Here is a 144179-nt window from a genome sequence, read left to right as displayed (position 1 = left end):
TAAACATTCTTATGGCCTTGGCCTGTAACAAAAACATAAAAGAAAATAAGCGCTGCTTTAGAGAAGGGAAAACAGTTTATCTCAAATCCCTTCTGTGAAAGGTATCCCTCCATAAAACTCCCTGATTTCCTGCTTGAAATAGGAATGCTATGCTATTACCCTGACACAAGTGGATGCTTGGTCTTTAAGGATGTTGTTGTTGTTGTTATTTAAAAGGTTAACTGGTATAAGTCTGTATGTGACATCGTAGTTAGGAAGCATTGGTATCCCACTTCATTTGTAGCAATGTTTCAATGCCTGTAGTGTGTTTATGTGAGAGCAGACCTGAGAGACACAGATCTCTCCAATGAGCCTTTCCCCATCTGTACTCCTGCGCAGCTCAGCTGTGCTCTTGGCTTGGAACACCCAAAAATTTTAGTACCCAGGACTGTAAAAGTGTTGGTGGGAAAGTCAAGGTGGGCTGGAAGAGCATATTTCATAGCTTATATGAAAATGTTTGGAGCACATGTTTCTCTTTTTAAAACTCTATACATACTTTAAATGGCACATTCTGTGTTTTGAAGCTTCTTGTGTGGAAGAAAAATGAATGCTCTAAATCAGCTGTTCCCAACCTTTTCCTTTATGCAGACCCCTACATGGACATCAAAAGCATTTATAGACTACAATGTAAGGAAGCCATTTTAAACATTTCTAACATAGCCTATGGCTGATGGGAGTCTAAAATATATCAAGGGGTATATCAAAGGGAATTTAAAATCATACAGCTATTTCTAATACTTCCACTCACTCCCCTGGTCACAGTGGGCCAGACCCCACAATCCTTTGCCCTCCCTCATATACATATCCCCACTTAGGAAGTCATTATATTCCCTTCCTTTTCCTGAATAATGGAAAAATAGTAACAAACAGCATCCTCCTGCTGTCAGAAATTGTGCTTGTGCAAGACTGTTTTGTTGTGGGGCTCTTACAGAGAAGAGAGGAGAGCTGGTCTTGTGGTAGCAAGCATGACTTGTCCCCTTAGCTAAGCAGGGTCCACCCTGGTTGCATAGGAAAGGGATATTTGATGTGTGAGCACTGTAAGATGTTCCTGTGAGGGCAGCGGTGCAATCACTGTCAGATGAAGGTCTTGCAAGGCATTTAAAGGGATTTAAATGCCCTTTCCCTGCCAAGGATGGGCAGTCCATTCCGTAAAGGTATTATCACGCTGGGCACACCCCTTTGAAAATCATGGCCAATGGCTGCCATTCTGATGCCTTTCCCACAGCCTGGCGATGTGAGTGCTATGGAGCTTGCTGGGGTGCAGACTCAGCAGGCCAGGAGGAGGGAGGGGCTCCCCTGCCCTGAAAATGGAAGTTGCCAGGCTACGGTTGGATGGACATCTGTGATGCAATTCACGGTCAGAAACATTAACCATGTTTTTGGCAACCTCCAGTTTCGTGTTACCTATGAATGTGGCTGATCACAAGAAAAGTTAGAGGGAAGGTGAGGCCAGTCCAGGAATATTCTGTAGAGCCTGCCATGAGGCTCCAGAGACTGCGAGAAAGCTACAGCCTACGACAGGGGGGTTTTATGCTCGATTTGGGGGCAGATTTAAACCACATGCAGATGTTATCGACATAAGTGGTGCTCATACTTACATTGTCAAAAGCGGGTGGAGAGGAGTCCCTTCCTGTCTCTGTCATTCACCTCCTTCTGCTGGGCATGCATGCTTAGGGCGCCATTTGAAGAGAGAGGCACTCTAGGCATATTCACCAGTGATTCCATAAGCAGCAACCTGGATTGATCCAAATTCTGCTGATGCAGTCATTGGTGAACGTGCGTACGTCACCTCCCTCTGCAGACAGACAGTGTAGTAAGTATGTATGCCCAGTGGTAAATTCCCATAACAAACTGATAAAATCTTGGCAAAGAGGCACCTTTTAACGTGGCGATTCTCTTTATTTAGCAGGGGGAGAGCAACTGGCCCTATCCACCCCCAGCACAGTATCTCCAATGACTGTTGCTGGTCTCTATGTTATGTTTCTGTTTAGATTGTGAGCGCTTTGGGGACAGGGATCCATCTTACTTATATATTATTTCTCTGTTTAAACCACCCTGAGCCATTTTTGGGAGGGCAGTATAGAAATTGAATGAATGAATGTATGTATGTATGTATGAATGCGATTTTAATCTGCCGCTTGCCTTTGCCTTGTCTTTTCAATTCTAACTTTCTGCTATTAAAGGCGTGTGGTGGCAGAGGAAGGCAGAGGGCCTATCTTCACTTGTCCTAGGACCCACTCCAACCTTGCTATAGCACTGGTGTGATGGTCCCCTTATTCAAATGTACTGCTGAAAGTTTGTGTGAAAGTCTTTAGGTAGATATTCTCAGGTCTTGACACAATTATCATATAGGCGCCATATACACCAGTAATAGTGGTTATTCATAAGAACTGTAGCTTATCACAAAGGCTTATGCTGCTCCACTTCCAGTATTATTGACACAGGCACTTTGTTCTCAGATTTATTCTCAGTACTTACGATTTCTCTGTGTGTGAAAAAGATACGGTTATAAAGATGTTTGTAAGCATGGTGAGAGAAGCCAACCCTATCATTCTTCCAAAACAATTTGCTTTTATCCTAGGGGATTTGCTCGGTTTTATGTTGGGTGCAATTTAAATAACACAGTCCTAAACATCAAGACACTCCCCCCTCCCTACACACACACATCTAGATATAAAGGAGAGTTTCAGCCAGATTGTCAGAGCTGGCTTCTATGCAGTTGAGGGCAGAGCAGGACAAAGGCAGTTAGGGGTGTGCACGGAACCGCGGAACCGGGTTCCATTAAGGGCGGGGGAGGGTTTACTTACCCCTCCCACGCTTTCTGCCTTTGGCGCCATATTTGCTTTAGAAATCGGGCGGCAGGATACCTCCCTGCTTGGCTGCTCCGCCTCTGTTAGAAATCGGGTGGCAGGATACCGCCCTGCCACCCCTTTCTCCCCGCTTGGCTGCTCCTGTTAGAAATCGGGCGGCAGGATACCTTCCTGCAGCCCCTTTCCCTGCTTGGCTGCGAAAGGCTTTGAGAACTTGTAGTTTGGTCAGTTTGTTTCATCATCATCATCATTATTATTATTTACATTTTATATCCCGCTCTTCCTCCAAGGAGCCCAAAGCAGTGTACTACATACTTAGGTTTCTCTTTACAAAAACCCTGTGAAGTAGGTTAGGCTGAGAGAAAAGTGACTGGCCCAGAGTCACCTAGCAAGTATCATGGCTGAATGGGGATTTGAACTTGGGTCTCCCCGGTCCTAGTCCAGCACTCTAACCACTACACCACACTGGCAAATAATGCACTGTGCAAGTGTGCGGTGCATTACTGGGACCCCGCTCCCGCCCCCCGAGTGTGCCCACCAGTGTTGTGAAGGGATTTCTACTTACCTTCCCTTGTCACAAACAAAGGGGTTGCCATAACAGATCGTATTCAGTTATTCTCAAGAAACAACTGTTGAAAGATATTCAGGATTTTTTGAGTATAACAATGTATGTAGGAGGCTTAATATTCTCTTAATAGAAAGTGATATTGGTTATTTTTGGCAAGGTCTTAGCATTACAGAGCAAGCCCCCTACTCAGTAGAGGCTAGTCTCCAAATCCATACAGGGGAGTTATTTTGGATAAGCATACTCATACATCTAGCCTTGGCAGGTGGCTATTGAACTCTAGTTCAATAACCCTTTCTTGCCCAAAGCCTTACACAAGTAGCCATGGCTGACACACAATTACAAATATGAGGTTAACGGAGCGTTTGCTCCGTTAACCTCATTTAACTAGGGGGCTACTTTGGCAGGCTTCCTGCCATGGAGCCACCAGGCTCGCCCTCGAGTCTGGTGGTTCTCACGAGCATGCAAATCTGGGCTGGGCACCCTTAGCTCGGTTTTGCACGCTCATGAGAATATTCTCATTATGTCATGACATAACAGCATTCTGGGTGCATTCTGAAGAGGTGGATAGCAGCACTTAAAATGTTGCTGCCAGTGCCACCACCCACAAACACATAGCATTTGCTGTTTTTTGTTTGTTTATTTTTGTTTCAAAAGCATATTGCTTGTGGTAAGTTTCCCCCCCCCCCATTAAACATTTGAACAAATCTGTGGGGAAACACCCCCCCCGATTCCGTGTATCTCCAAACCCCTCCTCAATCTCAGAACGTACTTAATATATTCAGCAAATATATCCAGATCAGTACTAGCTGAATCACAGAGGCATCTTAAATATTCCTCATCAGATATTGTCTTTCGATGTAGGGCTTCCAGTTTACCAGGTTTGGGTTCTGAAGTGGAACAAATGCATTAGAAATCCTTAATTGCTCTGTTTTTCTTAAATATGTTCATATACAATTTGCTGCATCTTTCAATTCATGCATGCCTTTTCTCTCCCTTGGTTACCAATGTGTGATGTTCACACGTTGGGGTGTGGGGCGCAATCTTGTGTGGAGTTTTGCTAATTTGCATGTTTACTCCTGTGCATTGATAAAAGATTCCAGAAAGGCAAACATGTTGTGATTGCACATTTGACTGTATGAAGCTTCTTTTTGTGTAACCTTTTTACCACTGGTACAATGTGTGCATCAGAAAAACTTTTTTTAAAGGATTCTGAGGATTCTGCGACTCTGAGAGCCGGACTGAGCAGTTGCCTGTGTGCAGGCCACAGGCCTGCTCTGACCCCACCCCCCGGAGGAACGCCTGACAAATGGGAGCCAGCTCCCTGTGTCACGTGCTCCTCCATAGGTGGCTGGGGCAAACGAGCCGCGCCGCCTAGAGCGGCGGCGATCGGCTAGCTTATGCCTTTTTAATGTACAATTACATCAAGATTGCTTGGGGGCAATGTTTTATCAATATGCACATTGGTAATGAAGAATGAGAGAAAAGTGTCAAATGAATGGAAGAAGCAGAAACTTGAAGTAAACAATGCATTCTCCAGTTCTGGAATCATTTTATCCCCCCTGCTAAGTTGGCAAAGAGGCACCTTTTACCATGGTGATTCTTTTTATTTAGCAGGGGCAGAGTAACTGGCCCTGTCCACCCCTAGTACAGTACTTCCAGTGACTGTTGTTGGTGTCTATCTTGTGTTTCTTTTTAGATTGTGAGCCCTTTGGGGACAGGGATCCATCTTATTTATTTATTATTTCTCTGTGTAAACTGCCCTGAGCCATTTTTGGAAGGGTGGTATAGAAATTGAATTATTGTTATTGTTGTTGTTGTTTTAAAAATTATCCTTTAAACCAGGATTCAGTGGGAATGGATCACAGTGCAAAGTGAACCAAGGCAACAAAATAGGTAGTTAGGCAGGTAGGTATGAAATGGAGAACACTTTTCATCCCAGTGATTGGAGATGTGGCTTCAGTGTCCTCCATAGATCAATCACTTCCCTAAGGATGAACTATGGAGAACATTAAACATAGCAGAAGAAATTATTTGGAAAAAGAGATTATGCAAATGCATGCATGTTCCATAATTTGTTCATTTTTCCTACTTTCATAATATCTGTGATTTTCATTACTTCATTCAGGCCACTGAATTAAAGACTGGGCTGACTCTAGAATTGGGCTGACTCTCGAATTGCCTGAGTCCAGAATTTTACTTTTTTGAGTAGAGACCACGGATCACTCTAAATGGACTCAGAACAGTGGTTAGCTAAAGACTGTATATTCTGGACAAGCTACCTTCATTCAGGAGTCTGATTACTGAATATGTTCTACTTGTCTTGAAGTGAAACAGAAAACAGTGACACTTCAGCAGATCATGCTAGTAGTCAGATCCATTCTTTTCAGCACTTGTTCCTCCCACTGTTATTCTCTATGATGATCCTTTTTTCTTAGTGACCTGGAGCCCCTTGACAATGGGCTAAAAAAGTCAGATGTTATCAAAGTGGAAAGGACTAGGAACTTTATTGTGCGTAACTTCTTTTTGTCTCTACTGTTCTGACATCCCCATCTCCAACAAGCTATTATGTATATATGAAATTTAATATCTGATAGAAGATAAAGCTTCTGTAATCTTTTGACATGGAGAGAGATTAGGAACAAAGGAGAGATTAATCTGAGATTTGTTTATATCATTCCTGTAAAATCTTTTCTGGGAAATTCCGAAGTCGCTTTGTAATCTATGATTAAATGGAATAGCTCTTTGTCGGGGCTCCTAATTATTATTTTTTCCCCTGTTAAATAATGTGTGTTCTTAAAAGCATACTCTACATTTTCTGTATTCTTACTTTCAAGTATGATTATTGTATACATTTATGTGGATGCATTTTTCTCTTCAGAAAGGGACATTGATCTGATCGTGCTGTCGGCTTAGACTAAAGAAGACTTTATTGTAAAAGTATTTGTCTGTTGTCATCATAGTAGTAGTAGTCGTCGTCTATTTGTCTATCCTCAAGAAACTTGGGAGAAGGGCAGTACTGGCTCCAAATTTTGGGCAGCTTTGGGACAAGATTCAGACTCCCCCCTTCTTGCCACTTTATTTGCTGCTCCATACCCTCAGGCCTAATTTGCACCAATGCCGACAGGAAGAAAGCAATGCCCTTTAGGGACTACTGCTCCTTCTCTTTTGTTGGAGATGGAACTCCAGGAGCATCAACTCATGGTACCTCTTATCCTAGTGACCACAACAGCCATTAGCAATAGAGACAGTAAGGAAGGGTCTCCCTCTTTATTTTGCTCTTGTCATTTCTCTGATCTAGGTTTCTTTGATTGGTAGACTAATATTCTCAGGGCTTCCTACTCCATCCTTCTTGCTTCCAGACTGCTTCTTGCTCTCTGCTCTGCTGCAGACTCCATTAGCCATGTGGATCTTCTCCCCACCACCGCTATGAAGATAGAAAGCAGAGACATACAGCCTTTTTTGAAATCCAAGAATGTATTTCCTCAATAAAGCTTACTTGCTTTTGGATCTTAAACAATGGTCTCAAGCTACTCTCTAATGGGCTCACCTTTTACTCCTCACACCGGATCTGTTATAATTGGGGTTAGTCAAATGCCTCCTCTCCAACATCTTTCTTCCTGTCACTGCTTGTTTGTTCAAAGAAGGCAGGTGCCAGCAATGAGTAGGAGTAGTAGGGTCAGAGGGATCACTGCCATGTTGGGAAGTGCCCAACAATGCTGATCTCTGATGCCAGTCCTAGAGATGGAACTTCCATAACTTTTTCTCACAGTATAATTGTAGCTTTCTGTGAACCATGGGAATTTGTAGATTTTCTGATTATTTCTGGCACTTTAATTACAGTGGGTTTTTTCTCCCATTCTCCTTGTCACAATCCAAAGACTGCTCTCAGTGACCCCTCCGGCTTGCTGCGCTCCGAACTGTTCCAGGGTAGCATTTTGGGACACCTTAACTAAAACAACCACATTTCCCTCTGAAGCTCAACTGTGTTTGCTGTACCCATCCTTATTCTTTCTTTAAGTCCATTAAGGGGAATCCCAGACTGTCAGTAACCAGCTGACACAGGTCAGTTAACACTTTTCTTATCCAATGTGTATTGGTTATCTCCGTTTTGTATGATGTCAAATAGTAGTGTGGCCCCAGTATTTTAGTAAACCTTCATTCTTGAGAAGAACTTCAAAGGGGACAAAGAAAATAACAGTTAAATAAAACTAAGAGGCTATTCCCACAATCAGCCGAAATTAGGCTAGGAGAGCCTAGCCTGATTTTGGCTAATCGTGGGAGCCACTGGGCTTGCAGGCAAGTCCGGTTGCCTCCCAGCGGTTAACCCACCTAAGTACCCCTCCCCTAAAACTGGTTTTGTGGAGCAAGCGCTCAGCAAACCCAGTATTTTTGATCGTGAGTAGCCACAGTGCGGCTCCGCACCCTGGCTAGTCACGAGCAAAAAGCCTCCTCCTGGCTCCAGGGGTCTCGCCAGTATGCCCTGCGTGCTCGGCCCCCGCTCTCCCCAGCCCCTGCCGGCTCCATCATGGAGCCGGCAATTGTGTGGGTGGCCAATCTGGCCACCCAGGGCTCCTGCCCTGCTCATGTGCAGGGAAAGGGGGCTTAGCCCACTCTCCCTGCTTAGCTCCCCAAACTGGGTCTCACTGGTTGTGAGACCCAGCTGTAAGTCCTCCCCCAAAAGCTATAAGTCATTCATTTCCCCCAAATGCATTTATATGAGTATTAAAGATGCATGTGTGTACAGCTGTTACGTCCATACTTTGAATCTGTAGTGGAAAAGTTGTGTGACCCAGTAATTGTCATATATACTCATGGCCATAGGAAAATAAATTTAAAACTGTATTTTCTGTTCCCCCCCTTACTTGGTAGATGTTAAATGCCATAGGTAATGTCCACTTGGATAAGCATACTTTTATCCCACCTAACAGGAAGGCTCACAATTTCAAATGCAGGATAACAAAACAATGCATTACTATCACAAATGATAATTCTACTACTACTACTACTTCTACTACTACTATTACACTAGTGTCTTCAACATAGAAGGAGGAGGGGTAGGAGGAGGGAGAGGGGGAGGTCCCCAAAGGGCTCACAATCACAAAAATACAAGATAGACACCAGCAACATCCATTAGAAGGATGCTGTGCTGGGGTTGTATAAGGCCAGTTGTTCTTCCCCTGCTAAATGTAAGAAAAACACTACTTTGAAAGGTGCCTCTTTGCCTAGTTAGTTGGCAAAAAGTCCAGAAGGTGCAACCATTTAATTTTGTTGCAGATCACACAACCAAACTAGATGCAAAATTACACTCATATAACCCTCACATTACTTTTGGTTGACTTTCATTGCTACTGTGACAACCATCGGTTTGTCCCAAATAATTGTCTCATCACAAAACGATACTCCAGCAATTCTGGTCAGCAAGTAGTGACAAGTGTCTATTCATCGCTGTTCAGCAAGGTGCCCAGCACATAATGCTTCTATTAAATAGTTGCCATAGTCAGCACCAAGTTTCCCTAGTGCTCTGAGAAGGGAGTGAGGTCTGATGAGTTAGTGGCATGTCAACTCTAGATATCATTGAGCTCCTTTCCAGCTAGACATGAATTGCACAGGAAATCAGGAGCAAATGTGAAGTACCCTGCTGCCCTTTCCTAATTACCTCTTCTATTTCTTTCTCTTTTTCATAACTAGCCCAGCAGGAGGGTGCACTCATGGTGTGTGTGTGCACACAGAAAATGATACAGTGGCCAATGCCTGAAAAATAAAAATGGGAGTAGAGTGCATGCCCAAGGATGGCAGCATTTGGCACCCTACCTCAGGTGCACGGAGATTTAAGGCCATTACTGGATGTAGGCAAGATTAGTAGGACATTATCAATAAATAATTCTGGATTTGCTGCTCCTGTTGTAGGGAGACTTAACAATTCCCTCTTTTTCAGGGTTTGATGTACTTAAGGCCTTTGAAATCAATGAGCTTAAGCAACTGGATCTGCATAGGATTGACCTGTAAGACTGCTTTCACATGCACACTTTCTTGGGAGTAAGCCAAACTCAGTGGGACTTACTTCTAAGAAAACATGGACAAATTTAGGCTGAGTTTTGACTATTTCTAAATATAATTCTTAACGATATGGTCTGGTTTAGTATAATCTTAAAGTAATGAGAATACCTTGGTAATCAAGTGTTTGATTAGTACTCTGATAACAGAGAGTTATAACTTCAGCAAGTCATTTTCTTGCTGAAGTGATAACCCTCTCTTTGTGCATCCCTTTTTCAGATTGCAGGTCAGGACTAATATATTCAAATGTTCTTCCATCATAAATATCTCTCCACACAGAAAACTAGACAAACTTCATTTTCAGTGACAAACAAGAATCCACTCTCATCTGCTAATAGAGAATCTCTACACATATAACACCTCAGAAACAACAAAACCTAGTCCCCCATTGGCTTGTGGGTATAGGGGTGGCTGGCACCCCATGTGCACCATGCCACAACTTGCCCACCAAGTGCAGTTATGGGGCTGCTGAAACCCCCATTATTCCCTATGGGGAAAAAGCTTAAAGATGTGCAAACTCCACAAATTATTTAAAAATCAGCCCTTTCCCCAATTCCTTTGGAATCTGGATGGTGGCAGGAACCCCTTGGGGCACTACCACCCTACCCACTCTTCTGCTCCCCAAAGCCCCTTTTCTGCCCCTTTTCTGCCCCAAAGATGGACAAACTTCAGAAATGCTTTAAAAATCAGCCCTTTCCCCAATCACTCTGAAATCTGGGTGGTAGCCCAACCCACTGTGGAACTCCTAGGAGGCAATCACCAGCAGAAATGGGCACTGTTGGTCCCCATTGTCCCATAGGGTGGATGCAGCACACATAAACAACAACAGTAGCAGCAGCAGCAAAGAACAAGGTTTCCAAAGGCCACACACATCCACTATGTCACTCACCACATCCATTGTTTCCCACTGTCTCCCCCCTCAAAATGCAATTGATCTACACACAACAGTGTGAAACAACAATGAAATGCAGTGTCCCATGTGCCCTCTCCCAATGCAGGGTAACAGCAGCAGCCAGCAACAAGCAAGCAAGTAAGTTAGTGCAATAGATGCAGCAGACTAGGGCAGCAGACTAGGGCCAACAACAACAGCATCAAATGTGCCCTGCCCTCCCTCCCCCAAGCATTTTTCATCCACAAGCAACAGACACAGCTACATCTGTGGCACTTGGCCATAAAAGTGTGTTAAGTAAGAAAGGGTGCAAAAAACAACATTCTGCCAGTGGAACAGCAAGGTTTCCCCCCCCCCCCAACTACACAATTAGAAGAATGATGATGACAATGGCACACAATTTCCGCAGTTCCATCCCCTGAGGGGAATATCTTGCAGTGCTCACACATCAAGTCTCCCATTCATATACAACCAGGGCAGACCCTGCTTAGCTAAGGGAACAAGTCATGCTTGCTACCACAAGACCAGCTCTTGTCTCCCAGACCAGCAATCCTCTCCCAGCACAATCTATTGTAGATGCAAGCAATCTAGTTTGAATAAAAATGATGATGATGCTAGAAGTCACAATATGACGCAATCTTTATAGCAAATAAGTCCACACACACACATACAGAACCTGTCCTGTGCCCATCCACGAGGTCCCCAAAATACAGGCACAACAACAAACCATCCAAGGCATTTGAAGTGAGATAGATAGATAGATAGATAGATAGATAGATAGATAGATAGATGTACACACACACACACACACACACAGTAACTAGGAAACAGTTGCAATAGGGAACAGATAGGGAGCAATAAGGGAACAGATACAATAACAGATACAATATAACTAGGGATTGGGAACAGAATAGATACAATATAAGTAGGGAAGATACAATAATAACTAGGGAAGATACAATAGGCTGCTGGGCTGATATATTATGAGGCAAAGGGTTGAAGGAGGACAGGCTTCTGTTTTTTAAAAATGACCCCGCCCCCCTTCTTCAACCCTTCCCTTGGCCAAGGTGAGATCAGTCAGAAGTGGCAAGAGCCAAAGGAGCCAATCAGGAACAAGGAGGGAATTGTCAGGAGATCAGCCCATGCTTTTGTTCACTGCTCTGAAGGTAGGAAATTCAAATACATGTCAAACACAAAATGGAGACCGACTCAGAGATCGCCACAAAATGGAGGTCCAAAAAAGTCTTTCAGAGCTGAAACAGGGCAATCTGTTTTGTCGACAGAACTTCTGAAAGGTGCAAAGGGGCAATTTGTTTTGTTGGCAAATCACCCGAAACGGCCTGATTCGGTTACAAATCATTTTGTACCTGAATCGTTTCACACATCCCTAACAGATTGCCTCCTTTCAGGGAGGAAAACTTCGATCTCCGACAGCGAGGAGGAAGGGGAAGCTGTCAACTTTCCAGGCGATGCAGGAGTGTCTGAGGGGCAGAGCCCGGCTGTCAGTGTACATGAAACAGCTGTGGATAATGACTCTGAGCAGGCACAACAACCTCAGGCAGCAGAAATCGTGAAAGACCAATCGGAAGAAGAGCTATGCAACCAACCCCTCTGACCCCCTAACAGTGGCGTGTCACAAGACGCAGGGATCAATTGGAGACTATTAGGAAAAGCAAATGCCTATTGCAGAGGGCTGATAAGCCTTAAATCCCTGCCAGCTGGGAGCTCTCGTTGCTTGCACTATAAATCACATCGTCAGTTGGCTACTCCCTGCTGAAAAACAACATTCGTCACTATATGTCGACAGCGTGCAGCCAAGTCCGGTCGAGACCCTGACATTCGGAGGGAACCAGGTACTAGATAGTTCGATTCGTCTTTTGCAGCTATACCCAGGTCAGGTGACCAATTTGCACATCAGATCTGCTACGGACCTCAATCAGAGTTGTTGCTGTGTATTAGCCAATTGTAAACTTTCCTTCACTAACCTGCCCATTATTTCCAGTAAGCCATTTCCTCGAAGATGGAACCAGGAAATAGACTTGTGTTTTATCCTATGGTTTTGCAAATATTGCTCCATTTCAAATGATGTAAGCTGTGTCCCATTGTCAGTCATTATTTCTTTAGGAAGACTTTCTCTCACAAAAACTGCAGCCATGAACTGGATCACCTTGTTTGTAGTAATGTTGTCAGCAAATTCAACTTCTGGCCACCTGGATTAGTAATCCACCACCACTATAACAAATCTTTCTTTTGTGGGCTGGTTATCAAAAGGCCTCATTATGTAAAAAACATCTCAAAACATACCTTTTTAAGGAGGCTTTTTAATGCTCCATTATTGTTTCATTATATATGGTAGGTTCTTTAGCTTCTTTAGCTTTTTATAATTTTCAGTTTTAATTTGAACCTAATAATTGGGGTTTTTAATCTGGCTTTTTTTAAAAAAAGTTAATTTTATTGTATCTGTGTCTATCTTATTATTGTGAGCCTCCCCGAGCAGGGGTGGGGTATAAATATTTTAAATAAATTATTATTATTATTATTATTATTATTATTATTATTATTAATATCCCAAGCAATTTTCTCCCAGAGACCATTGGGATACTCTATTAGATTCAAGGGGGTGGCAAAAGTTTTCTGCGGTTTGTCACATAGAGCACAAGCCATGCAGTGCCTGATTACATTTTCAATATGTTTGTCCATACTTGGACACCAAAAACCTGCTCTGATTTCCCTTTTAGTCAAGCTCATGCCCAGGTGACCTTTGTAGGCAATTGTGATCATTCTTGCTTGTAAGGAAGTTGGCACCACCAAATGATCAGTCCTCAGCACCACTCATTGAGAAAGGACAGCTCACTCGCTACATGCATGTATGGTTGAAGATGTTCAGTTATCCTGTTTTTGCATCGCTATCCATTCGTTATGTAAGGTTTAATTTCAGTAAGCACTTGATCAGCACTGATACGATCACTCCATGAGTTGATGAAGCTATTTGTGCAATTACTTACTCCTTCATCCTCTTCTTCTGTGATCTCCTCTTGGCTTGGAAGTGGAAGTTGAGATAAACAATCTGCAGTTGTGTTCCAATTACCTAGCAGATATTTCACATGGAAATCAAAGTCCCTAAGTCTGGTTATCTATCTGGCTATTCTTTGGATCACTCGAATCAATCCCTGAGTAGTAAATAAAGCAGATAGGGATTTATGGTCTGACCATAAAGTGAATTTTCTGCCCCACAAGTAAATCCTGAAATGCCTCACTGCCCAGAAAGATGCTAGAGCTTCTTTTTCAATGGCAGAATAGATCTTCTCTGATGCAGTAAGCACTCTGGGAGCAAAGGCAACTGTAACTTCCCTGTTCTCTATTTGCTGGGTCAAGACATCACCCATACCATATTATTTATCATTTATTTATTTATTATTAAAACTTTTATACCGCCCTTCCAAAAGGCTCAGGGCGGTTTACATTAAAACACCATTAAAATCAGTTAATAATTAAAACAAAAAATTATGAAGCATAAGACAATGATTAACAATTAAAAACATCATAAAACAACAATTAAATAATCAGAACAATTTAAAAACAAGTTTTAAAAGCCTGGTTGAAGAGATGTGTTTTCAGATGTTTTCTGAAAATTGCCAGAGATGGGGAGGATCGTATCTCAGCAGGGAGCGCATTCCACAATCTCAGGGCAGCAGCCAAGAAGGCCCGTCTCTGTGTAGCCACCAAACGAGTTGGTGGCAACTGGAGACGGACCTCCTCAAGTGACCTCAATGGGCGGTGGGGCTCATAGCGAAGAAGACGCTCTCTTAAATACCCAGGGCCTAAGCCATTTAGGGCTTTATAAGTTATAACTAGCACTTTGTATTTTGCCCGGAAACCTATTGGCAGCCAGTGTAACTCCTTCAGCAAAGGGGTAATGTGGTCTCTCCGAGATGACCCAGAGACCAACCTGGCTGCCGCATTCTGAACCAACTGAAGTTTCCGGACTACGTACAAGGCCAGCCCCATGTAGAGCGCATTACAGAAGTCCAGTCTGGAGGTTACCAACAAATGTACCACTGTTTTGAGGTCATTGATCTTGAGAAACAGGCGCAGCTGGCGTATCAGCTGGAGCTGATAGAAAGCACCCCTGGCCACCGCCTCAACCTGAGAAACCAAGGAGAGACGTTGATCCAGAAGTACTCCCAGACTGCGAACCTGTTCCTTTTGGGGAAGTGTGACCCCGTCTAGAACAGGCAGATCAAAATCATCTCTAGAGTTCCGACCCCGCACAATAAGTACCTCCGTCTTATCTGGATTCAGCTTCAGCTTATTCTCCCTCATCCAGCCCATTACTGCTTCCAGGCAGGCATTTAGGGAGGATATGCCCGCTCCTGAAGAAGTTGACATGGAGAAGTAGATCTGGGTGTCATCAGCATACCGGTAACACCCAGCTCCAGATCCCCTGATGATCTCTCCCAGCGGTTTCATGTAGATGTTAAAAAGCATTGGAGAGAGTATGGAGCCTTGAGGGACACCATACTTAAGCTCAGATTTTGAAGAGCAACACCATCTGGAATCTGTCCGAGAGGTAGGAGCGGAACCACTGTAAAACAGTGCCTCCCACCCCCAACCCCCTCAGACGTTCCAGAAGGATACCAGAACATATTCAGAAGCATCAGTGGTTATATTGTGATTCTTGGTGTCAAAAGAAGTGACAACATGGCTTGCAGCAATGGTCAATTTGATAGTATGAAAACTAACCCTGCAAGATGCGTCCCAGTTAAATGCTACATTCATTTCATGGAGCTGATCCCCCACTGATGGCCAGGTGAGTGGCAGAGCCGATCCCCCACTACAGGGAGTGCTGGGTGGCGTGCCTCAGCTCAAAGCAGCTTGCAGGCGCTGCAAGAGTGGAGGTAAGCACCATTCAATTCGAATTTGAACCAAACTGGGGGTGGTTCAATTCGAACCAGTTTGAACTGGTTTGAATTATTTAGTTAAATTAAACATGTCTTCGAGTGGTGGTAGAATTCAGGATCATTTTACTGTTATCTGATGGTTTGTGGAAGGGGTTTTCCAGTTTTCTTTCTCGCTGAAATTTTTCGCATTCAGGAAGACTTCTCATGAACTCTCCAATTCACTTCATACAGGATTAATTCTTCTCTATGAGCTTTGTGAATTCTGGAAAATTGATCTTACTTTCATTATTTATTTATTTATTTATTTAGACATGCATATACTGCCCCATACAAAAATGTCCATGGGCGGTTCATAATATAAAACCATTAAAGCATTTACATAATTAAAACAATTTAAATTACAATAGACATTCTAATTTTTAAAGGATTTTAACCTGTTTCACTGCAATGAATAGGAATCCCTCCCCCATTCAGAAAAAGAACAGTGTGTGACCTTAACTGCTGTGAACTCTGAGTTCACAGCAATTAAGGAGGCCAGGTCACACATATTGCAGTGAAACAGGCTAAAAACTTTTTAAAAATTAAAAACAACTACAACCATGAACCCCACCAGCTTGGGGCTCCTAGGGGAATTGTGGCCATACCTGCCTTGCACCCAAACCCACTTTGGTGCCCAGGCACCCCCAAGGGGGGCAGTTGGGGCATCCTCAAATTCCCATTATTCCCTATGGGGAAAATACATGGGTGCCTACCACCCCAACCCAGTTTTGGAGGCTCAAACCTTCGAACCGGTTTGAACCAGTTCAAATAGAACCAGGCTCTGTTTGGTTCGAACTCGGACCAGCATTGCCAATTCAGTGCCCTGTTTGGTTCCAGTTTGAACATTCAAACCAAACCAGTTCAAATTCAAACCTGTTTGCACACCCCTAGGGTGTGACAATGTGTGGTTTGCCTTCTGTATGCAAGGATGATTGTGATGAAAATCAGAGTATGCACGAAATAATATCCGTGCAGGGTGCATGAAATAATATCCGTGCAGGGAAGGACTCTCCATTAATCCTAGCAATAATTTCTCCATGCAGGGAAGGACTCTATAGTAATTCTAGCAATTACTAGCAATTACTATTACATTTCAATGGGTACACCTCTATGTCTATGTCACTGACTCATTGCCTTTGTGATGGGGAGGGCATTACCTCACCTTCTAAGCTACTTTCTCCCTGCAGGCATAATTGGCTCCTTAACGTGTGTTTATCTCCTGTGAAAGCAGGGAGGGGAGCGGGGTGGTTCACTCTGTTTAGAGTGGCCTTGGATGCCAGTTAACTTGCTATAGTTAACTCTTGAGTCTACTTAGCTGGGACCCCTACATAGGGAGGGTGTGTGGATCTGATCCCTATTCCTATTTGCTTTGGGTGTAGCCAAATCTAGGGGCAATGAGCCCACTGCCAACTAAGTGACCTGTCCCCATGTGTACTATAAACTGGGAGCTCACATTGCAGTGCAGCTCCTGAGCATATCCAAAATGCAATCTGTGAGCCTGGAGATGCAGCTACAAACAGGGAGGCTCCTGGGAACTGGGTAGAATAAGTATGCCTGGTAGAGCCAGCATAGTGGTTAGAGTGTTGAACTAGGACCGGGAAGACCTGAGTGCAAATCCCCACTCAACCATGAAACTCACTGGGTAACTCTGGGCCAGTTCTGTATCTCTCAGCCTAATCTACCTCACAGAGTTGTGAGAATAAAAATAACCATGTACACCACTCTGAGCTCCTCAGAGGGAGAGCAGGATATAAATGTAATAAATGAATGGATGAATAAATAAATAAAATAAGAGTATCACTAAGTCTACTTCATGTTTTATATTGTCACTTTGACCAGACTGTACTTTTTTTAGTCTTATATATATTTAGCTATGATTACCATTCACAAATGATTTATTTATTGGAATTACAGTTTTCATATTATTCTCCATTTCATATGTGTTATGTTGTATTATTAGCCATCAGATCTGCTGTGCATGATTTTTTTCAGGTCTGTGTCAGATCCATATATGTATTCCCCCCCCCCCCAAAAAAAATCTTCACTTACAACTTATTGCAGAATGGCAATGAATCAGCTGTGATGGAATGGCAATGAATCCGCTCTAGTGTGGACAGCACTTTTAGCTGTCATCCTACAAAGAGCACTCCATTTACATGTCATGAATACATCATCTTAGTCATCAGTGTTCTACTGCATACTGAGTTATAGCAAAGCAGCATGGTGTGAGAAAAGCTGACTTTTGAATCCACTCATTAGCCTATTTTGAGAAAGGATAATTCTTTCCAGTTTTATCTTCATTTGTGTAAGAAGCTCTGGAGTACCATACTCTAGAACAGTGGCTCCCAAACTGGAAGCCTCCAGATGATGCTGAACTACAGCTTCCATCATCCCCAGTCACAATAAATTGTAACTGGGGCTGATGGGAGTTCTAGTTCAGCAACATCTGGAGGCTCCCAGTTTGGGAACCACTGCTCTAGAACATACGAAAAACAAATGTTATAAGTTTATAGGAACAGAGGAAGCTGCCTTATATTGAGTGAGACCACTGGTCCATCTAGCTCCTATTGTCTACACAGATTGCCAGTGGCTTCTCCAAGGTTACAGGCAGGAGTTTCCTCCTATCTGGAGATGCCAGGGAGGGAACCTGGCACCTTCTGCATGCAGCAGACAATTGCATGATTTAATTATCAATTGAAATGAGTATGTGTGATGATTTTCATTTAAAACATGAGGTAGAGAGAGAGAGAGATGCAATCAGAGATGATAATGTATGCTTATTTTCAAAAATGTGGTGCATTGTTAATTCATGAACATCTAATGCCTAATTATTTCTATCTGTGTAATGGATGGGCTTTGTTTGTGCTGTTTTGTCACATAAATTAATATGAAAGAAATGTTCTTCTAATTTATAGGCACATTAGTGAAAAATTGGTGCCTGTCATTTCTGCTGTAACTCTGAAGAGGCATACTTTGGGAGAATAACTCCAGATTTTATGCTCTTCTATATGCTTATTCCTTTTGCTAATCAAAGACTGCAATTTTGCTTGCTTGTTATAAGGACTGTTGAAGTCAGTGGAATTTTATTCCAAGTAAATATACATTGGATTGGGCTGAATGCCCACGTCTAGCAAACAAATCAGGACATCTGGAAGCTATTTGCTTTCTTACAACACCATTGTGTAGTCTTGGATCCCTAATATGGCAACATCAGTGCCAATATAAAATTACAGCATCATGTCCTGATCAAAAGATTTGACAGCAAATGTTGTAAACAAATAAATTGTGCAAGCACATAACTACTATAAATGGAGTTATTTGGAGTGTGAAACAACTTGGGGTGGGGTTAGAAGCAGTACTTTTACAAAGTAGTGTGCTAGAAGTTGTACTTTTAGGGAGGAAATGAAAACGATATTGAGTGTGACAAAAATATATAGTAGGTACTTCTCCCTGTCTTAAATTTCAGTTTTTCATATGGTGGTGTAAGGTTTAAGAATTGTGGCTGCAGTGACGGAGAGGGGTGGTGTCAGGGCCAGCACCAAGCCTATTGCCAGTTGGACCCAAACAGGTGAGTCAGCTTCAGCTCATGGTGGACTCACAAATTCCTAAGTAGGGAGTTTATTTCTGAACAACTGGTGTTCCAAAATTTGGCAACATAACAAATTACAATAGTATGCCCAAATTCAGAAATGCAACCCAAGGCAACTGAAGAGAATATCTAGAAGCCATTACGCTCCCCCTAAAATATTGATCAATTCTCACTCATAATACACTAGAAAAAAAGAAAGTCAGATGAGCAAAAAGAGACACAAACAGTAATGTGTTTAATTTTTCAAGACTGGTCATTTACACCTTGATAACCATAGAAATGTTTCACTCTTAATGTGAATGGCTTGCAATTTAGCAATTTATTGGAAATTAGAAGAAAAGAATAAATTTTCTCTAGAGATATGCACAAATCGGATTGTGCAATTAATTCAAGCTCAAATTAAATTGCAAATACTTGAATAAATTCATTGAAACAGCTGTCACTTGCCAGCTGTTTTGATGAATCAACTCAAAACTATTTGAGTGATTAGAGTGATTTGGCCATAGGGAAGAATGAGGAACCTGGGAAACCAATGTGGATGGGTGATAGGGCATATTAATGGAGCTGCTCTGGGGAATTGGCGGGGACCCCTAGCTAAGTTTTAGGCTTCTCAGGAGGGTGGGGGGAAGCTAGCTTGAAATGGAGCAGTCCCACCTACAGAATAAATTTGTTCAAAGCTTTGGCCACAGAAAGAACTAAACAGAGAGGTTAAAGTTCAAAATGAAAGGAAATGAAATCCCTTATTTAAGGGTTTTTTGGGGTATAGGAAGCGGAAATAATGGTTAAAGAGCAGCAGTATTTAACTAGCAAGGCTAGCAAGACCAACAAGTTACAAAAGATTATGTTACAGCTCTCAAGGAGGCAACCTATCTTGAGTTTCCGAATTAAGTTCATTCAAGGCTGACAAGAGAGAAATGGACAGTTTTGGATTTTAGGAGAAATGAGGGAAAAGGGAAGTCGAGTTTAGAGAATAGGAGTTATATACTCCCTCGCTCCTTTTCCCTTGCTAGCCAGGGAATATCCAAAAATGGACCAGAATCTTGCAGCCATGAGTGCTGGCCAGACTGAGTTAGGAAAAGGGCCAGTCTGGAGGTGAAAGGTAAAACAGGAGGGAGAGTCAAGGCAGGACAAAATGGAGGTGCCTGTGCCAAGATGTAGGGGAAAGATGGTGAATTCAAGGAAGAAACACCTGGTGAGTCTGAAGTAGAGCCACAAGTGACACAAGAGACAATGGTGACAGAGGAGACACACAGATTTATGGTGTCTTGATCTCTTATAGGAAAATTCCTGCCCAAGGGTAGTATGCTGATTGCAGCTTGCAAAGGTGGACAATAGGGACAAAGGATAAGATGCAACATTGTTATATTCAAAAGTGAGGAGTGGACTTCTTCTTGTACAAAGACTAGGGAAAGTCTGAAAGACCTGTGTAGGGAGAAGCAAAATGAATGCTAAAGATTATCTCTCATGTCATATAGATTATCTGGGGCTGGCTAAAATGTAAACAAGCTCGCTTCCCTCTCCTTCAGCCAGCCATTAACATACTTGTTAGCAAAGGAGATGACTTGTTACTAGGGATGTGTGAAATGATTCGGGTACAAAATGCTTTATACCCGAGCCTGGCTCACTCAAGTGATTTGTAGAAATAATAAATCACCCCTTTGCTCAATTGCCCAGATTCAGGTACAAAACAAATCACCCAAGATACTGACGTGAAAAATTCGGAGATTCGAACCACCATTCTGTGGCCAAAATTGGTTGGGTGCTAGTGCCCAATGGGTGGAAGCTACCACCCAAATTTCAACGAAATTGGGCAAAGGGGTGATTTTTAAATAATTTTTGAAGTTGGCATGTCTTTAAGCATTTACCCATGGGGAATAATGGGGATTTCAGCAGACTTATAGCTCCACGTGGGGGGCACCAGGGTGGCCCAGTGTGGGTTGTGGTGGGTGGTAGTGCCCAATGGGTGCAAGGAAGCTACCACCCATATTTCAAAGAAACTAGGCAAAGGGTTGATTTTTAAAAGATTTTTGAAATTCACAAGTCTTTAAACTTTTTCCCATTGGGAATAATGGGGATTTCAGGAGCCTTAGTTATAACTCCCTGGGAGGGGGGCACCAGGGTGACCCAGAGGGGGTTGTGGTGGGTTGTAGTGCCCAATGGGTGCAAGGAAGCTACAAACCCACATTTCAAAGAAATTGGGCAAAGGGTTGATTTTAATTTTTTAAATCATTATTTGGCATGTCTTTGTGGCAGAAAAGAGGTTTCGGGGGCAGAAGAGAAGATCAAGTGGTAGTGCTCCAATGGGTGCCTGCTACCACCCAGATTTCAAATAAATTGGTGAAAGGAGTGATTTTTATTTCCCCCCTGAAGTTTGTACGTCTTTAAGCTTTCCTCCCATAGGGAATAATGGGGAATTTCAGGAGCCCCATAACTCCACTTGGGGGGCACCAGGGTGGCCCAGAGTGGGTGGTAGTGTAGTACACATAAGGTGCCAACCACTCCCAGAATGACAAGCCCATGGGACACTGGGTTTTGTAATTTTCAATGTCTGAGGTGTTTTGAGAGTAGATTCTCTGGTAGGAAATGAGAGAATCCACTCATGGAGTTATGGTAGTTTCCTAGGCAGGATTTTTTTTTATTTAAAATAATAATAATTAAGAAATCACCTGCGTGCCCTACTGCCTCATGGGTTGGGTGGTAGGCAGCACCCATGGTGTTGTCTACCACCCTGCCACCCAACGCGCTTTGCCACCCAACATGCTTTGAGTTTTGAGTACCTAGGTGTGCTGCTACCTAAATACCAACCAAAAACAACAGGGGAAACACAAACCTAACCAAGGCTTTAAGAAATCACAAACCAAATTAACAACTAAAACCAACTACAAACCTAGACTCAGGAAGCTACAAACCTAACTACACACACCATATAACCCAAGCAAATCATAAATCTAACTGCAGTCCACTAACTAACCAAAACTTGACAAACTACAAAAACAGCAAGCATGGAAAACAAACAAAACAGACAGAGCTTAAGGGAGTTTAGAATAACATACCTATAGAGAAATCTTCTTTCTTCTCTCCGTGCTTGCTAAAATAAAAATAATTCCATCTCAGACTGGCAGGGCTACCACAGCTGTGCTGAGAGCCTGCAAGGCTCACAGACGTGGTGGCACCAGACCACTGACTCATCACTGGTGGTGCATGCTAACTATGAGTGTGTGTGCTAACTAAGAGGAAGGAAAAAATAACTATATTCATTTTTTATACATTAACTATTTACAATACTCACCTCCTAGTGTGTGTGCTCTGCCATAGCCCCTTCAAGGGATGCTGGGCAGGGCCACCAGTTGGTCAGCATCATGGGCAGTGCCAGTGGGGTGCATGAGCATATGTCTGCATGTGTCAACAGCACTAGCAGCAGACTTTGACACAGCTACTTTGACCAGGGTGAGGTTGGCGTGAGCTCTGAGCTCTGAGTGTGGATTCTATGATAGCAAATTAGAGTGGATTCATGGTGTCTCGTTGAAAATCTCATTTGCTATCATAGAAGCCACACTCAGAAAACCTCAGAAACAACAGAACCCTGTACCCCATGGGTTAGAAACCCATGGGGGTGGTTGGCACCCTATGTGCACTACACCACCACTCGCTCTGGGCCACCGCAGCACCCCCTAAGTGCACTTATGGGGCTGCTGAAAGCTCCATTATAACTTATTATGAGGAAAAACCTTAAAGACGCAAAAACTTCAACAATTAACCAAAAATCAGCCCTCTGCCCAAATCCTTTGAAAAAATTCAGGTAGCTTCCTTGCCCCAACCCGGCACTACCACCAACCCCACCCCACTCTAGGACACCCCTTTCCCCCTGACGTGAAGCGATACACCCTTCATGGGGAAAACCTTAAAGATGCGTAAACTTCAGAAATTCACCAAAAATCATCCCTCTGCCCAATCACTCTGCAATTGGGGTGCTAGCCTCCACCCTTTAGGCACTACCACCCCACCCCACACTTTTGGCACAGATCCCACGTTATGCCCTTATCTGCCCCAAAGACACTAAAACTTCAGAAATTCACCAAAAATCACCCCTTTGCCCAATCCCTCTGCAATTGGGGTGGTAACCTCCACCCATTAGGCACTACCACCCCACACCAATATTTTGCCCCAGGCACCCAAAATTCGAGCAGACATCACATCCAACCTTTTTGCATTGACGTCAATGGGATGCAAAAAGGAGGGAAATTCAAATAGACGTCATAGCTCAAAACGGAGGTGGGAAAAGAAGGCAAAAAATGGAGGTCCAAATCACCCAAATTTTCGGGCCCGAAATTCGGGTGATTCGGCTTGTGCCCAAAATTTCTCGGATCTTTTCGTGGGTGATTCGGTTCGGCCCCGAATCACCCGAAATTCGCTGTTTCGGGCACAGATCGTTCTGTGCCCAAAACGTTTTGCACATCCCTACTACTAGGCACACCATCATGCTCCTCCTGGTTCCTGAGCCTCCTCTGCTCTTCCTCTCTAACTCAGTCAACTAGGAGGTCTTTCCACCCGGGCAGGTCATCTGTGAGGATGACATTGCCCTTCACAGCTGGGTGACATAGGCAGGCCAAAACATGGTGGTCTTAGTCATCCAACGTCTTGCAGAGCCTCTCTGCTATACCAGTCATCAGCTGACCTGCCAGGGATCTGCTGTCCCTAGTGGCCAACGGGGTTTGGAGTTTGCCCATTAGTTTCTCAAGGAGAAGCACAGCAGGGAAGGCCTGCCTCAGAGTCATTGTCTCAGCACACAAGCTCTTTCTGGCAAACAGGAAGGACTCGAGTGCCAAGACTGACTCAGACATGAGCTACTACACTGAGTTGGAGAGGTCACACACATGGCAGGCATGATTCCTTGCAAGGTCATGGAGGTCCACCTCTTGCCCCAGCAGGTGCTGGAACAAGAGAAGGGTGGAGTTTCATTGGTTCTTGACATCCCCTGGGATGAGGTGATGAAAGAGATCAAGGTCATGCTGCCACTCACAGAGAATGCACCTGCCCTTCTCGCTCTGATGAAAATAGGCTGCAATCTTGTGGCACTTTTCCACAAGTGCAGTTGTGGCAGCAGCATGACCTATTGGTGGGCTGCACCACTCTGTGGACACGCTGGCCTCCTTGAGGCCAAGGGTGTCTGACACGGTGCAGAGTGTGGACCATACAGCATATGGACACACAATGCACCTGATCTACTGCCTTACTGTAGACCATATTGGAGCCATTGTCAGTGACAATGAAGTATCCTACAACACCTCCTCCTCCAATACCAGAGGAAGAGCTTCTTCCCTGACAAAGGAGGAACCCTCCTGCACAATTCTACCTCAGCTGCCACAGGGACCTGTGCTGCAAGATAGGTGAGCCTGCACTGCACCACAGCAGTGGGGATGTCTTAGGCAGTAGGCCTCTCTTGCCATAGCCCACCACAACCAACAGCATCAACCCTCCCTCTGCCTGCCACTCTGCTCCTGGCTCTGCCTTGCACCCTCCAGGACATCTTGGGATTTTATAAATTACAGGTGAAACTCGGAAAATTAGAATATCGTGCAAAAGTCCATTAATTTCAGTAATGCAAATTAAAAGGTGAAACTGATATATGAGACAGACGCATTACATGCAAAGCGAGATAAGTCAAGCCTTAATTTGCTATAATTGTGATGATCATGGCGTACAGCTCATGAAAACCCCAAATCCACAATCTCAGAAAATTAGAATATTACATGGAACCAAGAAGACAAGGATTGTAGAATAGAACAATATCGGACCTCTGAAAAGTATACAGTGTACTGTGCTTGACTGGCCAGCAAACTTGCCTGACCTGACCCCAAAGAGAATCTATGGGGCATTGCCAAGAGAAGGATGAGAGACATGAGACCAAACAATGCAGAAGAGCTGAAGGCCGCTAATGAAGCATGTGCAGACACAGAAACTCAACAGCTGGGGGCGGGTGGGCAGTTGGGTACTAGTCAGGCACCCACACAAAAAATTAAATCAAAACAAAAAAGGGGGAAAGGGGAAACACAGAAAGACTGGTAGGCTCAGCACCAGACAGAAGTCAACACGCCAGCATACAAAAACAAAACATGAAGTGCAATGGGACACAGCAGTAGCAAAGGTGCAGCTTGGTGCGGGGAAAAAAATCTGCACAGCACCCCAGTTATTAAAGCCACTGGGGGCTGGCTACAAGCAAGAAGAAGAAAAATCCACAGATAAAAGAAAAATTCATAGTAGCACCAAGTTAAGGTCACTGGGGCTGCTGGTACAATTTTTAAAAAATCAATTAGGGGGAAATCATCACAACAGTCCAGTTATTAAAGCCAATAGGGGCTGCCTACAATCAAGAAGAAGAGTGAATCAAAATGTGGGAGGTTTTCAAAGCAGCAGCATCCAGTTAAAGCCACTGAGGCTGCTGGTACAATTTTTAAAAATAGAAATAATGTAAGCAGTTTGGTTTGCAATGAAAGAAACAAAGCAGATAAGCCACAGGCCACCACCAGTGCTGAGCTGCCAAAGGCTCTCTCTGATCCTTTGCCTTTCCTGAGGCACAATATGGCTATTTGTCTCTCTGCCTCCAAGCAGTCACTTAAATACATTTTGAAAATCCCTCCTGGATCCTTCTCCCTCTTGCCTCCCCCCAGCCAATGGGGGCTCAGTTGCCCATGACAACACTTGATTTGTAGATAAGAAGCCAACCAGGTAGCAAGGAGATCTCAAGGCAATGGAAGCCAATGCCAGAAAACCAAGCAGCAACCGAAAAACATGGAGACAAAATGTTGCTCAAGTCACTCAAATTGATTTGAGCTTGAATCAGGGTTGATTCAATTTGAACTCAAATCAGGTCCTTTATTCTAACAGCAATTTGATTCAAGTTTGAATCACTCGAAATCGCCCGATTCGAGTTTGAATACATTCGACTCGAATCAATTTGCACATATCTAATATTCTCCCTCTTTAATAATAAAAACACAATATTAGTCTGCCATTGCCCAGCATTGCTTGTGGGCATGTATTTAATTTGGTTGCATTTTACAGGAACAGTTGCAGAATATAAAGTAACCAAAGTGTTTTTTTCTGTAAGAAAAAAGACAAGATCAAGCATTAGAGTGAAAGTCAGACAGTTTCTAAATTGAGAGTTCTGTACAGAAGGGAAGTGGTGAAATAAGGATACAATCCTAAGCATACTTATCAGGATGTAAGCCCAATTGAATTCAATGGCCTTACGTTCAGTAAACCTGCTTAATCATTCTGTGCAGCTTAAATCCTATTCACACTTACTTGCGAGTAAGCTGTATTAGACTCAGTGTGATGTGCATAGGATCAGGCTGTAGGTACATTGACAATGAATTATTATAATTGGTTTTTTGTTATTGATGATGATGATGATGATGATGATGATGATGTTTGCTTTGCAGAGCATTATAAGACAGGTCTCTGCCCTGTAGGAGATTCCAATCTACCATAGGCAATGAAAGAGTCCTGTGAAGGAAAGTCAATGTTAGCAAGGGATAAATGTGAGTGAAAGCAATTGCTTGCACTTAAATATGGTTACTATTGGGAGAAAACTAGAGGGTTAAGCAGAGACAGCATCCAAAAAAAAAAAAAAAAAAAAAAAAGAGGGGGGCACAGAAGGGGCAAAGTGCATTTATGGATGGATGAGCTGTGTCCACACATTTGATTTCAGAAACAGAAAAGGGGACAGATGGAGAGCAAACCAGTTGTCTGTGGGGCTTCTTGTCCCCCTTCCCCTCCTCTGGGTGTTAAGCCAAAGTCTTCATGAAATATGCATGGGTTTGATAATGGTCTTGAAGGCAGAGCAAGAAATAGCACCCATAGCTGGCAGCCTAGACAAAGTATGACTTTGGCACGCGTGCGCGCGCACACACACACACATACACACACTGCCGCATATTCAATATAGTGAAAAATGAACTGTCTAGAATGAACTTTTACATGTATTTATTTGGCATTCAAAATGAACAATACAAAAATAAAAAGACATATTTTGATTGATTTTTTTAACAATATTCATCCTAACACAATTATGTTGAATAGAGTAAACCGCCCAGTAGCTGGCACTTTAAGAAATGTTCTGCTAAAAATTATGTATAAATGGAAGTACATTAATGATCCTGGCAGAGTGAAATAGTTTATTAATGATCATGCCACAAAGAACTAGAATATTCAGTACCATATGTTCAGGTTTCAGAGTTGGCACTGGAATCACCCAGACTGTTGGTAGTGGGGGACTTCAGTGTTCACCTTGGGACCAGGTTGTCCAGAGCGGCTCAGGAGTTCATAGCGGCCATGACCATATTTGGGGCAAACTGGATTCCACATTTATTGCAGAGTCCAATAGGGTCCTAGGGAGGTGACTAGCAACTCCTCTTATGAAATCAGATTGGATCACTTTCATTTTGTGACTCCTGAAGATGTGGACAAGCTGCTCTAGACTGTATCACCTGTTGTCTTGACCCTTGCCTGACTTGGCTCATTTCATCTGCCAATAGTACTACCAGAGAGAGTCTAGTACATATTATTTATTTATTTGATTGATTGATTTGATTTGATTTATATACTGCCCTTCCAAAAATTGCTCAATTTATAAATGGTGGTTTATAAATGTTTCTCTGAGGGAGGGATTCCTCCTTGCCTTAATGAGGCTATCATTAGACCTTACCTGATAAGAAAGCTGTACTGGATTCCTCAGAGTTAGCCAATTATAGACCATTCTCTAATCTTCCATGGTTGGGCAAGGTGATTGAGAGGGTGGTGACCTCTCAGCTCCAGGCAGTCCTGAAGGAAACAGATTTTCTAGACCAGGGATTCTCAGTGTTGGGTCCTCAGATGTTATTGGACTTCAGCTCCTATAATCCCCAGCCCCATTAGCCTTTGGTTGGGGATTATGGGAGTTGAAGTCCAATAACATCTGAGGACCCAACGTTGAGAATCCCTGTTCCAGAACCATTTCAAACTGGCTTTCAAGCAGGCTACAGGGTTGAAACAGAATGAGACTTTGAGAGAGAGAGAGAGAGAGAGAGAGAGAGAGAGAGAGAGAGAGAGAGAGAGAGAGAGAGAGAGAGAGAGAGAGAGAGATGGTGTTGGATTTAAGAAAAGGGAGCATATATCATTTTGGGGCCCAAGGAGGGGCTAAGGCTCATATTCACCTGATCTGGATGCCAAGATTTCTGGTCTGCAGAATCTTGCTCCTCAGTGTGATGGGAAGCAGGCAGGGTGCAAGGATTAGTATAAGGAGGGATGCCCGTGAGAATGGCTTCTCTGTGGGTCCAGCTTCCTATAGGTGTGAGGCAAGCTGGATGGATTGACATGAAGACTGGTCCAGATAGTGTTTTCAAGCTCTTTGTAGGTTGCAAGAGAGCACATGGAATGCTCAGTGGGGTCCCAAGTATAGCACACGGTGGAGTATACAAGGTAGCACTTGTAGCATGGGTTGGAGTCCTGAGTGAGAGGCACAGGGGAGCACCAAGATTGCTTGCTGGAGTATCTGCTGGAGTCCCAAGTGTAAAACACAAGGGAGCATGAAGATTGTAGAGAGCATCCAATGGAGTCCCGAGTGTAAAGCACAAGGGAGCACACTGGGCCATGGAGCTGGGGATACTTAAACCCCAAAATGTGCATTGGGGGCACATTCCTACTGTCATGCTTTGCTGTTTAGAATTGTCCAGGTGGTTCTGCATGGAATGCATTGTGACTGATCACTCTTTTCCTGGTGTAACAATGGGGCTGTTGCTTTTGCAAGTAAGCCTGTTTGTGATGAAAATCAGAGTATGCAGGTACATGAAAGAGTATCTGTGCCAGGATGGGCTCTCCATCAATCCTATCAATAGTTTCAATGGGTACACCTCTACATCTACATCACTGATTCATCGCCTTTGTGATGGGGAGAACATTACTTCACCATCTTATCTATGTTTCTCCCTGCTTGGCATAATCAGCTTGAACTGTAAGAGATGTTTCTAAGGTCTAATCACTCGTGGTCAAAAGGCAGATTGGGTGTCAGTGCCAGTATCACTAATAGACTGGTACTCCTGACAGGGATTTGCAAACCGGCTCAAAACCAAGCCGGTTTGCACTTGAGCCAGTTTGACACAAAGGCTCGCCTTTGAGCTGAACGGGGTGGGGGTGGGGACCAGTCCGACGGCAAGTCAAGCCAAGCCCCTGAGAGCTGGTTCGACGATATACTTTTACAGAGGAATATGGCAAGGATTCCCCGTTATAAGTAAAGGGCTGCGGTGTGTGCGTGGGGGAGATCTATCTTTCTTTTTACCTTTAAAAAATGCTGCTGTGCAGCAGGATGGTAGTGGCGGCTACAGCAGTGGGGGTCGCAGTGGTGACTCCTTTCACCCTCCTGCCTGCCTCCCAAATGACAGCCCCAGCCAGCTGTGGGCCGTTTCAGGCCTCTCTGCACTTTCAGAGGCCCAAAATGGGCTACAGCATGCCCAGGCTGTAATTTGGGAGGCAGGCAGAAGGGTAAAAGGAGTCCCTGCCGCCACCTCTGCCTCCCTGGGATGGTGTAGGCAGCAGTGAGGGCCCCTTCCAACCTTCGGCCTGCCTCCCAAATGCATGCACAGAGGCCTGACATGGCCTGCAGATGACCGGGGCTGTCATTTGAGAGGCAGGCAGTGGGGTGAGAGGAATCTCCGCCACCACCTCTGCCACTATCCCTGTCAATGCAGTTGCTGTCATCATCCTGCCATGCAGCAGCCATTTTTAAAGGTTAAAAGAAAGACAGAACTTTTTCCTTACCATATTCCCCTTTACAAGTGTAGCCATCAAGCCCCTTGAGCTGGCTCGGTGGCAGAACTGGAGTGGGCTGGGCTCGAGCGAGCCGAAGCTGCCTGTGATGGCTCGGATCCAGTCCAGATTCAAGCTGAACTGGGCCAGCCAGTTCCGTGCACAGCCCTAACCCCTGACTCTGCACTCCCCCACCACACTTGCTTGTTCTAAGTTGCCCCCCTGCGGCCTCTTCCAAAACTCAGTGCTCCCTTTCCCCCAACTTCCCATGATAATGTAGCCAAGTCTGTCCTTCACACACTTTCTGGGGTGACAGCTGCTGTCTGTGGCAGTTTTCCTAGTTGGGCGTGCTGTCAGGTGCAGAAGACTGAGTGAGAAGATTACCTCATAGTTTCGGCTCCTTAAAAGTGGCTCTTTTAACAGGTTTCTATACACATGCATTGTTCTGGAACTCCTGCCCTATTTCCATCCTTCTCCATCCCTATTTTAATCACAGCGTTAAGTGCTGGGTGTCTAGATTTAGTATTCTAAGCTTTAAAATAAAATGTGTGAAAACACTTGTCAGGCTCACAGGAAGATTTCAGAGGTCTTATCGTCATACTGTACATGCAAGGCATTGTGTTCATGTTGGTGAGAAGCCAGTGTGGTGATGGTAGAATATACTTTGGTTCAGTCTGGCTTAGACATAATCCCATCCATGCAGTACGGAGGTTTCACATTAGGGGTGAAATCAAGCCCTCTGTTTGAATGTTCTTATTTAAGTAGCTCTATTTCACTAAAATTAATAGACAAAAGAGAAAATTTCAAAAGACTGTGCTATGTGTCCAAAGTGTACTCATCAGCAAGTAGAATAGACTCTGAAACAGAAAGCATAATGAATTAAAGCCCATTCACATGTTATGTTCAACACTAATGCGACGAATGTACAGTGTACACAGGTACAGTCATTCACATGTTATGTTGAAAACAGGTACAGAAGTATATTTCCTATCTGTACCGTGCATTTGGAGAGTCTGTATCCAGGTTCAGTTTTAAAATGAACATGTGTACAGACATCTGTACACTTGTATAGCATAATGTCTGAATTCAGCTATATTGTTGATTGATTTGGAAGAATATTAAAATCACAGTAGTGGAAGGGACTTCAAAGGTTACCCAGTCAAAACTTCCTGTGCCAAGGCATAATTGTAATCCTGTCCTTGACAGGCAGCTTGGTCATTATCCTAAAAGCTATCCATGAAAGAAGGTGTGCATAGGCAAGGAGCCTATGGGGATTTGGGGGAAAGGTTAAAATGGTTAAAAATCACCTGCTTGACCATTTCTTTTGTGGTTTGGGTGGTAGGTGGCACCCATCATGCCCACACAACCCACTTTGGTGTCTCTAGGAGCTACCCATGGGAAACAATTAGGTGTCTCAAGTTTCCCCATTGTTCTTTATGCAACACACAAAAGGATTTGAGATTGTTTCGTTGAAACAACCAGTTGGACTGATTGTTTTGATGAAATGTTTCAGCCATTTGCATTTTGTTACAAGCTCAAAACAAAATGCAAGATCTGTTTTGTGCACATCCCTAAAGTTTCCCCCAGGAATTGAAATTGTGTGTGTGTGTTTTTTAATTTTAGAGGGGTGACACCCCTCAGCTTTGGCTCAGGCTATATGGAACTACAGAAAAAACCAAAAACAAAATATGTTTCATAATCACAATGAAAGATGCTCATTTTATTAGATGCAACATGTTTTAATATCATTACAAATTAAATTTAGCTACTTCTACAATCTTCTTGTTTTCTTGTAATTTTCACAACTCTGTTAATTTACTTCTTAAACTAGCTGATTAATTTACTTCTTAAACTAGCTGATCCAGTGCAGAGCACCTGCGCGCCTAGTCCCCCCACCTGTGCCACTTTTTTGCTTGCCCACCCCCACTGCATTCTTCCACGCCACCCATCTTCTTCAGCCACCTTCTTATTAGTATTCCCTGCCATATTCTTTCCTGCCGGTTGCGGCCACTCCAGCCGCTCGTCTGCTGGGCCCGCCCACTGGTCGCAGATGCTCCAGCTGCCTGTCTACTGGGTCCAACCTCCAATCACGGCCACTCTGGCCGCCCACCTGCCAGGACTGCTCGCCTATCCACCGGCAGTCTGTCTTCTCCCTGCCTCCCTGCGACCGGCTGTTCTCCGCCGCTTTTCCTCGCCCCCCTGGCAGTTGGCCATTCGCCAGGCTGCTGCTTCTCCCCCCACCTCCCGTGGTCCCCATCGCTAATCAGCAGCTCTTTTGTGAGAGCTGCCATGCATGGGATTAGCGATGGGTATGCCAAAGAGAATTAAATATATAGATGCTGTCATTCAGGTTCAGCTGATTTTCATATACCTGGTAATTCTGATCCTTCAACCAATATATTCACTAGTTCAGGGGTTTGACTTTAATTGGACAGACATGTTCAAAGAACACAAGCCACTCTTGCACCCCTGAGAAGAGGGGCCACAATGGGAGAAGAGGGGCCTGCCTTTCAATGCTCTCTCCACTGCTGCCCCGCAAAACCCCACTGCTGCCCCACAAAGCCTCCACTGCCCACCATTCCCATGTGGGTCTTGATGCTAGCCCTCTCCACACTATCCCCTTTCACTCATCTCCACCTCTCACCTTGACTTCCCACTCAGGCTGCTGTCATTTTCCAACCAGCTCTTGAAGCAGTAAGTAGGTGGGTGGATTTTTTCCTCTCTCTGATGCTGTGTGTGGTTGTGCAAGGGCGGGGGGAACCATCCATCTGCTCACTGCCACAACAGTTGGCTGGGAAATGATGTTAGTAGCAGAAGCAGGAGGAGGAAGGAGGATGGAGGCAGTAGGAGGCAGAAGGGGGTGGTGGCAAAGCAGGGGATGGTGTCCCCACATGGCATGAAGCAGGGAGACCTTATATTTATTTATTTATTGTTTATTTATTTATTGTTGCATTTATATACCACCTTTCGTTAAAAGACAACCCCAAGGCGGTTTACAAAAGTTAAAACATACAATAAAAAGGCAGTAAAACATCAAGCTAAATACACACACACACACACACAATACAGGCATAAAAACAATACAACAGATAAAAACACACAGAAGCAGCAGTAAAAACGTTTATGTAAAAGCCTCGGTAAAAAGCCAAGTTTTAACAAGCTTTCTAAAAGCCCTGATGAAGTCCGAGGAGCGAATGGCCACTGGGAGAGCATTCCAAAGTCTGGGAGCAGCACGGAGAAGGCCCTGTCCCGAGTGCACGACAACCGGGCCTCTCTCATTGTCGGCACCCGGAGCAAGGCCCCCTCAGATGTCCTCGTCAAGCGGGCAGCAACCCTTGGGAGCAGGCAGTCCCTCAAATACCCTGGGCCCAAACCGTTAAGGGCTTTAAAGTTCAAAACCAGCACCTTGAATTGGACCTGGAAACGAACCGGCAGCCAGTGCAACTCTTTCAGAATGGGGGTGATGTGCTCCCAACGGGCAGCTCTGGATAAAACACTAGCTGCCGCGTTTTGCACTAGCTGCAGTTTCCGGATATTCTTCAAGGGCAGCCCCACGTAGAGCGCGCTACAGTAATCCAGCCGGAACGTGACTAAGGCATGGGTAATCGTGGCCAGATCTGCCATCTCAAGAAAGGGACGCAGCTGGCGCACTAGCCGAAGCCGTGCAAAGGCACCCCTGGCCACCGCCTCCACCTGAGCTTCCAAAAGCAGAGCCAGGTCCAGTAGAACCTCCAAGCTGGGTACTTGCTCCTTCAAGGGGAGTGCAACCCCACACAGAACCGGTAAAATCTCCTCGTCCCGATTGGCTCTCCTTGAGAGAGGAGTCCAGTAGTACCCCCAAGCTGCGTACTTGCTCCTTCAAGGGGAGTGCAACCCCACACAGAACCGGTAAAATCTCCTCATCCCGATTGGCTCTCCTACTGACCAACAGTACCTCCGTCTTATCCAGATTCAATTTCAGTTTATTAGCCCACATCCAGCCCATCATGGCCTCCAGCCCCCGATTCAGGACATCCACTGCCTTCCTAGGATCAGATGACAAGGAGAGATAGAGCTGAGTGTCACCCGCATATTGCAGACAACTCAGTCCAACTCCCCGGATGACCTCTCCCAGGTCATGTAGATGTTAAACAGCATGGGGGACAAGACCAATCCCTGCGGGACCCCACAGGCCAACGGCCACGGGCCGAGCAATAGTCCCCCAGCCCCACCTTCTGGACGCTCCCCTCAAGAAAGGACTGGAACCACCGCAACGCAGTGCCTCCAATTCCCATACTCGAGAGGCGGCCCAGAAGGATACCATGGTCGATGGTATCGAACGCCGCTGAGAGGTCCAGCAGAACCAGCAGGGACGCACTCCCCCTGTCTAGTTCCCGGCGTAGGTCATCCACTAGAGCAACCAAGGCAGTCTCAGTCCCATACCCGGGGCGGAAGCCAGATTGAAAAGGGTCCAGATAATCCGTATCATCCAAGACCCTCTGCAGCTGGGACGCCACCACACGCTCCATCACCTTGCCCAAAAAGGGAAGGTTAGACACAGCTCTATAGTTATTCAGGTTGGAGGGACCAAGGGAGGGCTTTTTTAATAGTGGTCTTACCACCGCCTCCTTGAGGCATGATGGCATCCTGCCCTCCCTTAATGAAGCATTAACCATCACCTCCAGCCATCTGCCTGTCCCATCCCTGGCAGCTTTTATTAGCCATGAAGGGCAAGGGTCAAGAGCACACAAAGTCACCCGCACACTGCCCAGGATCTTGTCCACATCCTCAGGCTGCACCAGCCGAAAAGAATCCAACACAATGGGACCAGATGGTACCAGAGGCATGTCTGCCGGAACTGCCAAAACTCTGGAGTCCAGGTCAGCATGGATGCGAGCGATTTTATCCGCAAAGTGACAGGCAAACTGATCACAAAGAGCTGTAGATGACTCCTCCCCCATTGTCTGGGGGGATGTGTGGAGCAAGGTTTTTGCCACACGAAACAGATCTGTTTGCACTGTGCAGACGCAATGGAGGCGGAGAAAAAGCATTTCTTCGCTGCTCCCACCGCCACGGAGTAGTCCTTAAAATGGGCTCTAGCCCGTGTTCGGTCAGATTCATGACGACTCTTCCTCCAGCGTCATTCCAGCCATCGCCCAAGTTGCTTCATCGCCCTAAGCTCCGAGGAAAAACAAGGAGCAGATCGGGCTCCACCAAGCCGGAGAGGGCGTTTAGGAGCAACTGTGTCAACAGCCCAGGCCATCTCTCCATTCCAGAGATCAACCAGGGCCTCGTCAGGGTCACCAGCTCTGGACATTGAAAACTCCCTGACGGCCATCTGGAATCCAAGCAGATCCATAAGCCTCCAGGGGCGGACCATCCTAATCGGCCCACCACACCTGCAGAGGGCAGATGGAGCGGTCAAACGAAACCCCACCAGATGATGATCTGTCAATGACAAGGGAGTGGTCTCAAATTCCCCCACCTCCAGATCATTTATTTCCCAGTCGGCAAAGACCAGATCCAGAGTGCGTCCCGCCACATGGGTAGGGCCCGATACCAATTGAAACAGTCCATTGGTTGCCATGGAGGCAATGAAATCCTGAGTCGCACCCACTAGGGGGGCCTCAGTGTGGACATTGAAATCCCCCAAAACAATAAGCCTGGGGGAACCCAAGGCCACCTCTGAGACCACCCCCGCCAGCTCAGGTAGGGAGACTGAAGTGCAGCGGGGTGGTCGGTACACCAGCAGAATCCCCAGCCTATCTCGGAGGCCCACCCTCAAGGACAAACACTCAGCATTCTGAGATTGCCTGACCGGGCACCTGGAGATGGGGAGGGTCTCTCGAAAGATGACTGGAATGCCTCCTCCCCGACCCTCGAGGCGGGGCTGCTGCACGATCTGGAAACCTGGAGGACAGAGCTGAGAGAGACCAACCCCGCCCAGCTCATCCAACCAGGTCTCTGTCACGTATTCAGCAGCGGGAGGGTTAGATGTGGGCTATTTTATTCACATGATCAGGGAGAAGTCCTGATTCCACCCCCCCCCCAGAACACAAAACTCAATACAGTAATGAACAAGAACACTCACCTCTAGCTTTTATGCTTGGAAGTAGTACTATTCCTTTTATTTTGGGAAACCTGGCACCAAGATTAGGCTGAACAAATATTGGTGATTTTTTAAAAAAGATGATGCCACTGAAGCCAAATTTTTATCAATTCATGGAATGATATTCTACTATGTTCAAATTATTTATTCCATTCTGATCATATGGCAACCCCTTTGTTGGCAATAACTTGCTCCACTCTACTGCTAATGTTTTAAAAGTCAGACATCCATATGACTGCTATGTAGGGGTTGAGTAGAATCAGTATCATAGATTTGTAAAAATCACGTCTGTGTGCTGCTTCAGACAATTGAAGAAACACTTTATTTTATTTTATTATCATATTTCTATACCCTCTGATATATATATCTCTAAGTGGTGTTTTCACTTCTCACTTTTCTCCTCAGTGAATGATTCAATGAAGATTCATCCCTTAGTCAGTTTCTAGACTGAAGTTTTTTGCTTCTTCCACTTCATTTTCATCTCTCTGGTAGCTTTCATTGCTGGATAAAGATCTACTATTGATGTAGCAGATGCCTGAATGGCACTATTTTTTAAGGCTTAAGTGATTTCAGTACCACCAGACGTACAAGGAAGAGAGTAGGAATTATCTTCTCTGACTGAATAAACTAGTCCCCCAGCCTGCCCACTTAGGTTGTCCCACATTTTTGTCATTGTTTTTCAGAGTCAGTAACGCTGTAATGTTAAGACAACAGCCAAGGACAACCACTTGAACTATGAAGACAGCAGCTCCTGGGAAAGCCAATGGGTTTCCCACTGACTACTTTAAACTTCAACTATAGAGCATATTTTGTTTTTTTCAAGGATGTCCGGTTGTTTGGGACTCTTGTTGGAAAAGCAGAGACTGTAAATACACTACATGTATGGGTTTTTAATGCTTTGTTGTTGTTAAAGATTCCTCATCTTGTCTTAGTGCTTGTTGGAATAGATGGCCTCCAGAGTGTGTAGAGCAGAGATGAACTTGTGAAAGTTGGTTGGGTCCCCTGCCTGGCTAGTGGTGCATCAACTGCTGAGGCCAACTGCATTACTGCTGCCACAGTGACGGGGACACACTGAGTCTTCCTGCAATACTGGGAAGGCTCACAGATAGTGGAGAAGTGGAAGCAGGATCTTTGGGAACACTGTAACTTCTAGATTCTTTTATGAATATTATGAGTAGATAGATAGATAAACTTTATTACAGTCTTTGACCAGTACAGAAACATGAAAGAAGGGACATAATGTCACACCCATGCAACAATATAGCAACAATATAGTTTTTTGAATATACAATGACATATTAAATTATTCCACTACATTAGTCATCAGATATTGTCATATATTCATTGCTATTAAACAAAACCTAGCTACATTGTAAGTAACATTGATTTGATGGGCTGACAAGACAAATGAGATATATACTTCATCTTCTCTGCTTGTTATGTCCTTAATCAAGGGTAAAATTAACAACTCACGCGAGTCCCTATAAAAATTGCAATATAATAATACATGACCCACATCCTCTATGCTCTGTGCATCACATGGGCAATAGCTTTCAGAATAAGAAGGCTTACCATATCTACCATACAGTATATAACCTCCAAGGGCAATACATCAAAGCAGGCCAGCGCAAATGCTCTACAGTAATTAGAAATAATTAGAGCTTGACAATAATAAGCTGGCTTAGTACTAAAGGCAAATCTCCATATTTTGAATCATTTCAGGGTTACTGCCATTCCATATCAGTTACCCCTGCTAACTGAGCAAAAGAACACATTTTAAAGTGGTGATTCTCTTATATTTAGCAGGGGGGAAGCAACTGGCCCTATCCAACCCCAGTGCAGCATCCCTCCAGTGGCTGTTGCTGGTGTCTACCTTAAGTTTCTTTTTAGATTGCGAGCCCTTTGGGGTCAGGGGACCAACTTGTTTATGTATTATTTATTTTTCTATGCAAACCACTTTGAGAACTTTGGTTGAAGACTGGTATACAAATATTCACAGCAGCAGCAGCAGCAGCAGCAGCAACAGCAACATTCGTCGCCGTCATAGTAGGAGTAGTAATATTCTTTGTTTTGCAGCCTTCTTTGCTTGTTCATAGCCCATAGTTCACAGTGCTTCAGGAGAAAAGACAGAAAGAGCAAGCTTTTCTTGAACAGCCGACTTCCATTGTGACTGGAAGCTCTCTTCAAGTATCAGTGGGGCCAGCCCCATCGGAGAGCTCTGAGGCACCTTCAACCATGTTTTAATGTTTTTATTTTTGAATTTACCTTCAGTTCTTATTGTATGATGTTAAGGTGAGATTTTTATGATCTTTTTGATTGGTGCATATGACACACTGACATTTTATATGAAGGTATATACAAATAATGGAACTCCTTTAGCTATCTTATTCTATTAGGCATCATCTTTATTTTTTAAATATGTTTGTACCATATATTTTTAGTTTGCTTAATTGGTTTCTTTATAGTCTTATAAAAAATAAATTGTTTGGCTAGTATTTATGAAAGTAACCATTATGTGTTTGCACCAGGCTTTCTATATGATCCCTTAATTACCTTTCTCTATTTTTGCCATATTTGCTGCTTAATTCATGTATTGATTTTCCTTTATTTTTATTTATTATATAGTCCCCTGATGAAGAGCGCCCATTGGTCCAACACATCCACGGCTGCTGATCATGGAAGTGACAGCCATCAGGGTTTTAGTTTTCAGTGCTGTAGCCGTGAGCACTACTGAATGATGACTGAAGAGGGCTCTAGTCTACACAGCAAACATTGCATCATCATTGAAAGTATATTAATGTTTCCATTTCCAACCCATGAACGAAATGGATTTCCCCCAACTAGAACATTACAACACAGCATCTTATTAGTTGATCCTTGAGGACATGTTCAGAGAATTTGGATGAGAGTTGGGGATTCTTTGTTACCCAGCATCTCCATCATTATTTGGCAATTGTGCATATTGCTTGGGCAATATATGCACGTCCCTGCTTATAATACTTGTAAGCACATCTCCATGCCTTCATTTGAAAGTGCCCAGTTATTGGAGTTCATGAATGTCCTTCATTCAACTCACATTGGCCCCTATACACACACGTTTTTGTAAGTGTGAGAGAATTCTGGGACTGGGTCCAGAGAAACAGGAGGATCAGGCTGTAGCCCATAGCAGGGATCGCCTCATGGCTCTACCTGCCCCGGTAAGGGATGCCATCAGTGACACGCCTGCCTATGGCACCCAGGGCTGGCCCCAGCAGGGAAATAGCAAGTCAAAGCTGGTTGCCAACGTGTGCTTGTGGGGACTCAGGAGCATCACCCAGGAACTTGAAAGGGTCTTGCGGGATTTGGGCCCGAGATCTCAGCCTCGGCTGAGATCTCACGAGAATTGCTCTGAGTGCCAGGTCCTATATAAAAGATGGCAGGCTAATGATAAGAGGCCCGTTCTCAACAAAGAGGGCTCAAGCTGGCAAGAGCCCTGTGACTTGGCCTAAGGCCCTGGGCAGCACTTCCCTAAGGATCTTGTGCCAGAAACAAGCCCCTGTCACAGGGGGGAGCACTCACATTCAAAGAGCTCTGAGGCCCAACTGGACTACTCAAAGCTCCCCCAAATGCGAGTCATGACCTCAAGGGGAACCATGACAGTAAGAAATGTATTTAAAGAAATGAGCAGAACTCTGCCTTTACAAATATTGGATCTCTTCCTTTATAAATAAACTTTGCAGCATTTCTGATATTACATTAATCTATTCTAGCTCTTCTGTATGGAAGATGACTGTAAGAAAAAGGACAGATTATTTGCCCTGAGCTTCATGCTTTGTTCTGCTTTAATCTCTTGGTAAATGTTAGTGCTTATAAAAGTGGCAGAGCTAGTTCTGGCAGAAACAATCAGGCCTTATTCTCTCGCCCCCTCTTCAAATATACTGCCTGTTGTGTTATAGCTATGAGCCTAAGCCTTCAAATCAATTTTTACTCTTTACACACTTGCTTAAAAGTAAATGACTCCAACCCAGAAATCTCCTTGCTTCTGAATTGTTCATGTAATTATCTGGGCAATGCCCTATACATGTGCAAAGCATTTCCATCAATTGCCAGTGGGGAATCCTTATTAGGATCAATCTATGTTGGAAATCCAGAGCTCCACATGTGCACAGGGCTTCTTTTTTAGTTAATGGAGCTCCACAAGCGCACACACAGCTGTTCTTGTAACCAGTAATAGGAAAATGTGTATGCACACATGGAGACAATGGTCCCATTCGCATTCAATGCAAACCCTGAGTTGAATGAGGCAGAGGTTGGAATCTGTGTACATCCAAATGCATGAAATGGCAGTTTTGCGGCAAAAGCAATCTGTGATTTCCCTCACCAAACTCCAATTTGAACTTTCAATTTGTAGTAAGTTTTGCTGCTCTAATCTGAGGTTTGAGGCAGGGTTACGTCTGAATGCAGACACCACCATAACTGGGGTTTCGTGCTGTTTCTGGAACTGAAATGATAGAGAGGGCAGTCCAGACTTGCCTAGAAATGCATCCTCTCCATGCCTGCTGCACTTCTTACTGGCTGCCTCTCTGAGCACTTGTGCTGCCCTCCTGTCGCCGTGCTCCTCAAGCTTTTAGCCAGCAACAGGGATGTCTCCTTGTCTCATCCAGGGGCATAGCTAGGGGAAAGGGGGCCCATGTTCAGCCCTCTCCCCAGTGTCCCCAGAGTAAGGGAGATAATGAAGAAAATAGGGAGGGGAGGAGTTATTGGGGCCCCAGGAGCTGGGGGCCTGGGTTTTTTGAACCCATCCACTCAATTATAGTTACACCCCCTGGTCGCATCCCAAACTTCTAAGCCTGACAAAGGGAGAAATCACATTGGGAATGACAAAGGGATAAATCACACTGGGGATGCCTGCTTTCCACTGTGTCTCTTGTTCCTCTCACCCCCTGGTGGGTGAAATGGAAGGATGGGCACTATGTGTTTTGGTCACCAAAAATAAATTGATGAAGTATGTTCATAATCACTTGCAGTTATGGTGGCACCATACACTGGGCAACCTGATTAAATTGCTGCAAAGATAACAGATGGCAGGGCAGCAATACCCGGTGTTGGCTTTCAAAGCCAGCCCCACCCAGGAATTCTTGAATGGCTGTGCTCTACTTTTTGTACAGTAAAGTTGGGGAAGTGGGGCTCAGCCCCTTCCCCTTGGGTAAAAGCATTCAGTCTCTGGTGTTACTCGTGAGAAGAACCATCCTGGGGTACATGGGGATCGGGCAGAATTGTTAATATTGTGTGATGATGCCCCTTCCCCCAAGGACTGCTCTGTCATGAGAGTGAAAGACCATGGAGACATGCATGCAGGTTGGAGGGCAGATGCTGTTCAGCCTGGTTGCTTGATACAAGGAAGCCGTGGGGATGGGTACCCCAGCAACAACTTTCCCTGCTTGGGCGACTGCTGCAATGAAGCAGTTGCAGTTCTTCTGCCAGTCTGGTCATCCATTGGCACATATTCATGTTTGGTTTTGCCTGGTTTGGTGACCCTACTTTCCTGGGAATGCTGATAATTGGGGCTCCCTTCTCCCATGGCTCTCCACAGTGGCTGTGGAGAACCACTGTGTGCAATGCTGGTCCAAACCTGGGAAATTTGAATGGGAGTAAAGATGTATTCTGATCCTGCTGTACTATCTGTAAGGATTCTGTGTGGCCAAGTCACTGGAACCCTTCTGCCAGACTCCTTTGGTGTGAGGGTCTTACAAGGGCGATGGTGCAACTGCTGTCAAGAGAAGGGCTTAACTGCCATTTAATGGAATTTAAATGGCATTTCCCTGCCAAGGGTGGGTGATCCATTCCGAAAAGGCATGGTTGCACTCGGCACACCCCCTGGAAGATCATGATGGGATTATGATGGTCAATGGCTGTTGCCCTGCAGACGTTCTGATGCCTTGCCCACAATCTGGTGATGTGTGTGCTATGGAGCTTGCTGGGATGCAGCCTCGGCTGACCAGGAAGCGGGAGTGGCTCTCCTACCTGAAACCGGAAATTGCCAGTCTATGCTTGGGTGAACATCTGTGATGCAATTCACAATTACAAAAATTAACCCCAGGTTTTTCTACCCATGGTTTGCCATTATGTGTAAATGGGGCCATCAAGTGAATATCAGGGCTGAGTTGTAGGGAACCATCAAGTGAGGACCAGGAGCCAAAGTCAAGGGAGCCAAGGGAGTATGTCAAGAGTGAGAAGATGTCAGAGTGAAGAAAAACTACTGTTGCCCAGACAAACTTAGCTAATGACCACTCCAGTACCAGGGACCCTTTCATTCCCTAGGGAGATGCTCCAATCTGCTGTCATTATGCCACACTACAAAGCACAGCTATGCACAAAGCCTAACAGCTTATGACAGCAGCCTGCTAAATGAGTGAAAAATACCTAATGGTAATGAAAGCTGCAATGGGAAACAAGCTACAACTGCTCTTGTATTTTAAGCAATGAAGTATTTATTGTATTTTTTCCTTTGGTCCGATTATGATCCAATGATGAAACTTCACTTGAATTCCCTTAGTGTGCTGATGCCCAGATCTGCTTTGACTGTTGATGCTCTTCTCTTGCATAAAGCACAGAGCACACAAAGCACAGGCCTCTTTTTTTTTGTTGATATGCTGGCTCCTGCCCTTCCATGCAAGCTGCCTTCTGCATAAAAATGACTAAACTCCCCATCTCCGTATATTCTTTGTGAATGCTCTTTCCCTTAGGGATAGGAGAATGTGCTTGAATAAATTTTAAGCCAACTCAAACTTTGTTGGTGTGAAATTTACCCATGATAAATGGAAGATAAGGGAAACCTGAGCTCTGGAAAAAAGAGAGAGGGAGAGAGAGGAGGTAACACAGAGGCTTTCTATGCCCTGTAGGGAAAGAGAAGAGTCATCAGGAGAAAAATGGAACCTTGTAACCTGAAAGACAGCCTTCCATCAGATTAAACAGATTTTTTTCTCCTCCAGAAACATTCAGTTTGTATGCTTTGAAAATGTCACAAAATACAATAAGACTAATTGATAGGAACAATGGGCAACTGGCATTTCATGAACCATACATCCTCCAGTCATCAGTTGATATCCAGACTAACCTTAAGTGCACTGAACAATGTTTTACATGCAGAGCAGGGAAGTGATTTTTGCCAATCTCCCCTTCCCTCTGCAGCCTGTGCCTCTAGAAAATAGCACAGAGGTCTACAGAGCAAAGGGGAAAATTTCCCCTCCTGTGTTGTGTATGTTTTTTTATTGGTCTGGTTATGGTTTTCCCCCCTGGCCCCTATTTACCCATCCCAGAGGTAGTGGAGGGAATAGAGTGTAATACTTTCCTGCTCCTTTTGGCCTAATCAGTACTGCTCCCCGAGCAAGTTGTCTTGGGAAACCATAATGACAGGGACAAAATGTGCATGAGAGAATTGCATTCTGCTGCCTGCTTTACTACTGGACCCCTCACTCACTGGGAAATAGGAGTTTGTTCCAGGGCCCTTTGAATAAACACAGGGCCATCTGAGATGATCTCCATATTCCTGAAGGGTGCCTAGTGTTTCAATGAAAAATAGCACTTCATACAGCTTCTGAATGAGCCAGCCCATTCCCTGGGGGCAGGAAGTAATGGTGCTCCCCAAACAACAGATAAACACAACTTCTCCTACACTGGGCACTCCTCCTATTGGTAAATGGGTGATTATTGCACAGGCATTTGCAATGAGGCAGGAACTGCTGAGGCAGCCTATCGTTTCCTGGTGGCAGCTGAGGAATCGGAATGAGAGTCTCTTTCTTTCTTTCTTTCTTTCTTTCTTTCTTTCTTTCTTTCTTTCTTTCTTTCTTTCTTTCTTTCTTTCTTGGCACTGTTATCACTAGATTTTCCACCTAGGAATAATTCTCCCTCACCCCTCATGCCAACTCCTGAAACTGAGCAGTGGTATCATAGCCCCAGGGATGGGGTGGTCTTTGACCCCTGATTGGACAAATCTGGTTCCCTGGCTAAAAAGAGGGCGATCCTTGATTTATTGACAGGAAAATACAAAGTCAAAGAGGATTGGTCCAAAAAGGAAAGGTAGCCTTTGGGACCTTGAAATTTACAACTGTTCATACTAGGGCGGTACAAAACATTCCACGTTGTTTCTGGGGACATGTCTACCCCTGATTAGCATATGGGCCTTGAGAAATGATGGCATGGCCTCATGACTGAGGCCAGTTTTGAACCTGGGATAAAACTGGTTTGCAGTACAGCCTCTTAGCCTCTTTACTGCACTAGCTTCCCTTGTTCCCATATATACCCCTAATTTCCACATACAGGTTGAGTATCCCTTATCAGGACATCCGGAATCCAGGATGCTCCAAAATCTGGACACAATGCTGTAACAACAACAACAACAACAACAACAACAACAAAACGTCTCAGCTCACTCACTTGCAGATTCCCAATTTTGCTGCTTTTGAACACGCAGTCAAAACTTAGTTATTTCAGAAAGCTGCACACACATCTCTTCCCCCTCATTGGCCACCTGGGACATTTCTACCCTGGTTCCATCGTCCCAAGCCCACTCCTTGCTTTCCTCCCTTGCATCGCCTCCACCTGCAGCTCTGGGGTCCCCACGCACCCCACCTACATTGGCAACTGCCAAGTTCTCTTCTTCAAGGGGGGGCTGCAGATCCCGCGGGCAGGAAAAGACACAAAGGCTAATTTCTTCTTGGGGGAGGGGCCAGAAGGGAAGGCGCCCATGCCGAATGTTTCTTCCCAGTTGCCTCTCTAGGAACCTGGACTCCCTCAGGTTAACCCTTAAACTGGCCTTCCCCTGGCAGGAGACAGCAAAGGGGTTTCCTCCATCCCTGGCTTGCAAGAGAGAGCAAAGAGTGCCTGCTCAGTTTGGTGCCTGCTCTGTTGGCATCTGTTTTGGCGCTCTGTTAGTACCTGCTCTGTTTTTATAAAATACAGTAACCTTTCGTATTTAGACTTGGATCCCATGCCCAAGATATCTCATTATGCAAATATTCCAAAATCTGGAAAAATCAGAAATCTGGAACACTTCTGGTCCCAAGCAGTCCAGATAAGGGATACTCAACCTGTACTATGTTAGCAAAGAACACACAGTGGATGTTCTGCAGAGAGAGAAATTTAGCAATTATGGCATGTCAAAATGCCAATGGCATATAAAGCATAATAAGATTTTCTACTGAAATCTGGCTGTATCTTCAAAAGCAAAGTGAGTTGCTCTGTTATTTTTGATAGAAAACTATAGATAATCATTAAACATATGTTTAGACAGAAGGTTGGCTCTCATCTGAATCTCTCATTCCTACACAGATGTACAGGGATGTTTGGCAATGTAAAGTCTCTGAGACAGGGCCAATGCTGAGACAAGCAAGGGGAAGAATTGAGGAGCAAAAGGAAAAGGAGGGAAACACATTGGCTGCACTCACACATAATGGGAAACAGGAATTGAAGAAGCCAGAGGTAGCCAAACCTCACATCTGAATGCATGAAACTACAGTCCCATACGAAAAGCAACCCGAAGGTTTCCTAGCCAGAGTCCAATTTGAAACTTCAGATTGTAGTGAGTGTTGCCACTCATACCCAAGGTTTCCAGCCACCTGCCCTATATCCAAATGTGGTATTGCAGGCTGGGCTGGCTAAAACCGGAGTTGAGGGAGGAAGCTCCTCCCTATCTCCAGCTGTGATTGGCTTTCAGGGCTGTTCTTCATGGAAGAAGGAAGCCTGCACAGCCAGTTCCTCCTCCTCTCTGCAGTCTCCCTGACTGCAGCTCACCTCCTGCCCATTTTGTCCAAATGCAGACAGGTAAGCATGTGGGGGAGAATGGAACCACAAGTCCATTGGACCCTCAGCTCCCACATTACATGCAAATGAGGCAACTTTCATGACCACTGCCAGAGGGCAATGAGCTCAGGCATTGGCCATGGCACCAAGCCTGGCAAGGAATCCACTGTCCCAAGAATGCTGACATTCTCACTTTGCACAGAACACTCAAGAAGCTGCGAGAAAGTGCAATAATATTCTCCGTTTGAATGTCCCTGCAGGACGGATGCTTCTTTTTGCTCATTTCCCTTTTATTTCCATTCTGCTCTGTTCACTTAAAACTCCCAGATATTTTTTCCATTGCCAAAAATAATTCCCCAATTGAATATGCATTTAAATACTTTTTTCAAGTATTCTCATATATATATATATATTCTATTCAAACAGTTGGTGTGTTAACACATTGCAAAGTATGCTTTTAAGTATGTATTTCCCCACAAATGTATGGAATACACAGAATCCATAGAAACCACAGCATTGTATAAAATCCAATCTGTTGAGGAGCCTGAAGGGTCTAGAACTGTGCATTCCATCAAAAAAATTCAACAAAAGAGGAATTCAACAACATCCAAAGCAGGTGTAGAAAGATGGCTAGGAGTCTGAGCTGGGAACCAGGACATCCTGGTTCAAATCTCACCTCTCATTCATTAGGTGCCTTTGGGCAATCCATTCCCTCTCTGACTCAGCTCTCTGAGTGCAATATGGGAACAATAATACTTACATATTTTACAGAATGGTTGGATTTCATCAAGATAATACATGTGAAGTGATTTGCACATTCAAAGTAGGGATGTGCGAACAGATTCAAATCCAAATCTGTTCAAAGTCAAAACGGTTCAGTTTGACGGTTCAATGTTGAGCGAATCCCTGCCCCCCCAAGTTTGTGAAACAGGATGCTGGGCTAGATAGACCTTGGGCCTGATCTAGCAGGGCTGTTCTTATGTTTTCTGATACTACACAATTGTTTGACAGGGGACATACAGGTATCTAAAAAGAGAAACAAACCCAAAATACAGTATGTTTATAGGATGCAAACTAAGAAAATTTTCAAAAATTGCCTAAGGTCTCTGTGTGCACTTTGGGGGAGAGAGAATAAGGCTCAGTGTGAAATGTAATTATAAGAAAATGTATATCAGTTTTGACTGATATGGCAGAAACCACAGAATATGTTTGTTCTTTGATTTGCATAGGTGAATAACACATCTGATCTCCTGTTTGCGTCAGTGCAAGTGTCACTGTTAGTATCAGTAGGAAAAGAGATGTGTTCAATGTTTAGAGCAACTTGACTAGCAAGCCAGAGGTTGCTGGTTTGAATCCCCACTGGTATGTTTCCCAGACTATGGGAAACACCTATATCGGGTAGCAGCAATATAGGAAGATGTGGAACGGCATAATCTCATACTGCACAGAAGATGGCAATGGTAAACCCCTCCTGTATTCTACCAAGACAACCACAGGGCTCTGTGGTTGCCAGGAGTCGACACCGACTCGACAGCACACTTTACCTTTACAGCACATTCCAGTGAATCTGATACTGTGCCTCACCTCTGAAAATAACATACCCCTATCCCAAAAGTCACTGAAATAGTGCTCCTATTTCACAGAATGGGGCTGCAAAATTGGTGGACATATTTCAACCCAGATCTAAATAGCAAAACTGTGCCATTTTGCACATGGGAGGAAAAACCAGTCATATGCTTTTTTTAAAAAAAGTGTATTAATTTGATTTTCCTGAAACAATAATTCTGAAAATATGCTTCAGGATTCTGCTCCCAAAGTAGATTCTGTGTGGCTGAGTTCTAGTCTGAAAACCTCACAGGGAAATTGAAGTTACAACATCTGGGGCAGAACATTTTGAGGCAGATTCCATTAACATCGCCCATCTTGATACATGGTGTAGAGACCTTTAAGAAATATGGGGAAATGGGCATGGACACAATCATTGTGACAGTCAGTTGCTGCCATGTTCTCTTCTGAGGTATGTTTTCAAGGTCACTGTGATCATATATATCAGTAAAAGCACTATCAGTTGTACAGAACAACCCTAAGTGTATTTGTTTATTCAGAAGTTAGTCCTATGAAGTTCAGTGGGACTTGCTTCCTAGACCATGCATATAGGATTGCAGTATTAGCCATCCCCAGGTCCCTAATAGATTCTGTATTTCTGAAACAAAACAGTGTCAGATTTCTTTTAGAACCTTCCATTTAAAACCAGGAAAATTTGGTCAGCTGGTGAAAGTAGCAGCAACCTTGGCCAATATTTTGTTCTGTTTTTTTTTAAAAAAAAAATCTTCACTGAAATATTTCCAGTTTTACTAGTTTCAATTATTTGCAGCAACCTTTGGACACTAACCCAATTAGAACCGCTTTCAAATATATAGTGGAAACAGTAAATAAAGGAAAGGTTTGTAATAAATATTTGGCGTGAGCCTGAGGAGCATTCTGCAGATTTGAAAACTAGATGGAAAGTGACCTTTTCCTGTGATGTGTTCAGCCATTGCATTTCTTCTAGAAGCAGGATGCCACGAAGGTTTCTTAGAAAAATAATGCAGAGGTTTCCCGCTGTGCTGGGTCCTCTTAACTCCCACTGCCTGCAATGAAAGTCAGAGGCACTTAGCATCTTTCCAGAGGCATTCAGTTCCTGGGTAACATTATTTAATGCTTGATTTCCATGTGTGTATGTCATAGAAAATATATAGTCTCTTTATCAGATTTCAGAGGGAAACAAATACATTGCAGCATTTCACCTACTTAATGTCGTTAAATCACTCATGCTTATGCTTGAATTTATGAATGTTGAATGGCGTCTGCTTTCAGGCTGCGTTCTCTCTGAAATCACAGTCTTGATTCAGCCAGCAACAAAGCTCAGAGAACTTTATAGGCCTAGCCCTGAATTGCTTAGGCTCAAACTTCAAAGTTAGCTAAAACTAGAGCAAAATGGGAGAGTCAGAATGAGATGAAGCAGTTTCAGGAGAGGGAGCAAATTAGTCAAAAATTTGGTCTAGCATGTAGGGATGTGCACGAACCGGTCTGGAGGCCATTCTAAAGGCAACACCGGCTCAAAGGTTTGATGCCAGAGGGTGCCTCTTTAAGGGCAGGGGAGGGTGCACTTACCCCTCCCACCGCTTTCCCTCTGCCGGTGCTCCATTTTTTTGCAAAATCCATGGGGTCGCAGCGTACTTCCCTGCCGCCCCTTCCCCTGTTCTTGGCCGGAAGTGGCCAGAAGTATTGCCTGCGCTTTCCCCCTTTGCGTGCATGCCCAGCCGTTACACCCATTGTGCACATCGCATACGTCACGCGGCGATGGGCATGCATGCGCAACAGGTGCACGTGCAGGCAATACTTCTGGCCACTTCCGGCGAAGAACAGGGGAAGGGGCGGCAGGGATGTACACTGCCGCCCCATTGATTTTGCAAAAAATGGAGCGCTGGTGGGGGGAAAGTGGCAGGAGGGGTAAGCGCACCCTCCCTCGCCCTTAAGGAGGCACCCCCACCAGCATTGAACTGCACCGCGCGGTTCCATGCACACCACTACGAGGGGACCTTACCGCCAGTGTCGTGGCAGCATTTATTTATTTATTTATTTATTTCTAAAATACCTCTTTTGCAGGCAGGGGTGGCAATAGTGAATCACACCACTGCCACTACACTGGTACGTCCCACCTTAATTGTTCTGAATAATGCCACTCCCTAATTGCTTAAACACTTCTCTGAATTCACTGTCTGTGGATGGGGATGGGGATTGTGGGGGGATATTGTCATTAAATATTCATCCTTAAATAGAGCTGCTCAATATGTTGTTGTCTGAGACACAGCTCTGGGCTTCCAGTTAGGTGGACTCCCCTGGCCATGAGCACAGCTTGCTTTTACACACTTCTAAAAGTAAAATGTGCTTCCCACTTTAATTTAGAAAAAGGATGTCTCAGCTATTGCAAGGCTGGGAATCATTGGGCTATGGAAGCCTGTAATGGAAAATCTCTGAAGGCCTGAAGGCATGTTTTTAAAAACTCTGTGAAATATAAGAGGGAGCTGCCTTGTTGACTGCTAGGGTCATGGACACAAAAAATAGATGGGGTTGAAGTATCCGTAGTAGAAAGCATTTGGATCCATGTGATTCTCTTGCTCTCCTGCAGGCACACACATACACTGAGAAACATGAAGAATTCAGTATCTTGGGAATCTCTGCTTTCATGTACAAAGAATAAAAAGCCATGGTGGCAAATGGCTGGGCATTTGTGTCTCTGATGCAGAAGAATGGGAAGAGGATTTGCAAACTAGCACTGTTTCTCAGTTAAGCACGAAATTCCACAGAGTTTAATTAGAGAACTTTAAGGATGTGCTTTGCTCTTCAGTTGAAATTATTCACATGTGCAGCCTGAACCTATTCATGCATACCTGGAAATGCTTCCCACTGAGTTCTTACATAGTTCAAGGGATTGCATCCTATGGAAGGAGTGGACTGAGTGCAGGACTAGAATCAATGTGTTGAAATTACAAGGAAGCAGATTTAGGCTAGATTTTGGAGGAACTTAACTGTAAGAGGTGTTTGACAATGGAACGTCTACCTCATGCAGTAGTAGGCCTTCCTTCACTTGAGGTTTTTAAACAGAGGCTGGACAGCCATCTGTCAGAAATGCTGTAGCAGTTTCAGGCATTGGAATGGAAGGCCTCCAAGGTACCTTCCAGTTTGTCAATTCTGTGATTCTATGATTCTATGTGCCTCACTTTGGCCACAGTCACACATAATGTGAAACAGCAGTTACATGGGGCAGAGATTGGAATTTGTGTGTGTCCAAGTGTGTGAAACTGCAATTTCGGGGCAAAAGCAACCTACGTTTTCCCTCACCAAACTCCAATTTGAACCTTTGGTTTGTAGTGAGTTTTGCCACCCCAACCTGAGGTTTTGCGGTGGTGACATTACCACCACCATTACCACGATGTCATGCTGTTTTCACGGTGGCAAAATAAAAAGGGCAACCCCGTTAGACAGCTGGGATGGTAACATATGGCAGGGTGGCAATACCTGGGATTGGGTTTCAAAGTCAGCCCCACCCAGGAATTCTTGAATGGCTCAGGTCTATTTTTTGGACAAAGATGGTGGGGAAGGGGGGGGGGCCTTCCCCTTGGGTTAACACATGTGATCCCTAGGCTTACTCATGAGAAGGGCCAGGCAGCAGGTTCAGCATTGCCTTCAGTGAAAGTAGAGATCCCTCACATTTGAGGAGGATGGATACTCCTCCTGAGTGGTCTGCTCACTCATGAAAGTGAAAGGCCATGGAGATACCTCTTCACAACTCATGGCAAGAACCATCCAGAGGGACAGGGGGATCGGGAAGGTTCACTAATAATGTGTGATAACAGCCCTTCTCCCATGGATTCCTCTCTCATGACAGTGTTAGGCCATGGAGAAACTAATGTGAGCTGAATGGCAGATGCCGCCCAGCTTGATTGTTCCACACAAGCTGGGGTACCATGGGGACGGTACCCAAGCAACACCTCTTGCTGTCTTGGCAACTGCCATGAATAAGCAGTTAAAGAGAGCCCTCACCCATTTGAACATATCCATCTTTATTTTTGCCCAGAATGGTGACCCCACTCTCCTGGAGTGGCAGACAACCAGGGCTCCTCTCTCCCACAATTCCTCATGGAGGCAGTTCTGCATACACTGCAACACTGGTCCAAACCTGGGAAATTTGCATGAGAGTAAAGATCTGCCCCCAGTCCCAGTGTTTTCCCAGGCTGCCCACCCAGCAACACTTGGCCACATGGAGCCACACAGAGCATCAAATTCTTCTTTGGGTGCATCAAAGGCATCCTTAGAGACAAGGGCTTCGCTGTGCAAAAGTTATATCATTAACCTGAGAGAAAAGGGGTCCCACACAAGTGGGGGCCTTTTTTAAATGTCTCAACTAATGAACACACAGTCCAGTGGAAGACCAAAGGTTGGCAAGCCTAAGGTCATCCCCAGTAGACTGGCCCTCTCATGAGAGTGCTAATCCCTGTGCTTCAAGCTGACACGGTGGCAAGGGTGTGGCTTGGTCTCCATGGACTGCTTTGCCAGGGTGAACATCACAAGTTCATTCCTGGTCACAGTGGGTCAGACCCCAGGATCCTTTGCCCTCTCTCATATACATATCCCCCCCCAGGAAGTCATCATGTTTCCTTCCCTTTCCGGAGTTACAGGAAAATAGTGCCCCCCCCCCCGCTGCCAGAAATTGTGCTTGTGCAAGACTGTTTTGTTGTGGGGCTCTTATGATGGTGGCAGTGCAATTGCTTCCAGATGAAGGGCTGGCATGGCATTTAAAGGGATTTAAATGCCCTTCCCTGCCAAGGGCAGGCACTCAGCATGATCCGATGGTGGGCATGATCGCACTCGGCATACCACCTTGATGAACATGGCCAATGGCTGCCACGCTACAGTCGTTCTGACACCCTGCCCTGTCCTCTGGGGACGTGCTATGGACAGAGGCGCATCTAGAGAAAATAGTGCCTAGGGCAAGCACTGAAATTGCGCCCCCTGTCCAAACATCTGACACCCATCTTTCAGATTACTTTACCATAATATCAGCTCAAAAATACAAGTCAAGCTCATTAATCTTTTAATATTTCAAAAACTATTTAGCAGTGGATGTAGCCAGACCAAAAAATGCTGGAAAACTACAAATTTCAGTATGCTGGGGCTCATGAAATACCCAAATACTATGTAGAGGTGTACTTGGAAAACTAAACAGAAGTGCCTGTCTAATTCCCTACTATGCATTGTAGCATCACTTTACATAAGTTTTAAAAATAAATGGAGAATTTAACTTTTCCCACATACTCTGAAAATAATTAAAGGATATGCAGACTCAACTGTGTCACTGCTTGGAATATATTCTAGTATTTCAGAAAGACAGTTAAAATGAGAGAAAGAGAGCAAGAAACTCCCAGTGGGCCTTAATATTAAGGATTTCACACTGATTCAAAGACAAATTCTCCATTAATAGCCATATTAGCAAGACATCACATTTAACTCACTTATCACAAGAAGCAAAGTAAGAGCAAATGAATACAATCCTAGCTCATAAGCTTCAGCTCAGTATTCGCAAGCCCTGATTCTCTGTACATAGTGCCAAACTAAATATGTGTACACTGACTTATAGTATATTATTATTTTTTAAAATTAAATTTACCTGTAGCCCCTTCGGGGGGCTTCCTAAAGGCCAGTTGGGGGGGTCCTGCAAAGATATGCCCCTGGCTATGGAGCTTGCTGGGATGCAGCCTCAGCAGACCAGGAAGAGGGAGGGGCTCCCCTGCCCTGAAAACAGAGATTGTCAGGCTGTGGCAAGCTCCACATCACACATTATGGACATCTGCAATGCAATTCACAGTTAGAAAAAATTAATCCTAGGATTGGCAACCTCCATTTTCACATTACATGCAAATGCTGAATCATTCATGCACCTAGCTTCAAGAAAACAATATTCCAAAATGTTTTTAAAATGATTCTGAAAAACCTGGAACTCAAAAACCTGTTTGGTTCCCCCCCCCCCCGGTGAAGCGCCTTCTTCCCTGAAAGACTGCATTTAATTTTGTTCTCTATTATGAGATCACAGAGCAAGCAGTAAGCATTTTGAATGGGTTTTGCCTGCAGCTTTGGAGATTAGTCATAGAATGCTACACCTTTGGGCCATTGTATGCAACAGTTAGGCTGTGCTCGAACTTAAAGTAATAAACATTACATGGTCTAATTCCTCAGTTTTACATGTTGTGGGAGAATTGGCCAAAATTCTATCAAACACAGCAACTGAAAGGGACTGTTGATTCATGTTTAGCAAACAACAAAATGCCCTCAATACTTCTTTTTTCGACAGGGAGACATTTTTTAAAACATGCTTTTTACAAAAAGGAGAAAATGTACATTGCTAATAAATCTATAAATTAACATTATGCTGTTGGTTTTACTGCACAGCGAATGGTGAACAACATTTGTATTATAGGAACCTAACTGGTGCTGCAATCCAAAATATGCTAACTGGGGAGCAAATTGCATTGAGCTCAATGGCGCCTTTCTTCTGAGTAAACATGCTTTGGATTGCTCTGTTAAATGCATTTACTATGCATGCTGTAGATTAGGAACGTGCAGGACCTTTGAAAAATTTTGCTAGCTTTGTTGAAACTGTTTTTGCTTGGTTTGAAATCCCTCTGATGCTTCATTCCTATGAGAGTATTTGAACCTAAATTTCCTAGGTTCATGCCAGCCATCCTAACTGTAGAAGGACATTGCCAGTGCCATTTGTGCTATTGAAGTGACCTGCTGATTTTATTTCAGAGGTCCAGGAGCAGCTACAGATGCAGATTGTTCCCTAAGTATTTGAGGAGATTCCTCCCTCAGTTTACTGAACCTCACCCATCAAATTAACAACCCATATCTCCATTTTTGCTTCCCTCTAAAAGTGTCTTTCCTCTCCCCTCAAAAAATTTATGTGAGGGGTTGCTCCTCAAGCGTTCTCTCTGCCAGCACCCCTGTAGGATGTCTTCTTTCCATGTCTTACAACAATCTCAAAGGTCCTAAGCCATGTGGGAAGAGCCAACAACAGCTACTTTCCATCTCAGGACTTTATTACTTCACTTCCAACTTATTTTGCCTAAGTTAGTTTCATTTCTTTATATATAGAATGAGCCAAGATTCAAAACATGGCAACTGGGACAAGGTCGTTTGGAAGAACAAGTAAGCTCATCTGTCAATGGCTCACTAAATTCCTCTTGCATGGGCATGAAAGAATTGTGCTTTGCTTCCTCCACTGCTATGAACACAAGCTCATTGAGAAATAAGAGACTGGTACAGGACCCTTGCAGGATCCTCTCAGATTATTTTCCCTTTCTTGGTGGGGTGACTGGTGGCTCAGTGAGATGTGGCACTTAATGCAGCTTCTAAATGAGCCAGCTCATTCTCTGAGGCCAGGGAGCAATAGTAGTTACACCAAAAACAGCTCTTTCAACCAGAGCAAGAGGCCACGTTTATTATGCAATCTAATTGATTTCTCCCTAGCCTGGGTTCAGCATGTGGAATAAAAATAGACTATAATCCTCTACTATAATCCTCAACATGGTATCAAGCTCTTTTGCAGAAAAGGGCTAAGGCCACAAGAGAATGACCTTGAAATGAAGCCATCTTTGAGCTCAACCCTTTCTCTACAGACCCAAGTTCAGGTCTTTATTTGCTAGGCTATGCTCACAGAATGCAAGGGATTTCCAAGTGTGTCACACTGGCTAGATTATGCACTGTAATTAATCAGCAGATAATGAACTAAAGGTTTTGTTGAGGCCAACTTTAACTGGCAATGACATATTTCATTGGGTGAAGTTGCAAATTAATGCTTGCATAATAAGGAAAAAACCATCTTTTTTTCCTCAAGGTTATTTTGGCTGTGGTGTGTTAAAAAAATCAAAGTTGGACATTCTTTCTCAAGAGTGACACATTTTTCTGATTGAATTACAAGTTATCTCACACTTGGTTCCAGATATAAAAGACTCTATAGTGAGGTGTTAGTGATATGCAAATATATTTTAATATATTCAAATATGAAACTAATAAAAGGCCAATGCCCACCCTAATATTAGAGATATTTTAAATAGTAATTAATGGGCTTAAAATATTGTGCTGGAATAAACTGCATTATTTCGGTCTCAGTCTATGCTGAATTTGTAGAAATGGATTTTTATCTTAAGCACTTGCTTTCAAGTGACCATGCAATTAATTCACTTTCAGGCAAACATTTGCTGAGGCATAACTGAAACATGCTTTCAGCATAATAACCTACCTTTCTCAAGCACTCTTATTCAGAATGGAAAACAGTGAAATTGTCACATGGAGACATTTGGGACAAGAATATTTTTTTATTATTTCTTTATAGTATGCTTCAAGTAGAAAAATGTAGATTGAATAAAATGCACTGAATAATGTTGAGTAATGTCTCATTCAAAAGTAAAGCTATTTGGAAAAATAAGGCAATTTTTCATACTGTGTCTTCTGCAAATGGATCTGGAAATACTGTCAAGAGCAAACGACAAAAATAAATAGACCCTTTTTTACAGATATGAACGCTTTGCCAACATTTTTGTATGTTGAAAGTTTCCCTGCCAAGTATCAATTTTTGCAGAAGTAATGTAGAAACCACAATTAAATGCCTTATGCAGGTTTGAAGAGTGTTCTGCTACCCTAAATCAGAGGTGAATTATAATAATAATTTGAGGACAGGCTTCAAGCAAACAAGAGAAGAAAAGACATCTGTAAAACCCTTATTTTTTCCCCTTTCTTATTCTTCTCTAACCTCTCTTTCTGTCCTAGTGACTTCTGAGTTCTGATTACTTTGAGTAAAATCCAACCACAGTTAATCAAATTCCATTGATTTAACTGGGACATAGTTAGACCTATGCTTAACTCTCTCTAAAATCAATGGAATTTAAACCTGCTTAACTACTGCTGGATTGTACCTGATGAATGTTTTCCCCTTAGTGATGCTGAAAAAGATTAAAGTAGCACTGGGTATCTGTATTATATTTTTTAAAAACTGTTTATTGGTTGATTCATATACATTTGTATTTAATCATTTTTATCCCACCTTTCCCAGTGATAGGCTCCCCAAAAGCAGCTAAGAACAATATAATAAAAAGTACAAAATACATAATAAAATATTAGATAAAATTAACGTAGAACAATTCAAAAAGCAGCAGAGAAAAAACCAAAGTTTTGTTGGATGAAAGCAGATTTTTAAGAAGTCACTGAGTGCCACTTAAAAATGGTGTCAGAGGCGGCCGGTTGCATCTCTCTGGGGAATGCACACCACAGCTGAGGCGTTGCTGCTGAAAAGGCCATGCCTCTGATTCATGCCAGATGGATCTCAGACAGAAGCAGGGTTGGTCCAAGGTACTGCAGTGCCTAAGACAAATCACCAAATGCTGTCTTGCCCCACACCCCTCATGGGGGCCAGAGCCCTTTCAAAAGCCTTGTAAGCACTTAAAGTGGGGTTAGGCAGGGGGACAAGAGAAAAGTGGGGGTGGGAGAGGGGGAGGAGATGAACGCCATATCTGTGAAGGTGGCCATTTCTGTGATCAGGAAGTTGGTGCACTCCAGCTTCCTGATCTGGAGGAGAGCTGGTCTTGGGGTAGCAAGCATGAATTGTCCCCTTTGCTAAGCAGGGTCTGTCCCCCATATGAATGGGAGACTACATGTGTGAGAACTGTGAGATATTCCCCTTAGGAGATGGAGCCACTCTGGGAAGAGCACTTGCATTCCAAGTTCCCTCCTTGGCTTCTCCAAGATAGGGCTGAGAGAGATTCCTGCCTGCAACCTTCGAGAAGCTGCTACCAGTCTGTGTAGACATTACTGAGCCCATATACTGAGTCAGAACCTATGGTCTGACTCAGAATATAGCAGCTTCCTATGTTCCAAAGGTTGCCAGCAGTCTCCTCTTCTATCCTTGTGCTTCTTGCAAGCGTTGCAAGGTGTGTTAGGAAAGGCGCTCCCTGCAAAGTTTGCGAGGGCCAGATAGGTCCCAAAAGAGCAGCTCTGATGGTGGCAGCTAAGGTGGAAAGATGCTTGGGGTGTCACTTGGCTGGCACCCACATAGTCCACCACCTGAGGCAACCACATCTCGTCACCTCATAAAAGGCAGGTCTTAGCTGGTTTCCTAATACTCAGAGCTCAGGCAAGTTCCCATAGGATTAGACTAACCCTGAGATAGACTGATTTCAGAGCATATGGCTAAAGCCAGTACTTTGAACTGAGTCTTGAAGTAACTGGGTAGCCAGTGTACCCAGTGGAGTATGAGCATCATATGATCTCTATTCCCCACTCCCACTAGCACCCTGACCACTGCAGTCTGCACTCATTGTAGCTTCCATGCAGGGCCAGTGCTACCATTAGGCCAACTAGGCAGCCTCCTAGGGCGCAGACCTCAGAGAGGCACAGAGTATAGAGTGTCAATGTGTTAAGAGTATGAGAAACCAGAATAATGAGTAGAAATATGAGGGGAAAAACAAGTCATTGTTTTCAACACTAACAATACTGTTAAACTTTATTTATGAATTATAAAGAAAAAATCTACTGAAGATGTACTTAAGGCTGGCAAGAATTTGGAAAAATCATTGATGTATGAGTCTCAAGTCTTTATTATTACAGTCATTGACCAAAATTTGTAAATACATTTAAAAATAAGGCACAAGAAGAAAGCCAAACAGAGGTATACCAATAGAACAAATCTTAAAATACTACAATTGAATATTAACAACTTCTATCCGAATCTTACTACTAATATAACAAAACTTTGCAACCTTAAGAAAATTAGCTGCATTGCTATCTGCTAATAGCAAAATTAAATAATCATTATCAGAGAGCCCTGGATCTAAAATAAGTTGAGGTGTAATAAATTTGGCCTTTATATCTCTATAAAGTTGACAATACAGCAGAACGTGAGATGTGGTTTCAATTTCTCCCGTGCCACATGCGCCTTGGTAAGGAATGCCCTGAAATCTCCCTTGCAAAACTGCCGTATTCATAACATTGCAATGGGCTAAGGTCAACTCCCAGTGAAATTTGGGGACAGTGAGCTGAAATAAGTAACTGGCAGGGGAATGATTCACACTTTGTTGTCCCAAAAAACACCCTGAGGAGTACCACTCTTATCCATCTGATTGATGTATAATGGAAACAAAGATATTGATGCTGAAGATCTGTGTTGTGAACTTATAGCAAAAGCTTGAAGAGCTCCAAAGTCTATACCGCCACAAGGAGTCCTTCTCTTCATACTACAACAAAAAACTCCTGGATAATGTGCCTAATGTTTCCATTGCTCTAAGGATCCTTCTCACACTTCCAGTATCAGTGGCAAGTGGTGAACGTAGTTTCTCAAAGCTCAAACTTATAAAAACTTACATACACTCAACAATGTGACAAAAGAGACTAGTTGGCTTGGAAACTATACCAATTGAACATGAATAGTGGTGACAAAATTTGCAAAGGAAAAGGCACACAAAGTGAGATTTTGATGTGTTGTTGAGGGTTGTGTTGCTCTTGGCAGAGATATGCGCTCCACCGAGTGCCCTTCTAGTTCAAAATGATTTCTGTGCCAAATCTCTTTTGTATTTGAGAAAGATAATCAAAAATTGATGTATTACCTATTCTTGCAATTTAAAATAAATTTAGCAGTTTCAAGTTTCGTGCTTTTCATTTTTTCGACAAAACATCTGACTGCAGCTGACAGCTGAGCTTCCAGAGACAGCTGCAGATCCAGGAGAACTCCCACAGAGAATACGATTCCCCCCGCCAGTCCCATCCCATGCTCCCCAGAAGGATAACATGGTTAATGTATCACCTGAATTAAGGGATGATTTCTAAAGGAAGAGGTTGGAACATGACTTCTTTTAAGACTGTAGGCATCACACCTCTCTAAGTAGACACTTACTACCTCCATCACCCAGTTATCCAATCCTGCCCTGCCAGATTTTATAAGTTATGAAAGGCAAGGGTCCAAATCACAAGGGTGAGCTGCAAGCTTCCAAGTAGTCTGTCCACATCCTCAAGTACAACAAGCTGAAAGGAATTAAATAATAATAGTAAAAATAATTATTATTATTTCTTGTTTACACAGTCATACAGATGTTATTGACTTGTTTGTTTTATCCAGACATCGAGTCCTTCCCAAGGACCTGGGGTGCCAGAATTTTATTATCAATGTTGTTGCTGTTATTATAGATATCGTCACAGAAAACAGGCTGTTCTCAGTAAAGTTGCTTTTTGTAATTGGCTGATGGTGATTTCTGTGGCCCCTATGGTGTTGAGGTGCTCTTCAAGTTGTTTTGGAATTCAACCTAGGGCACCAATTACCACTGCTACAGCCTTTCAATTTCAGTTTGTAGATCTTTGTATTTTGTGATTTTTTCTATTTCTTTTTCTTCTATTCTGCTATCCCCTGGTATTGCTATGTCGATTATTTTGACTTGTTTATCTTTCTTCTCAACTACAGTTATATCTGGTGTATTGTGTGGCAGATGTTTGTCTGTTTGTAGTTGGAAGTCCCATAATATTTTTACATCTTCATTTTCTACCACTTTTTCAATTTCAGGGTCCCACCAATCTTTGGCTAGAGGTAGCTTGTATTTTTTGCAGATGTTCCAGTGTATCATCTCTGCTACTTTGGCATGCCTTTGTTTGTAGTCAGTCTGTGCGATCTTTTTACAACAGCTGATTAGGTGGTCCATGGTTTCATCTGCTTCTTTACAAAGGTGGCACTTGCTGTTTGTGGTGGATTTTTTGACTTTGGCTCTTTTTGCATTTGTTCTTAGTGCCTGTTCTTGTGCAGCCAGTATTAAACCCTCTGTTTCTTTCTTCAAGTTGCCATTCTTAAGCCATTGCCAGGTCTTGATGATGTCTGATTTTCCACTTATATTGTGCAAATATTGACCATGCAGTGGCTTATTTTTCCATTTTTCTACTCGGTTCTTGACTTGTTCTTTCTTGTAGGCCTGCTTGGTTTCATTGGTGTTGAATAGTTTCTCGTTATTGATCATTTGAAGTGCATCTTCTTCACTGTCCTTGATATATTCTTCAAGGCCTCTTTTCTCCTCCTCTACTGTTTGATGGACTTGCAGCATTCCTCTTCCACCTGAGCTGTGAGGGAGGTATAGCCTATCGACATCACTGCGGGGGTGCAGAGCATGATTGATGGTCATGATTTTCCTGGTCTTACGATCTAGCGTCTCTAGCTCTGCCTGGGTCCAGTCTATTATTCCTGCAGTGTATCTGATAACAGGTATAACCCAGGTGTATAGGGCTTGTATGTTGTTCCCGCCATTGAGTTTGGACTTGAGGATTTTTCTAACTCTCCTGATGTATTCACTTCCAATTTTTCTTTTAACTTCAGTGTGTGCGATGTTATCAGGCTGGAGAATGCCCAAGTATTTGTAATGTTCTTTCTCTTACAGGTTCTTGCTCTTGCTTCCATTGGGCAGTTCTATTCCTTCTGTTTTTCTTATTTTCCCTCTGTTCATTATTAATGCAGCACACTTGTCCAGTCCAAACTCCATTGCTATATCGCTACTGAATATACGGACAGTGTTTAGCAGTGATTCGATTTCTGACTGGGACTTTCCATACAACTTGAGATCGTCCATGTACAGCAGATGGCTGATTTTACTGAATGTTTTAGATGTTTGGTATCCGAGGCCTGTTTTGTTGAGTATTTGTGAAAGTGGGGTCATGGCGATTACAAACAACAGAGGGGATAGTGAGTCCCCTTGAAAAATTCCTCTTCTAGTGCTAACCTGTCCAAGTGTCTCGCCATTGATTGTTAACTGTGTACTCCATATGCTCATTGCTTTTTTTATAAATATCTGAATGTTTTTGCTGACACCAGTAGTTTCTAAACATTTTAGTATCCATGTGTGAGGCAATGAATCAAAAGCTTTCTTGTAGTCAATCCATGCAACTCTTACATTGGTTTTTCTTCTCTTACAGTTTTCTAAAATCATTTTGTCAATCAGCAGCTGGTCTTTTGTGCCTCTGGTGTTTGGATAATTTGCTTTCTGTTCAACTGGAAGCTGTTTGTTAGTTAATAAGTGTTGCATCACTTCATCTGCTATTATTCCAGTTAATAATTTGAACATGGTTGGCAGACAGGTTATCAGTCTATAATTACTTGGAACTGCACCTTTTGCTAGGTCTTTCATTATGAGATGAGTTTTCCCAGTTGTTAGCCATTGTTCAATATCACCTCCTTGCAAAATGTGATTGAACTGTTTTGATAGTTGTTTATGAAGGCTTGTTAGGTGTTTAAGCCAAAAGCCATGCAGTTGATCGTCGCCTGGTGCAGTCCAATTTTTAATTTTCTTTGCTCTTTCACTTATTAATTCTGGTGTTATTATTAGATCTTGCATTTGTTGGTTACATTTTTCGACCTCTTTCACCCAGCCTGCTTTTTTATTATAATCTAGAGGATTGTCCCATAATTTTCCCCAGAACTGCACTGTTTCTTCTTTATTTGGTGTTTCTATGTTTCTTGCAGTTTCTCCTTCTATGCTTTGGTAGAAACGTCTCTGATTCGACTGGAATTGGAGATTCTGCCAGTGTTGTGTAATTCTGGCTTCGTATCTGCTAATCTTCTTTTTCACTGCTGTTATTTGCTGTTTTATTATTTCCAGGACTTCTCTAATTTTCCTTGAATCTAGGTGGTATTTTTGGATCAGATACTGTTTGGTGTTCTCATTCTTCAGCTTCTTGTCTTTCATATCTTTCAATTTACTAGCATCTGATCTAAGCCCGGCGATTTTATTTTCTAATCTAATCTTCCATTTAGGTGATGTACTACTTTCTTTTTTGACAGGTCCACTGATCTTATACCCGAGCTCTTGTGTTGTTATCGTTGCTGCACTGTACATTAGTTGGTTTGTTTCTTGCAAATTATTGGTTGTTATTTCTGCAAGCACAGCATTGACATCTTTTAATGCCTGAGCAAGTTGTTTTTTGGCAACTGTTTTTAGAGCTGGAAGTCGAACCCTGATGGTTGTTTGGTTCTTGTGCTCAGTTATTTTTTTGCTTTAGTTCTTGTTGCTTTTCTGTTAAACGGCACTTGGGTTGAGGTGAAGGCAAAGGGGAGGTTGCCTGGTTTTGATTTTGAAACAGTTCAGCAACAGTGGCATCCTCTATTTCCAACACCTCCTCCACCTGCGCCTGAGCAACTGCTTCAGTTGGTGGTAATTCTTCTTCCATATCTTGAGCCTGTGTTGCTCTTTCCAGTTCTTCCAGCTCAACTCCTGTGAATACTTTATTTCTTATTATGAATCTTCTCTGGTCTCCTAGCCTTTGTTCTGTTATTTCTGTTTCTGGATGCTTCTCTTTCCAAATTTGGTACATTCTTTCTTAATAACCTCTTCTAGTTGGACTAGACTTGTAATAGTAGATCGTTATTTCCTTGTTGGCATTTTCCGTATGTTTTTTCCGGTTAAGTGACGTTTCTTCCAATAACCTTGCAGTCTCCATCCCTGGTTGCTCAACTGAAGATCCTGAGTCCTGTAGCCCACTTGCCATCAGATGTTCAGGGACTCCAGCACCTGGTGCGGTCCTTGTTGACCCAGGCGACGACCGATCCGGTATAGATCTGTTAAGGTTACGTCTCACCATATTGTTGATAGGAGAGGCACTCTTTGTCTGGTTCCTCTGGTGAGACCTGTCCAGTATGATTGGACCTCTGGCATAGCTCTCACCTTCCTCGGAGTATGCAAGCCCCACAACCACGCCAAGGTAGTGCCTCACTGGGGGGGATTATTATTATTATTATTATTAACACAGTCAGACAGGTGTTATTGACTTAATATATTATTATTATTATTATTATTATTATTATTATTATTATTATTATTAACACAGTCAGACAGGTGTTATTGACTGGTTTGTTTTATCCAGACTTTGAGTTCTTCCCAAGGACCTGAGATGGCTGAATTTTATCATCAATGTTGTTGCTGTTGTTATAGATATTGTTGCAGAATATAGGCTGTTCCCAGTAAAGTTGCTTTTTGTAATTGGCTGATGGTGATTTCTGTGGCCCCTATGGTGTTGAGGTGCTCTTCAAATTGTTTTGGAATTGCACCTAGGGTGCCAATTACCAATGGGATTATTTTGGTCTTTTTCTGCCAATTTCAATTTCAATTTGTAGATCTTTGTATTTTGTGATTTTTTCTATTTCATCATCATCATCATCATCATCATCATCATCATCATCATTATACCAGTGGAATCTATGGCTGCAGATGTTAATGAATTGCTCTCAGTAAAATTCACCTTGTAACACAGTTAGAGAATCCTCCTACTCCAATAGTTCAGACTATATAAAATGTAGACATATCTACTGATTATATGCATTTCATACATTTATGTGGAAATCCACATTTAAATCCATCCTTTGAAACAAATTAGTGCACAAGCTGTTTGAGTCAAAAATTGAAAGTTTTTAGTGGCTGGGAACAAAATGATAACCAACGGAAATTGTGTGGAACTTGTATGAAACAGAACAGAGGGAACTCTTCTTCCTTAACTATAGCCACGTCCAATAATGATTTTGTTTCGACTGTGTCAGAAACCAGGTCAGAATGGATGCAAGAAATTCCATTTGCAAAAGTTATTGTACACAGGTCACAGCAAGCTACCATGCACTACCTGTAAGAGCTTACAACTCAGACAACTCCTCCAGATGATTTTGTGCAGAAGCAAAGATTGCAGAGAAGTACATTTTCTTTGCCACCATCACTGACAGAGATTAGATCCCGAAATGGGTTCCAACTCACTGCAAATTTTCTGTCATCTGGACTAGTTGTTGACTCATCCATTATTGTACTTGGCTCCCTGGTAGACCAGAAGCTGTTCAGACTCCAACTAGGTTTCCATAATATATCTGTGATTAAATCCTGGATTGCAGTTTTAGTATTAACTGACTTGGCATCTAAAAGCAGCAGCAGCATCAGACTGATGAGTCACTTGTCAGGACTGTGCAGGCTGTAAATAATCAAAATGCAAAGTGTAATTGTCTTGATGTAGCTTTATGATATTTCTGTGTCGGGGACAGCATCAGCAGTCATCCAGGTTAGGCATGGGCCCAAAGGCCCAGTCATCAGAGGGTCTACCTGGCTGATGCCTAAAACAACCAGTTCTTAGGAGGAGCATCCTGTTGCTTATTGCTACCCAGTAAGCCTTTCTGTTGGACCCTAGTAAGCTTACTGGATGATGGTGAGCAGCAGTAGCAAATGTGGCAGCTGTTTTTTAGTGGCAGTGCCATTTTCTTCAGCAGTATAGTTTCCCACCCCCTGAAGCAGCTGGAGTAGTGGTACTAAAAGGGTAAGTGCCTATCTGCTGTCCAGTTAGCCTGGCTAGACACCATAAACATTGGGGGGACTCAGTGTACATGCTTGTATCCTCCCTTTGGGCTGCTCTCCCTGCTCTATGGTTCCCAGCCTAGAAGGTTAACTGGGAAGGGAACAAATGACCCTCCTTCAGGGTCACCACTGATGTGGCCCTGAAGGAGAAGCTACCATTTGCTACTTAGTTAGTTTTCCTGGGCACCATTGGGGGAGGTTCACACTCACATGCGTGCCAAGGCAGTGCAGGGCCAACATGCCATCAGGCTGGGGGGTAGGCAGTGCATGGCTTTGTCCCAGGGCTCCCCACAACATGATACAGACCTGGGTTTGTGTAACAGCCTTCTATGTGCTGTTACCAGGATGAATTTAGTTATCAGCTTTTCAAAAGAATCATGGCCCTATGTCTAAAATATGTCTCCAGAAAACATGGGAGATAGTCAATATGACAAAATTGATTATATAAGAGTCAGAGACAGAGAATACATTAATGGGAAATTATATTATTAATTTTGGAAGCAAGTCATTTAATGAGGATCTGCAGCTCTACAATGCCTTCCGCACTGCAGAATTTGTTTGAATCTTGCACAGAATGTTAGCATAGGAAGCGACCAGAGGCCTCTAATCCAGCCCCTTGTTCCATGCAGAAAACTGCTAGAACATTCCTGAGAGATGTCCGTCCATCCATCCTCTGAGAACTTCTAGAGAAGAAGCCCATAACTACATGAGGCGCAGGGGCAGAGCCACCACTGGGCAAACGGGTTCAAAGAACCTGGCCTGCCACCAATCTGGGGCTGTGAGTGTGGCCCCAGACACACTCCCCATGTCTGACGTCAGACGCGGGGGCATTATTTCCGTCACAAATGGGGCCGTGCAGCCATGCGGCCCCATTTGGAACTGAAATTGGCTCGTGCTGTGTTGGCAGTGCAGCCGGAGTTACTCTCCCTGCCTTAAAGGTAGGGAGAGCTGCTCCTGGTCTCACTGCCAATGAAGTGGGGCCAATCGATCTCCCTCCCAAATGGGTCCGGGCTGCATTGGCAGTGCAGCTGGAATGGCTCCGACCCATGCTGCCCAATGCAGCATGCGCCAATCTCCCTTCCAAATGGGGCCACGCAACCCCATTTGGGAGGGAGACCACGTCCCCCACATCTAACATCAGATCTAACATCTAACATCAGACCACATCAGGGTGTGGCTAGCTGGGCCCCTGCATCTGATGTCAGATGTGGGGGCAAGGACAGGGGGTCGCAGTGGTGGCAGCCACACACGGGTCGCCTCCAGCTCCCCTATGTTCCTGATGAGGGGGACTGTTCCACTGTTGAACAGCACTTTAAGGTAGGACATTTTTCAACATAACCTTTAATCTGGGAGATTAAAAGAGGCCTGGAAAGAAGGATTGTGTTAAATCACTCCAGATTCTAATCATCTAAAAAGCAGAGTAACATAAGATAACCAAGAATATCTTATTGCTTTGAGCAAATGGAAATTTCTCTACCTAGCTTGTTCATTGATCCTCAACTTTTAGTGACTTACCTCATAACCCTTGACAAAAATACGACATCAAAGACTCTGTTAGAAATGTGACTGTAAGCTGAATGTAAACTCTTGTCACCATTTGATCTACTTCATCACTACATATTGAAAAGAAGGTAACCCACATTTTAAAAGAGGATGAGGGTGTGGTTTCTTTTTTAAAATGTTTGTTTTACATTTCAAAGATTCTATAATCTGCTATTCTTCTGCCATCTACTGCATGTGTTGATTGCTCTAATTGCTCCTTACTGCAACTTGAAAAAATCAAGCTTACCTCATTAATGCAAAAGACAGACATACAGTCACCTCCTTACCTGCACCTCCATGTATTTTAAAATGTCTTTTTGTAGCAGGTTGGTTGGTTTATAAGTGAAGAAATTTGTCTATAAATGTTTGTCCTTAGTACATTAAACACATAAACAGCCGTGTTTGTGATATTGGATCGTCATTAGCTCTTGAAAAATTCATCAAATGTCCCGAGATCTGCACTGCTTATTTAAAAATTCATACAAAGTTTTGAAGAGTAAAAATGGTTTGACAAGTAGGCAGGCCACAAAGAAACTGACACATCAAGGGAAGAAGATCAAACAAGAATATAGCAGGCATATTCATACTGTAGGCTGTAGAGCCTGGCTGCTCTCCAAGGGGGTTGAAAGAACAAGTCGACATAAAATATAGAGAAAGAATAGAAACAGGGCTCTCAAGGTGGAGGAATGAAAGATCATTTGACATTCAAAAAATGATTGTATTTTCCCCCATTTTTGACAACCAGTCAATACATTCACCTCTGCATAACTTATTTAACTAGATGCAAAAGTTTTCATAAATGGTAGTGTTTTCTGTGAGTGCAATGAGAATGTTTCCCTATTTTCTTTTTCTTCTCTCCCCCCCCCCCGCTTTTGGTAGTGAATTGAGAGTGATATCCTATAGCAGTATGATATCCTTTCATTGATGTTAAGGGGTTTCTCTGTAATATGGACAAGCTTGCATCATTCCGTGTAAACTTTAATTTGCTTTGCCATGGTCTCATAGAAGGAGTAATTTCCAGCTGTGTATAAAGCTATATGAATTAATAATTTGCCGGAGATGGATATATCCATAATAGCAATAAAAGCTTTTACTTTTGATTTTTAATGCATATTTTTAAAAACCTGGGAGAGATGGATACGTGGCCCCACAGCCTTTCACAGCTGCCCAGCTAGCATATTGTTCACCAGCTGGGTATTTCCTTTCTCTCCCTCGCTTCAAACACAGTACTGGCTGGGTGGCATGAGAGAAAAGGGTTGATAGAGAGAAACATTTGTTCAATGGTCGTTGAGCTGGTGCTGTAGTGTTCCTAGTGGATTTTTAAAAAATTAAAATGCATTATTTATTTATTTATTTATTCATTCATTCATTCATCAAAATTACATACCACCCAAACTTTCGTCTCTGGGCAGTTAACATACATGTCAAAATTCTATTGTTGCAGTTAGCATTAGGATTTGAACAGAAACGCAACAGCAGCTAAAAATGGCTGAATAAAAATATGCTTTTGTATTGGGTAAAGGAAACAAGAGCCTATTCCCACAATCACTAGAAAGAGGGCTTAGGGAACCTAGCCCACTTTCTAGTGATTGTCAGAACCACTGGGCTCGCTGGTGAGCCCAGTGCTTCCTAGGCAGCTAGCCCACCTAATTCCTCCTCCCCTTAAATGATGTTAATGGAGCGAGCACTCCGTTAACCTTGTGTTTTTAAATAATGTGACACATAGGAACATAGGAAACTCCCATATACTGAGTCAGACCATTGGTCTATCTAGCTCAGTATTGTCTTCACAGACTGGCAGTGGCTTCTCCAAGGTTGCAGGCATGAATCTCTCTCAGCCCTATCTTGGAGAAGCCAGGGAGGGAACTTGAAACCTTCTGCTCTTCCCAGAGCAGCTTCATCCCCTGAGGGGAATATCGTACAGTGCTCACACTTCTAGTCTCCCATTCATATGCAACCAGGGCAGACTCTGCTTAGCTATGGGGACAAGTCATGCTTGCTACCACAAGACCAGCTCTCCTCTCCTGAGTGGAGAGACACATGAGTAGACCCCCAGCCAGGAGGCTACAAGCAGCCTCCCGGTGCTGGGAATCACCCCCCCGAATGCCCCCATGCTCACACGGGGCATCCTGGGACTTCCAAGCGGCCCCCAATTCCCACAGAGCCAGTAGTCGTGTGGGTGGCAGACCCAGGGCTGCAGGACTAATCGTCTGCGGGGAAAGCAGGCTAAGCCCGCTCCCCCTGCTGAACTCTCCCAGGCTCTACACACTGCTCATGTGTAGAGCCTCAAGATCTGTTAAAACAAAGCAAAACAAAAAATAGAGAGAATGGACTAAAAAGCTTTTTTTTAAAGCCTCCAAAAATCAAAAGCTTCCTTGAGGACTTGGAAGAAAAAGTCCTTTTCAATCCAACCTTAGTTCTCTTTCCATAAAAATAACTATGACTGAAGGAATTCTAAATCTTCAGTGCCCTATGAATTTAGATATTCCAAAGTTAAAGTGGGCCTTTTTCTTGGAATGTGGCTACACAACACGTTCAACTGGCTTTCATGATTATTTTAGACTTCAACAATGTGCTGAGAGGGGAAAGGTCATTTGTGAAAAATAGTCTAGAACTAGACACTAATGTATAATCTTTTCCTAATCTTAAATGGGTCTAGTATAACTTCTCCTGATAACTGAGCAAAGGGGCACTTTAAAAAGTGGTCTCGTTCTCATATTTAACAGGTAGAAAGCAACTGTCCCTATTCAACCTCTGTGCTGCAGGGTGAATTTCTGTAGGGATGAAAGGAACTCTGAAATGAGGAATTAAACCCCCTACGAGCTTCCCCTTGCCCCATAGGCATGGCCTTTATTTTATTTTATTTATTTTTTATTTATATTATTATTTTTATGTCACGGGTTTCAACCAAAACTGGATCTAAAGACTCTCCAAATGACTTCCCTCCTAAAAAGGGAGTAGCAGCCAAGGCAACTTTGACTTTGTGTCTATTTTCTAATGTCTCAGCCTTAAGCCTCTCCTGACCGCCACCCCTGCTGCCATGGCACGGGAGGCATGTTGCAGACAATGAAGGCTCAAGTCAGCCATAAGAGAGACACCCTGGCCAATTTATAAAGATATTGCCCAAGTTCAACATTTTCTGGAGGCACCACTCTTATCAGTTCTTTCACCTAACGAATGGATGCCCTAGCAAAGATTGAATTGGTTGTTACTGCTCCAATGACAGTGGCCGAGGCCTCATGATCTTTTCGTAGAAGATGATCCGCCTTCTTCTCCTCAGGTGACTTCTTATTCAGCTACGCACACGACGCTAATTGCACCACAGGAGCATCTACAATGAGAGTAGCTAACAAAGGCATAATGTCAGGCAGCAGAGTATATAATTTCTTAGGAAAAGTCAAAACAGGTTTAGTGGTAACAGGCACCCCCCTTTTTTCTGCTAACAGTACATCCTTGAAGAGAGTGGGAAAAGGAATCGTGGCTGTTGAAGCCGAGGTAGAGGGGAAAACCTCTTGATCTAAACCTGAATTGTAAGGAACCCCTGATTCTGGGGACACATCCTTAATAACTCTTTTCACTTTGGCCAACAAAACCTCGAACTCTGACAAGGAAAGCAAACAAGAGCTGGGTTTCTCTTGAGAAGGGTTCTGTTCATCAGACAATTCCCCTTCTTCTTTTTCTGACTCAGAGGACTCTCTGTCAGAAGAAACAGCAGCAGAGTGATGAGGTGGGGGCACAGCAGTAACAACAGAAGACGCTGCTGCTGGCAGAGGAGCCACTAGGGGGCGTTTAGGTGCCCTAATGCCCTCATCTGGCAGTGGCACTCTTTTTCTTTTATGGAGTCTCCTTTTAGAGGGGAGGGAAAACTGAAACTGCTTGCTCTGCGGAATAGCCCTTCTGAGGGCTTGAATCGGGGGAGGAAGAAAAGGAAGGGCACCTAGGGGGCCTAGCCAGGGCTTCAGATGCCACTCCCCCATCCCCCGCAAGGCAGCCCCCTCACACTCGGGGGTGGGGGAACGATGGCAGCTACCTGCCCTGAAGAACCCAGCTGTTCCAACAAAGGAGACACCAGGGACAAACATTGTGTTTTAACAAAGTCCCCCAACCACTGCAACTCACCGGCTGACAAAGCCTCATTGTTAGGGCTGGTAATAGTCTCAGGCGTTTCTGAGCGCACCCCCTGTAGGAGTGCAGAAGCAGCGAGCGGCAAGGCCGAAGGCAAAGCCTTATAAACAGGCACGGGCTGAGGAGAGACATAATTGCTGCTGTGGTTTTGGCGGGAATCTCAGAGACTGCCATTGGTGATAGCCGCGCCCGTAGTGCCTGTAGCTGAAGCCTCTCACAAAATGGAGCCCCACCGGAGGCCAGCTTGCATTCCTTTTTCTTTTAGGCCACGTCTGGCCATGGTTTTGGCAGGAATCTCAGAGACTGTCGTCAGTGATAGCCACGCCTGTACTCCCTGTAGCTGAAGCCTCTCACAAAGTGGAGCCCCACCGGAGGCCAGCTTGCATTCCTTTTTCTTTTAGGCCACGTCTGGGCCATTTAAGTGTTTGGTCTTCTTTGCCACTTTTGGGGGCAGAACGAGCTCTAGGCACGGAGCCATCTCAGAGCTTTTAGCAATGGTTCCCTCAGAAAACCCAGCAGCGCACACGGCAGCAGTCCCAGACACCGCATAGGTGGGTGCCAACATAGCCTCTAAGAGGGGGCCCTCCAAAAGTGTGCCCTTCAGCATGTCACTGCAATATGAAAGCTCCATGAGTGGAACAAGTGCAGAGACACAAAGCAAAAAAGGTAGAGGATAACCAAGGAAAAACAAGCCTAAGGCAGCTAGAAGCTAGAGGAGACTGGGCAGCTTGTGGACTGACTGTGCTGGTGCCTACCTTGTGTTTATTTTTAGAATGTGAGCCCTTTTAGAACAGAGGACCATCTTATTTCTTTTTCTATGTAAACTGCTTTGTGGACCATTTGGTTGAAAAGTGGCATATTATTATTATTATTATTATTAGTAGTAGTAGTAGTAGTAAACTATTACATCATATTATGTAATTAATCCATTTAGTACAGTTTTATTAATAAGGCGCTTTTACAAAGATTGTGTATTCACAATCCTGATGATCCTGGTTAAAGAGTTAATGCAAATTTCCCTGTCAGTTTGAGTCAAATCACTGGTTAAACCACAATTAACCAGAACTGATAACCAGGATCTGATCCTGCTATGTGGGACTCAGTAATCATGATAAACTCTTTAACCAGATCACCATGATTGTGAGAATGTAGCCTTATTTTCTTAGTTTTACTTATCCTTATTTCTCAAAGATGTCGCTATCTTTGTACTCTGCTGTTGCGCCACCCAGCTTTCTTTCCTTTCCAATGGAGCCAATAATGCTTCTGCAATATTGGCAGATTGATCTTTCATGGTAGGGAATTCAGGACTTGAACCAGGAACCTAGGATGACTTAAGCTGGGGCTTAGCCTAATGAGCTACTGTGGAGACTATGTGCTTAGGTCACAGAACCATATTCAGGTGCAGAAAACAATAGTATGAAAGTGGTCAGGCCAAAAGATGGAATATTCTTACCTTAATTAATATATTTCTATGTAAGCAAATATTGCTCTTGTTACTAGCAGGCAGTAAGAAGCCTTTATCTTGAAGGCCCAGATACTAGCCTATATCCATTTGCTTTTGGGGGGCAAACAGAGCAGTACCTTCTGATCATACCTCAGGCCCAAGCTCTCGTAACTGACCTCTACCCACAGAGCAGAGATGCTAGAGAACTCTTTCATGCTTTGGAGATGTGTAAAAACCCTCCTCAAAGGAGAGGTGAGACAGAGAATTGCTGGCTTTTCTCCCACTCCCTACCAACCTCCTTGTCCGCAAAAGAACTCTTCCCACTTGCCCCTCCATGCCCAAAATGCCCTCCCCAGTACTCCTTACTGATTTGGTAGCAGTGACATCTGGAACAGCAGTGGTAGTATACAGGGAGGATGGAGGTTTTTTCCTTCATCTTCTCTGGCCCAGTCAATGGTTACCAAATCAATACTTTTTGACATTTTTTTTAAAAAACCCAGAATAGGTAGAGCATTAGCCCTTGCAAAGACAAATCCCAAAGGCCAACACTTATTTTATCCTTGTGTATATGGAAAGGGGGAAAACCTCTCTCCCCTCTCCCCATGCACCACTGGTGCTGTTCTTGACACAGCCAGACCATTAGGTAAAGAGCAGAGAATGTGTGTGTGTGCGGGGGGACTAGCAGAATGTTTTGGTGACAGGGAGGCTGGTGAGAGAGGTCATTTTCTGGACTTGGGATTATTTTGGGAAATGATACAAGGTTGTTGTTTTTTAAAAATTGGGGGGGGGGAGTACTAGATTCACTTCCATATTAATTCAATGGGAGAATGGGAGATCTTGCCCATCCGTATCACAGATCCAGTCTGACTTGAACAATAAATGCATAATAATAAGATACAATTCAAAATTATTAAGGGAAAATGCAGCATCTTTCTCTCTATTTCTCTTAGGTGTACCCATCGCCAATCCCATGAAGGGCAGCTTTTGCAAGAGTTCGCTTCGCAAGCCAGCTGCCAGCAGGGGAAGAGGAAAGTGCAGGCACCAGAGGCGAGGCAAGAAACAAAATGGTGGCAGGGGGGACAAAACCGCAGGAGCAGTGGGTGGTGGGGTGGGAGAAAATGGTAGGCAGGGGAGAAAATGGCAATGGCGGCAGACGGGGCAAGAAAACGGTGGTGGCAGGTGGGAGGGCGGGTGGGGGAAGAAAGCAGTGGCAGTGGGCAGCCTGGGAAAGAAATCGGTAGTGGCAGATAGGTGGCCGGCAGGGAAAACGAGAGGCGCAGATACTCTGTGCCCAGTCCAGCTCATTTTTTTCTCTTTTATTTATTTATTTATTTAACACATTTATATAACGCCCTACATAAAATCTTAGGGCGGTTTACAATTTAAACAAACAGCAGCTGAAACCTAAACATCATATAAAAGAGATTGCAACTATGATAAATCAAACTTTAAAACTTTAAACTATTAAAATGTTTAAAAGATTATTTGAATGCATACATCTATGATTTCCGATCTGAATATTGTCATGTAACAGAAATTACAGGCCTTATTGGCATTCAGAACAAGCATGCACATGTAGCTGCATTCCCTGTGGGAATATGTGAAGAATGTTTATCTTCATAGCATAGCCGTAATTGCAGTTTAATTCTAGTGAAAAACTTATTTTCTGTCCCATTGGGAATGTTATAATTCTAATGAGACAAATACTTTTAAATGTATAGAAAGGGGAACTTTTTATGAGACTGCATTTATAGGACATTCTTTGAGCAAGAAAATAATATGCATCGAGAGTTGTTTTTCAGATATTTCCATAATTCTGTATGTCCATAAAAATTTATTTCTAAATCAAGGTCAGTGTCTAATTCTGTAGACTGGCACTGGCAACCTGACAGCCCGCAGGCTGCATGGACTGCCTACTACCTGTTCCATCTTTTTAATTTTTAAAATTTCAACCTGAAAAAAAACGGCAGTGTTTTTCTTTTAAAATTTGAAGCATAGCCATATGCTGGATATGCACATGAGCTGCTGGAGCGTCTAAAGTTCAACAAAGCAACTATGAGTTGTGGTGCTTCTGAGCTTTCCAAACACTAATAAAAATATTTAGCATTTCTAACATGCTTCGTTTTCATGTATTGCTTACAACAATTCTGTTAAGGTGAGCATTATTATTCCTGTGTTGTAGCTAAGGCTAAGATGGAGTAGTTTGCCTGAAGCCAGCTATCCTGTTCATGGCAGAGGCGAGATTTGAACCAGGGGAGGCCTGATTCACAGCTCTGCCTCTTAGCTACTACACTACATCAGCCTTTACCCTGAAGGAAACAATGCCCCTGAATCCTGTGTGACAATGCAGGGCATCTGAGGTGTCTTTTCTTTCAACGAGTGTGTATGTGTGTGTGTGTCTATTCTTTCAACAATGTGTGTGTGTGTGTGTGTGTGTGTGTGTGTGTGTGTGTGTGTGTGACAGTTGCTTCTGGTGGATGTCTCTTTACAAACCCAGTACTTAAGTTATATCAGGGAACTGTTGTGTGCACGGCTCCAATCCAGAAACTACACCACACGTGGGTTCATGTTCCTCTTTAAGGTATTGTAATGACAATATTTAAAGATAAACATTTGAGAGAAAAACATCTTTAAAAATACTAGCTTACTTGTACTCTTCCTAGTGCAGCATATAGCACAGACAAAGCTTATGGTATCAAACAGAGCATTGATTACACATTGATGAAAAATAGTTTCAAGGAGCATAGGTTCGAGAACTTTGGGCCTAATTACTTTAAAATAAAGAGTCAAGTGAGTGCCAAAAGGCAGCCTGACTTTGTATCTCCCCTTTGTAATCCTAAAATTTCTCATGATTATACAAAACCATAACCTGGAGAAACGTGTCAGCATTCCTGTCCTCTATTAATACATAACTAGTGTTCGTGTATACATTTGCTTACTGCTTCTTCTTTGCTCTATTGTTACTTTGACTGAGGGCTGCACAACATATGGCTTGTGGGCTCCAGCCCATGGGCACATTTTTGCTGGCCCACAGTGGAAGCAGGCCCACAGGCAGGCAGTAGAAACAGTGGTGAGGTGGCATGCTCCTGAAGGACATCACTTGCTTCCCCCTGCTCACCTCCCTCCAGCTCTTGAGCTCCTCTGCTTTCATCAGGGCTGGGAGCAGGCTGCGAAACAGGACACAGGTGCATCCTCATTCTTGGGAAGCTCCTTGCCCCAATGGAAGCGGAGGGCTCAGGAGCCGGTGGGGAGGCAAGCAATGCCCCTGCAGCACCACAGCAGCCCCTGGCAGAAGCAGAGGGGCTCGAGAGTCAGGGTGAGCAGCAGTGGGAGGCAAGTGGTGCCAACTGGCCACCACTCTAGCCACCCACCCACCCACCAGAAGATGGGGGGAGGATTTGAGGGGGGAGAGCTGAGGGTCTTCCACTTCAGCTGGTGGAATTGAATTAAACTTTTTAATTCAATTTAATTTAATTTAATCTTGGCCTGCCAGATTTTCAACAGTTAAATTAACTCACCACCATTCCAGCCACCCACCCACTCACCAGCAGATGGGGGGGGGATTTGAGGGGGGAGAGCTGAGGGTCTTCCACTTCAGCTGGTGGAATTGAATTAAATAATTTAATTTAATTTAATTTAAATTTAATCTTGGCCTGCCGAAATTTCAACAGTTAAATGCATTTTAATGATTTTCATTTTGATTTGATAGAATTCAATTATTATTATTATTATTATTATTATTATTATTATTATTATTATTATTAATAGTAATAATTCAATTTCTATACCGCCCTTCCAAAAATGGCTCAGGGTGGTTTACAAAGAGAGATAAACAAATAAGATGGCTTGTCCCCAAGGGGCTCACATTCTAAAAAGAAACATAAGACACACACCAGCAAGAGTCACTGGAAGTACTGTGCTGGGGGTGGACAGGGCCAGTTACTCTCCCCCTGCTAAATAAAGAGAATCACCACGGTAAAAGATGCCTCTTTGCCCAGTTAGCAGGGGTCATAATTAAATAATATTAATTAATTAATTAATTAATTAATTAATATTAATTTAATATTAATTTAATAATCAATGTCCTAAATTTAGGGCCTCAAAATTGATCTTCGTTCCCACACACCAAGTCACAATTGGTTTCAGCCCACCAGGGCATTTGAGTTGTGCCCCCCCTGCTCTAACTCAAATTCATAATTAACCTTTTTAGCTTCCTTTGCTAATCCTTATGTTTGCAAAACAACAGTAAACACAGGTCCTAAAACATTGACTGAAACATCCAGTTCATGTAAGCGTCTTTGAAGAACACTAAGGTTGTTCATACAACCAAAATCCCTGGGGCTAGGGAGGGCTGGGGGGGAGGCAGGATTAAACCTACCTTCCCCCACATGACTATCGACTTTCCTGCACTCTGCCACACCATGCACCCACATGTTCAGTGTGGCGGAGTTATCTTCACAGGGATCTGGAGGAGGAAGTCCTCCAGTTTCCCACAATGCCTTGTGCAGGCAGCAGAGAGGCTGCCCACATCAATGCAGCAGCTCCCGGCCTCCTGGCTGCTCTATAAGTGGCACTCTATTGCTGGAAGTGAGCTGGGCTGCTGGGAGCTGCTGCAAACAGCCCTGATCACACACATGATCTGGGCTGTGAGGTGAGATGGGGCTTTGCACCTCTTACCTTGGTAAAAGCCAAGGTACACTAACAGGAAAGCCAGGCTCTGGCACAGCCAGGTAGGAGCATGTCCTACGGCTCCACATAAAATTCACTCCCTGGGTTTTTCATGATTCTACCCTGCTATGGCTGATCATGAGACCTTACTGACCTGAGTTGCAGGAGCAAAGGTTGTAGGTAAAAAAAGGTTACAGGAAGGTCATCATTTCTAGGCCTTGCTGAATAAAAAAAAATCAGGGGGGAAATTGGCTGATTTTACTCCTAATCTCCATGGTATGTGTGTGTGCGTGTGTGTGTTTTGCTAGCAAGAGGACTCCAGCAAGACGGGTAAGAAATGTGAGAGCAGGGTTGGTCTGGCCAAAGGCTTTCCTCCTATCTGGATGTCCCTCTCCTTCCTGAAAGAGAGGATGCCCAAAGGTTTCTGCATTATCACTGCTCCTGGGCAGCTGGCAGCCATGTTTACCATGAAGTTCTGAGACTTGTGAGGACAGGGAGAGCAGCACTGTTGATGTACTGAGGGTTGCCTCTCTGCTTCTCATGTAGTGCACTTTGGAATATTGGAGGACTGGCTGGGTTTCCTCCCCTCTCAGTCTCAGCTATGGAGATTGCTCATGTCGATCATGTGAGCACAGACATGGAAGAGCCATGAATAGGTCCTTGTCACCTGGGAGCAGGAAGGTAGGATCCTGCCTTCCCTCCACCCAGCCAATGGGGGCAGAGTTTCCCTGACAACATTTGATTTTGTATGACAACAAGCCCACCAGAGCAAAGGAGGTTGAAAGCCAATCCGAAGGTAGTGGAAGAAAGACAATCAGCAAGGGAGAAAATTAGTAAACATAGCAGACAAAATGGCAAACACCATAGTTGTTTGAACATTCGAACCAGTTTGAATTTGTCAAATCAAACTGCGTCTGATGTGGATCAGGCACCTTTTTTTGGTGGCCCATCCAGTTTGTGGTTGAACCAGTTGAAATGGCCTAGTTCGAAGCAACCAGTTTGATATTGAACCAGTTTGGCACACCCCGATCAGGAATAGCTTTACCACTTAAGTAACTGTTTATGTCAGCAAAGCCCATTATCTTGCTCCTGGCTCCAAGGTTAATGCAACTGCCAAAGACAAAGGGTTGATTGCTTGATGGACCAGCACCAGCAATCAGAAGTGGGAAAACATTGTGGATGTGGGAGGTGGGGAGAACTCCCAAAGGTGCTGATAAATTTCAATGAATGTATTTAATATATCTCTTTACTCATGCATTTCAGTGAATAGGTTCAGTGAAAATATGGACATGATAGTGTATGTAGTTTTGGTGAATTTCAGGTTGCTGGGGTGGGGTGGGGTGGGGTGTTCTCCATGGGGGAAGTAGCTAAACCTGCTTCCTACTTCTTAGGAATTCAGACAACAAGAATCAAGACTGCTATTCTGTCCCATTATGGATTTTGTTTCTTGGTCATAATAGAACATGGGAGAATGTTTGGAACTGTCTTATATGTATATAGAAGGTGATGACATGGCAACTAAAGGTAAAATAAGCAATATATTTAATCAGATTTCATTTTCAACCTTGATCAAGGTTTACTGTGGCATATTCTTATTATTTTGTTTGTTTGGAAGTATTCCTATTAAGGATTTTACTGGTTCTCAAGGAAGTTCAACCATTATTTATCCAGTTATGCCCAAACAAAAGAACAGATAGATCCACTTCTCAGGTGTAGCATTCTGGACTCCAAGCTTTGTGTCTATCAAATATAAAATTTATGTTATGAATGGAAATGAACCCTATGAACCAGCTCTCCTTCCTCAGTCTCTTACCCATTCCTAACAAAATGTTATTTCTGTATTTCTTCTTTTCCTCCTTTATTGCTTTGAGTACGCTCAACAGCAAATGTTCAACTTCCTTTCTTTTTCTTAAAGATGTGAAGATCATAAGTGTGATTTTGTGTGTGAGGAGGGTGAGTGCTGATTATCCAGTTAGTGTGGAGAAATTGTGGGCAGCTGAATGCCTGAGTGTTTTCAGAAGCTGCAGACACATAAATATCATGAAGAAGGCTGTGGTACTTTTTAGTTCTATGGTGGTAGCACAGGCTTGGTGTTAGGAATAGATTTCCAGTAATACACCCTGGACTGTTATATTATAAAGCTATTAAACATACAAACAGCGTACAATGCCTGTATGCCTCATCAGAACTCTTCTGGGTTTTATATGGGAAAAGGGGATGTGTAATCATGCACATCAAGGCAGTAGAAGCTGGCATATACCTCAGGAGCCCATTTATTGAGCCACTGTCAATTCCACAGCAAGGAACACGACTTCCTGAGAAGCCTCTAAAGCTTTTCAGGCTCACTGACTTAAAACTAAATAACCCCCAGCTGGGTAAAGCACAAACACCTGTCAGATAGCCCTACTAATGGTTGGTTTGTCTGTTAATGCTCTTCCTCCTTCTACTCGCATATTTTTCTCCCAGATTCTCAGTGCTGAATTTTGGGTATCTTTCCTTGGCGAGTGCTTATGAGGGATGCGTGAGAGAGTGTAACTTGGGAAGGTACGCTGAAACAACGAAAGCAAGGTGCATAAGCATCACTACCACTACATTGCACATTAAAAAAATACAAGGCAAGTTTGACATGCTGATGAAATTGAATGTCCAACTCTGCACTACATGTCCAGTTCCCCTTGATCACCAACATGCTCTCATGCTGTCTCTCCCTCAAGCCCCTCCCTAGGCTCGGACTGGCCCACAGGGCAACAGGGCATATTCCCGGTGTGCCCCATCCACAGGGGTGCCCCTGTGCCCCACCGCACTTGGCAGCAGTGAATACTCCCACTCTTAATTACCCATTCTGCTCAAAACCTGGCACCCTCCCCACATACATTCCACCATCCTGTCAGTGCCCCCAATCCGGCCCTGTCTCCCTCATGCTTCCCCTTGTTGCTGCTTTAGTGAATTCAAGGAAAAGATAAAGTATCTTTCCCCCTCTCCCTTTCCTTCCCCTCCACTCTCCTCTCCAGGGCCTGGAAGACTGCTATGGCTGTGTTCAGGGAATACTGGAATACCTAGCTTTTCCTGACACGGTCAGTAGTACTAGAAACACTGTATCCCCAAGGATACACTTTCCTTTCCTCTGCTGCTGGAGTGTCAAAGGTGGAAAGAGAGAAAAGAGGAGGGGTGGGGAACAGGGTTGGAGGGAGAGTTAAAGCTCCTCCCTGACTGACATTTTGATCTGAGCCAGAGAAGAACATTCATGGTTGTTTCACTGATAGATCAAAAGCATTATTAACAGTCTACCCACTGTTCTGCAAATTCTGAGTCAAACTGGTTGTAGATAGTAAAGGATTCATGCACACTCATCTTTATCCACTTAGGGGACACAAGCAGTTTTTTTAGGGCTGGATCCCTAACTGAAGGAGGAATTGTGTGAACAACAACAACAGTTTCCAAAGCAGTTTACATAGAGAAATGATAAATAAAATGGATTCCTGTCCCCGAAGGGCTCACAATTTTAAAAGAAACATAAGACAGACACCAGCAACAGTCACTGGAAGTACTGTGCTGGGGGTGGATAGGGCCAGTTACTCTCCTCCTGCTAAATAAAGAGAATCACTGTGTTAAAAAGGTGTCTCTTTGCTCAGTTAGCAGGGGTTCTCTCATGCACATGCAGTTCTCTCCCCTCTTCCACTTTCTGGGACTGTATACTGTACATGTAACTATGTTAGAATGATGCTTCCCACTCGGTGCATGATGAGTTAAGCAATTTTGTCCCACCCAGCCTTTGATAAAGCACAAGGCTGGTGGGGTTATTGGATTGGTGGAGGGTTCAGATAGGTGGAGCCAGAGAGCCATTGTAGCTCTTTCCCACCATACCCTCAGTCAGCATTTGAGAAGCATTCCTCCCTTCCTCAAGAACAGTTTGGCTAATTTTCATTTGGGGGTGTTTTCTGCATACCTCAGACTGTTCTCCATAGTTAGCTAGGCTTGGAAGGTGGTTAGGCACAGCTTCTTGGTGAGCACCCTAAGGCTCATAGTTTTGTGCGAAGGAGAGTTTGTCATTCTCTAGGAGCTTTTGTGGCTCAGGGAAATTGTTCTGGGGCTTCTCTTGGCATCGGGGCATCTTCAGCCATAAAGGCTGCGCAGCTCAGAGGGGAAGTATGGTGCTTCTTGCTGACATCTTTATTCTATATGGGTTGGCTCAAGAGCAGTGCTTAACCTTAGGACCATAAGGCTAATTCAAGCCAGGGTGTTATCTCCCAACAAGAGTTAGGTATAAGAATGGCATTTTGGCTTAGAGCAATTAGTGCCTGCACTGTAGGTGGGTGGAGAGCCCATACCCACTGAAGTATTGATTGGATTTGAATTAATAGAGTTGTAGCCCTTAACCTCCAAGAAATCTTGCCACATATCTTTGTTGGTGTTAGGGATCATGTCAATCAGCTGCTTTGGGGTTGAATCTCTGATCTCCCTCCCCATTGCACAACTGATTATTACTGGCTGAGAGAACTGCGTGCATTAGGGATATGCATGAAATTTGCACGAATCGATTAGAATCTGAATCAATTCAATTTGGAACCACTGAACAGAGTGGATATTCATTCAAATCGATTTGAATTTGCCAAAATTCAAAGAGAATTTGAGCTAATTTGCCCAAATTCGATTCAAATCTGGGTGTATTTGAAACAATTCAAAGGAATCTCCACTCTGTTCAATGTTTCCAAATCAAAATGATTCAAATTTGATTCCAAATCTATTTGTGCAAATTTCATGCACATCCCTAGCATGCATGAAGAATTAGAGGGGAGCTGCTCTGTTTTGTGTACATTTTTGTTAACACCAGGATTGTGGCCATTCTGTTATCTTACTTAGATTTCCCATATGGTTATGTTTCTTATGTTATCTTCAAGCTGAACTCCTATACATTTTCTTTCTTTCTTTCTTTTTAAAATCCCCCTTAAGAAGCTTTGGGCTTTGTAGATGTCAGAATTTTGTAATAAGCCATATGGGGTTCAGTTCTTTTAAGGGATATCAAGGTGATTACAGTGGCTTGATGTAAAGGGGCAGAAAGCCATGCAGATGTATCTTATTTCACCCTCCATTACTGCTAACTGCAGGGTAACTTGCGAAGCTTCAACCTCTTCTTGCACTTTTTGTAATCTTACATCAAAGTCTATTTCCAGCTGTGCTAAGTGATACTTTGTTTTAACCAGATATGAATCAGGCTTCTTCGCTGCCCTTATTCTCTATTCTTGCCTGACCCATTTCTGTTTGAGACAGCGACTGAATTATCGCCTCCATGCTGACAGCTCTGCTGTCATTTTTGCCTGCAAGTTTAAAAAAAAAAATTACTAAAAAAAGACACCAATCTTTCTACTAAATTGTCATCATGAGGCCTTAGGGCAATTCCTCTGGCTCTTTACAAAAAAGTTATCATATGCATTAAATTATTGCAAAAAGCATTTCAAGGGTGATGTTTGGCCAGGATGACACAAATATGACTTTTTTCTTCCCCAGCATAGCATCTTTCCAAGAGGATGTTGTTGGTATCTCTGATGTGCCTTTTTCTTTTTCTTTTTCTTTCCAGACTGTGAGCACTTTTGGGTCAGGGAACTTCACCCCCTCCATTATTCTACTATGCGGACGGCTTTGTGTTATTTTTTAAAGGAGTAGTTGATGATGATGATGATGATGAATAAATGATGATGACTGCACATTCTTCAGTGACGTGTGTGTGTGTGTAATAGACACACATAGATAGATATAGATATAGATATAGATATAGATATAGATATAGATATAGATGCTGTGCACATTTGCAAGTATTGGGATTGGGTTTGACCAGATCTTACCTGATCCTTCAAATGTTGGTTTGGGATCCTTTAGACATTCAGAATGTCAGGGTTGGGTCAGAACCTGTTTTTTTCCAGCGAAAATCCCCACAGATGTCTATGGGGAAAGTTTTAAAAATAGCCCCCAAAACCACTAAAAGGGGAGCCCTGAAAGCTTCTCCACAAATAGGTAAGGATGGCCAATATTTAATTACAAGTGATTCTAACCATCTCTTAATTTTAAATTAATTTTTTAAAGTAACCAGTTAGTTGTACTCACTGTGAATCCTGGGACAAAAGTATTGAAATATCCGAGAATCTTGGGGGAGATCCAGCAATCAACTGCTTTATTTTTAGAATGGTAAGTTAAAAAATGAGCTAAAACCTTGGAAAAAGAAGAGGAAATAAATGCAAGGGCAGGCAGGTGGGACAGAAGAGCTCCCCCACCCCCGCAAGCTAAGATTGCAAATATATATATATATATATACACACACACACACACACACACACACACATATATACACACACACACACACACACAGACTCCCACTGCCATTTGGAGCTCTGGAAAGCTCCAATTCCCCCGCCCCCATGAGGTCAGAGAAGTCAGAATGAAATGGGCTTCCCTAGTTTGGATTGGAAACTTATCTGATCTTCTCTGAAATGGCGCATATTGGGCAATTTCCAATGTTCCCAACCTGGCATTGCAGCCCTAATTTCATATTCTTCAATACTATAACTATAGGTATATACATAGAGATAGAGATATATAAAAGAAAAGCATGACAAAAAGACCAAAGTCTACTGGTGCCCCTGGTGGCGCAGAGCCCCTGGTGGCGCAGTGGTAAAACTGCCGCCATGTAACCAGAAGGTTACAAGTTTGATCCTGACCAGGGGCTCAAGGTTGACTCAGCCTTCCATCCCTCCAAGGTCGGTAAAATGAGTACCCAGAATGTTGGGGGCAATATGCTAAAATCATTGTAAACCGCTTAGAGAGCTTCGGCTATAGAGCAGTATATAAATGTAAGTGCTATTGCTATTGCTACTGAATTCAATTTTAAATGGAAGATGTTCAGAGATGGAAATATATGGTGACACTCAGCATTCAACATCTGTTAAACAAACTAATGGAAATAATGCTATTATTTATGCTGTATCAACAACATATGTGGCACTTTACAGTTGCTCCATAGAAGTTCATTTGCCTGGACCCAGCGGTGAGTTTTTGTTATTTTCATTTTCCCCACATTTAGATCCCTCAAACTGGTTCAAATTTGAGCCAAGCTGGGTATGTATGTGTTCAGGGGTGTGCAAAACCAAACATGCCTGGTTCAAGACCAGTCTGGGCTCAAATCGAACCAAGCCAACCTGTTTTGTACACACTCCTAGTGTCTTCTATTGTGCTGCAAAACTGTGGATGCTACTCTCTGTTTTCTTCAGTTTTCATCTATCTATCTATCTATCTATCTATCTATCTATCTATCTATCTATCTATCTATCTATCTGCCTTTTACCCTTCCTGAGGATCTTGCAATCCCATCTTTCTGAAATCTCTTAAACTACCAGTACCACTTCAAAAACTGAAATGCACCCCAGCTTTCCACAATATTTTGCATTTTTGAATGTCAGATCTTAATAATTTTAGATCATTTTTAAACAAGCAGAAACTTTATATTATCTTTGTCCAAATTTTTATACAACATATGCAGCAAGATCACTTCTATCATTCATTTGCCATCTCACCCTTTAGTAATAATTATCTCTTATTTCCTCCCCCACCCTTTTTTTCCCTTATAAAGGGCTTTCTTTCTAGTCTAGTCATGAAAGCTTAGTTTCATAGAAAACAAATGTTAGGATTTTTGTTCAGCTTATTTTTTCCCCTTTTACTGTTGAATTCTTTAGGGATTTGAAGATATGGGATTACTGGAATACAAAAGGATCAAAGACCGGGTGGCAAATACTAAAGAAAATAATAAGAGCTGCCACATTAGCTTCTTAATCAAAGTGTGGTTTTTGAAAGACCTCATGCATTCTATTATGAAATAAATATACTTTAATTTTGGAACTGAAAGAAAATTTAAATCTTCCCCCTCTCAAATATGAACAGTGTGCTCATCTGTACTTCAGCAGTGATCCCAGTTATGAAACTGGAACATTTGAACACAGTATTTTTGGGGGGCAAATGATTATTGAAAGCAAAAGATAGTACTAACTGACCTAAGTCCTCTCTGTAGATCTACTTTACCCTAACCAGGGGACTATTCAAGTGTGTAAATGGGAACAGAACTCCTACAGTCCAATTTGTTAGGATAAATTTACACCATCAAGGAAGCAGAAACGAACACAGGGAAGCCAATAAAGGGTAATTGATAGAAATGTCATAGCTCTTCCTATCTACCCATCAAAATCGAGGGCTTAAAGTATGCCCTTGGGGCAAACAAGAAAGCACACATGTAGCCCAAATATGCAGATAAACAAACAAACAAACAAACAAACAAATAAATAAATAAATAAATAAATGGAAATTTTTGATATTTAATTATCAAAATTTGGGACCTGAGGTTTACCCTATAATTAGTTGTAACCTAAACTTTTCTTCCTTCTGCAATCTTCCTTGGGAAGAGGGACTCCTTCCTCCAGAGAAAGGAAGGCTTAAGATATAACCTATTAAAAATGAATGTTCCAGTATAAAGCAAATGTTAGACTATATGGTGGAATGTTGGACTATGGGAATTCTCCTTCATACATTTGAATGATTCTTGGTTTAAGAGAAAATGGATTTCAATGGCAGGCAGAAAAGTGGCCGCTCTCCAGCCTCATGGTGGGGGTGGCATTCTTCCACACCTTCTATTTAATAATACCCCTGCAAATTGCAGAGAGACATACCCCTGCTAACTGAGCAGACACACCTTTTTAAAGTGGTGATGCTCTTATATTTAGCAGGGGGAGAGCAACTGGCCCTATCCAACCCCAGAACAACATCCTTCCAGTGCCCTTTGTTTCTTTTTAAACTGTGAGCCCTTTGGGGACAGGGGGCCATCTTGTATATGTATTATTATTTTTCCATGTAAACTGCTTTGAGAACTTTCATTGAAGAGCGGTACATAAATTTCAGTAGTAGTAGTAGTCATATCATATCATATCATTATCATATCATTTATCATTTATCATTTATCATATCATATATTTGTTAGCTACCCCATAACAAATTGTTCTCTGGGCAGCTCACAACATGTTGAAGCCTCATGTTGAAGGAAGGCATGAGGCTTTCCTGATTGGCTGAGTCACAGGGGTTGCAATTTGGACAGCCATTTTGGTGTCCCATCCCTATGGTGGTTCAGTCTTTAGTCAGGCAGGCTTTTTCTCCCTCCTTCCCAGGCACAGAATGGGCTTTACTAGTCATCCTTTTGGGGGCTGATTTGGAATTTTTTGGTTCCCAGCAGATTGGTCGAGTCTGGGGGATGTTGGTTTTTTTTTACCTCCACCATTTTGTTCACCCCTTTTAGCGAGAGAGTTAATTAGGTCATAACTGGGCTTGAACAGAGTGGTCTATGAGTAGGGAGGTTTGATTGATAGCACACTTGGGCTGCTTTAGAAAGTGAAGAGTCATCAATGAGTCCTTAGAGACTGTGCAACTCAGAGGCTACCTACTAAGGATTTGCAAAAAGACTCAACCTCAAGCCACTTTGGCATCTAATTGCGCCGGCTTGGGGCCGGTTTTGGGGGTTCTACAGTTAATTCATTTGTTTTACTTATGGCAGCCTTGGAGATGCTCCCCCTTCCATGGGGAGAGGTCTCCAGCAGTCCCTACTCCCTCTGCCAGCCTCCCGTAAGTGCCGTTTTGGCCCATTTTTGGACTGTTCTGGTCTTTTCTGAGGTGTCGGAGGCCATTTTGGAGGCTGCTGTGCATGTGCCCTGGCCATTTGCATGGCTTGGTCATTTGACTTGGGGCCAGTTAGGGGGTTCTAGCATTCTTTTTTAAAACAATTATTCATTCACTGGAGGGTCTGGTGGTCTCGGAAGGTGCAGGTGCAACTGCAGTGGGGAGTCTCTGCAGTCTCCCTCTCCCACTGCCAGCCTCCCCCATTCCTCTAAGACTGTTTCAGAATGGGCAGGGTGCATGCACAGTGGCTTCCAGAATGGCTGCTTCCACCGGGGAAATGGCTGGAATGGCCTGAAAATGCCATTCAGGGAGAATCAGGGGAGGCTGGTGGTGGGAGAGGGAGACTGAAGAGACATCCCTACAGTCATGCCAGCTTCCCCTGAGGCCGTTGGACCCACCGGTGCTTGAAAAGAAAATAAATAATGTTAGAACCCCTGAACCAGCTCGAATTTGATCCAAGCTTGGGGGGTTTGTTTGGTGGCACAAAACCAAACATGCCTGGTTCAGACTCGAACCAAAATGGGCAAACTGGTTTTGTGCACACCCATATTTGGCAGCCTTAAACTGGGCCTGAACCGGCTCGAATTCGGGTCAGGCCCCTCGTTCAGGGTGCCAAAACCGAACATGCCTGATTTGAAGTTCAGTTTGGACTTGAACCAAACCACTGAATCTGGTTTTGTGCACATCCCAATTAAATAATTCAGGGGCTTCACCAGCACATGCACGCACACACACACACACACACTTGCAGAATGCAGTTCTGTTATCAAGTTAAATTTGACCCATTATTTCAATCAGGTATGATTAGGCATACATGTACATTATCATCAAAGTCACAGCATATACAACCGTGGAGAGCAGTTGCCCACTACATGTGGACCCTACATAGCATAATAAACATGCCAGTCTCCTAAGTAACATAGTTTGAAATATTTTCACTTAATATTTCTGCTAAAGCTATTGTCAGGACTAACACCTCATAATCATGGTTTCCAGTACAGCTTTCAAATGACAGCAGACAAGTCATTCTACTACCTTAACCTTTGAAATATATGTATTGCTTTTAGCAGGTAAGCATTCTATTCATCTCTCCCCACCCCGAAAAAATATGAAGCTTGCAAGCAGGCGAAATAAAGCAATGACTAGTAACCAAAAATTTCAGATGTCTTTAAAGGTCAGGCTGGAAAATGTTCTGCTAAAAGGCAACAACTGACATATAGAAATAACATTATTATTAGTATTTATGATATTTATATCCAACCTTTCAGCCAGGGTTGGTGCTCAAAATGGCTTACAATTAAAACCTATCAGATGATACAATACATGAAAATGGGTGCGTGTATGTATAATGAGGAGAGGAGGAGAGATGATATTTCCATCTCACTATTCCAACTTATGTTTTACTTTTTGAATTTTGTATTTCTCTTGCCATTGCCTGCATGGCCAACTTATTCCTTTTGTGCATTATTTGATTCAACTAATTTTCAAGTAGAAGAAGAAGAAGAAGAAGAAGAAGAAGAAGAAGAAGAAGAAGAAGAAGAAGAAGAAGAAGAAGAAGAAGAAGAAGCAGCAGCAGCAGCCACAATCAATATTTTGAGATGTACAGAGAGAGGTACAGCTCTGTTATTTCACACCAATCTCAGATTACTCTTCAGAGAACCAAAATCTCAAACTAACTTCAATTCTCGAGTTCAGATTTCAGGTTTTCTGAAGAAAGTACCTAAGAATAAATGAAGATTGGTGGATTTAAATGTTGTGACCAATCTCAGCTTATCCTAACATAGAAAGGGAGTAGAGGCTCCTCTGGGGATGCGGGGGTGGGTGGGCACTCCTGGGGCTCAGGGAGGTCTCATGGAGCTTGGCTTCAACCAAAGTTCCTTGCTAAATATGAACCTGCCCTATGAGACAAGTGAAATTTCTCAGGGACTTCTTGCATATCATTACTAAATCTGTGTGATGAAAATTATGTCTAGCTATGGTAGCAACCTGTGGTTAAAGATGCTGTTATAGGTTTGTGCTCCCTTGCAACCATAGCTAGACAAGAACAAGCTTGTGACTAATCCCTCTGCTTCATTAAATTATTCGACAACTTCTGCTAATACCCCCAAATACTTTAAATATACAGCCTTCAACTTTTTCACTTTCTTACTGTGAAACCTCCACTTACTTAATGTGAAAGCTCCATTTCTGCTCCACATCACTTGCTTTTTGCCCGGTTTCTTCATTGCTGGTCAGCTCTGGCTGGAGAGACTTTCTTTCAGTTTCCAAGAAGTTCTTTTTTAAAATAGGGATTCATAAAATAAGCACAGGCTATGGCACCTATAGCAGGGAACATTTTAACCCTACAATTCATAATCGGAATAAGTCAAACATAAATCCCTCAGAAAAGTAATATCAATGAGTCCTGATCCATGGAAAAAGTCAGTTACAAATTACATTTATAGCTGGTCATGACTGAAGAATTCCAACCATTCAGCATAATGTATGCAGAACTCTAAGTAAAGGTTCATCACATGAATCCATCCAAGCACAGCTTGTGTTATTGAGATGGCAAGCAAATAGTCAGAGTGCCTCATGTCCCCAAGGAATGAAATATCCACATCTAGGTTGTGTGACATTCATTGTAATTTTTTGTATTAGATGATTGCCAAAAAAAATAGCTATGGTTGTTTAAGCCCATAGTTTGAGAGTAAAGGAAAAACATTGCCTTTACTGGAATTTTCCCCCTGCCACCACTCTATAGAAATCTCTGTGTTAGGGATGTACATAGAACCACTAAGATCAGTTTGGTTCAAGTTTGAGCTGAACTCGAACTGCCTGGTCTGTGAGCCAACTTGTTTGAACCAGTGGTGGTCCAGACTGAGTGGTTCATTTGAACCAGTGGTGGTCCAGTCTAGGTGGAACTGAATGGGTGTGACCTGGTTAGGATGCTTGTAAAGAGGAATCTGGTAAGGAATCTGGTAAGGGGGAAGGTGGGGGGGGCAAGCACGAGGTTAGCTTATGTGCCACCACAGTAGCACGGCTCCTCGGCAGTGACGGGCCAGCTGAGGCTCCCCTAGGCCCCACTGGCATTCCCCCCCATCAGCCCTGACTGGTGGGGCCCCAGTTTGGGACTCTATGCAAGCACCAAGGCCATTAGAGTGACTTCCGTGCATATGTGGAGGCCCAAACCAGGCTTCCACTGGCCTGGACTAATGGAGGGAGCACTGGAGGGGCCTAGGGGAGCCACTACAGGCCTGCTGCTGCCAAGGAGCTGCATGCCACAATGGCTCAAAAAGTATCCCACCTCAATTTTCCAACACCCCCCCCCACCCAATGTTTGTTAAGGGGAATCCTTATTGGAGCCCCCTTTACAAGCATCTGAACTGCTCTTACTGGGCCAAACTGGTTCAATCCAAAACAGGCCTGGTTGGGCTTGAACTCGGAATGGCCAGTCCACTTCAAGCTCAATCCGGTCAAACCCAGTTTGAGCTTGAACCAGTTCACACACTGCTAGTGTGTGTTAAGGATACTTCCATATATGTTTTCTGAAGATGAAAGGTGGAGGCAATTGGGGACTGCTTGCTAACTGCCTATGCTTCTCATTTGCCTTCTAATGCTGGTGTTCAAGTTATGATCAAAGCTATACCTAAAGCACAATTTGAACTTAATTTGTGGGTTCCTTCTTACACAAACATCTGTAGAAGTGTGGGGATCCAGGTCTGTGTGACTACTCTCCTAGATGGCCCCATGAAGTTTCTGAACCCATAAAGTTTCTTCCCCATGAAGTTTCTCAAGGCAAAAGAGGGCCCCTTCTATATTTTGAGAATGGTTTTACCTAGATTTCTGGATGTAGTTTATCAGGACCCTGTGTATTGATTTTGAAGAGGACTGGTCAATCCATTGAATTTTAGCATACTTTCTGGTAGGCTTATGAGATTACCTGGCATTCTGTCCATATGTCTGGCTGTGTGTCTGTCTCCCTACCGCATCAACTTTGCAATGTCTGGACCAATATGAACCAAATTGGGTACTCAATCAGTTTATTATGATCATAGATCAGCACACAGTTCAAATCCAGATACAAGAGTCCCCCCCAAGTGAACACCAATACCAGTGCATGTGTATATAAATACAATTAGGTACAATTGTAGGGACACATAGGGACACCTCAATAATGTAGTTTGTTATAATGTCAACCACCCCAATTCAAGATGGCAGATGCATAAACATTTGAAGCGCAAGTAGGCTAATTTGTGAACTGCCTAGCCAATTTGGACCAAATTTGCTAACACTGTGGGAACATATAGGGATGCCTCAGTGGTGTAGTTTGTGATGATGTCATCCACCCTGATTCAAGTCGGCAGACACATGAATGAGGCACAAGTGAGCTAGTTTTTGGACTTTCTAACTGAACCAAATTGGGTACAGTTGTATTGAGTGAAACATAGGGACATCTCAACAGCATAATCTGTGATGATGTCATCCACCCCATTCAAGATGGCAGAAGCCTAAACATTTGAGGTGAAAGTGGGCTAACTTGTGGACCATCTAACAGATTTGAACCAAATTTGGTACATTGGCAGTGAGTGACACATAGGGACACCTCAATGGTGTAGTTTGTAATGATGTCATCTACCCCAGTTCAAGTCAGCAGATGTGTGATTTGAGACCTAATTGGGCTACCTTGTGGTCCGCCCAACTGTTTTGAACCAAATTTGCTAAAGGTGTAGGGACACACAGGGACAGCTCAAGGGCATAGTTTGTAATGATGTAATCCACTCTGATTCAAGATGGTGGACACATAAAAGTTTGCCATGCAACTAGGAACCGATTAGGATCAAATTTGGTACAGTTGTTGGGACACATAGGGACACCTCAAACACATAGTTTGTGATGATGTCATCCACCCCTATTCAAGATGGTGGATGCATGAACATTTGATGCACAAGTGGGCTAACTTGTGAACTACCTAAGTGATCTGGACCAAATTTAGTCCAGTTGTAGGAACAGTGAACAACTGTGTGAATAGTGAACAACAAATGTGGAGGATTTTTCCCTTTGCCTTCATAAAAAAAGTAGCCCAAGCTAGCAGACCTCTGTATATTTTCAGTTCAAGGAAATCTATTAATCCTGTAATTTTTATTTATTTTTATCTCTACTGCAGTAAAGCTGCCAGAAAGAGTTATCGCTATTCATTGAGTACTTAGGACCTAGTGAAAATGGCACTAATGGTTACATCTGAATAAACATTTAACTTTTTTTTTTTTTTTGCAAACACACTATGCTCAAGTTGGTTTGTGATCCAAAAGTGTGCGTGAGAACTATGAAGCAAGGGTCTTTTAAAAAAAAATTTCTCCTTATCGATGTACTATATGTCCAAGTTGGTTTTGTTTTGTACAATGGAGCGAGGGACACATGTAGTGTCCTCCTAGGTAGTTTGTGAATGGTTAAGAAGCTGTGTGAATCCATTGAGGCTTGTGTGGTCTCCCACCCCCCTTCATATACACTCTGGCCTAGAACTGTGGGTTTGTGGTGAATGATCAAGAAGATGTTCCTTCTCAGGGGAAACATCTGGAAAACATTATGGGAAGCTGTAAGTGTTTTGTTAAGTCTAACAGGATTTCTGAGTGGTTCTGTTCTAGCTTAACAGCTAGAACAGAACCGCTAGCTTAAGTAACTTCTCCAGATCCATCAAGAAGCAACAAAGGCATGCCATTAAAAACCAGGAGGTGATCCTTCCGCATATCATGAATCTGTAGTTACATAGCACTTCTCCGACCTTCACACACTTGTCTGAAAGTGTTCTACAAGAGTTCTAGTCTACAAAACAGTTGCATGTTTTGTAAATCTGAAAGAACTCACCATTTGACTACATGTGTTTTCATTCTCACAGTTGCATACAAGAGCAAGGAAGATTTTCAGTGTAGTTTTAAATAAGAGAGGAAATCCAGATTATCTCCTCCAGGAACAGAAATTCTTCAGACTCGCTGTGACCAAAATGAATTGTGCATATTGGCATAATTAACATAAATCAGTCGCATTGCAGCAAAAAGAAGATTGCTTTTCTACAGTGATGGTGGTTTGAGCAGCAAAGAGAGAGAAACTAGGTGCTGCTAAAATCCAGAAAAAATAGAGAACAGATTCTGATGGTAGACTCCAGTGTCCATCCATATGGAATAAGGAGCTACGTGGGATCTCCTTTTTTTGCACAGAAAGAAATATACAACTAACTCATCCTTTCCTCCCAGTGCTTCCCAATACATAGGAAATTATAGCTAGGGATGTGCAAATCTATTTGTGGCTGAATTGATTTCACTAAAATCTAGGCAATTCGAGTGATTTGACCTCAAATTGAATAACTCTTGAGGACGGTTATCATATTTGAGATAGAATAGAATCACCCTCAATTCGAGCTTGAATCAATTTAATGATTCGAACATCCATTCTGTCCCCTCCAGACTTCTGCCATCACTGTCAAGAATGAATTTTTTAGAAATATTTTACATGTGGATTCTCAGTTGTGAAATAACTTTTTCAGAAGCCATTTCACAACTGAGAAGCCACAACACATAAAAATTCCTAATTTCCCCCACTTTTGAATTGAATTGATCCAGATTTGAGGGCAGCAGATTCAAGCTCAAATTGAATCAGACTCATTCAAAGCATACAAATTTGCTTTACTTATTCAAATTTGCTCATTCAAATTTGTGCAGATTCAAACTCAAATTAAATCGGACTCATTCAAACTCAATTGCAAAAATTAATTCGTGCACATCCCTAATTAGAGCTGAAATAATTTACTAAACAACAATCCTCTGTAAATGTGATGTGGTGATGTCTCACCAACCACGAATTTGCCAACAGTGAGGTTTTGCCAGAATGGAGCCCTAGCAATTGGCAAGGGATGACTGTACAGCGAACAGACATTAGGAGCTGTATGCACATAGAGTTATTCACTCATGATGTCCAATCAATACATGTAGAGTAATACTTCATACCTACAGGTACACCCTGCATTTCAGGCAGCCAGTACCCAGGTCCACTTTTAAATTAAATGCAAGTACAGCTGTTTGCACAGACACATGTTTAGGTCTGAACAGGGCTACAGCTGGATTTTTAAAATCAAATCTCAATTTTATAAGTAAAATGCCAAACGTTGATGTTAGATTTCAACATTTGAATTTCATTGCCCCCCGACAAACGTTCACCCCGCCATATGGAAATTATCCTCTGTCAAAAAGACAATTCAGTAACTGCAGTGCAGTTCAGGAGACTTCAATCTGCTTTAAACTTAACATGGACAGACCTTATTCTTTTCCCAAGCAAATGGCCCAATGTCCAGAAAGTCCACAAGCTCAAATATTGTAGGGTGTGCTCTGAGATTTTGTAGGGTAGCTTAATAATTGAGCTCTGGAAATCATTTCAGTACGGTATCTCCTCACATATGATAAAATCAGACAAGAAAAAGTACCTTTTCTGTCCTTGTTATTAAAATTCATCTTTGGCGGAACCACAATACAAACAGAAATGCTCAGTTAGAAGCTAATGAAACAATGCAGTGATACTGAAAATCTAGCTCTCCAGCTTAGTTTTCTATTTCTGTCTCAAAAAATCACTAGTTTTCCCCCCAAACAACTTTCTGCAAATGTGAAAATGATACCACTCCTCTCACGTTGTGCAGGCCTGCATCTCTTACTAAGATGCAGAGAGATGAAAATTGTGACTTTGTTAATGAGATGTTCGTCTTGAGACTTTTCGCAATCTATCCCTAGGCAGAAAAAGCAGACCTTTTTCATGTTTGTGGAAATACAGAGAAAAGCTTGGTATAATGTGGAAATGACTACAAGTTTGAAACTGCCAACTTAGTCTGAAAGCAAAATTCAATTCATTCTCCCTGCCCCCCCTCCCCCCTCTCTCTTTTCTTTTGCTGCTGCTGTTGTGGAATTTGAAGCTGTACCTAAATATTTCTTTTTTGTAGCTAGTTTATTTTTAGCTTGTGTATATCATTTGGGGAAGGGAATAGATGAAAACAAAGGTCATTTCTTCACTGAACTGCAGAAGTGAACTCAATTGTGTTTATTATATTAGGTGTTTTCTCTCACACAGCTATATATATAGATTTTCCTTCTCTTTTCAGAAGATTGACAAATCAGTTACCAAGCAAAAAAACTAACAAAAAACTGACCTGTCTTGGCATTGTTCATTGGACAAATATCTACCATCTGTGTGTCTACATATTTAAGGACCTTTCTTCCTATTTGTCCCTCTTGGAGTCCTGCACCGAGTTGTCCTCAACACGTCTGATCCCACAGTCCATGCAGTGCCTTTGATAACTGCTTGCTGTCCTCTTAGTAATCTACACATCAGATGGAAGGGACAGGCACACATCCCCATAAAATATTTTGGGTGGGTATTGTTTCCAGTATATCTGGTCTTGCATGCAGGCACAGAGGCTATTTATACATGCATACAAAACTGGGCGAAAGGAGCCCAGCCCAGTTTTACACACGCACATGCCCAATCCCAGTGTCACCACGGTAGCAAACCTGCCCGCAAAGCCTCCTCTCAAAAGGGGGTTAAGAGAGCAGACTGCTCATGTGTCAGCCATGACTGGCAGACTCAGAGAGGGGAGGGAGGGTTCCCCCTGATGCACCACACACTCATGCAGTATATTATTTGGGCTCCAGGGGTGGGGCGACGTAGGGCTATGCAACCCTGCACATCGATCCTTGGAGTTACCGGCAGCAGTCAGTTCTCATCTGGGCTAGGGGTATGCAAACAGGTTCGAGGTTGAACAGGTTTGACCTTGAACCTGTTTGGTTTGATGGTCCAGCGCCAGACCAAACACCCTTGGCCATTCGGGCTTGTTCACAAATATGTATTTTTTTAGTTATTTAACCCCTCTGGGGGTTGCTAGTATGGCCGTGGGGGGCCTCCAGAGGTGCCTCCTCCCCCTGGTAGCCTCCAAAATTGCCCCCATTCTGGGCCTCAGCCCATTGTGACATTAGGTATGTGCAACGGCCACCAAAATGGCCACCACAATGGGGGTGAGACCCAGAATGGGCCGAAGAGCACCTGGAATGGGCCAAAGAGTGCCCGAACCAGGTCAGGGGGCAATTTTGGAGGCTGGCGGTGGGGAGGCACCTCCAGAGACTCCCTGAAGCCACACTAGCGACCCCCAGAGCAAGTGAATAACTAAAAAAAAAAATTGAAAACCAAATTTATCCATGAACCCCCTGAACCAAACCGAGGGAGGGCTCGAGGCGGTGCCTGACCGAACTTGCCCGGTCTGGGTCCAGTTCAGACTTGAAGTGAACCGGGCCAGCCAGTTTTGTGCACACCCCTAATCTGGGCAGGCAATCTGCCTGCCCAAAGGAAGCAAATAGATTGTCTGCAGGGAGGTAAGCTCTTCAGGGCTTCTTCCCCGCAAATCCTGCAGCCTCTTCTCACTGCTCATGAGAAAACGCTCACAGAATATTTGGCACAGTTTGGAAACAGCTCTTGAGAAGAAATGGCTCAGTCCAGGAGAGGCAGCAAACTTTTGTTTTCTTTCCTAAAGAAGAAAGCAAGCAAATGAATAAATAAATCAACAAGAAAACAAGGAGGAAAGAACAAGGTAAGTTTGTTACGGCTAGTCATTTCTAGGGTTTGATTTCTGGCTTGGTAGGGGTTTGTTTTTGACAGAGCAGTTTCAGCTTCAGTTGTGCCTAGAAAGAGAGTTGGTGATGATTAGCTGCAGGTGAGTCACACAGCTTGTGGGAGGGACCACATTCCTGAGGTGGCTCAGGTTGGAAGTAGCTCTTGAGAAGACAAGGCTCAGAGCAGGGAGACTTTGCTACCCAGAGCTTTGCACTTAAGAGTTAGCTAATAGCTATTGAAGGGGTTTTCCATGGAGTTTAGTGGGGAAGTGTGCAGTGAGGTGCACAAGTAGTTCCACTTTATCACAAAGGAAACACCAAGCATGAGGAGAGGGTGAATACTAGAGAGCTTGAATATTTTAATTAGCTGACAACTGCAGCTAAGACCTAGCTTTCAAGTAAACCCACTATATATATATTCTATATTCTAAATAGCCAATACAACCAGTTATGAAGATAAAATCCTAGCAGTGGAGGGGGTACTGAGTCGGGTGGGAGAGCTGTTGGGGCGCAGTGTGGCGCCGCCCGGCTCCCCTCAGACCATCGGGGGAGCCTGTCGCTCTCTTGCCTGTGTCTCCAGCGGGAATAGGAAGTGTGTGGCTCCCAATTTGGTAGGGTGGAGGAGGCTGGAGCAGGGGAGGTTCCTCCTGCTATTGCTGCTGCTGCAGCTTGGTGGAAATAAGCAGGGATCTCTTGCAAAGCCGAGCTGGAGCTGCTGGTATGAGAGCGAGGCGGTGAAATGGGTCAGAGATGAAAAGGGACTCTCGGATCGCTGCCTCCTGTCCTCCCACCCCTCCCTCGGCCTTTCAGAAAAAAGGGTGGGCTTAGCTTTTGGGGAGGAAAAGGTTAGGGAGGGACAAAGCTGCAGCATGCGGGGGGGATGGGACGTGAAGCTCGCGCACGATGTGCGCGTGCGCAAAAGGCTTGCCAGAGCCTTTTGCATTGCAGAGGAACAAGGGGCAGCAGGGAGCTATCCTGCTGCCCCAATTCTTACAAGAAATACGAGCGCTGGAAGGGGACAAGTGGCGGGAGGGGTAAGTAAACCCTCCCCGCCCTTAAAGGAACCCACCCCACAGTGCCAGACCGCACCTTTGCGGTTCCGTGCACACCCCTACCAGGAGGATGCCAGCATGGCTAACAAGTGAAGGAAGCTATAAAGGGGGGAAAGATTTCCTTCAGAAATTGGAAGGCATGACCCAATGAAGAGAACAGAAAAGAACACAACTCTTGCAGAATTAGTGGCTCAGGGCAAGGAGACAATAAGAGAGGCTAAAAGAGAGTTTGAGCAACATTTAGCTAAAAACATCAAGGGGAATATAAAAAAATACATCATTTAAATACATCAGCAGGAGGAAACCTGCCAGGCAGAGGGTTGTACCATTAAATGATGAGGGAATTAAAGGGTTTGCTAAGTAGGATATAGAGATTGCAGAGAAGCTAAATGATTTCTTTGCATCTGTCTTCACAGCAGAGGATACTGAGCATATACCTGTGTCTAGGGATGTATGAACTGGCTCAAGGTTGAACCGGGCTGAGTCCCATTCGTCTGAACCTTAAGCTGAATTCCTCCCACCCCGGCTGGCTCAGGGCTAGTTCAGTGTTCTAAACGTGTGATTTTTTTTAAGCTTATGGGTGGGTCTGGTGTCCTTTGCGGAGTGCTGCCGTGGCAAATTTCTGGATGTTTCCCTTCCCCCACTGGCCTCTCCCTGGTCTTATATGGGCTGTTTTGGTCCATTTCCAGGCCATTTCAGCCCTTTCCATGATTGCAGCAGCCATTTTGGTGGTCACCGCACATGTGCCCTGACCATTTGTGTGACTTTAAAAGCTTGTATATGCTTAAAAAACATTGTTTTGGAACATTTATAACCCTGAACTGGCTCGAACTTGAGCTGAGTCAGGGTTCTAGTTCACAGGCACAAAACCGAACATGTCTGGTCTGGTTTTAGTCCAGTCCAGACTTGAATCTAAAAGTTCAAACCAGTTTCCCCTAGCCTGAACCAAGCTTCTAAAGGACATAGGCCAAAGAAGAGAGTCAGATAGAGGTGATGAAAGATGATGATCTAAACTGTATGAAAATATTAAAAATTAAATCGCCAGGACCAGATGGCATCCACCCAAGAGTCTTAAAAGAAATCAAATGTGAAATTGCTGTCCTCCTGACAAATATATATAACTTATCCCTACAATCAGGCAGAGGACCAGAGGACCTCTGAAAAGTAACCAATGTAACACCAAATTTCAAAAAGGGATCCAGGAAGGATCTGGGAAATTACAGGCCAGTGAACTTAATGTCTGTTCTGGGCAAATAGATGGAAAGCATTTTCAAGGCATATAATTGTTAAGCATATAGAAAAATAGGCCTTGCTGAAGGAGAATCAGCATGGCTTCTGCAAAGGTAACTCTTGCTTCACCAAATCGTTGCGAGTTCTTTGAGAGTGTCATCAGGCATGTGAATAAAGGTAATACAGTTGACATAGTATATTTGGAATTCCAAAAAGCTTTCAGAAAAGATCCTCATCAAAGACTCTTGAGAAAACTTAGCAGTCATGGAATAAATGGACAGATTCATGTATGGACTGGTAACTGGCGGAAGGACAGGAAACAGAGGTTAGGTATAAATTGACAGTTTTCACAATGGAAGTAAGTAAGAAGTGGGGTCCCCAGGGATCTGTACTGGGACCAGTGCTTTTTGAATTTATTCAAAAATGATGTAAAAGTTGGGATAAGTAAAGAGGTGGTCAAATTTGCTTGACACCAAACTATTTAGGGTAGTGAAATCTAAAACAGGTTGTGAGGAACTCCAAAAAGATCTCTCCAAACTGGGTGAGTGAGCGACACAATGGCAAATGTGGTTCAATGTAAGGAAGTAAGTGATGCATATTTGGGCAACCCCCCCTCCCAACTTCACATATATACTGATGGGATCTGAGCTGTCAGTGACTGACTAGGAAAGGGATCTTGGGGTTATGGTGGACAGCTCATTGAAAGTGTTGACTCAGTGCATGGCAGCTATGGGGGGAAAGCAAATTCCATACCAGAGATCATTAGGAAGTGGACTGAAAATAAGAATGCTAATATTATAAGGCCTTTATACAAATCTATGGTGCGGCCACATTTGGAGTACTAATACATACAGTTTTTGGTCACTGTTAGTGGTGTTCATGGACTATTTGGTGTGGTTCAGTCTGAATGTGGTTCAAATTTGGACTGAACCATGCCAAAGATTTGGTTAGGTTGAACTGATCGGCTGGGCCTCAAAACAATTCATGATTGAAGCTCTAGAACAGGCCTGGTTCATGGCGGTCCAGTTCTCTTGTGAACTGGTTCTGCACATCCCTAGTCACTGTATCTTAAGAAGGCCACTGTAGAACTGGAAAAGATGCAGAAGAGGGCAACCAAGATGAGCAGGATCCTGGAGCACCTTCCTTATGAGGAAAGGCTACAGCATCTGGGCCTTTTTAGTTTGGAAATCAGGCTAATATGGGGAGTCATGATAGAGTTGTATAAAATTATGCATGGAGTAGAGAGAGTGGATAGAGAAGAATTTTTCTCCCTCTCTCATCACTAAAATCAGGGGTCATCCCATGAAACTGAAGGCCTGGAAATTTACGACCAACAAAAGGAAGTATTTTTTCCACACAGCACAATCCATGGAATTATCTGCCATGAGATGTGGTGATGGCCACTAGTTAGTTTGGATGGCTTTAAAAGGGGCTTAGATGGCTTGGATGGCTTTAAAAGGTTCGTGGAAGACAGGTCCATCAATGGCTACTAGTTGGTGGATATAGGCCACCTCCAGCCTCAGAAGCAAGATTCCTCTAAATACCAGTTGCTGGGGAGCAACATCAAGAGAGAAGACATGCTCTCACCTCTTGCCTGTGGGCTTCCCAGAGGCATCTGTTGGGTCACTGTGTGAAACAGAATACTGGACTATATGGGCCTGATCCAACAGGGCTGTTCTTATGTTCTTATCTAATTAGTAGCTGTCAGGCTTAGCTTCTGTGCAGTTGAGTGCAGGACAGGACAGGACAAGACAGGGAATGTAGTCTGTAAAAATTACATCAGAAGATCAGGGAGTGCTTTATTCTTCCTCTAGTGTGTGGGTCGATAGATCAGTCCGATGTCCATCTTGTTAAATTTTTATTGTCGGACAGGGATTCTTCTGTTTCAAACTATGTTGCAAGGTTCTGTTATATCATTTCTAGATTGTACAAAGGGGAGTCACTTTATGTTTAATTTTACTATTTTACTCTTGTATTTTATTTTATTTTGTACTTTGTTCTTGTTGTACTTTGTCCTTGTATTTTTGGTCTATGACAGTAAATAAATTATATAATCTAGTCTGTAATCTGCAAATAGCAAGAGCAGATTTCCGTCTTTAGTCTAGAGATGGGGAAGTTCACTACCACTCATGGTGGATTGGTTTGAGATGAGGAAAGATATTTTCCCCTCAAAATTGGAAAATAGCTCATTTCTGGGCTAGTGCAAATTGGCTTCTAAGTGCTTTTATCCCACTTTACTGGCTAGCCCCTTCCAACCCTCCAATACCAGTCCCTAAATTCCCTTGTCCTTTCCTTTTAAACCTCATTTACCTGACTGGAGTGACTGGTTGAGGCAAGTTCCTATGGGGATATGGAAAAGAAGTTAGATGAAGAGGTTGTACCCTTGAAGACAACTGATGTGGAGGGAACACTTGGTCTTGCAGTCACAGAGGAGTGAGGACCCTTGGGGTAAGATTTCCTTCACTTCTCTCTCTTAGCCACACTAGGCAGGTAAGTGGGATTTAAAAGGAAGGGGGAGGAGGTGGGGTTTGGCAAGGGGCAATTTAATTGAGAAGCATTCAGTCAGCTGGTAAGATAATCTCTTCTTTCAGGTGAGTGTTACAAGCCAACCAAGTTCATACAGTACATGAATACTCATTCATCAGCTAAAGTGTGTTGTTAGAATTAACACACATTGTTTCAGATCATTCTATTTATTGTACCTGTGCATGAACATGAAATTTGGGCTCAAGTCTGACCCAGTCCAATCTGACCCCATAAATTTTTGTTCAGGGTCCTCTGGATCCTTTCAGGGTCAGTATCAGAGTTGGGATTGGTGTTAGGTCAGACAACCTTTAGAAAAGTTTAAAAAGTAATTGCAGATTCTTACTGAACCCTGAAGGAAAGTGCAGGAGAAGTGATGTAACATCAGAGAATCTAAGGGGAAGTTATCTCACACCAGGGAATCACATGAGAAACCTGGAAATTGGCTGCTGCTTGTGCTTGTGAGTTTAAAATGGGCCAATTTTCTTTTAAAATAACTTAAAAAAATTGTGATATGCATGGGGAGGCAGGTGTGCAGGTAGAGGGCAGAAGATGAGGTTGTTTCACCAGCTGCAATTGCTTTTGTAAATAATAATTTTAAAAAAGCAGTTGCTTTTTCTTTCTTTTTTAAAGAACAGACTATCAGCCACATTTGGAGCTTTCAAAAACTCTAAATTTTTCCAATCAGAAAAATAAAAAAATTCCAATAGGTTCAGAGAAGTCTGATTTGTAGTGTTCAATCCATCAATTTATTTGGTCTTTGATCGGCATAGAACTGTGATGTTTACTAGGGCTATGCACGAACCAGTTCGGTGCTCCTTTTGTGGAGCACCAAACTGGTTCAGGAGTCCAGCGTTGGAGTCGGTTTGGGGGGGGGGGATTAAAGGACAGGGAAGGAGCTCTTACTTGCCCCGCTTTCCCGCTTGCTGATGCTGTGCCCAAAACCATTGCTGCGGGCCTGCAGCATATCTCCCTCAAGCCTCGGTGTGCATCCTACCAGAAGTGGCCAAAACACCTTCCGCTCACCCGCTTCCAGAGAGTGCACGAACCTGTTCGTGCACATCCCTAGTGTTTACCTTCAGTTTTGGGCTATCTCCAAACTCCTCTAATTTGGGTAAAATCAGACCATGTCCAATTCTACTGAACCAATTTCACACAGGCCTAGTATACACACACACATTTATATACATTATATATAATGTATATAATATACACACACACACACACATTTTATCCATGGACGACAAGGTGGTATATAGAAGGTCCTAAGCCAGTTTCCCATCTCTACACAAGAACAAGATTTGGTCACCTCTAGCAAAGCTGCTACATTATGTGCTTTCAGAACATAGCAATAATTATTCACCTGGATTTGAAGTTTCAGATCATAGTAAGAAAATGTGCATCTCAAATTGAAGTTTAAAAACATAGTTTGTTACCTGCTCTATTCCACCCTCTTTAAATGCAAATGTGAAAGAATGAGGCATGCAGCATGCCATGCAGTGGCGGAGTGGTTCCAGCAACATGCACCTCATCTCCGTGCATATGCAGGGGCCTGGTGAGTGCTGCTGGAGCTGTGCTGTTGCTGTGTGGGCTGCTGTGGAGAGCAGGAGTGATGCTGCTGATAAGCACCTTATCCTTTACTTCTACAGGTGCCTCTCTTGCTGCCACACCCAGCTTGTCAATCCCTCTTTGTAAAGGATTCCCCAATCCACTTTACAAGCACTGGATTCCCCTTTATATAGCGGCACGAACCATCAAACCAGTTCAAAGTGAACAGAGCTTGATTTAGTTCGATCACAGACTGGGCCCCTTCCCTGAAGGCCGGTCGGGTTCATGACTGAGCCACTTGATGGTTCATGGTGGTTCATGGTGGACTGGTTCGCATCGGGCCATTCATGCACACCCCTATTGTGGATGCAGTGATTGAAAAAGAGTTGTCTATGGAAAGCCTGCATTGTAGGCCAAAGTTGTTCCCGGAATTTTAATTGGGGCAGTCCAAGACATTTTGCTGCTGAAGTGAAAGGCAATATGATGCTCCTCCAAATGCGGTTGGCTGCCTAGCTGTGGTGAAATGCAGGCACAGCTATTTATTTATCATATTTTTTATGCTGCCTGATATGTCCATTTCTAGGTGGTGTACAAAATTTAAGATATTAAAAATCACAGATTAAAATACTTGAAACTCAATAAAAACAATAGTATAAAACAAATTAAAATTGTTAAAATTCATCCTAATTAAAAGCTTGCAAGAACACGAGAGTCTTGAGGGTCTTCCTGAAAACACACAGAGAAGGAGATGCTCTTATTTCAGCAGGGAGCATATTCCAAAGCCCTGGAGCAGCCACAAAGAAAGTTCAGTCCTGAGCTGCCACCAGATGAGCTAGTGGCAACTGTAACCTGACCTTTCCAGAAGATTGTAACAGGTGGCAGGGTTCATGACAAAGGAGGAACTCTCTTAAATAGCCTGGACCCAAGCCATTAAGGGCTTTATAAGTGATAACCAGCACTTTGTATTTCACCCAGAAACATATCAGGAGCCAGTGCAATTCTTTCAAAACCGGTGTTATATGGTCCCTAAGTTTTGTCCCAGAGACCAATCTGGCTGCCACATTCTGTATCAATTATAGGTTCTGGACTTCGTACAAAGGCAGCCCCACAGTCTGGAGGTTGTCAGCATATGTACCACTGTTTTAAGGTCATTCACCTCTAGAACAGGACGTAGCTGATATATCAGCCAAAGCAGATAAAAAGCGCTCCTGGCCACAACCTCAACCTGAGAAACCAGGGAGAACTTGGGGTCTATTTAGACTATTTCAGCAAGCCAGGCTGTGGTGGCAAGGGCATATTTGTATTTATCTGAAGCCAAGACTAGTTCCCCCCCAACCAAGTGATTTCATGTTAGAAATCGTGTGTGTGTGTGTGTGTGTGTGTGTGTGTGTGTGTGTGTGTGTCTTAAATTCTGAGTCCTCTCCTTTTTAAGTAACGAAGGTATAAACTTGTATTTTACCTCTATTTTTAAGGGTCACAAATTGATAAATAAGGCAGGCATAGAAAGAAGAGGAGACAAGCAGACAAGGAGGGAAGGATGAGCTGTGGATGGAAAGATGGCAAAATTATGTTGGGGGCCAAGCACTTGCCACCCCCGTGCCCCTGCCCACACCCCCTGTGCCCCTGCCCACATGACCAACTGACTCTGCCTCGTGGAATGTTCACCCCTGGTTTTAATGCAGTGTTCGTATCTAGTATTATCTACTTAGCAACATCTAAAACACTGTGGCATCATAACTTATTGCATCACAAGCTGTTTAAGGAAAGCAAGGGTTGCATGGTTGCCTGCCTACCAAACATGCTGCCGTTCCCTGCTTCCATGCTGAGGTTCCCAAAAGTAGTCCAGAAATGCTTATGAACAAAAAATTAATATGAATGAAACTCATCAGTGGAGCTGTCTGTCTGGAAAACTGTAGGAAAGGAATATAAGATAACGGAGGGGAAAGGAGATTGCATACATATCAGCTTAGATAAGCTTTTGATCTTTCATTACTCATCCTTTGCTAATAAAAACCTCAACAGGAACAGGCACGAAGAGGTGGGGGAAAAAATCTTTCCCTTGGGAACTGAAGTCAGATCTGTAAAGATGGCACTCATGTAAATAGGGGTTTTTTTGTTTTTGTTTCTTTAAAAAGCAGAATCTTAGGGAAAGAAGATAACAATTTATTGCTAAAAATACTGATATTTTGGAAAGCTATAATTTCCTCACTAAATCACATTTTTGTCAGCTGCTAATTAAATACTTACACATTCCCTGCAAATTTAATTCATTAAGTCAAGGCCATTTATTGCTTTCTGCAATTGGGAGTTAATTAGAAGGTGGCAGAATTGTTTCCTGTTGTACTTAGTCATCCTGTGCGCATATCAGTACAATAAGTGTTCTTTGCATAGCATGCAATAGAATTAAATGTTCAAAAGATGGAGTTTGGAAATAGTGGCTGACATCCTGACTAATGAAGTATCAGTGTACCTGGAGAAGCATCAGTGCTTCTGCAAAATGTAACTAATGCAGCTACATTACTGGCTCAGCAGTGGAGGCAAATTTCGACAACCTTCTCTTTCCCAAGAAGCACTTCTTTCCCAAGTGCCACCTGAAGATATGTCTCTGAAGGTCTCCCAGAGGGCTTCCAGGTTAAAGGGAGGTTACTGAAATTCACTCACGCACACTAGCAAAGGTGCTGTGTTAATCTGGAACTCTTCAGAAGCACTGGTGCTGCAATGGTACTTCTCCCACTGTGTTGCTTCCTTAATCAAGATGTCAGCCATCAGCAAGCACACCAAAACTCCATTCAAAATAGCATGTTTGGTGCACAGATCTCTCCCCACACCCCTAGCTCAAATAATAAAATAGATTAGCATTGCTTGGCCTCGGGCTTGGTGTTGGAGTCCCCCAGGCTTGTGGTGGTGGGGGACTCCAATGTCCACTTTGAGACCATCTGTCCAGGACAGCTCAGGAGTTCATAGCGGCCATGCCAACTATGGGCCTATCCCAGGTGGTCTCAGGACCAGCTCACATTGCTGGTTACACACTTGATTTGGTCTTTCACTCTGATCAGGGTGGTGTTCTGTGGGTGGGGACTCCTGTGATTTCTCCATTGTTATGGATGGACCACCATCTGGTTAAGGTTGGACTCACAATCACTTCCCACCTTCACAGGGGCAAGGAACCTATTAGGATGGTCCACCCGAGAAGGTTATTGGATCCCATAGGATTTCAAGAAGGCTTTGAGGGATTTAGTGTTGGCTCTGCCGTCTATACTGCTGATGCCCTGGTGGAGAACTAGAACAGCAAACTCACTGGGGCAGTAGACATGATATCTCCTAAGCATCCTCTCTGACCTGCTCAAAACTGACCCCTTGACTTCCTACACGGAAGAATTACAGGGGCTGAAACAGCGAGGTAGACAACTGGAGCGCAAATGGAGAAAGACAACTCGAATTCAACAGATTGCAACATAGATCACATTTGAAGATCTATGCTCAGGCAATACATGAGGCAAAGAAGTGCTTCTTTTTCACCCTTATTGCATCTGCAAGTTCATGTCCGACAGAGATGTTCAGGGTTGTGAGAGGGCAAGTATATGCCGCTCCTCCTTTGAATCAGAATCTGGAATCATTGATTACCCACTGTGATGTGTTTAGCAATAGCAATAGCAATAGCAATAGCACTTACATTTATATACCGTTTTATAGCCGGAGCTCTCTAAGCGGTTTACAATGATTTAGCATATTGCCCCCAACATTCTGGGTACTCATTTTACCGACCTCGGAAGGATGGAAGGCTGAGTCAACCTTGAGCCCCTGGTCAGGATCGAACTTGTAACCTTCTGGTTACAAGTTTAATGATTTTTTTGTGGGGAAAATCTCTCATATTCAGGCCAACTTGGACTCCGACTCCACAATTACTTCAGTGTCTGATGTGGAGGTGACCAGCGACTCCTCTTGTGTGGTTAGGTTGGATCAGTTTCGGTTTGTAACTCCTGAGGATGTGGACAAGTTGATTGGAATGGTGCAGCCCACCACCTGTCCTCTTGACCCTTGACCGATATGGCTTCTATTATCTGGCAGGGCGGTTGTTGTAGAAAGCCTGTTAGTGATTACAAATGCTTCTCTGAGGGAAGGCAGGATGCCTCCTTGTCTTAAGGAGGCAGTTATTAGACCACTTCTGAAGAAGCCTACCTTGGATCCCTCAGAGATGAGCAACTACAGGCCTGTCTCCAAACTTCCGTGGCTGGGCAAGGTAATTGAGATGATGGTGGCTTCCCAGCTCCAGACAGTCTTGGAGGAAACTGATTATCCAGAGAAGGCTATAGGGTGGAGACTGCTTTGGTCAGCCTGATGGATGATCTCCAATTGGGAATTGACAGAGGAAGTGTGACTCTGTTGGTCCTTTGGACCTCTTGGTGGCTTTCGATACTATCGACCATAGTATCCTTCTGAAGAATCTGAGGGGTGTGTGAGTAGGAGGCAGTTTTGTGGTGTTTCCACTCCTACCTCTCGGGAAGGTTCCAGATGGTGTCCCTGGGGTACTGTTGTTCAAAATCTGAACTGTCATATGGTGTCCCTCAGGGCTTTGTATTGTCTTCTATGTTGTTTAACATCTACATGAAACCGCTGGGATACATCATCAGGATATTTGGTGCAGGGTGCTATCAGTATGCTGATGACACCCAAATCTACTTCTCCATGTTAACATCATTAGGAGAGGGCATAACCTCCCTAAATGCCTGCCTGGAGGCAGTAATGGGCTGGATGAGGGTTAACAAACTGAGGCAGAATCCATATAAGAGGGAGGTACTTATTGTGTGGGGTCGTAATTTGGGAGACCATTTTGATCTTCCAGTTCTAGATGGGGTCACGCTCCCCCAGAAGGAACAGGTATGCAGTCTGGGGGTGCTTCTGGATCAGAACCTCTCCCTGTTCTCCCAGGTTGAGGCAGTGGTCAGAGGTTCTTTTTATCAGCTTTGGCTGATAAGCCATCTGCGTCCATTTCTTGGGATGAATGACCTCGAAATGGTGGTACAGGTAACCTCTAGGCTGGATTACTGCAATGTACTCTATGTGGGGCTGCCTTTGTTTGTATGTAGTCTGGCAACTGCAGTTGGTTCCGAAGAGGCAGCCAGGTTGGTCTCTGGGTCATCTTGGAGAGACCATAGTACCCCTGTGTTGAAAGAACTACACTGGCTGCCAATATGTTTCTGGGCAAAATACAAGGTGCTGGTTATTATCTATAAAACCCTATACAGCTTAGGCCCTAAGTATTTAAGAGAACGTCTTCTTCACCATGAGGCCCACTGCCTGTTAAGATTATCTGGAGAGTTTGTCATTTGGCAGCTACTCAGGAACTGATCTGGCGGCTACTTGGGAATGAACCTTCTCCGTTGCTGCCTCTGGATTTTGTAATGTGCTCCCTGTTGAAATAAGAGCCTCCACATTTCTGGCAACTTTTAAAAAGGCACTTAAGACACCTTTATTCACCCAGGCTTTTAATTAGATTTATAACTTTAATATTTTAATGTTGTTTTAAAATGATTTTAATGTTAATTATTTTAATGTTTAAATGATTTTAATTGTAAACCGCTGAAAGATGCAAGTTTTGGGTGGTATAAAAATAAGTTAAATAAAATAAAAAATAAATAAGCAAACAAACAAAGAAACAGTAGCAACGGTGGTAAGTAATTTCATAATAGGACTGCTACATCCTGATTTTGTGACCTACCAAGCTGAACACAGTCCACCAGTCATGTGTGACAGGTCCTACTACCTGCTAAGGTTCTCAGGGAAATTTTAGAACAATGGGTTTCAAAATCACTTTCAGGAACTTCCTCAAGGAGAAACATTGGAGAATTTTCAGGAGAAATCAAATGAGGTTTTACAAGACAAGTTAAAATATTCAGTGGGGTTCTGCACATCTGTAGCATTGGCAGCAAAGCAAATTTCACAGTGAATTTCATGGTTCTCCCAACATGAAATATTTGAGAATTTTCCAGAAAAGCCAAGTGCTTTCTGTTTTTTATGTAACACACACACACACTCCCCCCCCACACACACACAATTTCTCTGCGATATGAATCACTTCATAATATTTTTGTTGAAAAGTGGTATAACAATACCAATACCAACAATATTTTTAAAAGACTGGTAGCTAATGTTGAGGGGTGTGAGGAGAAACATTAAAACCCTCACATGGCAGAGTATGTTCTGGTAGTAAAGAAGTTTAGCCCAAGAAATTATCTGGAGACATTAGGCTGAGTTCAAAAAACAAATAAAGATTTATTAAGAAATTGAAACATCACATACTGAGAAAGAGACATTGAAAAACATAACCAAACAGGCACTAGCCTTCAACAGCAACTGAACAATTCTGACTCTGACCAAGACAGACCTTATAAGATCTCACCATGCCTCTAGTGTCCAGAAGAAATTATTGTGGTGCTAAGAGCTATGATTTAAAATAATAGCTAGAAGGCCAGTAAAAAAATCCTTAGAGAGTTTCTGCACATTCCTACCATCAGATATTTGACACACCTTTAAGTGTTATTGCTTACCACAGAATAAAAAAGCAGAGTTTCAACAACCAATCATAATATATGACTCTATTTGAGCAACATCTATAAATTTCAGCTGCAAAACCTTTTTACTTGTTGAGGTACTTTTGAGGTGTTGAGGGGGAAACCAGGGATGCGCCTAGGTAATTTTGAAGCCCGGTCCTGAAGAGGTCAGGCTTTGAAGCCCCTCCCCCCTCTGCTTTGGGGGCAAGTTAATTTCTTTAAACTTTTAACTGTCCACCGCTACATGGCAGGGATGGGCACTCGAGGCGAGACCAAGGCGGGGGAGATGGCAGCAGCAAGAGCTCCCTCCCTCCCAAATGCAGATTGAGCCTTTTTTGGCCCATTTCAGGCCTCTGAGCATGTGCATGCATGTGCAGAAAGCTCCTAAATGGGCTGAAAATGGCCCCGTCTGCCATTTGGGAGACAGATGGGCTCAGAGAGGGAGCTCTTGCTGCCACCTCCACCTTGCCCGCCTTGGTCTCTCCTTGAGTGGCCATCCCCGCCACACAGTAGCAGATGGTTACAAGTTTTTAAAAGATTTAAGTGGCTCAGCGGGTGCAGGGTAGTGGCAGGGCAAACATGGTGCAATGGTGGGGCTCTGGGGAGCCCCCCCAACATTTGGAGCACCCCCCAGACAGGAGGCCATGGATATCATCCCCAAGGTCCGTGGCTAAATCTGGCTCTGGGGATAGCACTATATCATTTAAAATGCACAGCTACACAACACAACTGTCTAGTGGCAATGGAATTAAAGTAATCATTTTGAAAATTATGAAAGGAAAAAAAATAGATTGCCTTTCCAAGTTCACTTTATGTGTGACCATGATTATTGAGTTCTGCCTCAACTAATTATGTTTCCAACCAGGATAAATGCAGATCATCACATCAGATTCTCTCAGACAGAATGCTAACTGGCCTTATGAAATTTTAATTTCTCCAAGATTACTTGATTGCTTCATCCCCACACATTATAATTTGCTTTTGGGAAAGTTCAAACCAAAATAGTTTGCAGTCGAGGGACTAGATGTTTTTAGCTTCACTCTTTTTAAGTGTCTTTGAACTCCAGTCATAACAACGGTTGTTGAATTTGCTGATTGACTGTCTTATGCCAAGGGTGAGAAAATAACAGCAGCAACAACCACCACCATCAAGCTTATTTTGAATATTGGGAAAGCTGAATGTATTAACTATGTATGGCCTGCTTTCCCCTGGCAGTTCCACTTTGGGCAAGTTAGCCCTAAAACATCTGTAGTGTCCTTCATGTCATAGGCATAAATGGAGAAGATTACTCAAAGGAAACCTTCCTACAAATATATACAGATGTGATTGGTGGTCTAGTGGCCTCCATCACTGAGAAAATTAATTAGTATTGCTGTTATTGTCATTGTTGATATTTTTGTTAATGCCACATTGGATTTTCACTGCTGTGGAAGTGAAAAGCAGACCCGATGGTGTCACAGAGATGGGCTGTTGTGTAACGATTTAAAACAGCACATTGACACTTGCCTCACATGACTTCCATTGTTTCTAATGGAAGTCGCGCTGCACAGCAGTACTTGTTGCACAGCAGCCTGCTTCTGCAACTCCATTGGGTCTGCTTTTCACTTCCAAAGCAGCCCTGGTGGGTCAAAAACCCCAATGTTGCATTGCACATAATGCCAATTAATATTAATATACTGTTTTCAACAAGTTGACAAAGTAGTTGATGCAGCAGAGAAATGAGGCCTGAAAGGACCTCATAGACACAGACACAGATACACACAAGTGATTCAGATTATGCTTTCCTGGTCCTTGCAATTAAAAATGGCACACATTAAGAGCTCACACATCATAATGTCTTTTGCAAAAGTCCTAATGGTCTCCAGGAAAATTTATTTGTTATATAAGCAGGGGCAGTTCATCCCAATAGCCACTCTACATGTGACCCAAATACAAGTTTGAACTGATATAACTGATATTGAACGTAGAACAGTGGTCTACATTGCCCCCATGCAATGATAAACATGCCAGGAAGACATCAGGATGTCCACAAAAACACCAGGCATATTCTTCATGTTTTGATCATATGGGCCGGAAAAGAATCATCTGAACCAGCCCATAAGAGAGATACCAGCAATAAATTAGGGATGTGCACAAACCTGTTTGGCATTCTATTCCTAGAACGCCAAACAGGTTTGGAACCCCATGTTCGAACTGGTTCAAATGCAGGGGTGGAAACACCTTTAAGGATGGGGGAGGATGCACTTATCCCTTCCTGCCACATTTCCCCCTTCAGTGCTCCCTTGAAACCCGGACTGGCGGGGTGGCAGCGTACCTCCTGCCGCCCCGTCCCCTCTTCGGTCCGGAAGTGACCGGAAGTAGCATGTGCTTCTGGATGTTACTTCCGGTCACTTCTGGAGGTATGCTGCCGCCTTGCTGATCTGGGGAAATGCGTTGGGGTGTGTGTGTAAGTGCACTTTGCCCCATCCCCCCCCACCTTTGAACCGGCCCCCACCAGTTCCATGCACATCCCTACAATAAATGCTATGGAAAAGTTGGAATACTCAGAGGAATAAGAAAGTCCCTTCCCACCACTAAATATAAGGAAACCATCACTTCAATGGGGCTTCTTTGCCCATTTAGTAGGGGCTAACCACAATTTTAAAAAATACACTGGTTTCTCCCTTCAATGTAATCTTTAATATATCAAAGGTAGCCTTTGAACCTTGCTGTAAATCTTTTTACACTTTCCTCCTAGCCTGAAATGGTAGCAGACTGATGTACTTTGGAACTGAAATGACTCCATTTTGCCCTCCATTGAGAAGTGCCAAACTTCTCAGCGTACCCGCTGCTCCCTGAAAGCAATCTCTAAAAGCACCTTTTAACTTCGTGGAGATATTTCCACAAGACATTTGTTTGGTGGCCCAGTGTAGGAGTGCCTTCTCTGTTTGTGCCTGTTCTGTACTTGTTTGTAGCTAAATATAGAAATGATCCTATCAGAAATCTCTTCCACTTTATCAATATTGCATAGATTGAAAGGATAGGAAACAAAATCTACCGAAAGAATACACAGTGCTTTCAGGCAAAAGACTGAGGCTATTCCCACAAGTGTGTAAAACTGGGCTAAGGGAGACCAGCCCAGTTTGGCATGCTTGTGTGAACCACTGAGATCACTCCTGATCCCGGTGGCTACACAGTGACAAACCTGCCAGTGAAACCTCCTGCTTAAATGAGGTTAAGGGAGTGAGCATTCCCTTGACTTCATTTTTCTGATCGTGTATCTGCCGAAGCACATAGGGGTGTGCACAAAACCGGCTGGCCTGGTTCGGTTTGAGTTTGAACCGAACCCAAACTGCACTGGGCCAGTTTGGTTTTGGCCCTCTTAAAAAACCCCAGTTTGGTTCAGTTCGGGGGGAGTTGTTCTGCCGAACATTTTTTTGGGAAAATTCTTTTTAACTTACCCCCTCCAAGGGGCTTCTCCAAGGTGGCAGGGAGTGGTCTGCAGAGGTTCCCCCTCCCTCCACAAGCCTTCTTTTTTTGTAAAAATCACCCGGTTTAGGCATCTTTGGACCTTTCCGGGCTTATTCCCTGGCACAATGGCCATTTTGGAGGCCGCCACGCCTGCGCAGTTGGACCCTGCATGGCCTGGGGGAACCTCCATGGACACCCCCCCATGCTACCTTGGAGATGCCCCCCTGCAGGTGGTAAGTTAAAAAAATAGAAAAACCTCCACCCCCCCAAAAAAAGTTCAATGAACCCCCAAACTGGGGGAGGGAGGTTTTGGTCTGGGGCCGAGCCAAACTGGACAGATGAATGATTGCCTAGTAATACCTAGCAGTACCTAGAGCAGCAGCTACAAATCTGCATGGTGCTGAGCAAGTAACCACCATGTTTCCACCATCATGTGATGCCCTCCAGTAAGGATATGTCCTCCTCCCCATTAATCACCACTCAGCAGCATCCAGCTTTGCACATCCAGTGCATTGCCTCATGAGTGGCCACCAATTCCTTCCTTCCTTCCTGTCTTCTTTCAGCAATCCATTCTTCCAGTTTAACACTGAATTTAATATTTACATGCAAGGGGAACTGAAGCCTGTAGTTGCTTTAACACTGGGTATATCTGCTAATACAGTGGCTCTCTCATAATCCTCCATCCTTCTCTTTGTAATGCTAGGTATTGAAGCTGGCAGAATACCTGGCCTTGCTGTTACTCCCACTACTACCAGATAGTATCAACTGGGGTCAGAGACCTTGAAAATACAGTTTTCAGAACAATCTCTGCTAAGAATGTACTGAACTATCTGCTAATAATTTTTGCTAGGATCTTTGATATATTTTTTTTACCACTCAGTAGTCTTGTTTCAACACATAAAGTCATTTTTACATCTTTGTTTCCTGATCTGCCAGGTAACACCACTGTGGGTTCCAAAGTGACCTGAAAGCAAACATCAGATTCACATTCAGTTATGAGATAATTTATATAAGACTTTGAAAGAGAGGAAGAGTCAACAGAGAGAGAATTCTGTATTTCTTTGGAAGGGGTGGGTGGGGGGAATTAGCAGATACTTGACACAGTGAAAGGATCAAGAGAAATTTCAGTTTTAAAAGTGGTTGCAGAAAACTGGCCAAGTTTATTGTACGATATTACTGGTGGTTCAGGAAAACTGTACAATATATTGTGCTTCTATATTATGTATTGGATCTTAGGCTGTTCTATCCTCCAGGACACATAGGGAATTCCTGCCCTTACCTGTAACCATTGAGAGATGATGGTGATGGACACCGCTGTCATCACTATGCATATGTGGAGTTTCTGGCTGGATATTTGCCCCATATGCTTGCATTTTGCTGTCTGAGCTACCCCTCCTTCTGCCACTACCACTGCTTTCCAACTATTATAGGTAAGGCCAGGAATGTCTCCCCTTGTTCATTTTCCCCACAGTGAGGCTGGCAGTTCCTATTATCAAGCCTTATCACCAGGACTACCTCTGGAGAGGAGCACCAGGCATCACATCTGGTAAACTAACTGGAAAAGGAAGCTTATCTGAAAAGGACATTTCTGCTATGAGGCTCATGTCTGTACACCTAGAAAGTTCAGGTTGTGGGCAGCATCCAGACTAAGGCCATATTTGCATGGAACATGGAACTGCAGGTCCAATGAACCTGCAGTTCCACTCCCAACCCACACCACTCTCCTGTCAGCAGTCAAGGGAACTGTAGAGAGAAGGGGGAATTGGCTGTGTGGGCATCCTTCTTGCTTGAAGCACATGGCCAATCATGGCCAAAGAGAGGGAGGAGCTTCCTCCCTCAACTCTAGTTAGACCAAATTCAGCCTCCAATACTGCATTCGGACATTTTTCTCCCAGACTCAAACCCTGGTTATGAGCAGTGAAACCCACTACAAACTGAGACTTCAAATTGGAGTCTGAGGAGCAAAATCGTGGGTCACTTTACAGACAGAACCAGAGTTGCATGCATTCAAATGTAATTTCTTGGCAACCTCTGGCCCCAGCAACTCTGGTTCTGCATTATGTGCAAATGTGGCCACTGTTACTCATGACTAAGTCCCATTGAAATGAATGGGTCGTAAGTCAGTCATGACTAATTTGTCTCGTTAATTTCAATGATGCTTAGTCATGACTAACTAAACTGGACACTGCCCTGTATTTGAAGTCACATGAATGGATCACTAATTTGACTATATTTTGTCAAAGAAGCACTATGCAGATAAACCTGCATAAATGTAATAGTCTGACAAGTAGCGTTGGAATGACCTTCTGCAGTCCTGACAGGCAGTAGCACTGGAGGAAGAGATGAAACTGTGGGTGTTCAGATGGCTGAAGCAAAGACCAAGAGGATATTGCCTTGAAGGTTACTGCGTTCCTGGGACTAGAGACAAAGACTGGATCAGATGCTATGTTCAGCGGATAAGGTTCATATGTTCATAAGGCTGTGTAGGTGGCTGGAAATGATGCAAGAGATCTGGCAATGGGTCTGCAAATTTTTTAAAAAATGTTTTCTCCCCAGGGAGGTTGTAAAGAGGCTGGGAAGCCTTGATTAAAGAGGACAAGCTTTAATTCCAAGAGGAAAGATGATCCAATCGTCTACTTTGGCACTGCGCTTCTTGTATTTTTTTTTACATGATCCTAAAATATGGTATTGCTATGACTATTTGCATGAACCTATTTTGCAGGATATGATAGCCAACATGACAGGCAGCCCCCTTTTGATAGAAGGGACCTGCCAGGGTGTTGATGGTGTAGTGATGAGGTTGTAGTGGAATGACTTTAAACTGCTTCTGGGCAGCAGCCCCACACTCCTTTCCACTGGAAACGAGTGGCATTGCAGCTTCAAAGTGCTTCAAAGTAGGGTTGTGTGTTTTGTTTTGTTTTTCTGTTTTGTTTTTGGCCTGAATGCAAAACACCCCCATTTTGTTCTTTGTTCAAAATTAGCCGATCCAAAACACCCCAATTTGGTTCTTTGTTTGAAATTTCAAAATCCCAATCTGAAACATTTTGGATTAAAAAAAATGGCCCTGGGGCAAAACTAGTGGATGGGGGTGGTAGTGCCCCATGTGTGGAAGCTGCCACCCAAATTTCAGAGGAATTGGGCAAAGGGTTGATTTTGGGTGATTTTTTTATTTTCCCATAGGAAAAATGGAGGTTTCAGCAAAAGTACAGCTTCATGTCGGGAGTGAAAGGAGGTGGCCCAGAGCAGAGCAGAGTGGGTGGTAGTTCCCAGTGAGGGCAAGGAAGCTGTCAGAATTGTTTCAAAGGAACTGGACAGAGGGCTGATTTTTAAAGATTTAATAGAGTTTACACGTCTTTAAAGTTCTTCCCCATAGGGAATAATGGAGGTTTCAGTGGCCCCATAACTGCACTTTGGGGGCACCGGGGTGGCCCAGAACGAGTGGTGGTGTAGAGCACATAGGGTGCTAACCACCCCCATGGGTTGTTAACCATGGGGTACTGGGTTCTGTTGTTTCTGAGATGTTCTGAGTGTAGAATCTCTGGTAGCATATGAGAGTGGATTCATGGTTTGTCATTGAAAATCTCATGTGCTACCAGATAATCTACACACATAACACTTCAGAAACAACAGAACCCAGCACCCCATGGGTTAGCAACTCATGGCAGTGGTTGGCACCCTATGTATACTACACCACCACTCGCTCCTGGCCACCCCAGTGCCCCCCAGGTGGAGTTATGGGTCTGCTAAAACCTCCATTATTCCCTGGGGGGGGGAACATTGCGTAAACTTCAACAATTCCTAAGAAATCAGCCCTTTGCCCTATTTCTTTGGAATCTGGGTAGTGACCGGCAGCCCTTGGGGCACTGACACCCAACCCACTGTTTTGCCCCTCAGGCCCCCTTTCTGCCCTGAATCTTCCCCAAAGACATGTAAACTTCAGAAATTCTTTTAAAATCAGCCCTTTTCCTAATTCCTTTGGAATCTGGGTGGCAGCAGGCACCACCACCTGACCCACGCTTCTGCCTCCAAAGCCCCCTTTCTACCCCAAATCTACCCCTAATAACATCAACATCACACATCGACAACAACAGCAGAGCTTTGCAAAGAACCAGGCAGATTTCCAAAGGTCATGCACATCCACATCCTCCCCAGAAATGCAATTGATCTACACACAACATTGTGAAACAACAACAATGAAATGCACACTGCCCCACGCTTTGTGCACACTGCCCCACTGGCCAATGAGGGTAAATTTTACCCTTAAATTTCCTTAAAAGGAATAAGGAGGCAATTGCCAGCAGATCAGCCCATGCTTTCGCTGGCCAATCTGCAGGCTGGAAGGGCTGGAAATTCAAACAGATGTCAAAACTCAAAATGGAGACTGAAGGAGAAAGACTTTTCATGATTGTGAAATGGAGTTCCAAAACAGCCCAAACAACAAAATATTTTGTATCCGAAACAGGGACTTTTTTTCAGCTACAACATTTTCTGTTTTGAGCATTGGGTGTTTTGTTTCGGCTACAAAACAGCCGAAATGGCCTGTTTTGGGCACAAAATGTTTAGTATCCGAAATGAAAGGCACACCCCTACTTCAAAGTCTTTTCACAGTTGCATCATCAGGGCTATCTTTTAAATTGCACCTCAGCCCTGGTCCCTACTGTTGGCGGAGGGCTGCCCATCATGTCAGTCACCAAGAGCTGATTTGAATATAGACTTTTTCCTTCAAAGGAGAATTTATGTAGATGAATACCCATAAAATAGGTTCATGTGTTGTCTTTTGAACCTTGACTTTGATTCAGGCTCTATACCAGGGGCATATCTATACAGTTGAGCAGGAGAGGGGCTGCTGGGCCACTTAGGCAGGTGCTCTGCATGGGATGCTCCCACCTTTCAGACTCACTGGTATGCTGCTGGCTTTTGATTGGAGGGCTCAACTCAGCTTAAAAAATGGTGAGCCTTCTCCAGGAGGTATATTTTTTAAACAAAACAAAACTGTGAGCCAGGGGAATTCACATATGCAAATGTGTGTGTCTGAAATATGCGCATTTGTGGAGAGTGTGTGATAATATTTGTGTAGGAGTGAGAGAAAGGCTGTGCCAAGAATGTTGTGTTTTTCAATATGTCTTCTGGAGCAAAGGCAAGGGTCAGGTGTCATGAGCTTTTTGAGCATTTCTATTGAATGTTATGAACATTTGACAGAACCATTCAAAAGACTAAGGGGTTTGGAGGGAGGGCTGAAAGGTGACACACATGGCTCTTTTAAATCAATAGATATGTAGGAGAACTTTTCTCATCACTGCATAACAAGCCATTAAAAATTAGGGATGTGCGAAACGTTTTGGATACAAAACGTTTTGTACCCAAAACAGCCCGTTTCAGATGTTTTCTAGACAAAACAAAATATCCATTTTCCAGATCCGAAAGTTTTGTATACAAAACAAAACGTCCCTGTTTCGGCTATAAAACGTTTTGAAGTTTTGGACAACCATTTTGTGGCGATCTCTGAAATAGTCTCCATTTTGTGTTTGACATCTCTTTGAATTTCCTGCCCTTCCAGCCTTCCAATTGGTGACCTAAAGCATGGGCTGACCTGCTGACAATTCCCTCCTTGTTCCCCATTGGCTCTTTTGCTTCTTGCCAATCTTTACTGACCCCACATTGGCCAGGTGAAGGGTCGAAGAAGAGGCAAGGGTGGGGGGAGTTAAAGGACGGGTTTTCAATAGATTCAGCAAGTTAGTAGTCGCCGTTCTGCCTTTCTGCCTCATTGAAGAGAGAGAGAGGGAGGGAGAGAGGGAGAACTAGCTTGCAGCATTGCATGCCCCTCAAGTTGCCATGATGCCATGCCATTGCCTATGCCTGCCTTGTTGCCAGCCTGAACCCAGCCTGCCAGCCTACAATGGCTACTGCATGACAGCCTGGGAATGGATTCAGGGGCAGAAGTGTGGGTTGGGTGCTTGCCAGCATGGCACAACCCAGATTCCAAAGGAATTGGGCAAAGGGCTGATTATTTGTGATTTGTTAAAGTTTACGCGTCTTTAAGATTTTTCCTCATAGGGAATAATGGAGGTTTCAGCAGCCCCATAACAAGGGGCACCAGGGTGGCCCAGAGCGAGTGGTGGTGTAGTGCATATAGGGTGCCAACCACCCCCATGGGTTGCTAACCCATGGGGTGATGGGTTCTGTTGTTTCTGATTTGTTCTGAGTGTAGATTGTCTGGTAGCATATGAGAGTGAATTCTTGATTTTCACTGAAAATCTCATATACTACCAGATAATCTACACTGAAAACCTCAGAAACAACAAAACCTAGTAGTCCATGGGCTTGTGGGTATGGGGTGGTTGGCATCCTATGTGCACGACACCACTACTTGCTCTGGGCCACCCCAGTGCCCCCAAGTAGAGTTATGGGACTGCTGAAACCTCCATTATTACCTATGGGAGAAATCTTAAAGACACATAAACTTCAACAAATCACAAAAAAATCAGCCTGATGCCCAATTCCTTTGAAATAATTCTGGTAGATTCCTTGCCCCCATTGGGTACTACCACCTACCACACTCTGCTCTGGGCGACCCCTTTCTCCTCAATGTGAAGTGATACATTTGCTGGAATCCCCATTATTCCCTATGGTAAAATTTTTAAAGATGCGTAAACTTCAGAAATTCACAAAAAAAATCAGCCCTTTGCCCAGTTCCTTTGAAATGTGGGTGGTAGCAATAGCAATAGCACTTACATTTATATACCACTCTATAGCTGGAAGCTCTCTAAGCGGTTTACAATGTTTTTTAGCATATTGCCCCCCAACATTCTGGGTACTCATTTTACTGACCTCGGAAGGATGGAAGGCCGAGTCAACCTTGAGCCCTTGGTCAGGATCGAACTTGCAACCTTCTGGTTACAGGGCGGCAGTTTTACCACTGTGCCACCCATGGTAGCTTCCATCCATTGGGCTCTACCATCCACCCCCACTCATTTGGCCCTGGACCCTATTTAATATGGGGGAAATAGTAAAGACACATAAACTTAACAATTCACAAAAAATCAGCCCTTTGCCCAATTCCTTTGAAATTTGGGTGGTAACTTCCACCCATTGGGCAATACCCCCCCTTTTTACCCTGAGACCCTTTTTATGATCCAAATCTATTCAGATTCAGATTCTGAAAATCCGGCTACAAAATGAAACAGGGTTGATTCAGATTTAGAAAATTCACGTACAAAATAAAACAAGGGTGTGTTGATTTGGATACAAATCGAAACAAGAAAATTCCAAAATTCACACCTCTATTAAAAATAGACTGAGTGGCTGGGAAAAAAACCCTAGGTGTGTGTGGGGGGTGGGGGCCATCTTCACTTTTGTTCCAGGGCCCCCTCCAACCTGGCTATGCTCCTGTTCCATATTGGCTTTATTAGGTTCAGCTTCTTGTTAGGGCTTCAAAAACACAGGCCTATAGCACAGCTTCAAAAGATCTACAAGCAAGATGGCTGCCTACTCCTCTTTTTATCTATTGGATTATGGATTCCAGACTTGTTCTTCATGTGTATTTTTACAGAGATGAAAATCAGCACATAACACTGAGGTTGGCCAACAGCACATAGCGTTGGGGTTGAGTGGGTTCACACATTGCCTTTTCCCCTCACTGATGGAACTCAGCCCAAATGTCCAGTCTTCTGAATGGGTGCAGCATGCAGATGAATATTTGGTCTGGCAAGTTTGGCTTTTGAAGTGTTAATGTTGTTTGGTATATAGATATCCCATTACTGCTGCTTTTAGAAACTGCAGCAAATAAGTAAGCATAATAAAGCACAAAGGGAAAAGCTTTTAATTCAGTTTCAAAAACAAGATCAGTTCTCTCGCAAGCAATCTTCAACTTTTTCTTTTACCTTCCCCTCTGCACAGATGTGCAAGATCTGCAAAACCTTAACTCTGTGACATTCACCCATCTTGATCTAGGATGAAAATGCTGACCAAAATACAAAAGGGAATCAGAGTTCAGGCAGAGGCTCCATCTCAGACACATTTCCTTGTTTACTCTGTGCTCCATAGAATGCAGCTTGGAGACATTTAGTACTAAGGCATAAGAGGCAGGGAATAGGTAGAAATTTGCATCCAAAAAGCAAGAATATCCTAGCTGTTGGATGCTGTGTAGGCAGATGCATCATTATTCTTTAGTGTGTTGTTTTCCCCCCCAGATATAATTGCTGCATTTTTTTAAAAAAACAACACAACAATTTTAAACAGAAAAATGGAAGAAACTGAGAAAAATGCCTCTGGCAGGCTAAGACTTGTTAAGATAATGTAGATTTCTGGAATTCCTCCTAATATGCATTCTCAGCATATACTCTTATAGCTCCCAAGGTGGCATTCTAGTGTATGCTGTGAATGTTTTTACCAATATGATAAATCATTTAATGAAGCACAATCAAAACAGATTTACTAAACAAGTTTAAGTCTCTTCTTTTTTAACAAGGGGGCCTCCAGAGTGTTAGGAAAAGTAAACAACATTTTCAAGGATCTCCTACAGTCGGTGCACACAGACACACAAGACTTCACATCGAGACTTCCTTTGCCATAACTCTGGGAAACAATATAGTGACCTACTTAATACAGTTTCATTCCGATCCCCGCCCTGCACTTTTCAATATGTAGAATGTAAAACAACACACACAGTATTCAGTGCATGGCTGGGTGTAGCTAGGAAACTGAAATAACCAAATAGCACAGATACTCTCATGAGCTGAGATACTATAATCTCCAGACCGGTAAGGGGAATTACAGTAATACGCGAACTGAGATGCAATCAATTATTTAGAATACATAGACTGATTTTCAACAAAAAGTTCACAGAATAGTTTATACTAGCCGACCCTGCACAGAGCATCTGTGCACTCATCAGGGCCAGCAGTTATCTCTCCTCCCCTGTCTCTGGCCATCTCCGCAGTTGGGCCCAGGCTGCCGGGCCGAGTGCCATCTCTATGGACGGGCCCACCGCCGACCCGAGTGCTGCCTCTGCAGATGGGCCCGCTGCTGCTGCCTGCCTCTGCGGCCGGGCCCACCACTGCTGCTTGCCTCTGCGGCCGGCCCACCGCCAGGCTGAGTGCCGACTCCGTCAGTGGGCTGTGTGCTGCTTCTGCCACTGGGCCCGCCGCCGTGCCGAGTGCCTCCTCTGTGGCTGGGCTGGCCACCACTGCTGCTTTCCTCCGTGGCTGGGCCTGCCTGCCGCTTGCCTCCCCGGCCATGCCTGCTGCCACCTCTGGTCTCCTGGGTGTGCCGGCGCCCAGCCAATCAGCTGGGACCCAGGACGCACATTCTATGGCACACCCAGGAGAATTAATATAATAGATAGCAGAGAAATGAAACAAAAATGGTTCTCTGTCCCAAAGAGTCTGACAATTTTAAAAAGACACAAGATGGATGCCAGCAATAGCCACTGGAAAAGATGCTATGCAGGGATGAACAGGAACAGTTTCTCTTCCCATACTGTACTAAATATGAGAAAACCACCACTTGAGAGGTGTTTCTTTACCCAGTTAGCAAAGTTTTGGGTTTTTTAATCAAAGTTCTCATTGGTTGTAAGCAAGCCAAATAAATCCTTGTTCTCTCATCCAGGCAGGATGAAGTAGTAGCTTAGCAGCTTCTGCTTGTGGCTCCCTTTGGAAGACCAGGAAGGGTGCTGATGTAGATGCATATCTGTGATATTCCATACAGCCTTTTAGGGATGTACAAAAAATTTGACCGAACCAATTCCAATTCAAATCAAAACTGCTTGCACAGAAGGGGATTTGTTTGAATTGATTTGAATTAGTCTGAACTCAAATCTAATTTGCTTGAATACTATGTGAATTTGATTCAAATTTGCCCTAATTTGAATCAATTAGAAAAAAATCCCATTCTGTGCAAGCAGTTTCAAGTCAAATTGATTCAAATTTGATTTGAATTCAGATTTTTCAGATTTTTTGCACATCCCTATAGATCTTATTTCCACTGCAGTGTGGAAATATATGTTCACCCCTAACCAGTGCATGGACTAGATGAGAGTCGTGCATGACTTTGTATGCATCCACACATAATGCGGAACCGCTCCCGCTCCCATCCGTATTCTGACATAATTGAGAACTCCCTCTCTGCAGTCAGCAAGACTGCAGAGAGGAGGAGGAACTGGCTGCATGGGCTTACTTCTTGACTGAAGGACAGCTCCTGCAGCCAATAACAGCCAGAGTGAGGAAGGAGCTTCCTCCCTCAATTCTGGTTGCCAAAGAGCCAGACTGCAGTGTTGCATTTGGACATAACACTGGCACCACAAAACCAGAGGTAGAGGTGGTTAAACTCACTAGAAACTGAAGGTACAAATCAGAGTCCAGGAGGGGAATCAAGGGTCCATTTTCCATTCAAACTGTGGCTGCACATATTCAGATGTACCCAAATTTTAACCAGAGGTCCCTTCAACTCTGGTTTTGTGTTACATGTGAATGCAGCCTATATCTTTAATCATTAAGAAAACCCTCTGTTGTTGATTTCTACAGGATGCTAAACTAGGCAGGTGTCAAATCTGAGCAGACAAAGACATATTGTTTTAGCAACTAGTGATCAACTAATTTTTTAAAACCACTTAGTACATGTTTAATTACTTGTTATGCAGTGATGATAAAAGTTCTCCTCTGTAACTATTGATTTAAAAGAGCCATGTATGTCACCCTTCAGCCCTCCCCCTAAACCCCTTATTCATTTGAATTGTGCTGTCAGATGTTCATTGCATTCAATATAAATGGTCAAAAAGCTCATGATAATTTCCCCTACCTCATCGTGGGGAAGGGGGAGCAGGTAGTTCATAGTAGATTGCTTACTTTCATACAAGAGAGGCTACACATAATTTCATTTTAGCCAAGAAGAAGCCTTGGGGCCTTTTCTCTGTGGCAGTGAACCTTCTGCCACTTGTCACCCAAGGCTTAGAGAAGGCTGCAGTGAGGGTAGCATAGCAGTGGAGGCATGCTGTGCACCCTATTTTGAGTTGATTGCAACTTGAAGACTTACTAAGAATGGGGTTCACACACTGAAGGAGGTTTTGAAGTCTCACCCAAGTCATGATTTAAAGGTGCCGGCACAATGTTTTGAAGGTGTCTTGACCTATTTTGTTCTGCCCATTCTAGCAGAAGTAGGCAGCAGCTAGGGGGAGCCTGGCTTCCCACAGCCAAATTGTGGAAGTCTTTTGGAGCCATACTGTATACTGGGATTGTTATGAGGAACATTTCCTAAAGAGATTGGCATTAATCTCAGAGTATGGCAGAAAAAAAAGATAGCTAAGCTGGAGATGTGAATCATAGCTTTTAGATGGAAGACAAGCTGAAAAGAAACTGAGTTGTAAGTTTAGAAAAACAGGAAACCCCTTAAGAATTTCTCAGAAGCTGATGTGATCAAGTGAACTGTCAAAGAAAACTAAACCTGCATGGAGAATGAGGACAACAGCAGATTGACCAACATCTGGGGAGAGGATATTTTCCATCACTGTCCTTCCAGTGATGGAAGGACAGTGATATTCTCCATTACAGGGATATTTTCTGTTACTGTCCTTCCAGTAAGCCACCCATGCCACTGTGAAGGGCCTAGAACTGTAGACTCCCCATCCACCAGGGTGAGAAGATGCCCCACCTCCTGCCACCAGGACAAACACATCTCATGCTACCTGCCCCTAACCTGTAACCTCCCACTTCTGAGGGGAAATTTATCTCCAGTGTCACCCGAGGACCTCATACAACCACAGGTGTGTAATGACTCTTAAGGTGATTTTTATGGTTTTAAACCACCTTAGAGGATTTGAACAAAAGATAGTATATAAACATAAAAATCAAATACATAACTTCTGTATTCATTTATCCTTTTTGATACTAATTTATGTCAGGTCACTGAGAGGAGTTATGCCCAGGTCTAATACATCTGGCAAAAGGTTTAGCAAGCAGTCTATGCTATTTATTATATGGATATAGGTAGAGTTGTTATATGCTATGTGAGAAAACACCTCATTATGAAGAAGACAGAGATCGTGAGCAACAAATAAGCTAATCTGAATCTTATTCTAGACTAATTAAAAAGGCTTTTATCACAAGCAGCCTAAACCAGGCTAGGGCAGCCCAGCCTGGGTTAGGCTGCTCATGTGCAGTTTAACCCACGTGGATCTCAGCACTGCCCACTCACCTGATCCAGCTTTTTACCCCAGTCTTTTACTGGGGTTAAGGACACGAGGGGACCCTTAACCCCAGCACCAGGGTCGTGTGGGTGCTCGGGCTGCTTGCAGCCTGAGCATGCACAGAGATGGGCACCTAGAGTGCCTGTCTAATGGGGGTATTCCCCGATGCACAGTGCTTGTCCCTGGTGGCGCAGTGGTAAAACTGCCACCCTGTAACCAGAAAGTTACAAGTTCGATCCTGACCAGGGGCTCAAGGTTGACTCAGCCTTCCATCCTTCCGAGGTCGGTAAAATGAGTACCCAGAATGTTGGGGGCAATATGCTAAATCATTGTAAACCGCTTAGAGAGCTTCGGCTATAGAGCGGTATATAAATGTAAGTGCTATTGCTATTGCTTGTCACAAGGTGCATTGTGGGCTACGTGGAGCCTAGGATGCATTGTCCCAGCCTCCGCAGACCCGCACTGCATGTAGTAGTGTGGATAGTGTAGATAGTGTGGGAGGGTGGTCCACATTCCCAGAAGTGTTTCCTGGATTGTTGCGGGGGGGAGGGGGGAGGTACGTTCTGCACAGACTTCCCCACCCTCCCTTCCTTCCAGTCATGTGACTAGCCTTTATAAGTCTAGGATTTAGCAAGCTCTACCACAGAATTTTCCAGTATATTTTTGCACAATTCAAAATTCGCACAGAGGATCTGATACTCCAATAGAGGTAGTGATTCCCACTCTATTTGACAATGGGAAAAATGCCTCTGAGTGTGAAATTCTTCACTGCATGCACAAAGCATTCCTTGACTCATGGAAGTAATCAGGGCAGCCATTAATCATGCAGATCCCTTGTGTATGAAACAGAGCCATCAAAACACAGTTGTAAACTTCAAAATGTACATGCCTACAATCTGGATTTTAAAATGTAATATTTTCATTTATCTTATTGGTTATAAATTTGTCCTGGAACTGCCACACCTTAGGGCAAATACGGTAATTGTTCTCTCCTGTCCCTCCCTCCCTCCCTCCAGTTGGAATTTTAAAGAACCTGACACTACACCTGGAAGGATACTGAACAATACACAGGCCTGGACATTGGTGAATATTTAGAAGATGACAATTCCAAAGTTTCAACAGTGAGAATGCCTTTCTGTATATTTTTGCAGCCCTGATAGAAGACAGATGACATGTTTAATAGAATCCTTCAAGGCTGCAATGGAATCTTGTCAAGGTGGCCTCTTAGATATTACAAGGTCTTCTGAGGACCCTGCTTCATGTGCCAACACTGGCTGAGGCTTGATTGTCTTGCATATGAGACAGGGCAGGGCCTTCTCAGCTGTTGCCCCCAAACTATTAATGCCTTCCTGAGAGAGGTCCACTCACTTTCCTTCTTCCTGGCCTTTCATAAGCACCTGTCAACTCTCCTTTTTACACAGGCCTTTGGCTGTGGTTTACATTTGTTTGTCTTATTAAGGCCTGTTTCTGCATATTTTTAGTCTCTCTACTTTATGATGGATTAAAAAAAAAATTCCTGCTTACTGGTTTTGCGATCATATATTTATGTGTCTATATGATGTTTCTATTATGTCTGATATGCTGGCACTACCTTAGGCTACCATGCAAAAGCTGGTGTGTGTGTGTGTGATTGCTAAATGGAGCCTCCAGATTTAAAGACAGTATGCCAAATAGTGGAGGAAGGATGTTGCTTTTATACCCTACCTATATGGTCATCTGGCTAACTACTGTTGGAGCAGAAAAAAGAACTAGATGGACTTTTGGTCTGATGCTGCAGGACATTTCATACAATTTTAAGTCAATTGATCATGAGCTTCCTTGCAAACATATTCTAGGTATATAAATTTAATATGAAACTATATCCACAATTAACTGTATTTGACCCTATATTAAAAAACAACAACAAACAACCCTGGTAATCTAACTACTTCCATGAGCAACAGGCCAGAGAGCTGACATTGTTTCTTCTGCAGTACAAAACATGCCATTCACAAAGTGTGTGTTATGGGGGGGGGGAGAGAGAATGCACAATGAAGAATGTGTAGCAGTGAGATAACACATGCCTGAAGGGGCTGAAGGAGGCAAACTACTATTAAAAACATATTTGTACATTTTTTAAAAAAAAAACAATATATGTCAAAATAGGGGAAAGCAGCACCAGTTAACATTGATTGGCACAATGAGCAAACGAAATAAAAACTAATTTATCTGGTCCTCCGGTTTCTAAATTCCATTCTGTTTCCTAAATTAGATGCCTGCAGCCAATGATTTGTCCAGTTTGCTCAATTCTATGTAGGAAATGCAACCTCTTTTTCATCTCCACATGCCTTCTTTGGCCTTTTGTGTCTCCATAGATTTCTGTTTCCCTGATTCCCCAACCTCCCAAGCTCTTATCTGTTCATACCTTCCCTACCAACAGCACACAACACACAATGTAGCTACACAATGGCTGAGGTTTTCCTGAATTACACACTCTAATGGAGCTGCACCAGACTTTTCATCAGGCATCTGTTTCTACCCATCGTTAGAAGATTTCTGCTTCTCCAATTGGTACTTTTTCTAGCAATGGGTGACCAGTCCCCTGGACTCGCCCCACCCCCCGCTGTCTCATCAGAAAATAGTCTTTTTTTATTCTGAGTCCAATTCACTGTCCAATGTTGTGTTGTACCCCAAACACATCATTCCAAATATTTCCCCCTAATTTTTTCCATAATACCTCAGTCCCTGCTTGCCTCACTGCTTTCTTCCCACTTAACTGTCAGGTGGTAGTCATAGCATCAACAGTACTGATTCCTAAAGTCTCACTAGACCTCTTTTCCTTCCCGATACCTGCTGCAATATTAGGGGCGGGCACAAACTGTTCAATCGCAAACTAGTCCACCACAAACTGGGCAGGTACGACGGTTTGATCACAAACTGGACTGGCCTTGAGGAGAGGCAGGCTGGTCTGCGATTGGACCAAACTGAGCCAGGTCCATGGCAGACTGGTTCAAACCAGTTTGACAGTTCAAGGGGCTGTGCTTGTAGAGAGGAATCTGGTGAGGATTCCCCTTTTCAAGCAAAGGGGAATCCTGGCTTTAATAAGGCTTCTAAAGGGTACCTGAGGGGATGGTGAGAGGGCACCTTAAAAAAAAATGCAAGTTGCTTATTGGTCCAGTGCTCCCCTCAGCAGCCTGCCAGTGCAGTGCAGTGCAGTGAGATTCTGAAACTGACCTGGCCTCCATGCACGTGCAGAAGCCTAGTAACCTAGGAACCTAGGAAGCTGCCATATACTGAGTCAGACCATTGGTCTATTCAGTATTGTCATCACAGACTGGCAGTGGCTTCTCCAAGGTTGCAGGCAGGAATCTCTCTCAGCCCTATCTTGGAGAAGCCTGGGAGGGAACTTGAAACCTTCTGCTCTTCCAAGAGCGGCAGCTCCATCCCCTAAGGGGAATATCTTTCAGTGCTCAAACTTCTAGTCTCCCTTTCAACCAGGGCGGACCCTGCTTAGCTAAGGGGACAAGTCATGCTTGCTACCACAAGACCAGCTCTCCTCTCCTACTGCACAGGAGCCATTTGTGTGGCCTCCGTGGATGCACAGGGGCCATGCAAATGGCCAGTTTTTGAATCCTCACTGAACTCCCCTTTACATGCATAGCCCCTTGAACAGCTGAACCAGTTTGAACTGGTTCAAACCAGTTCAATCAAATTGACCAGACTGGACAGCTGGTTCAACTGAACTGGTTCGCAGACCAGCAGTTCAGTTCAGTTTGAATTTGAACCAAACTGTTAAAACTGGTCCATGCACACCCATATGTTATATAGGGACGTGCATGGAGCAGATTTTTTCTTCTGTTTCAAACTTGAAAAAAATGCAAAATGGCAGAAATGTTTAAAGTGGTTGAACTGGCTTTTTTGATGAAACAAACGAAATGCTTCATGTGTTTTGGCCATAGGGAACAATGGGGAAACCTGAAACACACCATTCTCAATATGGGTAGCTCTTAGAGACACCAAAGTGAGTTGGGTGATAGGGCAGGATACCTACTGCCCAACCCAAAAAAGAAATGGGCAAGCTGGAAATTTAAACAAATTATTAACCTTTTCACAAATCCCACCTCCAGAACCTACAGACTTCATCAGAGCATAGCCAATAGTCAGGGCTTTTTAAGGGGGACAATTGTCCCAGCCCCCATACATGGCAGGGGGGAAAGGGGGAATTAGAAGTATGGTTTAGTATTTCAAAGTAAATTCAATGTACAGTTTAGTATGACAAAGATCAGATCAATCTTTTTTTATTCAGGGCAGTAAAACAAATTGATTAAAATATAATTGTAATAAAATATAATCAAGAGCTATTGCAGTGCAGTATTTTGGGTTATTCTATTGACCCAGGTTGCAATGGCTGACACACTGTGCAATGTTACACTTGTGGTGAAATGCAACGTTTGTGCAGTTGTGCATGAGTCCTGTTGCACAAGTGCAAAAATTGCACAAATGGAGTTGGGTGATAGTGCAGCCTATATATATATATGTGTGTGTGTGTGTGTGTGTGTGTGTGTGTGTGTGTGTGTGTGTGTAATGGCTGCACACACACACAACTCCACATGCATTGTGCAACAGCACCCTTTTGAAATGTTACATTCCACTGCATGCATAATGTTGTGCAGTCTGTCAGCCAGAGAGGAGAGCATGAGAGACTCAAATGAAAAAGTCTGTCCCGGGACTCTCCTAGTCTTAAAAAGCCCCTGCCAACAATACACAGCTTCTCATGTCCTTGGGATTTTCCACCATCCATCACTTCCCTAAAAGCAGCTACATGCTGTCAATATTATTTTGCTGTTAGCTAGCACAACCGCAGGTAAAAGGTTTGTGGGTAGTCCCTGACACCAAAGCAGCTCAGTAAATGCCAGAAAAAATGCAAAAGACAATAGACGGGGGAGGGGACTTCAGGAGACTTTTTCTCACCACTCTTTCTTGTCTTCTTTCTGACTTGTGGAACAGTGTTCATGTGTACAATGAAAATTAATTTAATCAACAATAATATGAGTTCATCTATTTCTTTTTCCCTTTCTGCCGGCTTTTTGATCATTAACATTGATCCATTCATCCCTTCACTGGAAATATTATGAAATGGAACAAAGGAGATCAGCTCATGCCTTTGAAAAATATGTATTGATATATGCAAGACAGGTGCAGGAACGACCGGTGAATTGAGCTATTTCATAAATTTTAATTAAAAGGAGCACAGTGAGATGACAGCCCAGGCAAACCTATGATCCACTGACAGTAACAGTCAGTGCAATAGAAACTGATCATCGCAGGGTACATGGTTATGGGACTATAGTGTGCCTTGACTGATCTGTCATGTTGTATATCATGGAAGTGGAGGAAGTGGGCACCATCTGCATGAAAGTGGGCACCATGAGCTAGCCAAAGAATAATGCTGTTCTCAAGAGCAGCCTAACCTATACTAGGGGTATTGACCAATGCACCACATTCAAAGTGTGGTGCATTGTGGGATATCCAGAGATCTTGGAGCAGCACGGATCATCTGGGAGCATGAACTCTGTTCCTAGCAGCATACTCTTGATCATCTGGGGAGAAGGTGAGTTGGACCCTGACTTCCCCCTGCTGCCTGTGCACACACACAGTCGTGTGCATAGCCATATTGTATTACAACACCATATAGTATCAGTGCAATGATTAGGGTTTTTTGTTAAAAAAAAAAAGTCATCAGTTGAAACTGCTCTCATCATGCTAGGCCCAGCATGCCAATCAGCTTTGCTGAGTCTGTCTTGTGCCATTTTGCACTAGTGTATCGTTATCTGATCATCTGATCAATCCATATAATCAGAGACTCTTGCATCAAGTTTTTCCTTGGACACATACTGAGCCTCTTCTCACAAGCAGTCAGGCCCAGGCTTGGGTAGCCCGGCCTAGACTTGACTGCCCATGTGAAGAACCAGGATAGATTCCCAATCCCGGTACTGCCTTGGCCCCAAGCCTGGGAATTTACCACAGACTTTAACCTGGGTTTAAGGGTGCAAGCACGGCATTAACCCCAGGGTTGGGGTCCTGTGTGTGAGAGGGCTGTAGGCAGCCCGCACACACAGAGAGCCAGGCAGCAAGAGCTCACAGCTGAGGAAGGATCCCTCAATGCACCGTCCTCCTGGTGCAGTGCATTGAGGGATGCTGGAGGACAACTTCCTTCTCCAGCTCCCTGCTCTGCTACCCACTTTGGCTCAGATTGTGTGCCGCAGCAAGCGGCAGAGGCTTTAAATGGCAGTCGCTCGTGTGTGGGGAGGGAAGCAGGACCGGCCAGCCCTCTGCCTCACCTGCGTGTTTGCCCGTGTACACGGCCTTACTCAGTAGTTTTATGTAAAGCTCCATTCTCTCAACCTCAACCATCCATCTTGGTATTATGTTTCTATGATTATTGTTCCAGAAACTGCATGAAACCATGGTTATGATGGCTTCCACATTTGGATGTAACTCTGCCGCCAAAAAACCTCAGGCAGCGGCAAAACTCACTACAAACTGAAGGTTCGAAATGGGGTTTGATGAGGCAAACCGCAGGTCATTTTGCCATTAAACAACAGTTGCACGCATTTGGATATTCACAAATTCAAACCTCTGCCCCATTTAACTGCAGTTTCACATTGGACTGGGTCTCACGATCAGTGAGACCCGGTTCCTAGCGGTGAGCAGGAAGAGCGGGCAAAGTGGAGAGAGAGAAATTCTTTTCCCTCTCACACAGCACTAGAGCCAGGGGTCACTCCATGAAATTGATTGCCAAGAGGTCTAGGACCAACAAACGGAAGTACTTTTTCACACAATGCGTGATCCACTTGTGGAACTCTCTGCCACAGGATGTGGTGACAGCCAACAACCTGGATGGCTTTAAGAGGGGTTTGGATGACTTCATGGAGGAGAGGTCTATCAATGGCTTCTAGTCGGAGGGCTGTGGGCCACCTCCAGCCTCAAAGGCAGGATGCCTCTGAGTACCAGTTGCAGGGGAGTAATGGCAGGAGAGGGGGCACGCCCTCAACTTCTGTCTGTGGCTTCCAGCGGCATCTGGTGGGCCACTGTGCGAAACAGGATGCTGGACTAGATGGGCCTTGGGCCTGATCCAGCAGGGCTGTTCTTATGTTCTCCCTGCTCACGAGCGGGCAGGGAGCCCTGGGTGGCCGGATCAGCTGCCCACACGATGGTCGGCTCCGAGATGGATCCGGCGGGGGCTGGGGAGCTTGGAGGCCGCGCAGCCCCCGGAAGCCCCAGTATGCTCTGCGCAAGCACGCAGGGCATACAGGGGAGACCCCCAAGCCGGGAGGCCACTTTTAAACCTCCCGACCGGGGGTCTACCCGCGAGTTGCTGTGCCGTGGAGCCGCGCTGTAGCTACTCACAAGCAGATAGCCCGGGTTTGTGGAGTGCTCGCTCCGCAAACCCGGGCTAAGGGGCAGGCTACAGGAGCGGATTAGCCTCTCCAGAACCACCATGCTCGGCTGCGAGCCCGGCGGTTCTTACGATCACAAAAACCGGGCTAGGATTTTCCTAGCCCGATTTTTGTTATCGTAAGAATAGCCCCATTATTTGTGAATGCGGACATTCTGTTCACCTATGAGTTACAGTGTTAAGTACTCTTTCAATGTTTCATATGCATTTTTACTTCTGGTGATGGTTCATTGCTTGGGTTATCGTTCTTTGAGTCCAATGATCAACACATCACATACCATTTATTTCCTACACTACACATTTACTACTGATTTTCTAATACTACTCCCCTATTCATCCTACTTCAAGGCTTTTGCCTTCTATCTTTTTCAATTTGCTGAAGTCGGAGGGGACTCATTTTTAAATGTCTAGGGACACTCCACAAGTATGGAGGTCCAATTAGCTCTTTTGTAAAAGATTTTCTAACACACTTGCATTAAAATTGGTTGGTGGTAGATGTTGAGGTTACAAGGCGGGCTGGGGATAGATTGGAATGTCTCTGCTCCCCACTTTTAATCCAAGACCTCCACAACAGCATAGGGCAATGCATTCCTGGTGTGCAGGGGTGTAGCAAGGTTGCAGTGGGCCCAGAGACAAAATTTTAAAATGCCCCCCCCTAACAAAAGAGAGATAATTTCAGGTTCGCTTTTGCTAGAGCTGGAGGGAGAAGAAAAATAAAGGGTTTACATCCTTCCAAGCAGAGTTCTTTTTCCAGATCAGAGTTCAAACACAATAATTACAACACACATATAAAAACCTATCTCCTTTCTTCCAGGGAAAGGACAGGGAGGGGAGACTGTCCCAATGAGTAGATGTTTATAGCAGGAGGGGAAAGCCAGCATGGTGTGGGTTGGTGCTTCCACTGTAAAACCAACCTTTCACTCCAAAAAAGCAGCAGAAAATCACCTCTTGGCTGCTTGAGAGCCTGCACCAGTTTCCCCTCCTCAGCTTCTGAGCTGAGCCTAGAGGGAAACCAACCCGCAAAGATTAGAAGGGTGAGGGGGGTGGGGTTAAAGAACAGAAAGAGTCTAAGAGTAGAAATACAAATCGCACAGAACGAAGACTTTCCCAGCTCAAGGATTGCTGCTGGGCACTGAAAGGACACTGGAGACAACAGAGGCTGGAGAGAAGATCTCCGGCAAGCCTCACCATCTCTTTCTCTCCCCGGCTACCCCTCTCCTTAGTGTACATACAACCTCCTCCTCCTCCACCCGCCCTTCCTCTGCCCCAGCTCTTGCCTCTGCTCACTGCGCCTCTCCCTGCCAAGGCTGCAAACGCTCTCTCTTGCGCGAACACAGGCTTTGCACGAGAGAGAATGGAGATGGGGGAAAGAGGGAAAGGATGGGGCAGGAGGCTTGGGGAGAGAGAGAACTTTTTGAGAGGAGCCACCCCATCCCGCCAAACCTCCGTGTGTTTACTTTGAATTTCTGCCACCGCGTGGCTGAGGGATGGCTTGGGGGGGCGGGTGACACAGGAGTAGTCCTTCTCCCCCTCCCAGTCTGCTTCAAGTGAATTTCTTCTGAGGACTTACTCTGCTTTAGAGCAGGGAAACGCTTTTCCTGCCAGGGTTTTTTCAGTAGCGGAAGACTTCTCCTCTCCCAGGTCTATCCTGGTGGAGACTGGAGCGGAGGCTAGTTTAGTCCACCTCCTCCCTGAATTGCTGGAAAGGAACAGGCTACAGTACTGGGGACAAATAGGGAAAAGCAGGCAGCGGAGTGGCTGCTTTTTCGCCAGGAATAGGTGGTAGGAAGCTGGTCCTGGGCTTCTTGTGCTGCTGCCGGGGGCGGGGCTGTGTGTAGGGACAGAGCCGTGCCAGGCAGGGAGAGCACCCCCCACAGCTGAAGACGGCTTTGCTTCTTCCTCGCCCAGTCCCTCGTCCACTGTGGGGCTCGCAGCCTTACCGCTCTGGAAAGTACTGCTCAAGGCCAACATCAGGAAGAGGAGGAGCGGCGGCAGCAGCCACGGACACACGCGCCTCATGTTGGGCTTCATGGGCTGAAGCGCGCTGGGAGCAAGTCCATCCCTTGGCGGGTTTTTTATCCCTCCAAGCCCAGGCTGCAGCTGAAGGAAGCCGGGGGCGGGAGCCCTGGGCCACCGTTGAGGGGGGAGTCGCCGCCGCCGCTGAGGGCAGAATTGCTGCGTTGCCAGGCAAGCACGCACCGTGCTGGGCGAGACCAGTTCAGACGTGAGGCGTGTGGGCTGCTGCTGCTACTGCTGGGGCGCTTGACCGGAAAGATGGCTTCTACTACATACATTACTGGCAGGATACGCTTCTTGTCTCCAAAAACAGATAAGCCCCTCGGCGCTCCTTAAATTGAAGGAGCTGCGGCAGGTGCTGGGTGGGGGGGGGAGGCACGTGACATATCTCTGGAGGCCCCCCCCCCAGAGGCCAGGGCCCCTAGACAGCTGCCTCCCCTTGCCCGATCATATTTACGCCCCTGCTGGTGTGATTCATCTTGAGAATTGTTTTGAGAAATTTGTCAGAAGGTGATATATAAGTGTCCGATGGGTATTTAGAGTATATAAATAGCCTAAATAAATTTGGGAGAACAAGTACTGGTCTTTATGATGAGGATGTGATATAGGCTCTAACCCTAGCTCTAATATTGGCCAACCTCACAGGGTTGTTGTAATGTTTATTAAGATAATGAGGTTGTTCTCATGCACAGCCTAACGCGGGGTAGGGAAACCCAGCCGAGTTAGGCTGCGCATGAGAACTGCCAGGATCAGGCCCAATTCCAGCAGGCCAGTACTGCCTAGCCCCATTGTGAAACCCACTTCTTAAGCGAGGTTAAGGAAGCGAGTGCTCCCTTAATCCTGGTAGTGCATTGTGTAGTAACCTTGTGCAGTGCATTGTAGAATATCCGGGTGTGGGGGGACACATTTCAGGCTCTGTGTTGTCAGGGGCAGCCTCTGAGCAGCTGAGTGTGTGATCTGCGCACCCAGCACCACAGGATGATCATCTGTGGGGAATCTATCCTTCGCAAGGCTTCCTCCCTGCCTGGCCGGCTGCTCTCATGTTTGATTGTGAGAATGGTCCCAAAGTATCCTTACAACATAGTGACAGAGGGAAGTGGGACTGGGGCTAGAAGCATCTTTGTGGGCATCCCTGTGTTTCTGGGATGCTACTAAAACTTCTCACTTTTCATACAGATCATAGTTCAGAGAACCATCTCAGGGCTTATGTTTAGTGTGGGTGGGTAGAGAGAGGGGCTGTATAGTGCAAAGACCTCCTAGTGATGCATACTAGAAGTTCGTTGTACTTTCCCTCAGTGAAGGTTGTGCTATGCAGTATCAAAAAGAAGAGATATGTAACCCTATGTGTAATATTCCTAAGTGCAGCAATTTTAATGTCTTCCCTCCTTGTGGACTGAATGGCAGGCATTTGTGTATGGGGGCGGTGAGGAATGAAAGGGTCCTACTCAGGCCAGAACATTGCTCGTGAGAGAGGAGGTAAACATGCCTTGTCACCCTGGTGACTCCAGTTTCTTGATAGGGATAATTGTTGACTCATCTCCAGCATTCATACAAAAGATAATATTCTTGCTCCTTTCATTTGCCACATCAAACTTAATGGAAGCCACTAATGATGAAATCCATTGTTCTTTACATTACTTCACCCATTCATCTGCAAGGTTCAACATTTGTAACTAAACTAGATTATGATTCTAGACTGTGATGAAGAGTTGGATCATAGAGGATTGTAACAACAACAACAACAACAACATTATGAGGTCATTCACACAATCGAAAACTGTGTTCTACCTGGGTTTGGGAACTGTGTGTACTCCCAATTTTTGATTGTGTGGAAGCAAGGTTAGAGGAAAACCTCAGAAGAAGTGATTGTGTGGAAGCAAGGTAGGAGAAAAAGCTAGCCAGGTTTTCCTCTAATCTTGCTTCCACACAATCACATCTACCGAGGTTTTCCTCTAACCTTGCTTCAACACAATCAAAAATTGGGAGTACACACAGTTCCCAAACCCAGGTAGAACACAGTTTTCGAATGTGTGAATGACCTCTATGTCATTATACAAGCTCAGGAGTAGCTGTATAGTCAAGGCAGTAGACTTTAATAATGTATCACCATTATAATGGTAGGGGTGTGTGTGGAATCAATATGTCTGTAGGTGTGCCTGTCTGGTTGATTTTGTTGATAAAGTATTGTTATCTACTCTGTTTGATCCTTACCAGATGTTGTATCTTGAAGCAAATCAGCGTCTAGCAGACAGCCATGTTATTCCTAGTGTTAGTTTGACTTGTTAGAATTTTCAAGGCATTTTGATAATTTTTAAAATGTCTTCTAGCTATATTAGATTTGACGGAGCATCCAGCCATCAGTTGTCAGCAAACTCCAAAGCCAACTCATTCCCTTGAGATGAGTCTTCAAGCAGATTCTCCCAAAAGATTTTCCTGGCCCCAAGGAAGTATGTATTGCTACATGAAATGAATGTAGGCAATCACACATGGATAATGATACAGTTATTAAAATGTCACCTTGGAGAGAATCAGACTTAAAAATATGTCAATCCTCTTGTTCACATGTACCAAGCATAAACCATTTGAACACCCTTTGCTTTAGATGTTTTGACAAGTTAGTTTTTGTTGTGTTTTTTAATGTGCAGGGACACTAGATATATGCATCTGGTGTACATTCAAATGTCTATCATGGTTACTGAATATATAAAAATTGGGGTTTTAAAAAATATATATATATTGGAGCAGGGATGCACAACTTCAGTCCTCCAGCTACTTCTGTAGTATCGGTGCCATCACCCCCAGCCGCTAGTGATGTGCATGGTCCGGAGCAGTCCGGACCAGCACCAAAGGGGAGCCTATCTTTTAGGGCGGTGAGGGCTTGTTTACCCCTCCCGCGCCTCTTTGCCCCCGCCAGTGGCCGTAATCTACTGTAAAATTGGGGCGCTGGAAACCAGCCGCCCCAGCTGCCGCCGCTTCCGCCGCGCCCCCCCCCGCGAGCAAATTAGAGATAAAAAAAGGCTACTGCCTACAAGGAAAGGCTACTGCCGCCCTGCCGCCCCCCCCCACCCGCCACCCACCACCCCCCCACGAGTGCTCACCAAGTTAGAAGAACTTAGAGAGGAGCTCGCGAACAGAGCTCCTCTCTTATCGAAGCCTCCGGCCCAACTGGGGCCTCCCGGCGGGTAGACCGGGCCTCCGATCGCCGGAGGCCCGGTCTACCCGGCTTCTTCCCGGCGGGTAGACCGGGCCTCCGGCAAAAGCTCTATAGGCTAAAGAGCTCTAGTGCGCGTGCGCACGCGCCCAAGGCCCCAGTTGGGCCGGAGGCTTCGATAAGAGAGGAGCTCTGTTCGCGAGCTCCTCTCTAAGTGAGCACTCGTGGCGGCTGGGGCGGCTGGTTTCCAGCGCCCCAATTTTACAGTAGATTACGGCCACTGGCAGGGGCAAAGAGGCGCGGGAGGGGTAAACAAGCCCTCCCGCCCTTAAAGCAATACCCCCCCCCACCCAGACCCGGACCAACCAGGGCAGAACCGGTCCGGCAGTTCGGCCATTCTATAGAATGGCCGCCGGACCGGTTCGGACACACGCCTACCAGCCGCAGCGGCCAATAGTCCACTATTGGACTACACAGTGGGAATTGTAGACCAACTTGTACAGGAAGGCCAAAGTTGTTGCAGCCCTGAGTTAGAACACTGGTCCATCTAGGCCACTGATAACTATTCTGATCAGTTGTGGCTGACTGGGCCCCTTCTCTCCACTGTGACCTGAGATGCTTTTAGTTGGATATGCCATTACCACAGCAGTATGGGAGCTGCTTTGCCATGGGGAGATCATAAGAACAGCCCTGCTGGATCAGGCACAAGGCCCATCTAGTCCAGCATCCTGTTTCACACAGTGGCCCACCAGATGCCTCTGGGGAGCACACAGGCAAGAGGTATGTGCATGCACTCTGTACCGTGCTGTTGCTCCCCTGCAACTGGTATTGAGAAGCATCGTGCCTCTGAAGTTGGAGATGGCCCACAGCCACCAGACTAGCAGCAATTGATAGACCTGTCCTCCATGAATCTGTCTAACCCCCTTTTAAAGCCATCCAAGCTGGTGGACATTACCACATCCCATGGCAAGGAATTCTGTTGATTAATTATGCACTGTATGGAAATACTTCCGCTTGTTGGAATACTTCTGCTTGCCGTACAGCGCATACATACTTCCGCTTGTCAGTCCTAAATTTCCCAGCCTTCAGTTTCATGAGGTGACCCCTGGTTCTAGTGTTGTGAGAGAGGGAGAAACATTTCTCTCTGTCTACCCTCTCCACTCCATGCATAATTTTATACACTTTGATCATGTCTCCCCTTAGTTGCCTCTTTTCCAAGGTAAAGAGCCCCCAGAAGCTGTAGCCTAGCCTCATAAGGAAGGTGCTCCAGGCCCCTGATCATTTTGGTTCTCTTCTGCATCTTTTCCAATTCTACAATATCCTTCTTAAGATACGGTGACCAAAACTGTACACAGTACTTCAGATGTGACAGCAGTTTACACAAACCATTCATTTGTATAAGGGCATTATAATATTAGTATTTTTTTTTATTTTCAACCCCTCCCCCCCCTAATGATTCCTAGCATGGAATTAGCTTTTTTCACAGCTGCCGTGCACTGAGATGACACTTTTAATGAGCTATCCACCACGACCCCAAGCTCTATCTCCTGGTCAGTCACCAACAGCTGAGATCCCATCAGCGTATATGTGAAGTTGGTGTTTTTTGCCCCAGTGTGCATCACTTTACACTTGCCTACATTTAACTGCATTTGCCATTTTGTCACCCAGTCCTCCAGTTTGGAGAGATCTTTTGGGAGTTCCACACAATCCACTGTGGATTTCAATACCCTAAATAGTTCCGTGTCATCTGCAAATTTGGCCACTGTGCTGGTCACTCCAACTTCTAGATCATTTATGAACAAGTTAAAGAGCACTGGTCCCAGTACTGAGCCCTGGGGAACCCCACTTGCTACCTCCCTCCATTGTGAAAACTTTCCATTTATTCCTACTCTCTGTTTCCTGTCCTTCAAGCAGTTACTGATCCATACATGAACCTGTCCTCTTATCCCATGACTGCCAAGTTTACTGAAGAGCCTTTGATGAGGAAATTTATCAAAAGATTTTTGGATGTCCAAGTATACTATGTCAACTGGATCACCTTTATCCACTTACCTGCTGACACTCTCAAAGAACTCCAAGAGGTTAGTGAGGCAAGACTTCCCTTGCAGAAGCCATGCTGGTTCTCCTTCAACAAGGCCTATTCTTCTATATGCTTAACAATTTTGTCCTCAAGTATGCTTTCCATCAGTACCCAGTACCAAAGTTAAGCTGACCAGCCTGTAATTTCCTGGATCCCCCCTGGATCCCTCCTTGAAAATTGGAGTCACATTGGCTACTTTCCAGTCCTCTGCTACAGAGCCTGATTGTAGGGACAAGTTATATTTTTTTGCTAAGAGACCAGCAATTTCACATTTGAGTTCCTTCAGAACTATTGGGTGGAAGCCATCTGGCCCTGGCAATTTGTTAATTTTTAGCTTTTCAAGACAGTTTAGATCATCTTCCTTTGTCATCTCAAATACACCCAGTTCCTCAGCCGCTAAACCTGAAAAACTCAATCCTGGAGAGGGTATATGGTCAGTAGGGGTGTGCAAATTGATTTGGGTACAAATCAATATATACCTGAATCTAGCCGATTCAGGTGATTTGGAGACAAAACAAATCACCCCTGTGGTCCATTGGCTAGATTCGGGTACAAATCGGATCATACCCAATTCTATTCGAATTGATTTTAGATTCAGATCCCTCCTATTAATTCTCCCAGATTCTCAGCTTTCATTTTTTTTAAAAAAAGCTAAGCTCTAGCCCTTGTAGAAGTGGAGTTATTGGGCAAAGTGTGTGGTCACTATTTTTCAAGTGTTTGGATTCTTTGGTGTATAGCAACTTCCCCTCAATGAATCCCTATCAGGATTCATTACACACTTCATTTCTTCTATTCATGTTGACTGTCTTTTCGACAGTGCCAACTGTCAACCAAATAATGACTGCACGTTTTGCTCCATAACTCCACTTCTACAAGGCTAGAGCTTAGCCTTTTTTAAAAAAAATGAAAGCTGGGGATCTGTGTTAGGGTTAGGATATGGCAAATTCGAATACCCATTGTTTCCTATGGCGGAAATGTTCAAAATCAGTAAAAACTTTTTAAAATAATTAAATAACAACCAAGTATCCCGATGTCTTGAAATTTGGATGGTAGGTGGCATCCATGGGGACCTACCCACCACCCAAATTCGGTACCCCTAGGACCTTGTTAAGAGGTCCAAATTGGTCTGAATCCAAATCAAATTAAAGCAAATACATATCAAATCTGTGCTGATTTGGAGGTGGTAATTTGGATAAAAAACAAATCAGGGGTGATTTGTTTGGGGCACAAATCAAATTTTAAAAATCGTTTTGTGCACATCCCTAATGGTCAGTATCCTCTGCTGTGAAGACAGATGCAAAGAACTCGTTCAGCTTCTCTGCAACCTCCTTATACTCCTTAATAATCCCTTTCACACCCTCATTATCTAAGGGTCCAACTGCCTCCCTGGCAGGTATTCTACTTTTGATATATTTAAAGAAGTTTTTATTTCCCTGTTATTTTTAGCTATATGATCCTCAAACTCTCTTTGCATTCCTTATTGTGTCCTTGCATTTTTTTTTTTTTTTGCCAGCGTTTATGTTCCTTCCTGTTCTCTTCATTTGGACAGGACTTCTATTTTCTGAAGGAAGTCTTCTTCCCTTTTATAGCTTCCCCGACTCTACTTGTTAGCCACACTGGCATCCTCCTGGATTTGGTGGTACCTTTCCTCCTTCTTGGTATACATTCCAACTGAGTTTGGGTATTGTGGTTTTACATAAGTTCCATGCTTTCTGGAGTGATCTGACCCTCCTGACTTTCCCTTTCAACTTCTTTCTTACCAGTCCTCTCATTTTTGAGAAGTTTCCTCATCTGAAGTCCAATGCATCTGTGTTGGGCTTCGTTGACAATTCTCCACTCATATATAAGCTGAATTGGATCACACTGTTACCCAATGGTTCAGCAACTCTGACATCTTGCACCAGATCCTGAGCACCACACAGGATTAAATCCAAAGTTGCCATCTCTCTGGTTGGTTCTGTGACTAACTGTTCTAAGTCACAGTCATTTAGCACATCTAGAAATTTGGACTCTCTCATTACCTGCATGTGAATTTCCCGGTCTACGTGTGGGTAGTGGAAGTTATCTATTACTACTGCCCTGTCTCTCTTTGACACCTCTCTTATTTATTTCTCCAACTACAGGTCACTTTAAGCGCTTTGATCCGGAGGGCGATAGCACGTCCCTAGTAATACATTTCCTTTCAGTCCTCATAATGTTACCCATAATGATTCTATGGAGAATTCTGGCCCCCTTAGTTTTTCTAGCTTATTGGCTTAGTGTTTGTGTCTTTGCCAGAGGAGAAGCCAGAGTGGAGGATTCATTCATTTCAGGTGAGGGCCCCAGCTTCTGGGAGACCCCACATTCCCGAGCTGAGTCAGTTTGACTGCTGGTGTTGAATACAAGGCTCAGACCAGAGGAGCTTTGCTCCCAGGTAACAGATAACGAAGGAGTTTAGCAGGAAAAGCTGTGGGGAGACACACAAGGCAAGAATAAGGCGAGTACTACCCAACCTTAGTAATTTTCTTGGAGGATAAAGTTAAAAACCATTAATTAGCTGACAACTGTACCTAGTACCTAGCTTCAAACCCTATATACTTTAAATACCCAATAAAACTAGTTATGAAGGTAGAATGCCAGCAGGGGAGGGGCTGCTTCCCAGTGTATTGCACAGAATGTAGCATGTATGACTATCTGCCTGAAGGGCAGAAGTCGTGGGTGTGTGCTTTATGCAAAGAGCTCTTGGCTCTCAGGGAACAAGTTTGTTCCCTTGAAGCCATGGTGGCTGACCTGGAGAAGCTCAGGTCAGAGCTTCTCAGAGAGGTGTGTGGATGAGACCCTCAGGGATGTGGTAGAGGCATCCCACTCCTATGCTGATGGCGCTTCCGCTGTCATCGAGGTCTCAGGGAAGGAGGACATTGGTCTGAGGCAGAGGGAAACACTCCCTTGGCAGGGACCCTTCCTTGGGTGATGCACTCATATCCTCTCGCACAGAGGATACTGATCTAGGGGGTGGGGGCCTCTTAGTAGTGGGTGATTCGATCATTGGGGCATAGAGAGATGGTTCTGTAACTCGGGCGTAGTACCCTAGTGTAGTAGTCACCCTAGATCCCACCCTAGTGTAGTAGTCATTTGTATACCAGCAGTCCAAGAGCCATGATGTGGTAAGGAATGTGGCTCTTTCCCACCAAACCATCACTTAGTCAGAAGAAGAGCAATGACCAGGTGAGAGAGATCAACAGGATGGGCCCTACGTACCCAGTTCTGAAACAAAAAGATAGTCATCAGAGCTACAGGATTTGCTGCTATTGACCTGTGAAATGTATTGGAGCATTGTGTCAATACAATTAGTGGAGGCACACTAGAGAGAGGACCGGGTCTCACGATTCATGAGACCCAGTTTGGGGCAGTGAGCGGGAAGAGCGGGCTAAGCCCGCTCTCCCTGCTCATGAGCAGGGGGGGAGCCCTGGGCGGCCGGATCGGCTGCCCACACGATTGCCGGCTCCAAGATGGAGCCGGCGGGGGCTGGGGAACTCGGGGGGCGCACAGCCCACGGAAGCCCCAGTATGCCCTGCGCAAGTGCACAGGGCATACTGGGGAGACCCCCGGAGCTGGGAGGTGGCTTTTCACCACCCCTCCGGGGGTCTACTCATGAGTAGGCATGCCACAAAGTTGCGCTGCAGCTACTCACGATTCTAAAAACCAGGTTTGCGGAGCACTCACTCCACAAACCTGGTTTTGGAGCAGGGGTTCTTGAGCGGGTTACCCACTCCAGAACCACCGGGCTCGCAGCCGAGCCCGGTGGTTCTGACGATCGGCAAAAATCAGGCTAGCAGAGGCTAGCCTGATTTTTGGTGATCGTCAGAATAACCCCAGAGTCTCATAATGTGTGGCTAGTCATAAACATATTGCACAGCACCCCGTATAACCAGATTCCACTGTGATACATCTTCCCATCTGTTTTTTTAAAGTGGTCTTGACCTTGTCTTCTGTGCTCTGCTTCAAACTATTATTTGTTGCAGGTATGAAGATTCATCAAGTTCTCAGTGAGGCTTATCAATGCACTGAAATGTAAGAACTTCAGTTAGACATTTTCCCAAGTGAGGAAATTGCATGGAAAGCATTATAGGCTTTGAAGTAGCCAATTGTGTTCTGTTTGTGTGAAATAACTATGATTTTTTTTCCTTGGAGAACCAAGCTGGGAAAAGTCATAAATGGAAGTTCCACTAAAACATAGATGTTCTGAATAGGAAAAGAAATTGGGAGATGGGGCAAGGGAGAGGAGCATGATAAAATAATATTTTGAGATTCAGTTTCCCCCCTCCAACGTCAAATCCACCTTATTTTCTGACCCTCATTCTGACTGGACCAGGTTTGGTTGCTACTGCTTATGTTAACTATATTTATGGATCAAAAGAATATGGTTTCTATGGCAACCTCCCCAGGTTTTGAGCAAATATAAGCTTTGAGGGTACTCTTTCTTTCATTTCTTTTGTTTTCTTCTTCATGCTCTCTGGGTTTTTCTCCCCCCTTTTTTGAATTGGTGGTTATTCAATTAACCTCATGAGATATTTCAATTTTGTATATAAACAGTAAGCATAAAAGCAAGGTCAGAGTTCCATGGAAACATTTATATTTGTTAAGAAATTAAACCAGAGAATTCCATAAGAACCTGTGCACATCCTGTTTCTGAACATAAGAATGACTTTTTGCCATATATTCTAATGTAATATAGACACTTGTTTCTAAGTAGCTACATTAATCTACATGCATTTCCACTATATCATATGAAATACTTAATAACAATCCATGGCAAAAAAACAACCACCACCTTGTGGCACTGAATGACAACTTATTACTGTGGCTTGTATCTAAAATGACAAATTTTCAGTCTGTCCAAAAGATTATATTTTGCTTATCTTTTGTGAACTCTAGCATTTTATCTTTGGATTGTTATGGTTTTGTAAACTAACTACCTAGAATGGTGGGAGTGGTGCAACAATATAATTTAAATTAAGTTAAAACAATGAAATTCTGAACACTTTAGAAGGCTAGTATTATTTATTTATTTATTTACATTTCTATCCCGCTCTTCCTCCAAGGAGCCCAGAGCAGTGTACTACATACTTGAGTTTCTCCCCACAACAACCCTGTGAAGTAGGTTAGGCTGAGAGAGAAGTGACTGGCCCAGAGTCACCCAGCTAGTATCATGGCTGAATGGAGATTTGAACTCAGGTCTCCCCGGTCCTGGTCCAGCACTCTAGCAACTAATGCCTGACATTTACCAATACATTTCAAGACCAAATATATATTTGGTTTAATGACATAATTTCATATTAATTCCTATCAATTACTAATAAGGGTGGCATTTATCACAGCAGTGGTAAATGTCTAAAAGAAGC

The 144179-nt window shown here is 43.9% G+C and overlaps 2 long non-coding RNA genes across 3 annotated transcripts; both read left to right on the top strand.

Annotated features, from left to right (window-relative positions):
• Window positions 1-82790: 82790 nt before the first annotated feature.
• On the top strand, window positions 82791-115247 carry LOC128322880 (uncharacterized). 2 transcript variants are annotated; one of them, XR_008306044.1, is made up of 4 exons: window positions 82791-87573; window positions 94081-100311; window positions 112639-112753; window positions 112872-115247. It is a non-coding gene; the product is annotated as an uncharacterized LOC128322880 (long non-coding RNA). The 2 variants fall into 2 exon arrangements; XR_008306045.1 differs by lacking the exon at window positions 112639-112753.
• A 4696-nt stretch (window positions 115248-119943) lies between these two features.
• LOC128322881 (uncharacterized) lies at window positions 119944-125634 on the top strand. Its single transcript, XR_008306046.1, has 2 exons — window positions 119944-123690; window positions 125130-125634. It is a non-coding gene; the product is annotated as an uncharacterized LOC128322881 (long non-coding RNA).
• The last annotated feature ends 18545 nt before the right edge of the window (window positions 125635-144179 follow it).

This window comes from Hemicordylus capensis, chromosome 4, assembly GCF_027244095.1.
Source record: "Hemicordylus capensis ecotype Gifberg chromosome 4, rHemCap1.1.pri, whole genome shotgun sequence".
NCBI classification, from domain to species: Eukaryota; Metazoa; Chordata; class Lepidosauria; order Squamata; family Cordylidae; genus Hemicordylus; species Hemicordylus capensis.
Note: the sequence above shows the minus strand (reverse complement) of the source record. Positions and strands in the feature narration are given on the sequence as shown.